Source organism: Saccostrea cucullata, unplaced genomic scaffold (assembly GCF_032062105.1).
Source record: "Saccostrea cucullata isolate Sc308-1 unplaced genomic scaffold, CSIRO_AGI_Scuc_v1 ctg82, whole genome shotgun sequence".
NCBI classification, from domain to species: Eukaryota; Metazoa; Mollusca; class Bivalvia; order Ostreida; family Ostreidae; genus Saccostrea; species Saccostrea cuccullata.
The window spans coordinates 223,806-335,000 of NW_026928947.1; the positions used below are offsets into that span (position 1 = coordinate 223,806).

Here is a 111,195-nt window from a genome sequence, read left to right on the forward strand (position 1 = left end):
CATTATAATCATATGGGAGGCAGGGGGGGGGGTATCATTGAGTGAGCTCATTGCTCACAGTACCTCTAGTTTTATTCTATGAGGAATTTCAAGGACAAAATTATTCATGCAAAAGTCAACGCTTTAAGAGATTTATTCTAAAGTTGTAAATACAAATTTGAAAAATTTATCATATATTAATTTTTAAAAAGCAAATAAAAAAGGATCTTTAAATGTTTTTTTTCAGGATTTGTTCTCTCTTATATGTTAATTATTTTAAAATCGTAAAAACATATCCTTTCTGCTTACTGTCAGAATAGTGTTACACCATGTGTACTTGAATGCCTTTGTATTCGATAGCATTTACCATTTGCATGACCACGTTAATTGTGTTTTCCCGCAGAAATCTTTTTTCACTTATTACGATATATAGTAGTTACCCCATATCATACTGTTGGTTATGTGCAGATACCCGATGGGCGTGGTCATAATGACACGAGGTAGCGTAGCTCCCGAGTTGCCATTATGACCACGCCCATCCGGTATCTGCACATAATCAACAGTATGATATGGGGTAAATGACTTGTACCATAGTTTTCAAAAATCATTCGTATGTACGAGGGGCGTTCAATAAATAATGTCATTGGGGCTCGGAAAGAAACAAAAAAAAAATGCTTTTCTATGACTTAGTCTTAATGATTTAACTAAAATATTCTCTTTTAATTAAAACACATATCCGTAACATTTTCATTCAATTTCTAATTGTTTTTCGAACACATTTTTGAGTATGACCCTTCGTATACTGGAATATGGCAGATCCTATGATTTGCTGTACTTGTTTTTTTCTTTCTGATAGATGTTTTTCTAAGTTTAGGGAATGAAACTAGTCAAAGTTTGAAAGATCTGACAAATTTTGTTGGTGTGACAAAACATTTACTTTCTGTTTATCCCCAAAACTCCTTTACTCTTCATGACCTGTGGGTTTGGCCGCCGTCATGTGGACATTTATGCCCTGTTCACACGGAGAGTTTAATTCAAATTAAACGTAAGTTTACTGCGAATTAGCTTCGCTTAGCGTTCACGCGGAGAATTTAATACGAATTAGTTTAATTCGAATTAATTTACAGCGCATTAAATTACTTCGCATTATCTCCGTGAGAACGCTATGCGAAGCTAATTCGAATTAAATTTTGGGGCATGCGTGATGGCAAAATTAAGTCAAATGCGTTTGTCGGTGGTCAGCTTTATACGGAAACGTATAACCGCCTCGTGTTGTTGTTTTAGAATGCGATATTATGATATAAAAATGTTGTCAAATACAATTACTTCAGTGTTTGGCGATTTAATAATGACAACAATCTCTGGTGAATAATACTTTTCTGATATGTTTTAGATGACTTATACACTTTGATATATCCAAGTTGAATTCCTAAATGTCGCACTAAAATAATGTGTAAAAATTAAGCCGCTAAAATTAAATATCGCAGACATTAGTGCAATATAACATATATGAAGACTTCGTGTAGACGACTAGATTTAATCAAAGAGGAAATTCGCGCAGTAAAATTCGAACGACTTATAACATCAGATTGATTAATATAACGTAATGCATTGCATCGATGTCTGATTTAAATAAAATAATTCAAATTGTTATAGCACTACTTGCAGACCCGTAGTGCATGTCTAGGCAATGCTTTCCTCTTTTTCTGACTGTGTGCCTTTCTTAGGACTCGAGATACTCTTTCAAAACCGTAGCTACGTGCCTGATTTTTATTCTCCGAAATTGTTTATTTTTAAAAAAATGATTTTTAAAAATAAAAATCTAAAATTGCATGCTTTCGGTAATTGCAATATTTTTTTTTTCTTCTCAGAATAAACAAAAAGAAATTTGCAGATTTTGCAGATGTTATAATTTTTTAATGTATATTCTTTTTTAAATGTACTCAAAGAGCAACTTCATAAAATGTATATGACTGTATACATTATAGCATAAATGTGAATTTACCAAATAATTCAAAACATGATTTGGGAAAAAGATAGATTTGTGTCAATGACAGCACTGACTAATAAGCTTGTGTGTTATCTTCAAAAAGAATGAGGACAAAATGCAAATTATTTCGTTAATTTTATCAATCTACACATAATATTAAAATATAGAGTATGTGCAGACGTGCACTCGATTTTTTCCAATTGAATTATCAAAGAAAATATACAACTTTCTTGAAATTTTGAATTTACAATATTTTGAGGTCATATTTAATGCATGACATCACATCAGACGAAAATATTTAATGCTTATATGTCTGCATATGTTCTCCAAGCTAAGAACATGATTAACGTTACTTTAATTGAGGATATTTTGATAGGCATATATGTATATATGTACTTTTTTCCCAGTTTCTTAAAATTGCCCTTGACTATAATATTATCATAACATATGTACAATAGATGTATGCATAGTCAGTATAACTCATATACGTTTTATCAATTGCTCTCATTATATGTAAGATCATGTTTGTTCTATCAATTGGATCCTCCTCCTGGGTCCTTCTTTTGTTTGTAAATCTTTTTTGCTCCTCCAGGGCCCAAATTGGACTGATAAAATCTTGTATCTTGTATATATCTGATGTTACAAATCGTTCAAATTTTGCTGAATTTTTCTCTTTGATTAAATCGAGTCGTCTAAGCGAAGTCTTCATATATGTTATATTGCACTAATGTCTGCGAAATTTAATTTAAGCGGCATAATGTTTTCACATTATTTTATGTGCGACATTAAGGAATTCAACTCGGATATTTCAAAGTGTATAAGTCGTCTAAAACATATCAGTAGAGTATTATTCATCAGAGATTGTTGTCATGATTAAATCGCCAAACCTTGAAGTAATTGTTCTTGACAACATTTTATGCCCTGTTCACACGACAAGTTTAATTCGCAGTAAATTAATGCGAAGTAAACTAATGCGAATCAAACTAATGCGAATTAAATTGCAATCACACGACAGCTAATGCGAAGTAAACTAATGCGAATTAAAATTTTACTTCGACAGTCAGGCGTGAGGAAGGCTATTATGACGTCATTTGCAAATCACGTCACCTTATGCATAAGCAGATGCATTTGACATATTGTCACAGTGTCTGGAGACATATTTTAGTGATTAACACATTTTTTCTTAGTTTTTCACTCAAAAATAGCACAAGTACTTAAAGCTGACCACCGACATGACGCATTTGACTTAATTTTGCCATTACGCATGCCCCAAAATTTAATTCGAATTAGCTTCGCTTAGCGTTCACACGGAGCTAATGCGAAGTAATTTAATGCGCAGTAAACTAATGCGAAGTAAACTAATTCGCATTAAATTCTCCGTGTGAACGCTAAGCGAAGCTAATTCGCAGTAAACTTACGTTTAATTCGAATTAAACTCTCCGATTCTCTGTAAGCACCAACGAATTTACTATAGGGCTTGGAAACGACATGTCTCGGATTTTGATGAAATTTTTACCATAGGTGTGTCTTGGTACAAAACTAGTAAATATGGTGTCGGAAGTTCCACACGTGCACTTGGTTGCCATGGAGACGGATCCATTGAATTCGGCCATTTTTGGCCCATTTTGACTAAATGAAAACATGAAAATTGAGGAAATGTAAATGAATATTTATCGGTATCTAATACACTCTAACAAAAATCATTGGATCATATGATAACATGACCTTTTAAGGTACACAGAGCATATAATCGTTTATTCTAGAAATATTCTTCCTGTAAGAAAAAGGTCATGCAAACTGACATGGTTTCTAAAAATTTGAAAAATGGGGAAATTGGAATTTTTTGAGATCTTTGAGGCTAAATAAGAAAAATTGTCCGCGGAAATTTCCCAAATCTTATATGTGTTATTATACTTGGGAATAAGTAGTGTCATTTCATGAAAAAACATAAGTGGGCTTTTGCTCCTATTTTTAGTAACATGTATCTATAAATAGATATATTTTAGAAAAATGTGAAAAATCAAATTTTGGCAAAGTTTAAATTGTCATTAATGCATAATTAGAACGTATGTTGTAAAATTTGAAATTTTAATGACAAGAGCTGGACACCACTAGCCGGTATGGACAACGGTTGAGGGGAATTCCCATTCCTATTTTTAATATCAGGTGGCATAATATAGAGATGTCTCTGAATATTAGGAAAAATGGCATTTTTGTTCTAATTGGAAGCTTCATATAAAAAGTCCACACAAATATTCAGCTTTGTACAATATGCTTTCAGAATGTACATGTGTTTGTACAAAAAAAAGGCTACAATATTGAGGATGGACTCTTGTTTCAATTTATGGCAACAATGGTCTAAAAATAGATTACTCGAATAATTGAGAAAATGTAGATTATTGCACCTTTTCAGGCACTTTTTAGATGTAGTTGCTGCAGAATGAGGGAATATTTTGTAAAATTTTAGATGTTAATAACAAGATCTGGACACCACTAGCTGGTATGGATAATTGTTGAAATGAATTCCCATTTCTATTTTTAGTATCAGGTGGCTAAATATAGAGATGTCTCTGAATATTAGGAAAAATGGCATTTTTGTTCTAATTGGAAGCTTCATATAAAAAGTCCTAACAAATATAAAGCTTTCTACAATATGTTTTCAGAATGTACATGTGTTTGTACAATAATTTCCACAATATTGAGGATGAACTCTTGTTTCATTTCATATCAACAATGGTCTAAAAATAGATTATTCGAATAATGGAGAAAATGTAGATTACTGCACCTTTTTAAGCACTTTATAGATGTCATTGCTGATTACTTAGGAAGTATATTGTAAAATTTTAGATGTTAATGACAACATTTAGCAGGTGTGGACAATGGTTGAGGGGGTTTTCCATTTCTATTTTTAGTATCACGTGGCGTAATATAGATATGAAGTACTCTTAATATTATGGGAAAATTGCAGTTTTATGCTAATTTGAATCTTCGTACAAAATGTCTTTATAAATATAATGCTTTCTACAATATGCCAACAGAATGAACACTTGTTTGTACAATAATTGCTACAATATTGAGGAAAAACTCTTGTTTCTTTTTAAAGCAACAATGGTCTAAAAATAAACTCCCGGAATAATCGAGAAAATGTACATTATTGCACTTTTTCTGGCACTTTTTAGATGTCATAGCTGCATAATTAGGAAGTATATTGTAAAATTTGAGATGTTAATGACAGTAGCTGGCCACAACTAGCTAGTGTGGACAAAAGTTGAGGGGGGTTCCTATTACTATTTTTAGTATCACGTGGCAATATAGATATTTATGCCATTTATAGGAAAACTTTAAAAATCTTTTCAATTGTTCTGTAAAATAATTCCTGATTGTCCTAATTCTAGTCTTTGACAATGTACCTGTATTTTCATCTACAAGTTTATTTTGCCCAAAGACTTTTAATTTTTTTAGACGAAGACTCAAAGAACGTATTCTATATGGCAGTTTCTGTGGTCTGCATTTCTTTTTGATAGTCACCATATTTCAAGAACCTTTTGTCATTTTTAGCTCTACTGGTCAGAGACCAGAAGAGCTTATACAATAGTAATGCGTCCGGCGTCCATCAGTCTGTATAGCTCTCCGTCTGTCTGTCTGTAAACAATTTTTCAAAATGCTACTCCTCCTACAATTTTTTTAAAGCAACAACTTGGCAAAATAGACTACAATATCAGGCCGAGAAAATACATAAATTATTGCATAGGAATAGTGCAATGGTTACTAAAAACAGAATTTTCTGTGAAATTCCTTTAAAACGCTACTCCTTCTAAAGTTTTGGTCTGATTTCAATATAACTTGGCACACAAGTAGACTACACTAAGATACATAGAATAGTGCTTCGGTTTTTGATTTCGATGACCGGTGTTGCCATGGTTACTAAAAATAGAATTTTCTGTGAAATTCCTTTCAAACGCTACTCCTTCTACAGTTTTGGTCTGATTTCAGTATAACTTGGCACAAAAGTAGACTACACTAAGATACATAGAATAGTGCTTCGGTTTTTGATTTCGATGACCGGTGTTGCCATGGTTACTAAAAATAGAATTTTCTGTGAAATTCCTTTCAAACGCTACTCCTTCTACAGTTTTGGTCTGATTTCAATATAACTTGGTACACAAATTTGACTACACTAAGATACATAGAATAATTGCCACATTATCAAAAGGTTTTTGATTGCGAAATATAGAACGGTGTTGCCATTTATAGGAAAACTTTAAAAATCTTTTCAATTGTTCTGTAAAATAATATTGTTAATTTAGTCTTTGACAATGTACTTGGCACTGTATTTTCATCTACAAGTTTATTTTGTCCAAAGACTTTTAAAAAATTTTTTGAAATTCCTTTAAAAAAACTCAAAGAACGTATTCTATATGGCAGTTTCTGTGGTCTGCATTTTTTTTTTGATATCACCATATTTCATAGAGCTACAGTTTCAAGAACCTTTTGTCATTTTTTTGTCAAAATTGTCACAGAGTATCTAAGGATTTTTGTTAATACATGTACCAAACATAGGGATTTTCTCTTTAAACAAGAGGAGAAACTAGGGAATCTAATCTCTAATAACAAGACCTTGTTAAAATGCCATTTCACTGATCTGTTACAGGGTTACTCTCATGACTGTTGATGCCCTCTGGTCTCTTTTATAAGAAGGTACGGTTTGAGCTTTATTGTGCCCTAAAAATTTAATGTTCTTAAAAAGTTGTGAAATTGGCTTTAACAATCATTGAGTAGATGAATATGATAGATCATTAAAGAATATGACACGAAGGGGGGTCGTTCAGGATATATGACGTCATTAATTTGGTACACTTTTAAGTTTAATGCAGAAAAGCCTCAAAATGACTCATTTCTGTGCTGATTTTCCTTTAGCCACCGTCGCCCTCTTTAATTTTTGGATTATGTAAACTGCTATGAAAAATTACATATCGGTTATCTAAAAATCTCTCTGGGCGAGAGTGGCAGAGTATGTCTTCTGAAAGAAAATATTCCACTGAAAATTGATGTCTTCTGCAACTTTTTAAGAAAATACGGGAAAATACACAAGTTAATGACGTCACAATTAGCATTTAGGAGGTCATATAAGAAAAACGATTTGTGTATTTTTACTGCAGGGAATTCTTATGATTCAGAAAGAGTGAATTTTAATTTCCTATATCACTTTCATATATAAGAAAAATATAGAGCTTTAAATATTTTGTATTGAAACTGTACCTTGTTCTTTGTTTCTATAAATAGAACTGGAAGTCCTCATTGATTTCGCATATTTCAAATATAAGTAGAACTGAATATCATCATTGTTTTTATGCTTGTTAGTTAACGGTAACTACCGATATTACATATAGTTTATACTTATCAGTCACATGATTATTTTACTAGGAAAACTTTATTATACTCATGACATATTGAACATGTTGAATACAGCAGTATATTTCGTAAATATGTTATCAATGAAGCTCCTTTAATCCTTTGTCATTTTTCTTCTTCTGCTGAGAAGTTGCTACATATAAGTGGATGTGCTATAAATAGAAAAGAGAGCCCCACGTTCAGATAGTGTGCATTTCACTAAATAGATTGGAATTATTTGTCAGTCACACAACGTCTACTGTAAATCTGGAAATTTTTACGTCGATTTTATTTTGCGAATTCAGGTCAAAATGGTGCTTATTAATTTTTACGTATCAAAATTTTGCGAATAACCACTGCTTTGTTAACATTTTCTTATTTGTAATTTATTTTTAAGAAAAATATTTTTGCGATCGAATGCAATGAACTCGCAAATTTGCTAAAAATTTATCTACAGCAAAAATTTCCAGACTAACGGTATAACATTGATTTTTCTTTCCAACATTGCCTGAAAAGGTACAATAACCCATATTTTCTCGATTATTCTAGGAATCTTTTTAGACCATTGTTGGTATAAAAAAAGGGTCAGTCCTAAATATTGTAGCAATTCCTGTACAAACAAGTGTTCATTTCGAAGGCATATTGTACAAAGCTTTATTTTAAGACATTTTCTAGCTTTAGATTTAAGATTAGCAAAAAACTGCCATTTTTTCCTAATATTTAGAGACAAATCTATATTTCGCCATTTGATACTAAAAATAGAATTGGGAAACCCCCTCAACCATTGTCCACACCGACTAATGGTGTCCAGCTTTTGTCATTAACATCTCAAATTTTACAATATACTTCCTAATTAAGCAGCAATGGCATCTATAAAGTGCCTAAAAAAGGCGCAATAATCTACATTTTCTCAATTATTCGAGTAATCTATGTTTAGACCATTGTTGCTATAAAATGAAGCAAGAGTCCATCCTCAATATTGTAGCATTATTGTACAAACATGTGCATTCTGAAAGCATATTGTCGAAAGCTTTATATTTGTTATGACTTTTTATATGAAGCTTTCAATTAGAACAAAAATGCCATTTTTCCTAGTATTCAGACATCTCTATATTTAGCCACCTGATACTAAAAATAGAAATGGGAATTCCCCTCAACCATTATTCATACCTGGCCAGCTAGTGGTGTCCAGATCTTGTCATTAACATCTCAAATTTTACAAAATATTTCCTAATTATGCAGCAATTACATCTAAAATGTGCTTGAAAAGGTGCAATAATCTACATTTTCTCAATTATTCGAATAATCTATTTTTAGACCATTGTTGATATGAAATGAAAGAAGAGTTCATCCTCAATATTGTGGCAATTATTGTACAAAACACATGTACATTCTGAAAGCATATTGTAGAAAGCTTTATATTTGTTAGGACTTTTTATATGAAGCTTCCAATTAGAACAAAAATGCCATTTTTCCTAATATTCAGAGACATCTCTATATTTAGCCACCTGATACTAAAAATAGAAATGGGAATTCCCTTCAACAATTATCCATACCACCTAGTGGTATCCAGATCTTGTCATTAACATCTAAAATTTTACAAAATATTTCCCAATTATGCAGCAACTACATCTAAAAAGTGCCTGAAAGGGTGCAATAATCTACATTTTCTCAAATTATTCGAGTAATCTATTTTTAGACCATTGTTGCCATAAAATGAAACAAGAGTCCATCCTCAATATCGTGGAAATTATTGTACAAACACATGTACAATCAGTAAAAATATTATAGAAAGCTTTATATTTGTTAGGACTTTTTATATGAAGCTTCCTATTAGAACAAAAATGCCATTTTTCCTAATATTCAGAGACATCTCTTTATTTAGCCACCTGATACTAAAAATAGAAATGGGAATTCCCCTCATCAATTATCTAAACCACCTAGTAGTATCCAGATCTTGTCATTTACATCTAAAATTTTACAAAATATTTACTAATTATGCAGCAACTACATCTAAAAATTGCCTGAAAAGGTGCAATAATCTACATTTTCTTAATTATTCGAGTAATCTATTTTTAGACCATTGTTGCCATTAAATGAGACAAGAGTCCATCCTCAATATTGTAGCAATTTTTGAACAAACACATGTACATTCTGAAAGCATATTGTAGAAAGCTTTATATTTGTTAGGACTTTTTATATGAAGCTTCCAATTAGAACAAAAATGCCATTTTTCCTAATATTCAGAGACATATCTATATTTAGCCACCTGTTACTAAAAATAGAAATGGGAATTCCCCTCAACCGTTGTCCATACCAGCTAGTGGTGTCCAGCTCTTGTCATTAAAATTTCAAATTTTACAACATACGTTCTAATTATGCATTAATGACAATTTAAACTTTGCCAAAATTTGATTTTTCACATTTTTCTAAAATATATCTATTTATAGATACATGTTACTAAAAATAGGAGCAAAAGCCCACTTATGTTTTTTCATGAAATGACACTACTTATTCCCAAGTATAATAACACATATAAGATTTGGGAAATTTCCGCGGACAATTTTTCTTATTTAGCCTCAAAGATCTCAAAAAATTCCAATTTCCCCATTTTTCAAATTCTTAGAAACCATGTAAGTTTGCATGACCTTTTTCTTACAGGAGGAATATTTCTAGAATAAACGATTATATGCCCTGTGTACCTTAAAATGTCATGTTATCATATGATCCAATGATTTTTGTTAGAGTGTATTAGATACCGATAAATATTCATTTACATTTCCTCAATTTTCATGTTTTCATTTAGTCAAAATGGGCCAAAAATGGCCGAATTCAATGGATCCGTCTCCATGGCAACCAAGTGCACGTGTGGAACTTCCGACACCATATTTACTAGTTTTGTACCAAGACACACCTATGGTGAAAATTTCATCAAAATCCGAGACATGTCGTTTCCAAGATTTTTTGGTGCTTACAGAGAATAATAGCATATAAAACTGTTTTATGCTCTTGCAATTCTTTGCTCTTCTTAGGCTTTTGCAGTTTTGTCAAGTGCATCTTATTGTAAATTTGTTTTGAGGGATTAAAGCAAAATGGATTCAAGTTTCATCATCTGTTAGAATTTCACACAAACGTGGATAAGTACAATTTTTGATTTTTTTTAAAAGAATTGTTTGGATATTCCTACACGCTGTCGTTTTCACTCATTTTTCAAAATATAGGCTGGCCTTTCAGTATTAAACTTTTTTACTTTACAAAGTTAATTAAACTCCCCAAGGAATGGAAACTTGCGACGAAGAGCATAATTATTAAGATATACTCTTACTTTGGTATACATTTTCACTGTCCATTTAGTATTATAGATTACGATTCTTAACGGACGAGTATTGTGGATATGGTATATACATGTATCTCAATATCTATGAATATTGTAAATTTCATTATCCATAAGTATTGAGATTTCTTTTATTAAAATTCATACTTATTATAGTGAAACGTTCTTTTAATTACCCCCTTTAGTAGCCGGATTCAAATCTCTTGATCTGCACTTCCTCAGGATACTATATATTTGTAAGAGTTATTAAAATCCCCTTGCTGTGAATTCCCAGGTAATTCATTTTTTTTTTCCCTGAATAAAAGTACTATGACAACTTCTATAATTCTAGTGTGAATGCCATAATTACATTTTTATTTATAGTAATTTAACAGGGTTTTTCCCCAGATTAAAGGTAAAAAGTCCTTTTTTTATTATTTTTTTTTTTTAGAAATATCATTACTTGTTTAAACAATCTTGGCTTTAAACTACGGTATATTTTCCATTATACAATGTTTATTACGTCCAAGGATTTCTAATCATTGATTGTGTGGATGTCCATTTTACCAGATTCTAGGCATTTCCTTCGGTAGTGATGATTATACCTGCATTTTCTAAATAAAGTTTGGATAGATTTTTTTTACCCTGGTCCGTCTGTCTGTCACTCTTTCTTCCCCTTCAAACTCCTCTATTATAATTACGGGGGCCATTCAATAAGAAATGCAAGACAGTATATCAAAATGTAGAAGTACTAGTATTTCATTTTTTTTACAGTTAAAATGTTCTATCAAGGAGCTGCTAATTACAGAAAACCTCATAATTTTTCCTATTTTCCTCGCAATGAAATACTGAGTATACTTTCATAACGTCAAGACACATGGTGCATAATTTGAGATAAATTATTACAGCGAATTACAAAACACTGGTTTAGTTTTCAATATGTTGCTGGATAGTTCAATAGGGTATACAATTTCGTCTTACACGTGTCACATTAGGTTTTAATCTGGGTCACGAAGTTACTCATTTTTTATCATTGGATTTTACTAGTTAGTGTGAATTGATTTCAATGTTGTATGAAGCCACAAATATGTTCAAGGTGTTTTGCTGAATATTGCCACTTTCCCCCCAGGATTAAGAATAAATTAAAATATGTGAAAGTGCAAGGATAGTTCAATCAAACCCGCCAAAAAATTTGAAGTTTCAATAATTTTTAAATTAAATAAGATATTTAATTAATTTTTGTGACATCATACAGAAAATTCTAACTTCAAATCTGTGTTCAAGCACCTTTAAATGCCTCTGTTTTCGGTAACATCTACCACTTGCATGACCATTTGATTTGTGGTTTTTTTGTCCACAGAAATTCTTTACACTTAATACTATATTTACTTATAATAAGATACACGCATAGTTTGGTGTGCATTTTTACTGCCCATTAGTATAATAGATTTTGATTCTCCGTCCACAAGTATTGATTGATTGATTGATTGTATGTTGTTTAACGCCCCTCTCGAGAATGTTGTCAATCATATGGAGACACTACCACTTGACAGTGGAGAGCTGCAAATTGTGTTTTATACTCGGCACTCAGGGCCATTGAGCAAGGAGGGGTCTTTTTCGTGCCAGCACCTACTGCGACACGGGGCCTCGGTTTATTCGGTCTCCACGTCCCACAGTGGGATTCGAACCCGCGACGTAATGGTTGACTCCTTATGTCGCGATTTCATATTTTGTCGTAATATCCAAATAATATATTATAAACAAGTTTATCTTTTAAAAAAGATAGGTGAGCTAGCGCCGTAGCAATTTTTAAACACAGAACGGAGGATCCGTGATCAAGTCATTTATTTTGCTGATTCTTTAATTTTTATCGAGGCTGGAGAGTGATAAATTTATTTTAATTGTTTTATGAAGTGTATTTTATAGATAAATAGGTAAAGAAACGAAGGGGTGGGGGGTTGTGAGGACATGGTCTATTAGAGTTTTGGCGCAATGGGACATTTTTGACCTTTCCTGGGGGGGGGGGGGGCACTATATAATATGGAGAACATGCCGATAAAGGCATTGTATGAGCTGGTTTAAGAATTATAGAATTTCTTGGCAATGTAGCAAAGAAAATACAGGGGAGTTCAAAGGAATATAGGAAAAATAACTCAAATTTTATGCTTTATAAAGAAATCCAGAGAGTTCCGAATGTGAAGAGGTCCTTTCGGTCATGTTAGGTTAAAAGCCATGTACACATCAGATTTTTTTCCCCAAATAAATAATGGATTTATTCGGTATTTTTAGTGTAAATTCCTGTTTCTGGTATTTGTAAGATTGGCTGAATTGACCAATCATGGTTGTGCTTAGATTTAAAAAAAAAACAAAAAATAAAAAAATAACCTCCTTTGTCAATGTTTAGAACAATCAGATAATGATTCGGGCTTTTCCGTCAGCAAAAAAAAACCCGGAAAATTTACAAAGTATTACAAATATGAAGTTATCTTTAAAGTGTAAGCTACACAATAAATAAACATACATGTAGTCATTTAATGCTACAACATGATACAACGAAATTGTTATTGTACGGTTTATCTATAGTAGTTTTCAAAGTTTTCCCAGAATGCACGACCGTGAAGCCGAGCAAGCGTATTCAAGATATTTGGACTAACGTAGTTGCTAGCGCTCGAGAGCGCTAGCAATAAAAGATGGTTTAAAGATCAATAAATGTGAAATATCATCAAGACACGGACACTTAGGAAATGCTTATCCTGTAATTGTATAAAAGAAACTAAAAGGTGTCATTTTAATTCAAATCTTTCTTCTGACGTTTTGATAAAACTACATATTTCTCTAATTCTTAATGAGTAAATTAAGTTTAATTCGTTGACAGTCAATTATAAGAATATAATTTCTTAAGTGGTCCCATTCTATCCACTTGGGTCATGATTTGAACAAACTTAAAACTTGACGATTCAATACTTCCATAACCATGGTTCCTGAGAAAAAAAAAATATAGAACCGTTTTTTCTGTAATTAAAATAAGCTTTTAATCACACGCATTTGGGACCCTGATTCAATTCTTTTGGAAGATGATTCGGGGTGTCCTGTAGATGTAGAAGGATATGGATAACGAACAGTATTCAATCTCAAAGTCCATAAAACAATACAAAATAAGCGCAGAGCAAACACGGACCTCCGAAACATCAGAGGTGGGATCAGGTGCCATGGAGGAGTGAGCATCCCAATGATAAATTGTGTTTGCTGACAAGGTCATTGTATCGGCCATAGAACTTACGAAATGATGCTTTAAACGAGACGGCTGATATTCGTGTTTCATCAACTTGCTTGTCAATAATTTATCTCGTTTTAGAAATTGTTCATACAGCAAGCTCTTGCGTATCGAATCAGTTGAGATATCAAGTATATTCACTCCGTATAAATGCAGATATTCACTCCGTATAAATGCAGCATATATTGCTGCATATATAAGGGAAGTTGACGATAGAAAAGTTAAAGTTATCATGTATATCATATAGCTTGGGTGTTAGATTACCATTAACGTCTTTTTCAAGTAAAATACTTTGTGTTATCTTTTATCTCAAGCTCACAAGGATATACATGTATCGTATCGACGTAGGAATAGAAATTACCATTGTTAATTGACAATACGTCGTCGATATATCTAAATACAAGAAACTTTTGGAATTCACATTTTTCACCTACCGGTTAAATACGGGTCGAAAATGATGTTTTTCAAAAAAAAAAAAATCCTGGTTCCAAAACTTCTCTAACATTTTATGCAATAGAAGGATGATAGCTGGAGCCCACAGACGTGCAATATAAGGTTTAGGATTTTTAATTAAAACCTTGGGGTGGGTATAAAAATGGGGGTCGAAAAATCTAATTTGTTAATCCACAGGTATAAAAGTGGTTTCATAGAAGGAATTACATCATAAGTGAGTATGAAGACAAAAACCCCTGGAAATTCTACATAATCAAATTTTACTTAGAAACCCTTGAAAGACATTCATTTTTTCATATCTTAAAATTTAAGGTCAAATTTCTAGAATGTTCCGTTTTTAAGAAGTAAAAATTTCCCGTAGTAAAATTTCGATTCGAAGAAGATTAAGTGGTTGTAAGTATGTACTCACAGTTTGTGTATAAATACATGTCTTTATTTCGTAACTTCATTCAATACGGCATAAGTTATAAATTGAATTGTCAAATGTTGAATTTTTTTCCATGATGGTGAAGGTTGTAATACATGGACTAACGTAGTTGCTAGCGCTCGAGAGCGCTAGCAATAAAAGATGGTTTAAAGATCAATAAATGTGAAATATCATCAAGACACGGACACTTAGGAAATGCTTATCCTGTAATTGTATAAAAGAAACTAAAAGGTGTCATTTTAATTCAAATCTTTCTTCTGACGTTTTGATAAAACTACATATTTCTCTAATTCTTAATGAGTAAATTAAGTTTAATTCGTTGACAGTCAATTATAAGAATATAATTTCTTAAGTGGTCCCATTCTATCCACTTGGGTCATGATTTGAACAAACTTAAAACTTGACGATTCAATACTTCCATAACCATGGTTCCTGAGAAAAAAAAAATATAGAACCGTTTTTTCTGTAATTAAAATAAGCTTTTAATCACACGCATTTGGGACCCTGATTCAAATCTTTTGGAAGATGATTCGGGGTGTCCTGTAGATGTAGAAGGATATGGATAACGAACAGTATTCAATCTCAAAGTCCATAAAACAATACAAAATAAGCGCAGAGCAAACACGGACCTCCGAAACATCAGAGGTGGGATCAGGTGCCATGGAGGAGTGAGCATCCCAATGATAAATTGTGTTTGCTGACAAGGTCATTGTATCGGCCATAGAACTTACGAAATGATGCTTTAAACGAGACGGCTGATATTCGTGTTTCATCAACTTGCTTGTCAATAATTTATCTCGTTTTAGAAATTGTTCATACAGCAAGCTCTTGCGTATCGAATCAGTTGAGATATCAAGTATATTCACTCCGTATAAATGCAGATATTCACTCCGTATAAATGCAGCATATATTGCTGCATATATAAGGGAAGTTGACGATAGAAAAGTTAAAGTTATCATGTTTATCATATAGCTTGGGTGTTAGATTACCATTAACGTCTTTTTCAAGTAAAATACTTTGTGTTATCTTTTATCTCAAGCTCACAAGGATATACATGTATCGTATCGACGTAGGAATAGAAATTACCATTGTTAATTGACAATACGTCGTCGATATATCTAAATACAAGAAACTTTTGGAATTCACATTTTTCACCTACCGGTTAAATACGGGTCGAAAATGATGTTTTTCAAAAAAAAAAAAATCCTGGTTCCAAAACTTCTCTAACATTTTATGCAATAGAAGGATGATAGCTGGAGCCCACAGACGTGCAATATAAGGTTTAGGATTTTTAATTAAAACCTTGGGGTGGGTATAAAAATGGGGGTCGAAAAATCTAATTTGTTAATCCACAGGTATAAAAGTGGTTTCATAGAAGGAATTACATCATAAGTGAGTATGAAGACAAAAACCCCTGGAAATTCTACATAATCAAATTTTACTTAGAAACCCTTGAAAGACATTCATTTTTTCATATCTTAAAATTTTAGGTCAAATTTCTAGAATGTTCCGTTTTTAAGAAGTAAAAATTTCCCGTAGTAAAATTTCGATTCGAAGAAGATTAAGTGGTTGTAAGTATGTACTCACAGTTTGTGTATAAATACATGTCTTTATTTCGTAACTTCATTCAATACGGCATAAGTTATAAATTGAATTGTCAAATGTTGAATTTTTTTCCATGATGGTGAAGGTTGTAATACATTTGTTCTTCGTTATCTACATGACAATATGTCAAGTGCAAGGAGGTAAGGAACTTTACACTTACTTTAAGGTATTCAATGTATTTCGAAACTTGAATCTCGAATCAGCCTTCTGGGCTTTCGTATAACGACCATATTTTGTACGTTATAAATTAATGATGCAATTATCTAACCATGGTAGCATTTTGAAGATGTTATCAGATAAAAATGCTCCACCGAAGGAATTAAAAAAAATGATTATTGTTCAATTATCTGTATCTTTTTACATTGAAGTCTATGGGCAGCGCATGTTTTTATCAGATATTGTAAAAAAGTAATTTGAAACAAATCTCTTGGTGAACATATGCATAAACTCCCTGTTTATTAAACTATGAAATAACTAAACAAGCGTTTAGAAAGAAATGCGGAAAACCAAGAAGGACAGAGGGACAGACAGACGGACGGACAGATGCAGAGGAAACCTAAGTCCCCATCCGGTTTCACTGGTAGGGGACTAATTATTTACCGCAGAAATTTTGAGAAATCAAAAATTTTCTTCTTTTCTTCAAGGACAGATAACTCTTCAAAAACTTTTCATGTGCATCCATCAGTCTTGTGAATTTGGTTCATATAATTTTTATCGTTATCTAGTAGTATGTGTTAACTACTTTAAAATTATTCAAATTAGTTCAAAATCCCTTCATTATATATTGAATACCTTCAGGTATGATTCTTCTCTGGTTTCTGACTAGATGAAATATTCAAAGTACATTTGCTTATTGTCATCTCCCTCGGGAGATGACACATTAAGATTGTATGCCGGAAGTGAAGTCCTAGTGTAAGCCTCCATTAATCTTTCGGGAGTCCTCGATGTTTTACAGAGTTCCAAGTAGCCTGTAAACTGGTTTTCTTTTAGAAGAACTAGCTTAGGACTGTGTGATCTACTTTCGGTTTAGGCCTATTTGAAAGCCAAGGAAAATTTAGAAAAGAAGTACGATGCTTATAGCGAGCGCAGCGAGCGTCGCGAAGAGACGCTCGTAACTGCGAGCTCTAACGACAACGCTTGGGCGAAGAGAAAATTCGGACGACAGCACATTCATTCTGTAGAATTTTTTGCCGCAGTAATTTTGACCCACAATGCATCACTTAGCAAAGTTGCGTTCTCGCGAGAATGACGGCAAATGTTCAACAAAAAGTTTACTCGCCTTGATTAAATTATGGATACATATTGAAGATAAATTGTAAACGTAACTTTTTTCATTAACTTTCAGCACTGTTCAGTTTTTCCTTGGTATTTGTAACTTACATACGACGTCATGTGACGTCAGAGTCTAGATTCACCACGCACCAAATGTCACGTGCGGTTTGACGAGCCCGATCTAAATCAAAAGAAATAGAAGAGTTTGCGCTCGATCTAACGGTCGCACCGTCAACATATTAAATATCTATAGTTTCGGTGTGTCGTATATTAGGGCTGTATCAATATATCGATATATCGATACGTATCGATATTCAAGAAAAATATCGTATCGAAAAGTAACTTCCAATACGTATCGGACAGACATTTTTTCTTCATATTCTGTTTAAAAGATGGGAATTTCAATCACCAAAGATTATATTTTACTTTTTTGAATTAAAACCTTCAATAATTATATAATTTCCAAGCAAATAACACAGTTTTTATAATTATTACAAAATACATAGAGAAGTTTTTTTGAACATGTTGATTTTACTGTCATCAAAAGTTTTAATTGAAGTGTTATTTTTAAAGACAATGAGACAAGAACTTTAAAATGGATAATAAAACACTTAATTGTTATGAAATGTATGCATAAAATGATTTAGAAACCTTTTCTGATGGATTTGTTTCAGAATCCAATATATCGCATATCGTTTTAAAAAATATTGTATCGTATCGAAATTTTTGGCTCAATACACAGCCCTATCGTATATATATTGATCCTCAGTACTATGCCTTATTAAATGGGTAAGCCACACAAGGCTCCGAGAATTGACAATGACGTGATTTCTATATATAGATTTGTTGACGGGAAGGGAAAACTGGTTCTCGCACAAAAGAACAAGCTTACAAGTAGATTCTGCAAAAAATGAATGAAGAGTGGTCAACGCTAATTTTATGTTAATTTTTTAGTCTGTAATTGGATTTATTAAATTAATTCCTGTCAAACTTTAATGATTAGCTGCTTTTAAGTGAATGATAATTATTGCTGATAATTCCGTATTGTGTTAAGAAAATATAGTTCAAGGAAAGTATTTGAATTTAAGTAAATTGTAAACACCCAGAACCACAAAGACCGCTAGAATGAAATTTCACGAAAAATCGCCTTGGGTGCTCTCGCAGACGTCCATGCTTTCCATATATATACTGCGGCCAAAAGAAACTGCGTACTTTACTGTGGAGTTTGCTGAATAAGTCATTTGGGAACTTCAGGTGTAATAATCCATATATTATATTCATTGCATTAAAATATCTCCCTTTCTGTTTTATTTCTTTGACATTATTGATACCAAAGAGATGACATTTCAGGCTTTCTGGAAAGCCAAACTTGTATGTCTTATGTTTGAAAACCTGCAGGGACTATATTTTTGGCGGAATGTTGGCGTATGAAAACATCTTCTTTCCTGCTGTTCAAAATTATTATAAAACACTGAATTTAGTTATAATTAATATTTTTACACAATCAAAGACTTGAAGAACTTTTCAAGTGTAAATATAATTAATAACAAGAGGCCAACGGACCACATCGCTCACCTTAGCAAATGGGCTAGTTAAAAACACATATCAGCTCAGTGGTGAAAAGTTTGCTTGTTTGGGGGAGGGGGGGGGGTTGATTTTGTTTATTACTTGAAGATTTTTAAAGATTTTTCCTATGTATTCCTATGTAAAACTTTGATCAGCCATTGTAGCCCCTCCCTATCCTCGGGGGGGGGGGGTCATGCTTTGAATAAACTTGAATCTACACTACCTGGGGATGCTTCCACATGACTTTCATCTTTCCTGGTTCAATAGTTTTGAAGTAAAATATTTTTAAATATTTTTCCTATATATTTCTATGTAAAACTTTGATCAGCCATTGTGGCCCCGCCCTACCCCCGGGGGTCATGATTTGAACGAACTTGAATCTACACTTCTTGAGGATAGTTCCATATGATTTTCATCTTTCCTGATCCAATGGTTCAAGAAAAGATTTTCAAAAATCCTATATATCCCTATATAAAACTTTATCAGTCATTTTGGCCCCGCCCTATCCTCCGGGGTCACGATATAAAAAAAACAAACTTGAATCTACATTACCTGAGGATGCTTCCACATGAGTTTCGTCTTTCCTGGCCCAGTGATTCTGGAGAAAAAGATCTTTCAACATTTTCCCTATATATATTTTATGTAAAACTTTGATCAGCCATTGTGGCCACTTGAATCTACACTACCCGAGGATAATTCCATATAAGTTTCATTTTTCCTGGCACAGTGGTTCTTGAGAAGAAGATTTCTAGAACATACCACCAAATATTCACTATTTCTTAATTATCTCCCCTTGAATAAGGGCGTGATCCTTTATTTGAATAAACTTGAATTCCCTTCAACTAAGAATACTTTGTGCCACGTTTGGTTGAAATTGGCCCAGTGGCTCTTGAGAAGAAGTCGAAAATGTGAAAAGTTAACGCATGCGCGGATCTAGAGGGGGGGTCGGGGGGGTCAGGACCTTTACCAGGTTAAAAAATGTATATACTAAAACTAGAAAAAAGTTACTATGGACCCCCCCCCCCTGGAAAACGCTGAACCCCCCCTGGTAAACGCGAATATGTATGAAATGGGTATGAAAATTGAAAGATTTGAGGCGGTAGAAGTCACCACTACCCCCCCCCCCCCCCCCCCCCCCCCCCCCCACGAAATAGGTTTTTGACGTTTCGGCGAGTTAAGGTTTTTTTTTTTTTTTGCTTGTCAAGAAATTTTGGGGATTGGATTTTTTTTTAAGACTTGGGTGGACCCCCCCTGGAAAAAATTTCTGGATCCGCGCCCGTAACGACGACGCCGACAACACCAACGACGACGACAAGTACAGACAACGGACAAATTTTGATCAGAAAAGCTCACTTGAGCCTTCGGCTCAGGTGAGCTAATAATAAGGGACTACAGTTCCTAAATATATCAAATAAATATGAATTAATTTTTCAAACAAACTATAAATATGTTAGCTTTTATCGGCTTCCAATCTGAGTATGTACAGATTTGAGCCAAAAATCCGTAAAAAAGTATTTTTTTTTTTCTATTTCAGTAAACGATCAAAAAATTATTTTTGTATCATTTTGTATCTTTATTTAAAAAATTTGAAACGCAGGGTAACATTATATGTGAATTTTTTTAACCACATGACCAAAAAGCATAAAAATTGGTCAGATGAGAATCTTTGATACTATGCACTAAAATTAGCGAATAGATTTACTCAACCGTGAAGTATATGACGTCCCGTCAGAAAAGTGCTGAAAACCAAAAACACGTGCAACTTGATGAGGACAAGTTTGACAACGATCTTTTTGTATCATTTGATACATTTGAAGCATACACAGTATTTGTAGATGAAATGCATTTCTAGCAGTCTTATAGCTGACGGAAGTTCCATGGGATCTAGCTTTTACGTTGCCAAGATAAGGAAAAAGACAACAACAGCTTGGTGTGCAGCCGCTGCAACCCCCCCCCCCCCCCCCCCGATCGAACGTCTTAACAAAGAGGGCCTTGAAAGGTTTTCATTCAACCGTGACGATGACGTGGCGCGTAACAGAGACACGTCACGTACGGGTTATTCGTCCTACCACCTGTTAAATCACCAACTTACTACCACAAAACTACTATTGAAAGAGTAGTTTAACATTATCATTGCATTTACCACAAAACTGAAAGAAACCGATTGTGCGATTTGGAACACAGAGCTGGTTAACTTTTCGTTGGTCTTCTAGGTAACATTTTCATTAAAGATAATTTTAAACGTTAGCTAGGAATGCTTAAGTCGTACGTACGAGATAATAAGTCGTACGTACGAGATACTAATGCCCTGTTTAAGTCGAATTAAACGTAAGTTTACTGCGAATTAGCTTCGCTTAGCGTTCCCACGGAGAATCAAATGCGAATTACTTTAATTCGATTTAGTTTACTGCGCATTAAATTACTTCGCATTGTCTCCGTGTGAATGCTAAGCGAAGCTAATTCGAATTCAATTTTGGGGCATGCGTAATGGCAAAATTAAATCAAATGCGTCATGTCGGTGGTCAGCTTTAAGTACTTATGCTATTTTTGACTGAAAAACTAAGAAAAATTGTGTTAATCACTAAAATATGTGTACAGACACTGTAATATTATGTCAAATACATCCGCTTCTGCATAAGGTGACGTGATTAGCAAATGACGTCATAATAGCCTTTCTGACGCCTGACTGTCGAAGTGAAATTTTAATTCGCATCAATTTACTTCGCATTAGCTGTCGTGTGAACGCAATTTTATTCGCACTAGTTTGATTCGCATTAGTTTACTTCGCATTAATTTACTGCGAATTAAACTTGTCGGGTGAACAGGGCTTAAGTCATACATACGACATTATCTACGGAAACGTATAACCGCCTCGTGTTGTTGTTTTAGAACACGATATTACGATATTAAAATGTTGTCAAGTACAATTACTTCAAGGTTTGGCGATTTAATCATGACAACAATCTCTGATGAATAATACTCTACTGATATGTTTTAGACGACTTATACACTTTGAAATATCCGAGTTAAATTCCTTAATGTCGCACATAAAATAATGTGAAAACATTATGCCGCTTAAATTAAATTTCGCAGACATTAGTGCAATATAACATACATGAAGACTTCGCTTAGACGACTCGATTTAATCAAAGAGAAAAATTCAACAAAATTTGAACGATTTGTAACATCAGATATATACAAGATACAAGATTTTATCAGTCCAATTTGGGCCCTGGAGGAGCAAAAAAGATTTACAAACAAAAGAAGGACCCAGGAGGAGGATCCAATTGATAGAACAAACATGATCTTACATATAATGAGAGCAATTGATAAAACGTATATGAGTTATACTGACTATGCATACATCTATTGTACATATGTTATGATAATATTATAGTCAAGGGCAAGAAACTGGGAAAAAAGTACATATATACATATATGCCTATCAAAATATCCTCAATTAAAGTAACGTTAATCATGTTCCTAGCTTGGAGAACATATGCAGACATATAAGCATTAAATTTTGTCGTCTGATGTGATGTCATGAATTAAATATGACCTCAAAATATTGTAAATTCAAAATTTCTAGAAAGTTGTATATTAATTTTCTTTGATAATTCAATTGGAAAAAATCGAGTGCACGTCTGCACATACTCTATATTTTAATATTATGTGTAGATTGATAAAATTAACGAAATAATTTGCATTTTGTCCTCATTCTTTTTAAAGATAACACACAAGCTTATTAGTCAGTGCTGTCATTGACACAAATCTATCTTTTTCCCAAATCATGTTTTGAATTATTTGGTAAATTCACATTTATGCTATAATGTATACAGTCATATACATTTTATGAAGTTGCTCTTTGAGTACATTTAAAAAAGAATATACATTAAAAAATTATAACATCTGCAAAATCTGCAAACTTCTTTTTGTTTATTCTGAGAAGAAAAAAAAAAATATTGCAGATTTTAGATTTTTATTTTTAAAAATCATTTTTTTAAAAATAAACAATTTCGGAGAATAAAAATCAGGCACGTAGCTACGGTTTTGAAAGAGTATCTCGAGTCCTAAGAAAGGCACACAGTCAGAAAAAGAGGAAAGCATTGCCTAGACATGCACTACGGGTCTGCAAGTAGTGCTATAACAATTTGAATTATTTTATTTAAATCAGACATCGATGCAATGCATTACGTTATATTAATCAATCTGATGTTATAAGTCGTTCGAATTTTACTGAATTTCCTCTTTGATTAAATCTAGTCGTCTACCCGAGGTCTTCATATGGGTCAATATAAAAAAAAGCAGCTAAATGGTTCATGTGAAAATTGGAAATACAATTAAATATTTCCGTTTCTTTTTTGTATCTAAATTGATAAAGCTGCACAATATTTTGGGAAAACAACATTTAGCAAACAGTAGGGAAGCTATTTTTTTCAGAATGTTCTCGTAAATATTATCAAACTGTGTTTTTCTGTCATTGGTCTTACCTTATAAAATTTTGTCGTATAGAATCAAGTGAAAAACTTATGAATGCAAGCTATGATAAACATTTACTAGTATTATTCAAGTTTACTGATAAGTCCAAAAGTTTCATTGTCCAGTGATGAAAATTAAGTTTTCAATCATATTTGTACATTGACGTGAGACAAAAATAAAAAGACACACGCTATACTATGCTGCAAATGTGGTGCCATGCGTGTATAAATCAAAATAAAATAGTTTATGATTTTTTTCAATGAGTAAAATTATGTAATATAAAGTTATCTCTTACATTTAAACTTATTAAAAGGGAAAAATAACACCTTTTAGGTTGGTTACTCCACTGACTCAACTGTAACACCAATGATCGAAATCAGTAATACCAATGACCTAGCACTTAAAAACTAGCAATTTAACATAATACAACATGAAATTTTATGTGAAAGACAGAATACACTGCATGACTAACATACAGAAATGAAATAAGTTTCTGGGATTTCATACTTAAAATGATCTTATAACAAAAAGAAGTCTGGTAACACCAATGACAGAGACTTATCCCATTGTGACCATAGCATAATACAGAGCTACATGAGGTGTACTGTCATTTAATCATTTAAAGAATATGTGATTTATGTAGATATGTAGATAACTTTAAAAAAATATAAAGGAGAAAACCCCCTGTTGCAAACGTTAATTTTTTCTTATACTTTTCTTCAATAAAGCCCCACATGTATATTGTATACAAATACATGGTGAAAGCTGAAAGAAATACAGTGTTGGTTTATCATTGGTTTGAGAAAAAATAATGTGGGTAGGGTAAAAGGATCTCAACTGTGTCGGATATAACGTTTTAAATCCCATATTCTTCATTAAAGAACTAGTGGATAAAATGTATAAATCAAAATCTCTTGTCACTGGTGTTACTTCACTAGTCATTGGTGTTACCATAAAAAGGTAACTATTTGTAGAGAGATTTAAACAAACTGAGTTTAACTTAACTAATTTTACTTTACTTAGGTGATAACCTCTGACATTCATACTTGGCCTGTGAATTTTTCAGAAGGGAAAATATATTTTCTGAGCATAAAAAAATGTTTGTCATTGGTGTTACATGTATATGATCTGAAGTTGTCATTGGGATTACCATATATTTGAAACGTCTGTAAGTGGGAAAAAAATATGTATTGGAAAATAAATCAAAATACTTTCAAACACCATAAATTAGGTTTGCAAAGTAGAATACAAATAAATGACTTTTCTAAATAAGAAGAATATATTTTGCCTCCAAAAGTACTTGTTTTGTCAATGGTGTAACCATTCCTGTCATTGGTGTTAAACTCTGGGAAGTAATGCCAATGACAGTAACACCAATGACGTATTAGTCATAAAATGATCTGGTATCTCTTATTTACCCTAGATAAAGTAAAAGTTTTGTCCACATTGCTATCAGTTCACCTAAAGAACATCTTACGTAAAAAAGTTCAATGAATATCTAAAATTGTTTTGAAATAACGATGGAAACACCACTGACAAAAAAAGTCTGTACTAGTGTACTTTTTTACTTCTGAAGTCCATCAATATGTTCTGATCATGAATATCAAAGAACTTTTTCTGTTGTTTTTGGTTAGAAGTGATGTAATATGACTTAGGACTGTTTATATTCTCTTATCAGGAATGATAACTCTTTTGTAGCAAAAACAAAAATAGTAACACCAATGACACAAATTTCTTGTACAGTCATATTTAAGGCTGTATCAGTTAAATGGAAGATGGGGTTCATATTTTTTTAATCCAATACATATTCTATTTAACATTTACTTTATGCATACATGATTTTTCAGAAAAAAATTCATACCATTTTTGGCATATTTATCCTTATTTGAAGAGGAAAATTCCATTGACAGCTGAATTTGACTGATTGGTGTGATAAAAATCATCTATTGACTTAAATGAAATTAATTATGTGAAAATTTCTATTAGTAAGTAGAAAGTATAGATGTCATACATTGTAAAGCAACAATCCAAAATAGGGAGAAAATAAGAAATAGGATTTTACAAAGAAGTGACACGTTTAGCTGCTTTTTTTTATATTGACCCATATATGTTATATTGCACTAATGTCTGCGATATTTAATTTCAGCGGCTTAATTTTTACACGTTATTTTAGTGCGACATTTAGGAATTCTACTTTGATATATCAAAGTGTATAAGTCGTATAAAACATACCAGAAAAGTACTATTCATCAGAGATTGTTGTCATTATTAAATCGCCAAACCTTGAAGTAATTGTATTTGACAACATTTTTATATCATAATATCGCGTTCTAAAACATCAACACGAGGCGGTTATACGTTTCCGTAATTATCTCGTTCGTACGACTTGGTATCTCGTTTGTACGACTTATTATCTCGTTCGTACGACTTATTATGTCGTATGTACGATTTAGTATATCGTACAAACGACTTAGTATCTCGTACGTACGGCTTATTTACGCTTCCGTAAATGTTAGCTAATATATAAGGAAAAATAAAACTGTTTCATCTCAGAAGTTTATCTTGCGTTTCACAACCCCTATATCATATATACAAGCGCAAATAGTTCATAACAATATTTATTTTATAGTCTATTTATAATCCTTTTATAATCTTTATAATCTATAAACAAACACAAACAGCTTTTGCTACTCATCGTAGGGGTAGAGCGCGTGCAGCACCTTGCTTCGCCTTGGTCAATATTGATATTTTTCTGGCGAATAATTATCCATTAATAACATTACACGTTAAACAGTTATTAAGACAAATTGTTTGAAAATATTAATACTTTTAGACTCTATATTCTAAAGCCATATAAAATATAAATGAATGAACAATGCAGATATACAAGTGTACCTGGTGAATGGAAATGGGCCAACCAGTGGAAGGGTTGAAATAGTAATAAATGGACTCAATGGGACTATTTGTGATGATAGATGGTCAAATAAAAATGCTGCTGTTGTCTGCAGAATGCTTGGTTTTAGGTAAGGTAATCATTATCATTTTTAAAATTGGTTGCTCAATGTACGATTGATACAGTAGCATTAGAAAAAAAATTCCCATTTTCCTGTGCCTTAACTTTCTTCACATTGAAATTAAAGAGGCTGGGGGGGGGAGCTATTTTTAGACTATTTTTATCTCCTTTAAAAGAAGAGCCCCATATATAGCTATACAAAAATAATCAAATTTTAAAACTAAAAAGTATGAATTTTTTCTTTGCCGAATGATAGTTGACAGCTTAAGATACCGTATCAAAAAAAAAAAAAAAATAAAATAAGTTAAATCTGGTGGTTAATTTGTGGTTAATTTGTTGACCCCTTAAAACCTCCTTAAAGTATTTTTCTTATTGATATCTGCTTATTGAAACAACATTGTAGAGGTGGCCAGGCAACGATTAGAGCGACCTTTGGGGAAGGTTCAGGAGTCATCTGGCTTGATGATGTTGAGTACAATGGTGACGAATCGTCTCTTTTTGATTGTTCAAGAAGGCCATGGGGAAACCATAATTGTGATCATTCAGAGGATGCAGGTGTTATTTGTGAAGGTATAAAAAATAAATCCTTAAATTATTCTTCTCTACGATAATTTTACACTTTATATGTACCTATCAATAAAATAATAGTTTGTGAGTCGTATTCTTTTATTTTTGTGCAGATGCTGTAGATGCTACTAGCAGAAAATCCACAACTACACAGTCTACTTTACAAACACCCACAGGTGATACAAGTCCCTATTAAATTATTTAAAAGAAATCTAGCTTTAAATTTTACAGCCAAGTTACAGAAGACTTTTATTTACAGTGAGGATCAGACTGGTGGATGGCGGGGTTACCAGTAGAGGTCGGATAAAGATGTGGTATAACGGGAGATCAGGAACTGTCTGTGATGACAACTTTGATGATAATGATGCTAATGTTGTCTGTCGTATGGTTGGATACAGGGAGATATTGACAGGGCTTTGATCAGTATGGTTCAAAATGATATACATGTGATCTGGAGAAAAAATATAGATGGTAAATATAACTTTCAGTGGTAGCAAACCCTCTAAGCTGTATGGTCCTGGTGAGGGCACAATCTGGCTTGGAAGTCTGAGTTGTCACGGAAATGAATCCAGCATCCATGATTGTCAACATGATGGATGGGGAGTCTCAGATTGCACACATAAAGAAGACGCCGGTGTTGATTGTGAAGATGAATCTGTTTGTAAGACGAACTTTAGATGTACAGGGTGTTTCAGCAAACATGTCCCGACTTTGTGGTTGCTATATAAACTTAGGCAGTATAAACGAAAGATTTTTTTTTGAAAAAAAAAATGAAAACCACATAACCAAACAATTTTATTAATATGAAAGTTGAAGTAATTCTGAATCAATTATTTTTTAAGACAGATATTTTTAAAGATTGAACGTCAGCAGTACTTTTCAATTTAACGTCATTTTATGTGTTCTAAAAAGTCACAATATTTTCAGTCAGCATCCTCATTTTGTCTCTGAAGTCCTTTATGACATATATATGGACATTTTTAATGAAAAGTCTGTTTCGTAGAAAGATGGTTTTTATATGAGTACTTTTTATCAAAATCGTAAGCACTAATATTGATAATTTTGGAGATTTTCTGTTTGTATTGTTTAGTTTATGAAAATCCATAGATCCATTTCTGAAAAAAAACTCAAAAACTAATTTTTTTCAATGTAATCAAAACTTCAATGGAAAAATGTAATGACTTTATTTTATATTGTTTATATCATAATGATATTGCAAGAAAATGGGCTTTTAAATACAGTTATTATTTTATAAATAGTTTATTATTGTGCAAAACTGTAGACATAAAAAGTCGGGACATGTTTGTTGAAACACCCTGTATAAATATTAAGATGCAAGGTTTAAATATATATTAAATGAATATGTTCTTTTTGCCAGTAAAGAGCTTATTAAAAGTCTAAAAATAAATCATATATACGGCACGCAAAATTCACAAAAATGAGCTTAACAAAGTTTCACAGCTGATAAACTAGGTTTACAAACCATGAACTATAGTTAACAATTCGTTAACTATATTTTTCATCTATAAAACTATATTTAACGGTTGTTAACTATAGTTTACGAATGCTAATCTAAGTTTATCTGTCTGTAATAAAACGTTAACAATAGATTTTGTTGATAAACATAGATTCACGTTTGTAAACTATAATTTACAATCGTACACTATAGTTAAGAGTTCTTAATTATAGTTTCACAAATCGTAAAACTATATTAATCAGATCGTTAACTATAGTTAAGAGTTGTAAACCATAGTTTACAAATCGTGAAACTGTATTTATCAGATAATCTATGTTTTGCAATCGCAAAAGATTGTTTTCAGTGTTAAGTATAGTTTACGGTTCTGAAACATAGATTATCGCGTTAACTATGGTTTACAGATGTAAAATATACACATGTAGATTAACGTTGTTAACTATAGTTTACAGTCCGTAAACTAAAGTTAACAACCGATAAACATAGTTTAATTGATAATACGTCATTGATGTATCTAAGTGTCGATTTGAGGGCCACAAAATTGCTTTCTTCATTTCAAATTTAATTTTTGGAATAAAATTGGCTTCATTTGAATAGAATATTTGATATGCAAATAACTATGTAACTAATAAATTATAAGTAAAGAAAGAAACTTATTAGAAAATTCATTTCATGTCTGTATAGAGCTTATGTCTTCTTGTTGATTCGATACAAAGGTTTTAAATATGGAGAAATCTTAATGAGGCAAACTATTGACAAATAAGTTGGCAATACAAAGATTTAACATTTACCGATTGAAGTCAACATTTTAAAAATTCTGTGGATTATACATGGTTGTTCACACGAATGTTTTATACAGAATTTTTAGACCGTTATTTTTATTTTAAACTGAATGTAATTGCGTTCACCAGATCATGATAAGGAGGACACAGAGAGATTGACCCGTCAGCAGGGATGCATATTGATAAAAAAATCCTATAATTATGTTTTTATTTGACTGATTACTGTTCCATCTAACACACCGTTCTATTCGACGAATACGACTAATGAACCAGTTAAACGAGTCTTTGCATTTTCCAAAAGAGGGTAATTTGTGGAGAAGTACATTATAATTCGACATATCAAAAGTGCTTTGCTTAGCAACTGTCAATATTTGTAATCATTTTTAGCTCACCTGAGCCGAAGGCTCAAGTGAGCTTTTCTGATCACATTTTGTCCGTCGTCCGTCCGTCTGTCTGTCCGTCTGTAAACTTTTCACATTTTCGACTTCTTCTCAAGAACCACCAGGCCAATTTTGACCAAACTTGGTACAAAGCATCCTTGGGTAAAGGGGAATTTAAATTGTTAAAATAAAGGGACATATCCCCTCGCAAGGGGAGATAATCAAGAAAAGACAAAAATAGGGTTGGGTCATTAAAAAATCTTCTTCTCAAGAACCACTGGGCCAGTAAAACTGAAACTTATGTGGAAGGATCCTAGGGTAGTGAAGATTTAAAATTGTTCAAATCATGACCCCCGGGGGAAGGGCGGGGCCACAATGGGGAATCAAAGTTTTATATAGAAATATATAGGAAAAATCTTTGAAAATCTTCTTCTCAAGAACCACTGGGCCAGAAAAGCTGAAATTTATGTGGAAGCATCCTGGTATAATGTAGATTCTAAATTGTTCAAATAATGACTCCCGGGGGAAGGGCGGGGTCACAATGGGGAATCAAAGTTTTACATAGAAATATATGAGAAAAATCTTTGAAAATCTTCTTCTCAAGAACCACTGGGTTATAAAAGCTGAAACTTATGTGGAAGCATCCTGGTATAGTGTAGATTCTAAATTGTTCACATCATGACCCCCGGGGGAAGGGCAGGGCCACAATGGGGTATCAAAGTTTTACATAGAAAGATATAGGAAAAATCTTTGAAAATCTTCTTCTCAAGAACCACTGGGCCAGAAAAGCTGAAATTTATGTGGAAGCATCCTGGTATAATGTAGATTCTAAATTGTTCAAATAATGACCCCGGGGGAAGGGCGGGGCCACAATGGAGAATTAAAGTTTTATATAGAAATATATTGGAAAAATCTTTGAAAATCTTCTTCTCAAGAACCACTGGGCCTGAAAAAATGAAGCTTATGTGGAAGCATTCTGGGGTAGTGTAAATTCTAAATTATAGGCATCATGACCCCCGGGGGAAGGGTGGGGCCATTATAGGGAATCAAAGTTCTACATACAAATATAAAGGAAACATCTTTGAAAATCTTCTTCTCAGGAACCACTGGGCCAAAAAAGCTGAATCATATGTGCCAATGGAAGGATCATGGAGTAGTGTAGATTTTAAAATGTCTAAATTATGATCAGTGGGATAGGATGGGGATGCATTATGTATAACAAGGTGGAAATTTGTTAAAGAACAGAATGGTCAAAGCTTCTCAGGTGAGCGATGTGGCCCATGGGCCTCTTGTTTATTATACTCTGAAGAACTTTATTGCACGAATGCTTGGATCTAAAGCCAGTGTGTTTTAGCTCAACTGAGCTTTTCTGATTACATTTCATCTTTAGTTCGTCTGTCTGTCTATCTGTCCACCAGTCTGTAAATTTTCACATTATCGTCTTCTTCTCCAGAAACACTTGGTCACTTTCAACCAGACTTGCCATCAAGTATCCTTGGGTGAAGAAAATACAATGTACAAGTTTGTTTAAATGAATCATGCCTTCATTCAAGGGGAGATAAGTGAGAAACAGTGAAAATTTGGGAGCATTGCATGTTTAAAAATCTTCTCAAGAATTACTTTGCAAGAAATGAATTTTAGGAGACCTTATTTGCATAGCGTAAATTTAAGTTTGTCCAAAGCAAGAGCCCTTGGGTAGGGTGGGTCATGTTGACGGATCAAAATTTTACACATAAAAACATAGGATAAAATATTTCAAAACCTCCAGAACAGCGAAGTTTATATTGAAGCATTCTCAGCTAGTTTCAACTCGTCACCCCCTAGGGCCACCACCTTCAGATAGTGTATATTCAATTTCGTTCAAATCATAACCTCGGGAGTAGAGTAGGGCCACTCTTGGGGATCAAAGTTACAATGAAGCGCATTGAAGTGGTAAAATTTCCCGTTTGAATGGAACATTTTGAGCTATCTTTAGAACGTTGATTGTTATACAATGACACGCCCATTTCTTTAGAAAAGAAAAATCGGTGAAATGATTCATTCGAATACCTGTAGAACAGGTATTCTATAAATATAATATCCAATCAAATTGACGGTCTACATAAACACCGAGTAAGCACGTGTTCAACCAATACATGTGTTACGGTGAATCCAATAAACATGATAAATTCATAATTATGGACAATTTCGTTGCAATATGTGTTTTACAGAAGCTGAAACTCTCTAAATCTCTCTTATAACTTTAAAAATCTCCATTTCAGTGAAACTCATGTTGCTTGTCGCAAAGAGTGGGGTGTCCTGAAACATTGCGACGAACATTTCGTGTTCGTTTCTAAAGAAATGGGCGTGTCGTTATGTTATAATTGACGTTCAAAACATGACTCAGAAAGTTCCGTCCAAAAGGAAAATTTAACCACTTCAATGCGCTTCATTGTATACACGTGAAAAATCTTTTAAAATCTTTTATTATCAAGAAATGCAAAGCCATGATCAATCATAAAACTCCTGATGATATCATTAAAACTGGTAGAGTTTTAATCGGTGTTCTGTTATTTTTTTATATATATATATATATATATATATATATATATATATATATATATATATATATATATATATATATATATATATATATATATATATATATATATTTATATATATTAGGGAAGTCAACGAGTACCCGGTTAACCGGGTACTCGATCGAACGTCCGAGTATCGAATACTAAAATCGGTACTCGGTTACTCGAATGTATATTTTTATATATTTCTAAGTTTATTTTTTAATGCATTAAAACATCGGTTTTAAAACGTAAAATGTTCATTGCACTTGTAAATACAGTAATTAGGGTTTCCTGTACCTCTAAATGACCGTTATCGCCTGTGGCAGTGTTGATACAGTAATTACCGTGACCAAGCACCTGTTACCTGGCTTTTCTCATCTTCGGCTGTCTTCTCCCCTTATGTTTAGTTTGTTTTAATTATTTGTTTTCATTGAACATCGTTTAAGGTCTTTATTATGTTTAAATATATTTGATAATTTTGTCAATACAATTCTCCAAGAAGCCGTAAATTCTCGGGGAAAGAGACAGACGATATTGCACGTGCGATTATTGATATGGATGCGTTTGATTACATGCCAATTAATGCAAATGGTTGAAGGCAAAGGCTTTAAAAGTCTATTGTCCATCGTTGCACCAAACTATAACATACCGTCTCGTAATTTTTTGAAATCTGGGATCGAAAAATGTACGAAGATCGTAAATCAGCTGTGTCATAGGAGAACTTGATCAAGTTGATACTGTAGCTCTGACGATTGATCACTTGGACGTCAAAAGCAACCAAAGAGTTACATTACAATTAGGGAACAGATTATTTTTTCAAAAAACAAAACCACTGTGAACCATTTATGATTTTATTTCTCGTATTTATCTGATAAATAAATTGAACTTTAAAAAATTGTTATATTAATTTTCGTCGGGCACAAAGTGGTCATAAATGTAACAACACATTTACAGGTAAACCTCCCATCAGACCATTTATGTTTTATTTCTACAAGAGTTTGCAATGTTTTACAGTTATCAATTAACTTCATATTTATTTAGACTTTTACCGAGTACCCGGGTACTCGATCGGAAAAACGTCTGAGTAATCGAGTATTAAAAATTGACCGATTTGACATCCCTAATATATATATATATATACTGTAGAAGTACTTTTTTCCGCATGGTATTAATTTACGCTATGTACGCGGTCAAAAATAATCCGCGGAAATTTGTCCAAGCGTACTTAATATAAATGTAAGGCATATAGTGACAGTGAAGAAAATCCGCGTAATTTTCTACCCACGGATTAAACAGAAATTGAAATTTCGCGGAATTATGACCCCGTGGAAAAAAGTACGTCTACAGTATATATATATATATATATATATATATATATATATATATATATATATATATATATATATATATATATATATATATATATATATGTGTGTGTGTATATATATATATATATACCACACTTTAACTTAGGGCATAAGGTTAGAACAGTTGAATCTAGGGGGCTTTCATATCTCACATGTTTATTCATTCTGACAAGACCTTTCAGCTGGCATAAATATTTTGACCTTAACCTAAGAATTTTACCCACTTTTTGAAAACTTTAACCTGGGTCACAACTTGTGAACAGTTAAAACTAGGGCTTTGGTATTTCATAAGTATATTTTTTGTAACAAGACCTTCCTTTTGGTACCAACAATTTTGACTCTTTGACCTTGACCTGAGTTTGAGAGAATTAAACCTTTGCTATAAGCTGAAGTACGGGATCATCAGTGTTTCACAAACACATCTTGTTATGAAGTAGGAGAAATCCTACTCGTGGTTAGGCTGGCACCAGAATGAGATTTCCTCTTGGGAAAACTTCTTCTCTAGAATACAAAGTCTGGAGGAAAGTTAAAGTGGCTTTAGAGGCCAAATCATATTACGAGAAGTGTGGAGACGTATACGCTTCCGTAGATAGGTGATGCTTAGAACTCAAATGTTTCTTTCAGACTTTTCAGCCATGAATTGTAAGAACACCAGAAAAGGGCTAGAATATCGAGGAACGACATCCGTGACCAGATCAGGTCGAACATGTCAGAGATGGGATAGCCAGTACCCTCACTATCATGCTTTCTACATACTTCCCAGTAGTAATGAAAACTTCTGCAGAAACCCAGACAGTGATTCTAGGCCATGGTGTTATACTACTGACCCGCAGAAGAGATGGGAGTACTGCGATGTACCAGTTTGTGGTAAAAATTAAAAGTCAATGGTTAATATATTTATTTTACAACTGATAAAAAGGTCAGTTTTGAGCTTTTTAAAGGTTCAATGAAGTCCTTTGAAGTGCTCTCTATCCCCCAGTCATCTGTTTACGAATATTACTCCTGTATCAGAGTTTCATAATCGAGTGTAATATTGTCGCCAGTTGCCGAATCTATATTAATGTTTTAATAAATTTTGCAAATAAACTCCGAAACAGCAGCACAAAACTTCTAACTTATTCCTATAGAAACAAACTTGTTAAAAGGTGATGTCCGCAAACTATCGCATAGTAATTATCATGAATTTAATTAAAAGTGTACTTTCATTTTCGGTAAACAGCCACGAAAAAGAATATTTCATGAAACATTATTAATGAATTATGCAGCCAAAATATGATTTGAATGATATAAAAGGAATAAGTTGTGATTATTGATTAAGAAACAAAAAGTGCGAATTCTTTTCGTGTATGTCCGATCTCGCTCTATATTGAAAGTTCTAGAAAGTCGGATTACATCGAAGCCGATGTTGAAAAGAAAATCAATATGATTATTATGAATTGAAATAAAAAAAATTGTAAAGCATTTGGTAATACAATGAGTTTAAGAATATATCGATATTTTGAAAATAAGTTGTGTTATAAACTTACAAAATTACTGGCTAAGATTATTTGTTTCAATATATAAACAAATAAAAAATTCGTGTGCTTTAATTTTTACTTTTATGAAGCTTGTGAGAACTAGCAATTGTTTTGATAAAACGAGATTCAAACTCATTACAAGGATATAACTAATTTTTAAATCATGAGTTAAAAATTAGGTCAAACTCCCAGGTCATGGTCAAACTGTCGGTATCCATTGTCCAAAGAAAGAATTACACGTGTTAAGTATGAAAACCAAAGCAACAACTATTCATTTTCGACGAAAACAAGAAAAAGAAAATTTATTAACTTGAGAAAATTTATTCGCCTTTTCATATAATTCCAATATTCTCTAACGGACTAACCCAAAAAAAAATGCTGCAAACTCGATTTTTTTCTTTAGAAAGTACTTATGTAATTTTTTCCTTTGTTTTCTTACTTTGGCATTTGTATAAAGAAGTGAAGAAATGTTTGTGGAATATTTACTGCTTTGCAGTCAAAAATTGTAAATGGGACACACAAGGACTACAATACAGAGGGAAAACCAACGTTACCAAATCAGGTCGAAAGTGTCAGAGATGGGATAGTCAGTACCCTCACGGACACAGCGACACCGACCGTCTTCCAGGAAATGCTAGCTTAAACGAAAATTTCTGCAGAAACCCAGATCGTGATAGCAGCCCATGGTGCTATACAACTGACCCGTTGAAGAGATGGGAGTACTGCGATGTACCAGTTTGTGGTAAAATTTATAAATAGAGAATAATGCATGGAAAATTTCTATCACACTCCAATTCAACCCGAGGGGTGCATATCATTACCGCGACATTTTCGAAATTTTGATTACCTCTACATAGTCATTACCGCTACAAAAAACGTTACATCACTGATACGTAAAATAGTACACATTACCGCTACATTGCCTCTTTCATTAGCCAGGCACTTGTGCGTGTACAGTACAACCTTTACATGCATAAAACCCGGTTCCCCTGCTCACCACGGGAAGGTGGAAGTAGGACTTTGAGCAGAATATTTTTTTTGTCAAATGTTTAAACACTATTGGTAAAGCCTTGAAAGCCATTTGCTTGACATATTGTTGCCTTGTTATTTCCCCACTGTCGTATTTACCTTTCAGTTCCCTTTTTCGTGCTGTGTTGTTTTTTTTTTGTCATTCATATTTTTTATTTCTGTCATTAAATGCATCATACAAACATTACAAAGTTACAATATAGTGGAAAAAGGCAAATATTTATACATAATAGACATAAAGTGCTTCCATTGAACAATTTTTTAAAAAAGTACAATAATATTTATTACTTTTCTGTATCTTATCTTCACTGACTGAGAAATGTTTTCAAAAATTCTTTGCTTGATCATGTCTGCTTTTTTATAAGAAAGAGAATAGGAGGAAAAAAGCTCTATAGTTTTATAATATTTAAGTACTTCCAAAAAAGCAAGAAAAGAGGGCGTTATATTTTTCCATTTACAATGCATTATATATTGCTTTGCAATTAGAATGATTATGTTCAACGATCTGAAAGCAGTTTTGCTACAACTATTATATCCAAATATTATTTCTTCAGGTGTAAATTCAATTATTAAACCACACGTGTTACGAAGTTTATCTCTTAAATTAGACCATAAAGTAATTGAAAAAGGACACAAACATATTAGATGGATAAGTGTTTCTTTAGTATCATGACAAAAGGAACAAAGTTCTGTTTCAGCTAATTTACATTTCATAAGTTTGCTATTTGTAAAAAATATCTGATGTAAAAGCTTAAACTGAAAGCATCGAAGTTTAGTGTCCTCTGTTATTAAATAGGGTAAAGAGAATGAATTTTTCCATTTATTTTCAGGAATATGTATTGAAAGTTTTTCCTCCCATTTTCTTAAAGCCATTGAAGGGGACTCTGCTATCTTTTCAACAAAAAAATGATAAAAGTATTTTGTGACTTTAACGTTTCTTTGAAGTTTTAAAATATTTTCACTTTTAATTTCATTCAGCTTTTGATGATTTCTAATTATTTGCTTCCAATGTTTAGGGATTGCTGATAGTAATCCGGTATATTCCACGAAATTTGTATTTAACATGTATTTATTATTAAATTGGTTAAAATTCATGAAATCGCCATTTTCCGTAATTAAATCATTGATGAAAAATATGCCATTGGTAATCCATTTTCGCTTAAACACATATTTTTTTCCGACTTTGATATCATTATTTAGCCATAGTGGTTGACTAAGAATTTCGCAAGGGGCTGTGGTAGAGTTTTGACTAGCCTTTCCCCAAGATATTAATACACTTTTCCAGAATGGATTAAATTTACTTGTAATGGTTTCTAAACCTTCATTTCTAAAATACCACATTTTGTCGTTTCCGAATTTTTGTGTCGTGTCTGAGAGCAAGAGTTTCCAAGGCGAATGAATATTAGGGTCAAGTATTTTCTTGACCCATGATATTTTCAAGGCTTGGCAGAAAGATGCTAGATGAGGAACCTTAAGCCCTCCGTTTTCTGTTGAATTATATAGAACGTTGCGCTTGATCTTGTCTGGTTTGCCTTCCCAGATAAATTCAAAAAACATATTTTGAAGTTTCTTTAAAAAATCTGAAGGTGGGTCTGGAAGAACAGTAAAAAGTTGAACAAAAATTGGTAAAACCAGTGTTTTGAGCACAGTGACTTTTCCGATCAATGTGAGGTTTCTAAAAGACCAGTCATTGGTAAGCTTTTTGGCAGCTTGTAACTTTTCCTCATAATTATCATAAGTGATATCCGGTTTGTTTAAGTCAAAAGTTATACCTAAGAGTTTAAATTTACCGTCATGGTTCCACATTATTTTTTCTTTTGTCTTAATCTCTTGACCACAGCCCCTTTTTGCACCAATCCATAAAGCTTGTGTTTTTTCGAAATTGGGTTTTAGCCCGGAGCAAGCAGCAAAGGAGTTTATGCATTTTAGTGCTAAGTTCAGGGATTTTTCATCATCTTCGAGCGCTAGAGAAGTATCGTCTGCATATTGGCACCTTTTCTTCCCTTATTTGCTTTAACTCATTTTCTGTTAAAACAATTTCTAATTTATTTTCCTCTGAAAGAGGCTTTTCATATAGACTTTGTAATTTTTTCTCAAGTTCTGACTCCGTTTTATCTCTACCGCGTTTCTTGAAAGAGGTATATGATATGGTTTTGCCTCTAATCATTAATTTCAAAGTTTCCCAAAGTAATTGATCATTAATTGTACAGCTATTATTTGTTTCATATTGTGCAATAGTTTCTGAAATACATTCTTTAATACTTTGGACATAGGTTTGATCGTAGAGTAAACTATTATTAAATTTCCAGCTACCTTTTCCTCGAATTTGGTTTGAGAACTTGAAGGAAATTTCAATGAAAGAGTGGTCAGACTTGTACGCATACCCTATGTCGGTCTTCACCGTACAAGGTTGAAGGTCAGCGGAGATTAAGAAGTAATCTAATCTAGCTTGCTTACTCTTTGGGCCATGCCATGTGAATCTAGATATATCTGGGTTATATTCCCTCCATACATCAACCAGATCTAAATCTGGTATCATTTCTAAAATTTTTTCTCTGGCGTTAGGATTATTTTTGTGCTTGTAGTTGCTAGTATCTTTTTGATAGTCTAAGGGCACGTTAAAATCTCCTCCGATTATAATAGAGTCATTTCCAATAGCTTCTATCTTACGGTGAATTGAAGAATAAAAGTTTGGATTATCCTCATTTGGGCCGTATAAAGCAACTAAGGTTATTTTTTTATTAAAACATTTTAAATCTAAAATAATGAAATTCCCATCTGAGTCAATGATTTCTTTACATATTTCAAATTCAAACGAGTTTTTAAATAAGATCGCAACTCCCCTGCTGCTGCTACTATTTGAACTAAACACCCCTTTAAATCCCCATTCAGTTTTCCAAATGGTTTGCGTTTCCGTCGAGCTATGTGTATCTATAAGGAAAGTAATATCAAATTTATCTCGACATCTGTTAAAAATATCCCTACGTTTTATATTATTTGAAGCAAGTCCCCGACAATTCTGGCAACCAATTTTTAAATCATTCATAAAGTAACAAAAAGAAGATGAAAAGATTGTTTGTTATTTCTTCAGTCAGTCTGAAAATTGTTTGTATATACATGTAGACAGTTTTTATAGTATAAAACCCTCCCACACACTGATGTAAACACCCTCCCATCCAAGAGAAAAAAAAACTTCCGGATTTTAAAGCCCCTGGATATCAAAAAATGACACACTGTACATTAAGTATATTTCACACTCTTATATTAAACAAAACGATATGAGCATAAAATATTTAAATCAATAGTTATCTAGTTGTATCGGCGGTTACGACTCAATTGTCATTCTCAAGATAGCACCGATATTTATCAATGAAAAGGCAGGTCAGAATTCCGTAACTGAGCGAATACACATCTTGTCAGTTGTAAACACGGGTATCGGGGTCACTGAACCGGACAATCTATTTTTTGAGTTTCACGAAGGGGAAATCTTTTATGTACACAAGTTTTGTCTTACTTCTAGCCTCCGGTGGCATTGCGAATCTCTCCTTTAGGAGTTTGGCTCTCAGGTCGCTTATTTCCCTAGGGAGATCAGGTGATATCCCATATCCTGAACCCTTCTTTAGCTTTCTTGCCCCCTCAAGAACCTCATCTCTATCAATAAGACTGCTAAATCGAACGATAATGTTTCTTTTCCCTTCTGGTCCACCTGGCAGGCGATGTACAGCTTGCAAAATCACCCCGTTTGCAAATGACTCCTCAAATTTAAGAACACCATTCAAGAATTGTCTCACCTTCTTTTCTGTTTCTCTTGGTCGTTCATCATTTGACCCTTCAATCCCCCGGACAACCAAATTCCATTTTCTGCCCCACATTTCCAGCTTGAGTCGTTCGATTCGTTCACCCTTAAGTGCCTCTTTTATCTCCGGAAAAGACGTTTGATGAATGTCTGAAATGTCCTGATTAAGGTTTTCACATACCGTTTCTAGGTCACCAACACGTTGCTTTATGTCCTGGATTTCTCCTCGAACACCCTTAATTTCCATGGACATAATAGCAAAGCATTCTGCAAGATCTTTTCCCTCAAATTGTTTTTTTAATTCATCCAAACTGTGATTATAATTTTCGGATGGGCTATTGTCTACTTCCATTTTAGGGGCACTAAAAGTGAACTCCTTGGCGGCCATTAATAGAACAAAATCGTGCGTGACGGGTAGTACTTAGTGAAGCTAGATTATAGGAACAATAGGTTTGGACTTGACTTGCTTCCTTAAAAATCTCTCATAAAAAACGATTGTTAATTAAATACTACACATTTTGGCCTGACAGACGTGTGAAAAGTTATTTACAATAGAAATATCCCAGGAGCTCCAAAAACACCACTCACCCCGCCATTCATCAACCGGAAGTTTTCTCGTGCTGTGTTGTTATTCTCCTTTCGTCCTGGGAGAATCTTGTTTCTTACAGCACGCATTTTCAAGTAACCTTTTGTCTGAACTGACTGAATCTTGGCCAATAAATCAAAAATGTTCGGATGTGAACTATAAGACGTGCTGAACTCTTTATGAAAACAGTTACTGAGTATATATACTCAGTTATTCTGATTAGATAGTAAGTGAATTCTGTTAATTAGAACTCATATATACCGAATCATACCAGGCTAAATCGATATGTAGCGGTAATGAGTTGTTTTTGGCTGATTCAATATGTAATGGTTATGAGATGTTTTCGGCCGGGAAAATGTAACGGTAATGATCGGCTGAAAATTTGAAGAAATGTAGCGGTAATGAGTTGAAATTTTTGGCAATGTAGCGGTAATGTTGACTTCCCAGCCCGAGACTGTAATATCAACCTAAGGGCCGAAGGCCAGAGGGCTGATATTCGTCGAGGGTTGATATTGGGTGTGATACAGATTTTGTCATGTATTGTTCTATCCCCTGCTTGAAAAGCGGAGGGAATATAATAATCGAGATGTTCGTCTAGCTGTCTGTACGTCCGTCCGTCTGTTACACTTTGGGGTACTCCTCTCTTATCCGCAACTCCTCTCATACCACTGAATGAAATTTGATGAAACTTCCAAAGACTTTTTACTACATATTGCCATTATGCACAACCTATTTTACTTTTTGATCCGACACATTTTTGGGTTTCCCATGGCAAAACATGGACACCGCCATTATATTCCTGTTGGAGGCGGGGTATAATTGATATAATTGAATGTCTCTCGTCTAAACAGACCATAAGTTTTATCATCCTGAAGAATCTAAATTATAGAGTAGAAAATAGTTATCAAACACCTTGTATTCCCCTACTCTGCTCCGATTCCATACATTCAAAATATGTCAACAAACAACTTGGACGTCATCGTTAGAATCTTTTGTTTACCCATCTCGCATATTCAGCAATTGTAACCATTTTTTAAGACCACTGTAATTTCATTCGAAGGGCAACAACACAGTTGTAACTGTGAATGCTTGCTTAAGTTATTTCATTGTCATCTGAAGAGAGACATCACGAATTGTCACACCTCACGTGACATGCTCTAAACCAATAAGATTTTCTGTATGATTCTGAAGAATAATAAAATAACATGTCGAATAAAGACGTGAAATCTTTAACAAAAAATCTTAAATATCTTTCAGTTTTTTTTTAATTCATTAAAGATTGCGGCCAGCATCCAAACGAATCACTGATCAAGTCCAGACGAAGAAGAGACACCGCGGGAGGAACACCCATATTTCTGAGAATAGTTTCTGGAAACTTTGCGACCAAAGGAATGTTCCCTTGGCAAGTGGGCATTAGGAAAATCCACAATAAAACAAATACTACACCACACTGTGGAGGAACCATTCTCAGTTCATTCTGGATTCTAAGTGCTGCACATTGTTTTGAAAAGTTAGTTTTTCATATTCATAATGTAAATTTCCCTTTCTACATCAACAAGCACTACACGTGCTATCCTGCAAGTTAATTAGAAAGAAAATGTTATTGCTTTACACATATATACTAAGAGGAAAAAGAAACGCAGAAGGTACAGTTTCAATACAAATAAAGCCCAATATTTTTCTAAAATATGAAAGTGATATTAGAAATTAAAATTAATTCTTTCTGAATGATAGGAATTCTCTGCAGTAAGAATACACAAATGGTTTTTCTCATATGACCTCCTAAATGCCAATTATGACGTCATTAACTTGTTCATTTTCCCGTATTTTCTTAAAAAATTGCAAAAGACCTCAATTTTCAGTGGAATTTTCTTTCAGAAAACATACTCTGCCACCGTCGCCCGGCAAGATTCTTAGATATGTGATTTTTTATAGCGGTTTGCACAATATATCCAAAAATAAAAGCGGGCGACGGTGGCAGACACTATTTTCTAAAGGAAAATTAACAGAAAAACGAGTCATTTTGAAGCTTTTCTGCATTAAACTTAAAAATGTACCAAATTAATGACGTCATATTTTCAAGAAAGGCTCTTCTTCATGCCATATTCTTTAATGATTTATCATATTCATGTACTCAACTATTTTTTAAGCCAATTTCAAAACTTTTTAAGAACATTAAATTTTTAGGGCACAATAAAGCTTAAACCGTACCGTCTTCTTTGTATAGTGATTTAATGATATAACATAGTAATTTCAGCCTTAAAATCTTACATTCAATCACATCTTTAATCGTTTGATTTTGACCTATAATTCATGTGCTCATGAAACTCATTTGATTTAGAACTAGGTATCCCCCAAAAGTGAAAATCGAAAACTCTCATTATCTCCTCTCTTCTTGGAGCATCTTTCACAACCTCAATTCCCCTTTGCACGAAGTTTATCTTTAGATGCATTTATCCTTCTCATAGGGATTTTATTCAACCCTTCCGAAAAGGCAGTCCTTAGTTGGGCGAGAGTATCTGGGACATTCTGACGCCTTAATACCCTACCGTCCAGTTAGTCCCGTTAGTCGATCGGAAAAAACGGACTTTACGGAGGCCAGTGATGTTGTCTAATCATGTAATTTTTTGCGATTAAGTCTTTGCAAACTCATGATACATTGTGCTTGTGGCAAACATCCTGAAAATGAGACACAGGTGCCCTACCGCTCTCCTGAGCACTGTGTCTAGGGAAAAACAAAAATCAGTTTAGAATTTTAGAGTTTAGAAAAGTTTAAATGTAAAAGTGGTTCCGACCTACCTCTTAAAGAGAAAGAGAGGGTAGGGGTATGATATGAACGAAGTTCATTCTACAATAACGAAGAATTATTAAATATTTTTTGATTAACTGTGACTTTTTACCTAAAGGTTAGACTTTTATTGTGGTCAAACCCTACAACTGAATCTACACTTTCTAAGGATGCTTCCATATAAATTTGAAAAATCATGGCTTCGCAGTTCTTGAGAAAAAAATATATGTATATATATTTTTAAGATATTTCCAATATATTTCTATGTAAAACTTTGATCGTCCATCGTGGCTTCTCCCTACCCTCTGTTGTCATGATCGTCCACTGTAGCTCCACCCTACCCCCGGGGGTCATTTTTTTTTAACAAACTCAAATCTTCTCATTAGTCTAGCTGATGATGATTCTACATGAGTTTCATCTTTCCTGATCCAATGGTTCTTTTATTTTTAAAGATTTTCCAATATACTCATAGGTTAAACTTCGTTCGTCCAATGTGGTCCCATCCTATCCACAGGGGTCATGATTTTAAGAAACTTGAATCTATAAATCTATAATACTGAGGATGCTTCCAAAGGAGTTTCATCTTTCCTGACCCATTGGTTCTTGAGAGGAAGATTTTTAAAAAGATGCCATTAATTTTTCACTAATTCATACACATGTATAAATATTCCCTTTGAAGAGGGCGTGGTCCTTTATATGAACAAACTTGAATCCTCTTCACTTAAGGAAATATACATTGTGGCAAGTTTGGTTGAAATCGGTCCTGTTGTTTTGGAAAAGAAGACGAGAATGTTAAATATTTACGACAACAACAGAAAACGGACATCTTTCGATCAGAAAAGCTCACTTAAGCCTTCGGCTCAGTTGAGCTAAAATTCGGGCATAGGCATGTGCACGAGTAAGAGGAAGATCGATTTAAAGTTGACGAACCAAATATATACTATCGGTATCTTTTAGTTTATTGGTTAATGTATGCCAATGTACGATTGTCTAATGTATTAATTGCAGTTTCAAGGATATTGACCTGAAGATTACTCAAGTGACTTGTTATTAAGATGAATGGCGCCAACTTGACGTGGTATTGTTACGCGCCAACGTCACCGCCACAATTGGTTTGAAATCGTTTCAGTTCCTGTCTTACAACACATTATATTTTGGAAAAGTCTGAACAAAATGCAAGCATTTAGTCTCTTTATCCACTTAGCAATGCAATTACCAGACCCAGTGTTTGTTTTTTTTTTCGAAAGGGTGGACGGGTTACCATTTACCTACCTTTAACGGTTGAGTAATTTTAATAAAGATGTTAGTGCGCAATAAACAATATACTATTTCGGCCTTTTTTCATAATTTTCAGCCATGCAGTCAAAAAATTTTCGCAAATTACTAACTGCGTTTCTTTTTATTTTTCTTTTTACGTAAAAAATAATATTCAAATCAAAACGAGTAATACTAGTACCTAAGCTAACCATCTTCAAACATCCTGTCTTATAAGATATGGGAAATCACAACTGTTAATAAGAGTTGGCGTCTGGAACAACAAAGTACCAGATTTATACGAGGAGGAATTTGAAACAGAAGAAATTTACAACCATACTACGGAAGCGTATTAGTGCCACTTGGACACTTAACTTTTTTTTAATTTCTACACTTTAAAGTGTAAATTTTACACTTTAATCTGTAAATCTTACACTTTAATCTGTAAATTTTACACTTTAAAGTGTAAATTTTACACATTAATCTGTAAATTTTACACTTTAATCTGTAAATTTTACACTTTAATCTGTAAAATTTACACTTTAATCTGTAAATCTTACACATAAATCTGTAAAAATTACACTTTAAAGTGTAAATTTTACAAATTAATCTGTAAAATTTACACTTTAAAGTGTAAATTTTACACATTAATCTGTAAATTTTACACATTAATCTGTAAATTTTACACTTTAAAGTGTAAATTTTACAAATTAATATGTAAATTTTACACTTTAATCTGTAAATTTTACACTTTAATCTGTAAATTTTACACATTAATCTGTAAAATTTACACTTTAATCTGTAAATGTTACACATTAATCTGTAAATTTTACACATTAATCTGTAAATTTTACACTTTAAAGTGTAAATTTTACACTTTAATCTGTAAAATTTACACTTTATTTTGAACAACCTGAACTACAATAGGTTACGATTGAACGGTCGATTTGTGATGTTTTACCTCTGGCACTTGAGAAAAAGTATTAAACTGAAATGTTTACAATAATTATTATTTGTATAATTATTTTTATTTTACATGAACTCGTTCTTGCTTATTAGTATATTAAAAACAAGGATGGACTATTTCCTCATGGGTCTTGTAATTTTCTCCAGCATAAGAAATCAGGGGTCTGCTTTTGTTTCAGTATATATACATGTGTTTCTTTAGTTTTTACTATAGTGTACCGAACAGTAAAAATATATATCTCAAATATTTTTTTTATTTGCAGTTCAGATTGATATTACGCTTCCGTAATTATCTTGCATGATTAACGGTCTGTTGGCTTTAAAATGCGTTACTGGGAATGTGTGAAGTTGCCAAATTGACTATGTGAATAAACAAATAAAGTGTAAAATCTACAGATTAAAGTGTAAAATTTACAGATTAAAGTGTAAAATTTACAGATTAAAGTGTAAAATTTATACTTTAAAGTGTAAATTTTACAGATTAAAGTGTAGAAATTAAAAAAAAGTGAAGTGTCAAAGTGGCACTAATACGCTTCCGTACCATACAGAATACGATAGTAAGATTTTTTTTTATAGATATGTGTATGTGTAATGGAAAATGATCGAACTTTCATTGTAAAAACAAAACATTTAACTACAGATGACACTTCAAACAATGACATAGCCTTACTAAAAGTGAAGCCTAATAAGCGTGGCCGTGGTATATCAATGGGTTCATATGTTCAGCATGCCTGTCTGCCATCAGAAGATACAGTGTACAGTGAAAACCTGGATTGTTACATATCTGGATGGGGCAGCCTAAAAAATGGTTTGTGATAATGTGCGTTTATATAGTTCTAGTTGTAGTTAGCTGCAATAATGTAGCCCTCTCCTTTTTTTTTGGGGGGGGGGGGGGGGGGCTACAACTCCGTAGGATTTCCGTAATGGTGCAGCTGCGGAAGCAATTCGCTCCCGCACGGATTTCGGCTGAAATTGTCAGCAAATGGCTATTTTTATTAACATTTCTTACCTTGACTCCAAAAATGTAGTTATCCAAGACATAAATCAGTCCAAAAATATACAGAAAAATCCATATATCAGTTATTTTTCGTGTATGTCAACATCACAACTTAAATTTATCCGCCATGTTTACTGACCTTGACAGATTTGATTTTGGGACAGTCAATGAGATTAAGGATCTATAGGGAGCGGATTTCTTTGGAATTACCTTATTTTAAGCCTAAATAATGCTGTTTACGATAAAAATAACACATGGTATAATTTTATTTATCGATGTTTAGTGATGCTATATATCACAATTTTTTTTATAAACACCGACACCTGCTTTATTCAGTTATTCTAAATTTCAAGCGCAAGTCTCGGTACGTCACGCGTGAACTTTCATGGCTGTTGAAGATAAACACAAGATTTATTTTACATGGTTTTAGCTTTTAACGGGCTATGTTGTCGACAGTGAATAAAAATCTCCGTCTTATTAGAAGTAAGTTGAATGTAAAAACTACTTTTTCTGCCTGCAGTCGCCCGTATTTAAAAAATACTTTTGCACCATTACAGACTGTGGAATTGTAACCCTCTCCAGAAAACATCAGATTAAAAAAAATCGGAGAGGGCTACATTATTGCAGCTAAGTTGTAGTGAATCAATTGATCGGAAAGAAAAATAACTCCATATTTCATTATCTGAAATGTGTACATCATAATAAATGACTAAATGCGTCAAATATGTACCAATCGTATTGAATTTATGTTTGTAGATAGATTATAATCAAAGTACTCAGAAGTACTGAAAGCCGGGCTCATTAACAGGGTAATGAACTATGACCGCGATGACAGTTTAAAAACAAGCCGATTCAGACATTGAAAAAAAAAATTATATACGTCTGTGTCATATAAAGCATTAAAAAGATTTTAAAAATAATTAAAATATAGCTAGAATTTAACAGCGTAAAATATTTGTCACGGGTACAGTTTTGGGGGTTTATATATACCAACAAAAGTAAATAAACACTGATGCAGCAAGATTATTTAAGGTCAAACGATTATGCACAGATGTGCTCCCAGCGGAGAGTTTTGCATAAAAGCGTGTACACATCAAGTCATGAATGATGTTCCCCGCATTTCTGATAACCTGATAGAACAACCTTTATTTATAGAATATGACGCAGACAGATATACCCGGTACCTGATGAAAACCTTTTTGCAAATTTTAAGCAAATAATTATTCGTCGAAGACAATAGAAAGTATTTTCTTGTAATTGTAGTTTTTGACAGTTTCAGATAACTTTGAAAGTCAATTTCAGTGTTTGTATTGCCTCAAATGTGATTGCGCAAACATACTATATTCTTACTCGTTACTTTAATTTGGCGATGATGAAGAAGCATTTCCGGTTGAACACCGTCGCGAGGGACCGTGTGAAAACCTTTTGAACTGCTTTGTAAAATATTAGTCAAAGGAACCATATTTAAAAAATTATTATTTTGATTAAAATATTCGATTTACTATTCTTAAGGTGTTTGAATGGATTTTGTTTTCTAAAAAGCGGCTGGGCATACGTACTATATTTTTACTCGTTAACTCTATTTGGCGGTGAAGAGGCAGCATTTTCTGTTGCTCACCGTCGCAATAGCAGGGCATTGCTCTACGAGCAATGAGCTCGGCTAAAATGATATGATAAATAAAAAAAAAAATATGGAAATAACCTCGTTAACAATAACAAACTAAAGCAAAAAATGCACCTTTTTAACCAGAAAAAATGGAATTGATTTAACCTGAGTATCACTACACATTTTGAAATGATATTGGTTTAAAGTGGTCTACTCGTACATGTCGTATTTTTGAAAGACGATAATAATATAATAATATGATTAAAATATATTTTTGCACAAAACACTTCAGTATTGTGTATGAAATGCAAAGAAGCACATTTTCCGTAACATTTCAGGAATATCTCCACATCTCCTGAAATATGCACAAATTCCTATTGCAAACCAGACGATCTGCAAAGAACTTTACAAACTGAAAGGCTATAACATAACGGAAAGCATGTTTTGTGCAGGTTACTTTAATGGAGGGTCTGATACCTGTGATGGAGACAGCGGTGGTCCTCTGGTCTGTAAAGTCAACGGTAAATACTTATTTTTATCTAAAGGATATACGCAACATATTTGAAAAGTTTTGTCTTTTTCCATGGAGTTGAAGAGTTCCAGTTCTTGAATGAACTGTGTGTTGTATTTCTAATGTTTATACATGGTGTTTTACTCTTCTTCCAAAACAATTTTGGATAAAAGAAACACCTAGAATGTATGTTAAGTATTTTTTTTAATATAATTTTCTTTGAATCACCCAAGAAATTTAATCAATTGATATCTTTCAAAATCCCCTAGAAATGCACGCTGATTTTTTTTGTCTACAAACATCTTAAGACACTATAATTTAAAATCAAGAAAAACTAGTGCTAATTGTAACGGGAACCGTTACAGATGTTCCCCAAACGCTCCCCACCTCCCTTTTGGTGCCATATTCCCTGTAAGCCTTATAAAATAAGACAACATCTGTGCATTTTTGACTTTAAAAACGTTTTCCATGAAGAATACCAATTATATTCAAATTTTAACATTGCACGCGTGCGCATGTGAATGCATGTGTGTAATGATCATATCATCTTGTCTACACTTTCTATATATTTAAATATACTATATATTAAAGATTCTAGTCCAAAAGTATTAAAAAACTCTCATTCAAGTGTATTTTTAGTTTCACTCGTTCCAAATGCACGCACGTGCGTGCACGTGCATGATGATCATACCTTCTTGTAGGAGGCCCTTATATTTATCTAGATTCTATATCCCATCCTGTTTGGTTGAAAAACAAGGGAGTTATAGCCATTTTAAGTTTCAGCCAATCAGATTGCAGCGCACGTGCATGCGCGTAATTTCTTCAAATTTGTTGTATATCATATTGCAGGATATCCTAATGTATGACTATGTTTTAAATTTCAAAGCATTTCGTCAATAAGCAAAGGAGATATAGCCATTGAAAGTTTCAGCCAATCAGATTAAAGCGCACGTGCATGCGCGTGTTTTCATGAAAATTTGTATACATCAAATTGTAGCATATCGTAAGGCATGACTATATTCAAAATTTCAAAGCATTTCGTCAAAAAACAGAAAAGATATTGAGATTTTTGTTTCAGCCAATCAGAGCGAAGCGCACGTGCATGCGCGTGAGTTCGTGCTAATTTGACCATGCCATATTATCTACACTATGAATATATCTTTATGTAATGAGTTTCAAAGCATTTCATCAAAAAATGTAAAAGTTATAGCTATATTAAGTATATCAGTCAATTCACTCATTTCACGCGCACGCACGTGCAGGCGTATGCGCGCAAAATGACCTTCGTTCCGCACACCTACACTACACACCTATTAACCCTAAAAAGGTTTTAGCTCAGTTGGGTGAACAGTTTCTGAGAACACTCGCGGACAAAAAAAGTACCGGAGAAGAAATAAGAAAAAAAAAATAATAATAAGAAACAGAGTAAAAACAATATGTTCCCAAACTCCGTTTGGGGAACATAATTATCATTAGTTAAGGTACGATGCAAATGTCCTTAATAAGAGAGTATCATTTTATGCAATGTTTTGTGTCCAAATTAGCCCAAACTTCCCTTTTTAATTTGAGAATGCTTTTTATATCTTTTCCCTTTAGGGAAATACACTGTCTTGGGTGTAACTTCATGGGGACACCGCTGTGGGCTTCCAAATTTTCCAGAGGTGTATGGCAATGTAAAAAGTCTTCTGCAGTGGATCAGAGAGACACATGCTGCGTATTATTCATTGAATCTTCGGACTTTTTCAAATCCAGTTTGCTATATCTGCACAGTTACCTCAGTGGACTATTAGTTGTAAATTCTGTAACATTCCTCATCATGTTTTTCCATCATCTCAGGAATTAAGAAATGAATGTAATTTTTTTCTCTTTGATCGATGTATCAAAGAAAAAATTTGGACAAAAAACTTCATCAATGCGCGTAGATTCTATTGATGCAGTTATCAAAAGACTTTTTGTACAATCAGAATCAAGTATTGTATAGAAATTAAATGATTGAAGTGTCAACTTTATGTTTAATAAATGCAACTAATGAAAAGTGATAAGTAATGTTTTCCTCTGTTATTTGATTATATGCATTTAAGGTATATTGATATCATCGTAAAACAGTCTTGTGTTGCATACTCTCAGCATCATTGAATTAAGTGACTCCATATTGGCAATGTAGAAATGCCTTAACCTGTCTTTAAATTCTCTTGATCTTTCAGAAGAAGTTGCACATGTAGGTGGACGTAACAAACAGATTAAATGTACTGTTAAAAATAAATTTAGTGTGCTTTAACCTTAGAGGGTCTCAGGAAATGTGGATGAAATTTGGTTAGATTAATTGGCACACACACACAACCAAATATATCTTATTTTGCAATTGTTAGCATTCGATAAAACTATAACGGAATTGACCGAGTTGAATCTGCAGTGTGTATACAGAAAATAAAATCTACATTAATTCAAAGATACCATTGCAAGATAATTTAGGAATCCCTATCCGTTTTTTTTATATGCCAGTTCATTTACGACACTTGTAACGCGGGATACTAATAATTTGCATAACGGGCTCTAGGTGTTTACCTCATGTTTTCAACTGTCGTTAATATCCCTGACATTTTTATGTTCTTTGGATTTCTAAAACGAGTGAAAAAATATGTCCATGTTCACAACTATGCTATAATAAAATAAGCAACCAAATATGATACAGGAGCTCACAATGTTTTTCTTTCTTTAAAAAAATAGCTTCATAATAAATTAATGCTTAGAGTGGTTCATGTCTAGATGTAGATTAAAATTATTTTGTCTCTTACAGAGTCACTTTGTTATAGATGCATTGTAAATGTGTGTTAGAAAAATAATATTAATTTATGAAAGAAGATAACAAAAAAAAAAATATTCATAGACCTGGGAAGTATATTCGGGGGTTAGCGGTCCTTCCACAAGCACCTGTGATGTATTTAGACTAAGAATTTTTTAAGAACGTGAACCATTTTTTCGAGTGTAAAAAGAAACGGATCTAGAATGGTATGTAGGGAATGGGGTCGGAGGAGGCTCTTTTAGAAGGGCAAGTGGGGTCATAGGGAGTTATGGTATGTAGGCAGCCTTCTTCATAATAATTATGTACTTAATTCATGAGCTTAATACCCAAGAGCAGAGGAGGAGATTTTCAAAGAATTAAAGCATTTTCACTATATAATTAATGAGGCCCCGCCCTAACACTAGAACCCCTGACTTTTGGGCTAGAAAAGAAGCTACATATGTTCAAAAGTTGACGTATGACAAACGACGACGGACAAAAACAGAAAGTGATATTTCACTTCAGTTACTCAAGTACTGCTTGCTGTAATTTTGCTGCATTTTTGCAACATTTTTGAGTTCTGAAAGCTTTTCAAACAAATGAAATTATATTCATGCTCTAATTTTACAAACTATTTTACTCCCATTCTTTTGAACAGTTACAGGATCTTGAACTTGGTGACTTTCAATGCAAGCAACACTTTTTTTTTGCATCTAATCTAATTACAAACTTGCAACTTTTACTGTTTTAAAGCTATAAAACCGATTATACAATGTTCACATATATGCAAATAAGTCCATGTTCAAGAAATTAGCTAGATTTTAATCATGCAAAGTTCACATACCAAGTGTATGGATCACTTGTATTACACAGTCATTTGGAGAAACAGTGACACAGCAAACTTTTTTAAAGATTTGATGGCCAAATTCAAAGAATGCTTAAAGCTTAAAGTTTAAAGTTGCAACTTTCATGTCGGAATTTTTTGCTTCAAAATTGTAAATACATTGTAACTATTTCAATGACAGAAAAATAACGTTAATAAATTTCTGTTGTTCATATTTGCGATGGAAGAACTATAAGTTTCAATATTGCATCAAAATTACATAAGTGTACATAAGTGTTGTCCTGTACAATAATGATTTCTTCTGCTTTATTTTAGTTTAATTGATCAAAAAGGTTTAAGTTACACACAAATTAATCATAATAACACATTTTAACAGCAAAATAAAATTTTCAATTTTGCTGTTCATATTGCTTTAAGTAAACTATAATTTTAGACTTGCATTATTTTCCCAGAACTCTCTCTACCTTCAGCCTTCACTAAACAAAACAGAATGTATATTGTTTAAATAGTATCATGTTCTATTCTAAGAAAAACAACAGTTTAAACTTAAACTCTATTTTCCTTTTAATTAAAAATCTTCAATGAAATATTGCACATAAAAATCAGGTGTCCTGAGGACACTCTATCAGGTTATAAGTTATTGGTTACAGATAGTTTAATGTACATGTACTAAGTTTGCAACAGAGGGTGCCCTTAAAATTAAATGTTCTTTCGATCTAGGGCATAAATATTTATTGCGTGGACCCTGAGGTCCACGCAGTAAATATATAAGCGAGGTTAAACCGGATGCCATGGGCATACGTCAGGATACGCATGCGCAAGAATGCTGGAGAGTCATTTCGGGTCTTTCCGTGAGAGGTCGGAAAAACAACTTCCGCAAGCCGGAAAGGCGCGAGAATTTGCGATTGGGAGAGTTCCCCCCCTCCAATACGACAGCTTACCCGTAAAATAATTCACCCTATTCGAATTAGAATATACCATGTTCATCGGCAAATCTCGCTTTTAAACCTGCATATCGTATTTATTAATTTATTGGCGGATCCGAATTTCTTACTTATACATACACATTTATATAGAAACTAAACATCGATTCCGCGACAGATGCATTTTAAAAAGTATAGGAAGAACTTGCAGAATATAGAATAACACCTTGAATTAAGAACTTCATTCAACGAATAGTTTTAGGTTTTAAAAGATAGAATAAGTTTTCTTCGGCATTTGTTTTGAGCATCAAGCCTTGCAAAAATAAATATATCTACAGCAATCCAAATACAGCTTGAATACAGCTTGATACAGGCCTGTAGCAACGGTTTTCCATGTGTAGGAGGGCGGGGAGGGGGCTCTGAAAAAAAATCTACGTACTACAAAGCTGTGCTACACGTGTATCATCAGATATGTTTTTCCAATTATAGATTTCTTCTGAATAAATCCAGAACAGATGTAAAGTCCCAGCCGTTATGGGTTAATATAGCCCCATTTTTTAAAATGACAAAACTTTTTAGGCCAATCGGAGATAACATATAACAATTTTGCTATATTTTAGTACTATTGATTAGTCAGAGTAGGCAGATCATAATAGAAAATGTGAACGAACCTACATGAATATTCACTTAACCTAGAAATTGTCTTGAATTGAATTTCGTTTAGAAACACATGCATATGGTCCACGTATTGTAGTTTTTTTTAAAGGACAGCAACTTGTTTAGACTATTATCTTTCTAAACATTTTATCCTCAAATCATCGTTTTTAAGTTTAATTGTTATTTCACGGCAGACTTATTTATGACCCACTTTTGTACATGACGTGTAATTTGAAATACTTCCCTTTCTGTCGCCAGGATTACAACGACAGATTTTGGTGCTATATAACATTTGATAAACATGCACACAGTATATTGATATTGTCGAATTATCAAAATTTCGGTCTTGAAATGATGTCTGAAATATAAAAGTATTGGCTAACGCCTCGGATTTTATTTTTCAGACATTTCTCGACCTTGGATGTTATTCTGCAACATTCACGAGTACTTTATTTTACCCCCACTTGAAAGCGGGAGGGTATATAGTAATCGGGTTGTCCGAGCTCACTAAATGATACCCTCCACCTCCCATATGAATATAATGACAGTGTCCATGTTTTGCTATGGGATACCCCGAATATGTGTCGGATCAAAATGTAAAATAGGAGGTGCACAATGGCAAATTAACTACTAGTATTCAATTTTCTCATTAACCTGGTATCATCGTTTGAAGTACTTCATAAGTTGAGGATAGGGATTTTTTGAATGAAAAAAAAAAATCAGAATGTGCTAAATAAGCAATACATGTATATCTACAATCACACAATTAACTGAAAAAAGAAAAGGTACCAGCGCCTACTGATATGATATGAAATTATTTTTAATGGATCTCAGTTAAATAAAATGCAGGTAAATTTAAAATGCAATGTAAAACTTTGTTTTAAATTTCTACCGCACTTTTTATTGCATGCGACAAATCATGCACATATTTCCCTCCCGGATTATGCATGCACAATTCAGAGAACTTAGCAACATGTGTTTTCAATGAACTGCATGGTATATTTAACGACATTACCGAGATTTTATTTTACGTTTATCATAAATGTAAGTAAGAAAGTAACGCCAAATTAATTCTTTTCTAACGTAAAGTTAAATATCCTCATTTTGACGTTACCGAAAGTGACACCAACACTATGCGCAACCTCATTATGCAATAAAGATTCTCTGAAAGTCTCATCAAAGAATGTTTCCACTTAAGCATAGTGCCGTGGCCCCTTTTTCGGACCCCTCTAACTTTATCTAATTAACTCAAATGTTAATTCATTTCATAGATCGATTGAAAACATATAATATTTAGCCAGTTATAATTGCTTTTGGAATTTGATACAAAATACAAACTGTATACAGAAAAATAAACACAAAGAATTCTCAGAAATTTGGTAAAATTTTGGAGAGAACGAGGTATTTCAATAGTTTTATACCTCGACGACGGATTTGGATTTGCAGATAGTTATTCTAATTGTATGCAATCATCTAATTTTGTTCAAGATACCTTGTATAAGGCAGGTTTTATTGTTAATAAAGAAAAGTCATTATGGATGCCAGTTCAAACTTTAGATTGGTTAGGATTTAGATGGAATCTTGTACAGGATACCTTAGAATTACAAAAAAGTAAGCTAGAAGATTTTCTAGACTTGTTAGAGCAATTTAAAAATAAAAATTTTTACGTGTCTGCAAGAATATTAGCCAAGGTTACAGGGAAAATAATATCTTTTTCAGCAAGTTTTGGTTCAGTGTGCAGATTTATGACAAGGCATATGCACTTGTCTATATGTTCAAGAAAGTCGTGGGACACATTTTTTCAGTTGTCCAATGAAACAATTGCTGAGATCAATTTTTGGAAACTAAATTGTATGTGTTTACCTTTTAAGAAAATTTTTCAAGAATATGTATTACCAGAAAGACTCGTTTATACAGATGCTAGCGATCACGCAGGCGCTGGTTATTGTTTGCAAATCCTTGGTAAGATTTTTCATAGGCAATGGACAGAGGAGGAATCCAAGAGAAGTTCAACTTGGAGAGAACTCAAGGCTATTGAAATGACATTAGATGCATTTAAGGTAGAACTTGAAGGTAAATGTGTAAAAGTTAGCACGGATAATCAAAATGCTGTAAGAATCATAGAAGTGGGAAGTATGAAAACAGAATTGCATGCTGTAGCTTTTGCAATTGTAAAAATTTGTGTTATGTATAGAATAACTTTAGATGTGAATTGGTTACCAAGGGATGAAAATATTGTCGCTGATTTTTTCAGTAAAATGTATGATCCAGATGATTGGGCCATTGATCAAAGAATTTTCAATTTTTTCAATATAAAATGGGGTCCATTTACGTGCGATTTGTTCGCCAATTGCTACAATCATAAGGTTAAGAAGTTCTATTCAAAATTTGCAGATAATTTAACGACAGGTGTTGATGCATTTTCTTTTGATTGGAGTGTAGATAATAACTGGATTGTTCCCCCAGTAAGATTGATTTCTAAAGTTATTCGGCATTTAATTTCATGTAAAGGGAAAGGCGTTCTTATTGCACCTAAATGGATTTCATCCCCTTTTTGGTCCAGTATTGTAAATAAAGATGGATCGTTTAAAGGCTTTGTGAAGGATTATGTAGAATATAAAAATCCGTCTAGATTTTTTGTCAGTGGATCGCAGAGGAACAGCGTTTTTAATGAAGGAAATGTGTCATTCAATGTTGTTGTGTTAAGATTGGACACTAATAAAGATATTTAAAGTTGACTAATTTGTGACTATCAGTGTTTGAAGGCTATGTTTTCCGACAAGGAAATTATATTCGGACTATGTTTCACTCAACTATGTGAGTGTTTTGATATGCATACTCTGTCGTTTAATAATTACGTTATAAAAGCGTACATATTCATTCTATGTGTAAAAATATGTTTTTATCATTGATTCTCATCATTATGCTGTACTGTATTGTGTTGTTTGTGTTTTGTAGAAGATGAGACCCACCACTTCTCAATGGAATGAATTAGACGGATTAAAGAGGGATAATCCTGAGTTATCCTCCTTAGTAGACGAAGTTCCAAATATTGTAAGAGCAAGCAAATCCGAAAACACAAATAAACAATATGATTGCTATTTTAGAAAGTTTTCAGAATGGTGTCGAGGTTATCATTTTTCAGCCTTACCTGCAGATGTCTGTACAGTAGTATTATACATTTCTTTTTTGGTTCAGAACAACGTTTCAGTCTCTGTGCTCAACTCCAATTTTTTCAGTATTTCATGGAAACATAATTTTCACCTTGTTAAAAACCCGTGCGAAGAAAATTTTGTTATTTATACATTTGAAGGTGCAAAAAGAATTTTGTCCAAACCACTAAAAAAAGAAAGAGCCTGTTTCAATTGAAATTATGAATATGCTTTTTACAGCTTATGGTAATTCTAAAGATTTGTCAAAGATTAGAATTTATTGCATGTTTAGTTTAGCTTTTGCAGGTTTTCTGAGATTTAATGAGTTGATCAACATTCGATTTAAAGATGTGAGAATTTGTTCGTCACATATTGAGATTGTCATCCCTAAAAGTAAGACAGACATTTTCAGAGAAGGTAACAAGCTTTTTATTGCCAGAACTAACAAAGACACTTGTCCAGTTAAATGTCTAGAAAATTATATAAAAGAAGCAAATATTGTTCAAGGTGATGAGTTTTTGTTCAGAGCTTTGCAGTTTAGGAAAGGAGTGTATCATCTTTGCTCTTGTAATAAACCTATTTCTTACTCGAGTAAGAGAATTATTTAAATGTAGCTTAGAAGCTATTGGAGTAGATAAAGACAAGTTCGGCCTGCATTCATTGAGAAGTGGTGGCGCGACTTCCGCAGCAAATAATTCAGTCCCGGACAGGTTGTTTAAAATTCATGGTAGATGGAAATCAGAGAATGTCAAAGATGGATATGTAAAAGATAATTTAAAATCTAAACTGTCTGTCTCTCTAAATTTGGGTATTTAGACTTATAGAAAAGCTTTGTTGTTTCGAGCTGAGTACACGACTCATATCTAATAAACACTGTAAAATATAAAATGTTCTTGAATTTTATTATGGATTAGAAAAGAAATGTTTTATTTGCGGATGAACAGAGTGAAGTAGAAAATAATAAAATTTCTTTTCGTTTTCATAATATTGCTTATGTTAAGCGTAAAGTTTTGCGCATTTATTTTTGCGTGATTTGGTCAAGGTATTTAAATCCCGTCTCAGGCCGTTTTGGTCATTCGAGTTTGTACTCAGCTATAAATAGCAAACAATACCATGAATATTGATGTCGAACACATTTTTTTGTTTAAGGGAGTTTATTTTTAAGTCGTTTACAATATATTTTCTATTGCAGTTTTTGAATGTCCAGATTTTGCAGTACAGTTTGTTTTAAAGACATTCTAAGGGCATAAAATGATTGCATTGTATATTATAGATAACTGAATTTGTAATAATACTTTTCATGTATATCGATATTATGGAGAAATAACTTTATTATGTGGTGAGACCAAGAAGACTTTATTTAAATACTTGAATATTGTAAATCAGAGGGAAGATTACGAGAACTATTATGTTAATAGAGCTGAGTACACGACTCATATCTAATAAACACTGTAAAATATAAAAATGTTCTTGAATTTTATTATGGATTAGAAAAGAAATGTTTTATTTGCGGATGAACAGAGTGAAGTAGAAAATAATAAAAACACAACACAAACATACATACAGTGCCTGACTGCCAGCCGTGATTGCTCTAGAAAAAAACACAAAGAAGGAGGTGAATAGACAACTGTAAATAATATAAATAAAATTATAATCCCAATGACCTTGAGACCATAAACCTTTTTTCCAAAGAGTCTACAATGTAACCATCTTTAGCACTATCACTTCTCCATCTACCATGCTTTTTCAAACATCTCTCATCCACATTTGAGTTGGCTGCCACAGTTGCCCCACCCGCGCTTAATGAATGAATTCCTATGTTAACATGTTCACCCATAACTGTTTTCAACAATGATATAAGATTGCTACTAGCTGCTGTATAACTAAGTTTTTTGTTTTATATATTAATTTACAAACATCTTTTGACCTAAAAATTGGTCTAAGTAAGAAACAATGATTGTCATCAATTGGACATAAACATGATAAAAGCTCTAGGTATTTCTTATACATATTGACAGGACATGCAGACGTTGACCCCTTAGCGACAAGGACTTCGCTTCCTTGTATGTACTGATCTGTTTTGGATTTTTTAATGCAAAGCACAAGATATTCATCATGTACAATCACATCATTGAATGTTAAAGAAATAGCTTCATCAAACCTTAGAAAACCAGCAAACAAAATAAAATCATGGTAAGATTACTGACAATTAGCAAATCATTTTCATCAATGAATTTATCACAAAGTTCAATTAACACATCCTTGGTAATAGGCTCTTTTTTCTGCACAGCACGACCAGCTCTCCGTCTTGCAGCTTCTTGTAGAGATGAAACGTAAGAATTCTTCGTTGGGTCTGGTAAACCTACACATTCATGAGCCCACTTAATCGCTTGGTCCTGCACACCAATACTTGGAATTAAAGTTCTCACACTTAATGTTATGACGATCTGCAAATCTATCACACGTATGTGGTCTCCAGATATTGTCGAAATGATCAAATACACATTGTTTAACTGACCAGTCATCACAGTCTGTCATTCTGCTCAAAGAGTCTGCTCTTACGTTTTCTGATCGAGGTATCCATTTACCTGTTATTTGGATATCCTTCTCATTGCATAAAATATGCACTGACATTGCAATGTCTTGTAACTTTTTCTTTTTACTCCCTACTTTCAAAATATGCTGCACATTCTGATTATCAGAGTTTATCTCAACAGATTTACCTTCAACTTTATCAACTGATTTTGACAATATTCTATTTACTGTCTCAAGTTCTCTCCAAGTAGACCTTTGCTTACTTTCCCATTCGTTCCAAACTCCATACCACTCAAATTCGACTTGTTCACCCTCTGAACATATGGTCAAATGACCTCCAAAACCAGTGTCAGATGCATCACAATAAACTGACACCTTACTTACATCAGATTCTGTCAACTGACTTAACAATGTACCATTGTTATTCATTTCTTCAACAGATGTCAACCAAAATCTTAATTCACTTACCGCCTCTGCAGACAGTCTAACTCTTGAATACCAACTGGAAAGTGCCAGAATACAAAAGTATAAATACCTTGTTCTTAGTCTAACATCATAACCCAATACCGTTTGCATTGAGATTATTTGTCCAACCACGGATGCGATACTTTTTACATCAAACCAAACAAAACCAGCATCATAACCTTCCAAAATATTTGCAATACAAACCTTGAGTTTGTTGACCCTAGGTGATGTCACCATTATTTTATTGTTTATAGTATTCCATACAAACCCTAACCATACTAATTCTTGCACTGGCTGACAGTGACTCTTGTCTGCTGCAACAAGAAACCCCAATTTGTCTAAATCTTTCTGAATTTCTAAACTCACCAATTCTGCTTCGTGTAATGTTGAGGCACCTCCCATCATCTAAATACATGACCATTTTATGACCTTTTGACCTCCAAAACTTGACTACCTCTCTCATGACTTTCGAAAATATGTATTACGCTGTACTAAGGCCAAATGGCAGAACTTTAAAAACGTAATACCTGCTTTTCCATTTGAAACCTAAGTATTCCTCATCTAGTTCATGCATTCTAATGTGATGATATGCACTTTTTAAATCAAATGAAAAAATGAAATCACCTGATTCGAATAAGCTTTTTGAAACAGAGGCATCCTCGTATTTATGCTTGTTTTTAAATAAATGAGGATTGATGCGTCTTGCATCTAATATCAACCTTAGTTTTGTTTTGTTACCCGCTACCGTCAATGGATTTACAACCCTTGGTTTATTGATACATTCCTCTATGCAACCTTTTTCGAGCAATGTTTCAATTTCTTTATCTACAAACTCACCGTTTTCTAACACAGATCTATAATTCTTAAGTTTTATGGGTTCTGGTGTGGTAAACAATGGCATTTTATAGCCATTTTCAATAACGTCCAAAATATACCTGTTTGCACCAATCGAACGCCACTGACCTATATTTTCCCGTAAATAGCCTACAGGTAAAATATTTACCACGTATGATTGCTTCTGATACCCTCCGTCGTTTATCTGCTTAATCAAATGATTATTTTGATAAACAAGTGTAGTTATCTTATTGTCATCTAGTTTTTCTTTGCAATCTTTTCTCCAGTGACCTCTCTTGTTACAGCGATAGCAATGCCCAGGTTTCCATGTAGATTCGCTTGGCGTTGTCTGTGTCGACACTGGCTTTGGGTAGGGACTGGTAAATTCTCTCAGGTTTTTTCGTTTCTTTGCCTTTTCCTCTTTTAGTTTCCTCTTAGCCCGAATCTGTGCTTTCGTGATTCTCTTCTCGTCATCGGAATCTGATGCTATAGGATTCTTAACGTACTCGTCAACTGCCTTCCATCCCGCCTCTGACGAATCTGCAAGTTTTATCAATTTTTGTCTATGTTTTATAATGTCCACAACTTCTGCTATTTTACGTTGAATGTCTTCAATACTGCCTTCCTCCAAATGTTCACTGGCCTCCTGCACTTTTGATAGGACCTTGACGTTGTGTGTGTGCTGCTCTTCGTTGCCGTATTTTTGAATTTATATCCGTCTGACACGACTTGTTCAATTCTAGCCTCTTGTCTGTAGGTTCTCATGTATTGTTTTCTGCATCTCTGTAAGCCTATTGTCGAAAAGCTCTGAGAAACTGCTCAGCATTTCAAAATTCGACGCGCGAATCATTAATTTGTCTTTGAACTGCTTGAGCGTCCATTTTCGTCTAACTCGTGCCGCACGGCGGCTAGAAGTGAATACCTGAATTGCATTTCGAAAACCTGTTCTTTATGCTTAATAGCTATTGGCTACCAATGGAACCTTCCATTATAATGCACTGTGCCGTCAATACAATATTTTCCCGCTATTACTGGAGAACCGCGGGAAAATACAATGTATAATTATACTGAGGTTCGTTCCACCTGACTGACAACTGTTTATTGGATTGTTACAATTTGATATCTCTTTAGTGTTTCTTATATCAAGAATGGGCATGTATAAAGGATAGGTAATTGAAGGAAAATACACAAGTCTATAAAAAATTAAAATAGTCTTTGAAAGGTGAAATTTTTAAACGTTAAGTGTTGTACCAGGTGGATTGAGAGCAGGTCAAACAATGAACCCTTAATCTATTAGAGGTGAGAAAGTTTGTCAAGGGGAATAGCCAGCACATGTTGTTACTTCAAATTAAACACATACAAGTGACAATGGAATACATATTGATACTTTAAATTGTGTTTGCATGTCTGAAATGAATTCTATATCCAGCTACAAAACATATGATATGCTGTAGTTTATTCCTCTTACCTTCATTAACTGCCGTGGTAGGAGTAGGCCTATCTAGAGAACATTTTTGTACAGAACAATAGGCAAATCGGTTACGATCTGCATGCACCGAACACCAAGGCTTGGAACTGTTGTCTGGATTACAGCAATGATTATGATCACCTAAACCCTGAAATAAAACACAAAAAATAATTAAAAATTCAGGGTTATAAGCGAACATAAAAAAAACTAATTTTCCTGAAGAATGCTATGTAGATTGGATGGAATTCTGAACTTTGTTTCTTTTATGGCAATTTTGTCCGACTTAACATGCCTTTCCAGGATGAGTGTGTTCATTGATGTATGATGATTTGGACCACTTCTGACACGTTGTCCCTATTGTTGTTTCTGTCTGTCTGTCCCCGACGTTAAAAAGAAAGTACCAAATGTGTAAAAGTCAGCGTATATATCAACTGAGCCAGTCTGACTATAAGAATCAATGGCATAAATTTAAAGCAGATTCTGGTAATCAGGTTTTCTTATTTTTCGTAGGTTTTTTTGTGAATTTATACCCCAGGGCAGGGGTGCCCCTAAAAAATATTATCTTAAATTATTCCTTACATCTTGACCTATCAAAATACAACAATTTTATTTAGGGGCAGGCCTGACCTGAAGGACTTCAAGACCAAAATTCAGGCAAAAATCAACGCTTTAACGGACAAAATAGTGTTTCGATCAACTTTAGAGGTTTATTGTAAAATTGTAAATAATAAATTTTAGGTTTGAAAAATTTAGACATATATTTAAGTCACAATAATCCAAAAGCGCCCTCTTACTTTTTATTTGGTAAACGAATTACTAACATTATTCATACTAAATTAAGGCACAACTGTGTATTGAACCAAGACTTATTCATCACAATATCATTGGAAATCCTTATTGCTCTTGTGGTAAACAAGAGGATACCTATCATTTTTTCTTTGTAAAAAATATCTTAATGCTCGAAGTAATCTTTTTGATCATCTTTTTCGACTTGATTTAGACGTAATAGATGTACACCTACTGCTCTGGGGCAACGAAAGGGTGTAGAACAAGAGGCCCAGGGACCACATCGCTCACATGAGCAAATCGGCTTGGAAAATGCACAAATCAGAAGGGAGGGGGCTTGTATTAAATACTACTTAAGGTTGCTTTCATATTAATACAGCATATGACTTTGCTGTTCTTGATAAAAAGATTTTTAAACATTTTCTTCCTTTACATAACTTTTTAATAATTTGAATTTGATTTCCCATTGCTTCCCTCCCTACCCCAAAGGGCCATGATTTGAATAGAATTGAATCTTCAATACATGAGGATGCTTAGATGTCAATATGACTATACATAGCTTTTCTGTACTTGGGATTTTTTCCCCTTTATTTTTCTAAGTAAAACTTTGATCTACCATTGTGGCCCAACCTTACGCTTGGGGGTATGATTTGAACAATTAATTTAATTCTACCCTACCCGAAAATGCTTTCATATGAATACTAGTATTACTAATCATGGCTTTGCTATTTCCCCCATTGTGGTCCACCCTACCCCTGGGGGTTAAGAGAGAGAGAGAGAGAGAGAGAGAGAGAGAGAGAGAGAGAGAGAGAGAGAGAGAGAGAGAGAGAGAGAGAGAGAGAGAGAGAGAGAGAGAGAGAGAGAGAGAGAGAGAGAGAGAGAGAGAGAGAGAGAGAGAGAGAGAGAGAGAGAGAGAGAGAGAGAGAGAGAGAGAGAGAGAGAGAGAGAGAGAGAGAGAGAGAGAGAGAGAGAGAGAGAGAGAGAGAGAGAGAGAGAGAGAGAGAGAGAGAGAGAGAGAGAGAGAGAGAGAGGGAGAGAGAGAGAGAGAGAGAGAGAGAGAGAGAGAGAGAGAGAGAGAGAGAGAGAGAGAGAGAAAGAGAGAGAGAGGGGGGGGGGGGGGGGGGGGGGGGGGGGGGGGGGGGGGGGGGGGGGGGGGGGGGGGGGGGGGGGGGGGGGGGGGGGGGGAGAGAGAGAGAGAGAGAGAGAGAGAGAGAGAGAGAGAGAGAGAGAGAGAGAGAGAGAGAGAGAGAGAGAGAGAGAGAGAGTGATGTGAACAAACTAGAATCTACACTACCTGAGGATGATTCCACATAAATGTCATTAATCATGGCTTTGAAGTACTTGAGAAGACGATTTTAAAAGATTTCCCTATCTAGTCCTACGTAGAACTTTTGTTTAGCCTTTCTGTCCCCCTTCCCTATCCCAAGAGGTAATGATTTGTACAAACGTGAATCTACACTACGTGAGGATGCTTCCACATGAGTTTAATCTCTCCTGGCCCAGTGGTTCTTGAGAAGAAGATCTTTAAAGATTTTCCCTATATACTCATATGTCAAACTTTGATCGGCCATTGTGGCCCCACCCTATCCCCTGGGGGTCATGATTTGAACAAATTTGAATCTACACTACCTGAGGATACTTCCACATGAGTTTCATCTTTCCTGGCCCAGTGGTTCTTGAGAAGAAGATTTTTAAAGATTTTCCCTATATACTCCTATGTTAAACTTTGATCGGCCATTGTGGCCTTACCTTATCCCTGGGGGTCATGATTTGAACAAACTTGAATCTACACTACCTGAGGATGATTCCACATAAATGCTATTAATCATGGCTTTGAAGTACTTGAGAAGACGATTTTAAAAGATTTCCCTATCTAGTACTACGTAGAACTTTTTTTTAGCCATTCTGTCCCCCTTCCCTACTACAAGGGGTAAGGATTTGTACAAACGTGAATCTACACTACGTGAGAATGCTTCCACATGAGTTTCATCTTTCCTGGCCCAGTGGTTCTTGAGAAGAAGATTTTTAAAGATTTTCCCTATATACTCATATGTCAAACTTTGATCGGCCATTGTGGCCCTGCCCTATCCCTGGGGGTCATGATTTGAAAAAACTTGAATCTACACTACCTTAGGATACTTCTACATGAGTTTCATCTTTCCTGGCCCATTGGTTCTTGAGAAGAAGATTTATATAGATTTTCCCTATATACTCCTATATAAAACTTTGATCGGCCATTGTGGCCTTACCTTATCCCTGGGGGTCATGATTTGAACAAACTTAAATCTACACTACCTGAGGATGCTTCCACATGAGTTTCATCTTTCCTGGCCCAGTGGTTCTTGTGAAGAAGATTTTTGAAAAAATGTCATTTATTTTTCTCTAATTCATTATTATCTCCCTTTGGAAAAGCTCAGGTGAGCTAAAAAGTGTAAATGAGCGCGATTCTAAGGGAGGGGGTACTGGGTGTAAATCGGAGTCAGATACCTTGTGTTATTATTAGCTCACCTGATCCGAAGGCTCAAGTGATCTTTTCTGATCAAAATGTGTCTGTTGTTGTCGTTGTCGTAAACTTTTCACATTTTCATCTTCTTCTCAAGATGCACTGGGCCAATTTCAACCAAACTTGCCACAAAGTATCCGTGGGTAAAGGGGATCCAAGTTTGTTCAAATGAAGGGCCACGCCCTTTTCCAATGGGAGATAATTATGAATTATAGAAAAATTAATGACATTTTTTAAAAATCTTCTTCTCAAGAACCACTGGGCCAGGAAAGATGAAAATCATATGGAATCATCCTCAGGTAGTGTAGATTTAAGTTTGTTAAAATCATGACCACTGGAGGTAGGGTGGGGCCGATAAAAGTTTTACATATGAATATATAGGAAAAATCTTTAAAAATCTTCTTTTCCTGAACCACTGGGCCAGGAAAGATGAAACTGATGTGAAGCATCCTCAGGTAGTAAAGATTCAAGTTTGTTCAAACCATGACCCCCAAGGGGTAGGTTGGGACCAAAATTGGCCGATCAAAGTTTTACATAGGAATATATAGGAAAAATCTTTGAAAATCTTCTTCAGAACAATTGGGCCAGGAAAGATGAAACTCATGTGGAATCATCCTCAGGTAGTGTAGATTCAAGTTTGTTCAAATCATGACCCCCAGGGGTAGGGTGGGGCCAACATGGCCGATTGAAATTTTACATAGGAATATATGGGAAAAAACTTTATAAATCTTCTTCTCAAGAATAACTGGGCCAGGAAAGATGAAACTCATGTGGAATCATCCTCAGGTAGTGTAGATTCAAGTTTGTTAAAATCATGAACCCCAGGGGTAGGGTGGGGCCAAAATGGCCAATCAAAATTTAACATAGGAATATAAAGGGCAACCTTTTAAAATCTTCTTTTCAAGTATTTCAAATCCATGACTAGTAATATTTATATGGAATCATCCTCAGGTAGTGTAGATTCTAGTTCGCTCAAATTATGATCCCCTGAGGGGTTTAGATTCAAGCCCCCCCCACCTCATTAAACTTTAAGTTCTGATCTGATATGTGCCTTTTTCCTAGCTTATGTGCTCAGGTGAGCGCTGTGGCCCCTGGGCCTCTTGTTATACTATGGGTCAAAAACTCATTACAGAAACAAGTGCCTGTGTACAAACAATAGTCTACCACAAATCTACTCTTCATGTAGTGATAATCTTAGTAATATCATAATTGATGAACACGAGGTAGTTGACATTATTTCAATACTTCCTGTTAATAAAGCCACAGGTCCCGACTGCATCAGTCACAAACTGCTTAAAAGTACTTTTTCTATTGTTTCAAAACCATTGACTATGTTATTTAATAAATCACTGTCAGAGAATGTTTTTCTGTTAGCAAAATTATGGAGAGAATTATTTTCAAACATGTGTATAATTATTTTCATTTTAACAATTAATTTTATCGGGGTTTTTACCTGGTCACTCTACAGTGTACTAATTTCTAGAAACCAATCATAGTAATAGTATTGTACAAAGTATAGATGAAGGCAAATCATGTTTTATGTTTTTTGCAATCTATCTAAAGCATTCGACAGAGTATGGCACAAGGGCCTTCTTTTCAAATTACAAACGTATGGAATTATATATCTGGTGATCTTTTACTGTGGTTTACAAGTTACTTGAGAAAAAGATCACAAAAAGTTATGTATAAATCTTCATTTGAAATAAGCACAGCATAATATAATAGAGCACCATATGCATCTTCATATAAAATAAGCGCAGCATAATACAAGAAAACATTGATGTAACCATCAATTGTCGCCCGGGAAATATATAAAGTAAACAATGGAAATGACTCTTGATCATTAAACCGCTTCGATGTGTGTGAAAAGGCATGCGTCTAATTGATGGAGACGATAGTTGCGAATATTTGGAAAATTTATGGTCGGATAAATATCTAACAAAAACGATACCATTTTAAACTTCAATTCCTCGAGTAAACTTTGGCTGCATAAAATATAAATTGAAGTTAGACACATGCATCACCTATATTCAAATATGTATTTAATTTTCAATTTTAGAATATAAAACACGAGCTGTGCAGAGTACGTTTTTATGCGAGAAGTAAAATTCGATGTTCTAAAAAAAAAAAGGGACCTGTCATTTTTTCGATAGTAAATGATAAACAACTTTATATATTAAATATGAAAACCATATATATTTTTACAGATTCACTTTATGGAAGTGAATATATTATGTATCTCGTAATTTATAAAGGGAAAGAACATTCTGATTAACAGTCTTTTCATTGTTCAGAAAACCTTTAATTCTGAATAACTACTCCCACCCCAATCCCCATATACCAACACTTAAACTTATATGTATAGAGCAGCCCGGTCCTCCGGGCTGCAATAATAGAGCACCATCTTCATATAAAATAACCACAACATAATATAATAGACTACCATCTTCATATAAAATAACCACATACGGCAGCTATGGTGTTCCGTATTAATGCTCCAAGTAATCTTTTTGACATAAAAGATGTACACCTACTGCTATGGGGCAACGAAAATCTTTCAACTGAAGTAAACATTGGCATTTTTGCCGCTGTTCATAAATTTATAAATAAATCTTGTAGATTGAGCTAGATATATTATTGACTGTTTTTTGTACACGTTTTTGCTACTATTTGGAAGACAATTACTATGTGTGTGGTTTTTTTGAAGAAGAAGAAGAAGAAGTAGTAAGTTGTTAGAACTTGTTTCTTATCCTTTTGCTTGTCAATAAAATATGTTCAAACAAATATCTATTAATAATTACTTTTCGTTAATGTTGAGATGTCTATGTTTCGTGTTTGTCTATGTGTATTGTTTTTATGAGTGTTGAGAGAGTTTTTTTTCCCTTTTTTTTTTTTAGGTTTTCTTCACATCCATTAAAATATTTAAGAGACCGATCCAGTTTCGTTGTGAATTCTTCTGACAAGACTGTGACCCCGTGACACATATTTTTTCTAGTTCTTCATGAGTTAATTAAATTTCATTCGTTGAGGTCAACTAATAGAATATTATTTCTTAAGTGGTCCCATTCTATCTTGAAGTTCATTATACCATAAAATACTTCATTATAATGCCTTAATAGTTCTTAAAGGGACTTGGACACAGATTTGAAGTCAATAGTTTCTCTTTAATATTACGACTTATGTATTTTAATAGTATTTCAAACAAAAATTAATTAAAAATCTTATTTCATTTAAAAGTTATTAAAACTTCAAATTTTTTGGCGGGTTTGATTGACACGTCCTTGCACTTTCCTGAGGATATTATTGCCTGACGTCACGGCGTCAGGCTGTATAAGGATTGATATTTCCGAGGTGCGAAGAGAAGAGGTCACAGTTAGCCAGCAAAATTTTGTGCATGCTGATTATCACTGGAATTTGTTACCTCCGTTTCAACAAAACATTTAGCAGAAAAAAATAACCGCCTTACTGATACAATATATTGATGTGTTTATTTCCTTTAGTTTTTTTGCATGCAGCTGTTTATTTCATGCGATTTCATATACGGACATGTCCGTTTGACCTTTTTTCTGCGTTTCTGTACTATTGGATGAGTCCATTTGTCTTCTAGGTAAGGGGTGTCACAATCATTTTGCGCCAAATGTCACGTGTACATCTTCCCGCCCCTTTCCTGGATGATTCTACTGCACTGAATGGAAATGAAAACTTCAAGTCTGTTCTTTTTATCGGAATTTCGAACTTTAGGGAAAAACATATCGATATTGTGAAAGAAGTTAGAAGTTACTTCATTTAAAGTAAATAAAACGAAACGGAAAAAGAGTTCTTAAGAGGAAACTGGCCAAATATACATAATATTTCTGATCATATCTCGCCCGGACTCGCAGTCCCCCCCCCCCCCCCCCCCCCCCCCCAGTTTTCAGAGATAAAATTAACACAGAAAATAGACTTAGGAAAAGTGTCCCTCCTATTCCAGGATTGAGGAATATAAGGAATCACCGTCAAGTTCGTTGGGTCATTTATGCATAACGGGCTGTTTCCAGCAATCGTTGATGCTCTGGCATACCCAACAATCTAGTACTTAAACATATTCTGCATGCTAATCATAACGATTCATTTATTTCTTGTAGTTTTCATATTCTCAACTGTCTTCCCGGTAGTCTATGCAGTTGAATTAAAATTAATATTCATTAGTTCATTTCCCTTATTTAATTACTACATCTTCTAAAACCATTTATAGAGTTGTGGAATGAGGAGCTGAGCTTTAGGTCGCGTGTTCGCATCCACTGCAGGACGTGGAGATAGGTCCTTAGGATGAGACCGTTTAAAACCAAGTCCCAAGTCGCAGTAGGTGTTAGCACGAAAAAGATTACAAGAAACTGCTCATTGGTCCTGAGTTCCAAGTATTTGTAACACTCTTATACAACAAACGAAAAACAGATCAAAACCATTTTAAATTTTTAACACATGTATACAAAATATACCTTTTAAATAAAATCTCACTGTTCTTTTTCCATCAGACACGTAGCAACAGGGGGGGGGGGGGGGGTCTCCCCCCTTTTTTCCCTACGTAACCTTACTTTTACTATATATAGGAAATGTTAATTGAAAGGTTGGATCCCCCTGTATATAACAGGAAATTTATTAAAGAGAAATGCAGTATTTAATGCTAAAAAAAGTTGGTACAGAAAGAACTTGACACTGAAACACTGAAAAAAAGTTGGTCACTACCCCCCCCCCCCCCCCCCCCCCCCGAAATAGGATTTTCAGCTTTGGGCATATTCTTTTTTTTTTTTGCAGATGAGTGAAAAAAAATTCTCTAGCTGCCCCCCTTTCAAAAACGACGCTCTCCATTGCTTTCATAAGTAGCAAACAACTTAAAATTAATGCATGATGTTTTGTTCGACGTCTTCATAATTTACTCTAATGAAATAATTACCCCTCACCCCAATGTAAACGTTTATATATATAACTTATCATGATTATAGGTTCTATAGATATTGATTGCATTAGTCAGGCAAGCTTTTTTGAAAAGCTATTACTTGTATATTCATTAGAATAACATTGCTGTGAAAATCCCGCTGATTCATAGTTTTTAGCTCACCTCGACGAAGTCGAGATGAGCTTATGCTATACCCCCGGCGTTGGCGTCGGCGTCCCAGGTTAAAGTTTTAGGAGCAAGTCCATTCCCAAGTAACTATATGCCCTACCTGTACCAAACTTGCATGGAAGATCTATCTAGGGATGTACACTACCAGACTTGCTTCGGATGCTGGATCTGACCTACATTTCCATTCTCAAGTAACTATATGACCTACCCGAACCAAACTTGCATGGATGATGCATCTAGGGATGGACACTACAAGACTTGCTCCCGATGCTGGATCTGACTTACATTTTCATTCCCAAGTAACTATAAGACCTATCCTAACCAAACTTGCATGGATGATGCATCTAGGGATGGACACTACCAGACTTGCTTTGGATGCTGAATCTGACCTATATTTTCCATGCAAGAGACCAGGTTAAAGTTTTGGGAACAGATTAATCCCAACGAACTTCAAGTCCTTGATATCTGCAGTTTTAACAAATTTATGAGTATTTGTTTACACTATACATGTTTTTCATCTACATCTGCGTAGAAATATGTATATGCCATGTAAGGGGTTAAACAAACTTGCAAGAATATTGTCGTTTGGATATATACTAGATATTAAGAAAATATAATGTGAGATTTGCATTACTTACACTGATAACATTCGTCGAGGTGAGCTTCGTAATCTTTGATTACCTATGTTTTTTATTTCTCTGAATTTGAATGTTGAATGATGATTGGAGGTGCCCTGTAGATATGCAGTAAGGTATCAGTATTAACAATTTCAGTCTTAGAACACAAATGAGGGGCGGGGCGAAAGATCCAATTTGACTGATTTTTTCTTCTGTTTGCTTTTCCCCCTTTTTTTTCTTTACAGAAGAACGCTTTTCTGAAATTCGCTCTTTTAAAATTAGAAGTTCACTTCATCACAGTCTTTAATTTCAGAATTTTATTTTTTTAATTATTTCCCAGACCTATAACAGTCAACAGCTGATAAGTTGGGCAGCTGCCAGGGATGGGGCCCTGACTAAGCTCCCTCTATAACAATACATAATAATAATCCCTACAGTACCACGCAGGGTGCTTTATTATTTAAATACAAAGTCACATATAATTTTACATCTAATACATATTATAAATCAAATAATATACGTATATATAAATGTGGAATCAGTTTTGGTGAAAATATGACAATAAAATGTAAACATATAACTATGAAAACATCATTGTATTATTATATAATTTAATTTTGTTTGTATTCTTGCCTCTCATTGGTTGATTTCCAAAAAGGAACGCATAACATTTTGTATAATCTGGTTTGGTATGGGGACACACCCCCTTGACAACCAGCTGAATCATCTGGTTCCATCAATCCCCTCATTTCCAGTCCTTGGGATTCATGGAAAATTCCAGATTTAATGAATGTTACTTTAACTTCAAACAGTAGCTCAATCTTACCTCGTGTAAACAAGCATCATGGCTGCTAGACCTATGTATCAGTTATTACCTCCCCTCGTTTCACATCATTTCCGTTACTACGGTTGTATTTTTGCGCGGTAAATTTGAACTCATAAAAACAACACAATTTTACACCCCCAGTTGTTTAATTATAATTATTTTAAAATTAGATTATAAGGAATGACTCTAATTCTTGGTCAAATTATCGAGTATAATATGGTTTGGATCAGTTTACGCTTTTTTATAATCCGCTTCGCGGATTATAAAGCGTAAACTGACCCAAACCATATTATACTCGATAATTTGGCCAAGAATTAGAGTCATTCCTTAAATAAATCTGTACTTAGGAAAACAGGTAACAGTTAATCAAAGTCTGTAAGCATATCTAATGTTAATTTTAAATTTCTGTTGAAGTTACTCTTATCATTTCTTAAGAGTTGAAAGATTGATTTCATTTCTTTCTTGAAGTCACTCAAGAGTGCTGAATTTGTAATATTTTTATTTTCATACTTAATGCTGTTTCTTGTTTTCCATATTGACCACTTGTATATATAAATCAAGGTGTTAATACATATTCATAATTTCAGAATTTGATTTGAAATTAAAAAAACACACGATCAGATTTCAAACCAGCCAATGGAATGGTGATTCAAATCACGATATAGCATAGTTTTTGGCAAATTTAGTGAAGAGACATATATTGTCTTGTAGGAAAGTTTGAAGTAAATACAAAATTTAGATGTCATGTAAATTTTGTATTTGCTACCACCCAGTAAATGCCCTAATTTTCTCCGCACCTCAAACATGTCTAAGTTTCTCAATCAGGATTGGATGAAATATTTACCTCATTCTTTATAAAAAATAATTAATTTTATATGTTTATTGTGCGTTCTTGTTATACATGTAGACACTCTTTCTAATATACTGTTATATTAATGTTTAATATTTTTAATTTATATTGTTTTAACTCCGCAGAAACGCACTGCGACTTCAAACTTTCATATCATATAACCAACCGCCTCCTGGCGGCCGGTTATAATATAGCGAGTATTGATTAAATTGATCAATCTTTTAAGTGAGCAGTGAAGGGTATAACAAAACAGTTATAGACTGGGATTTGGGCAACATATGAATTGTTGGACCTGAAGGTGAAAATGTTGCCCTTGGCCTGCGGCTTCGGGCAACATTTTCACCTTCAGGTCCAACAAATCTTATGTTGCCCTCATACCCAGTCAATAACTGTATAAAGTAGGATTACCACTTGTAGAATTACATCCAAGTTCTTCTAAAATGCAATTTATATAATGAGCCTTACAAACGAAGACAATGTTGTTACCTGCTTTGTCGGCAGGGACCAGTACGTACTGATCATGTAATCTAATTCTTTTTTTCACTTCTGGATTATTGAACACAGAAGAATATATGGCTTTCATATTGCCCCTCAAACTTTTAATACGCGACTTTAACATTGATCTGATACATTTACTCCATTCTGACAAGGTGTTAACGTGTTATTTTTCATATTTGGCCCATCGTCTGGCGTAATTTTTAACAGAATCCATAATATTTATAAAATTTCGACGTCAGTTGAAGGATCGGGGTTCCCTATATTTAGGATCTTTTAAAATAAGTGATCTAAGGTCATCAATATTAACTATATTTACGTCACATGAAATAATGTGTCCAGCAGGACTATAGTTATAGGGCAAAGAAAAACATGGACACGATGAACGAATAAGTTCCAGATACTCGGTGACCAGGCCATGTAAAGTTTTTTTGTAATTGAAAAGTTTGGAAGCAATGGTCGAAGTATAATTGAAGGAAATATAATAGGAAAAAAGACTGGACCCTTAAGCTTCAATTTGTGATTAAGAATATTACTTATATTAACCGTGTCAATGCTTTTATTGGCATATTGAAGTTTAAGGAAAAGACGAATTGTTTTAGCTGCATTTTCTTCCGCAAAACGTGCGGGTTTAAAAAGCCTATGATTTGCAATATCCGTAATCACAGATCCGAGCCTATATTCTGGTGTCGAAGAATCAAAAAGAGTAACATATTTTCAGTTCAAAATTTCTTTGTTAACAATGTTTTAGTCGTGTACTGTCCATTGGAAGATAGTCATTTTGTTAAAAAGAATTGTGACTGTCTGAAAGGAATGAACCCTTGACAAAGCTACATACAACTGACCATGAGAAATAATCAGGTCCAAATTGATATAATCTTCAGTTGGAAGAACCAAAGCAGGAGTTCCCCAGGGTTCTGTTCTGGGGCCTTTACTTTTTCTAGTTTATATAAATGATCTGCCATGTGGACTCCACGGTCTCTCTAGACTATTTGCTGATGATACATCTGTGTCAAATACTTCCAAAAATATACAGGACTTAGAAAGATTTACTAATTATGATTTAGAAAAAATTAATGAATGGTCAAAAAAATGGCTTGTAAAATTTAATCCTAGTAAGACCAAAATATTAATGTTTGGTTGTAAAGAAAACGAGGTATCTAATTTACATTCATTTTTAAGTTTGACAATCAAGAGATAATTCCATCTTCTACTCACTGTCATCTTGGACTTACGTTCTCAAATTCTGGTAAATGGACAAATCACATCGATAATATTATTAAAAAGACCTCAAAAGAAATTGCAGTTCTCCGTAAATTGAAATTATCATTAAATCGAGACTTTTTAAATAAGATGTATATTACATTTATTAGGCCACTTTTTGAATATGCATCAGAAGTATGGGACAATATTTCAGTAGCTGACTGTGACAGGCTGGAGAAACTACAATTAGAAGCTGCGCGTATTGTCACTGGCCTACCTATTTATGCTGCTCGCAAGTCTCTTTATTATGAAACAGGGTGGGAAACACTAGTGTCCTCTACAACAATTTGAATTTTTCAAAATTGTCATATACAAATTTTAATTGAAAAATTCAAATTGTTGTAGAGGACACTAGCCTATAGACGGGAAAAGAGAAAGTTATGCTTAATGTATAAAATAAAACATGGTATCGCACCAGAATATTTATTAAACCTATTACCTCCTGATGTCTCACAAACTACCCATTATGATTTACGCAATTGCAACAATATTTCTATTCCTCAATGTAAAACAAACTTATTACAAAATTCATTCTTTCCATCTACAATATCACTATGGAATGCTTTGCCTATAGAGATTAGAAACATCGATACTGTGAATGCTTTCAAAAAAAGACTCTTTAAAAGTGAACCTTTCCCCAAAATATTTTTCTTATGGTGATAAAAAAACAAACTCAACTTTAACAAGATTAAGACACAATGTTAGTATCCTTAAGTCTGATTTATTTAAAGTTAAACTTTCAGATAACACTCGGTGTTCTTGTGGATATATATATGAAAATACTGAACACTTCTTCTTGTACTGTAAAAATTATGCCGAAATTAGAACCAAATTATTCCACACTATACAAAATAACAACGGAGCTAGACCTTGACATTATCTTATTTGGTGACCCAGAATTGGGTCAACAGAATAATATCAATATTGTTAAAGCTGTGCATAAATATATTAAAAAATCAAAAAGATTTTATGAATAACCAGCGTAACCATTTTGTATCCTTTATAATCCCCTCTTTATTTCTTCTTCCATGCACTCCCATTCCCTTCCTTTCTTTTCTCTCTGCACCACTTTTCTTCTTCTTCCTCTTTTTTATATTATTGTTTGTTTTTTTTTTGTTTGCTTGTACATCACGTGTATATATTTTTGTTATTTTTGTTTGTGTTGGAGAGGACAATCTAAGTTGGCATAACTTGTGTCCAATCCCATTGATTGTGTTCAATAAAATATGTTTAAATCAATAAATAATTTTACACCAAATATTCTTAAATTGCGGGAAAACGTGAACTTTATCATGTCATATTTCTAAATTAATGGCATGTCGATCAAATTGAAAATTACCAATAAAGAACCTATGTCTAGCCGAGCTACATATAAAGTAAACTTAAGACATTCATTTTAAGGGGCTATTTAAGACACTTATCATACTATAGCTGCAATAATGTAGCCCTCTCCGATTTTTTTTATCTGATGTTTTCTGGAGAGGGCTACAATTCCATCGCATCTCCGTAATGGTGCAAATATATTTTTTTAATACGGGTGATTGGAGGCAAAATAAATTATTTTTACATTAAACTTACTTCTTATAAGACGGAATTTTTATTCACTGTCAACAACATAGCCTGTTAAACTCGAAAACCATGTAAAATAAATCTGTGTCTTTCCCAGCTGCAATATTCAGCAGCCATGACAGTTTACGCGTGACGTAGTGAGACTTTCGCTTGAAATTTGGAAAAACCAAATAAAGCAAATGTCAATGTTTATAAACGATTGTGCTATAATATATTACAAAAACATCGATAAATAAAACCATTTCAAGTGTTATTTTTGCGCAAACAGCGATACGTATGCTTAAAATAAGGGAATTCCTAGTAGATCCGCTCCTATAGAACCTAAATTCTCATTGGCTGTCCCAAAATACAATCCATCAAGGTCAGTAAACATGGCGGATAAATTCAAGTTAAGCTGTTGACACACACGAAAAATAACCGATATATGGATCGTTGTGAATATTTTTGGATCGATTTATGTTTTGCATAATTACATATTTGGATTCCAGGTAAGAGATGATAATAAAATAGCCGTTTACAGATAATTTGAGCCGAAATCCGTGCGGGAGTGATCCACTGCCGCATCTGCGCCATTATAGAGATCCTAATTGGAGTTGTAGCCCTCTCCCCCCAAAAAAAAAAAAAAAAAAAAAATCGGAGAGGGCTACATTATTGCAGCTAATCATACTAGAAAACGGAGGAAGAATATCCGTGACCAGATCTGGTAGAAAATGTCAGAGATGGGATAGCCAGTAGTTATTACAGATGCCTTGAAAATAAATGACAGCAGCTGTTGTTAACAGATTAAATATAAAAATTCATTCGTTTTTCTACATTTATATTCATATAAAAATATGAAGATGAAAGCCCTTCGAAAGTCTACATAATCAATTTTTACTTCAAGACCCCTGAAAGACATTCATTTCATATCTTTAAGTTTAAGGTTAAATTCTTAGAACTTTCTGCTCTTCTTCGAATTTAGGAAGTAAAATTCTCCCTTAATTAATAGTAAATTTTCCATTTTATAGAGAGTAAGTGGCTTTAAGTATGTACTCACCATTTGTATATGAATATAAGTATTTGTTTCGTAACTTCATTATACACGGCATAAGTGAATTGAACTGTCAAATGATAAAACGTTCTTTGTATGATGGACAAGGTTTTAATACATTTGCTCTTCATTATCTATATGACAATATGTCAAGTGCAAGGAGGTAAGAAACTTTACATTTATGAAAAAAAAAAACAAATTAATTATGAAAGCGTACAAGTATTCACACTTGTTATGTTTTACCTTGTATAGTGATTTTTTTTATTGCAATTAATTTTTTACAAAGGAGGAGAAATCTTACTCCTAGAGAGTCTTGCTCTAGTATGGGGTTTTCTCCTAATGAATCTCTTACTCTAGAGTTTAAACTCCGGAAGAAAATTTATATTGCATCGGGGGCACATTATAACACAACAATTGTGGATACGTAATTGCTTCCGTCGATAGATGATGCTTGGAATTCAAAACATTGTTCAGAAATTGAAGATAAACACAAAAAAGGTCTTGCCATAAAAAAAACTTATTTTTATGACAAAATTTTCGTAGACTATGAAAGCCATAGTCCCACCCAGTATATATAAGAAGTATTTTATTCATAATATACAAAGAAGTATACAATGAACATGGATTGAACAACAGGCCAATGACCTATATTAGTTCTCTCTATTTGAGATCAAGGTACAAATTACTAAAAAAAAATTGAGCTCTACAAAGAAATATATCATAAACTAATATTAAGAGTTAAACAGTACATAATCGAAGGATATTTTATTGAGGGGAAAACAACGAGTTAAGAAAACTATAAAATTTAATTTTAAAAAATCAATGAAAAAAACAAAAAAAGAAGAAAAAAGGAATAGGAATATAGAGGGGAAGGCTCAGAACCATACTTGAAATTTTTGTGTACTTTCAACATGAAGGTCAAGATTGAAAGACATGATGCACAATGCCTAATATATTTTCTAATTCTAAAATCTTTTAGTGTTTTTTAAATAAAATTATGAACTTGGTCAAAGAACAACATATTTTCTCTAAGGGGTAGACAATCATAACCAGATAATACAATATTGAAATCTCTTGGTATGCCATGGTCACTCATGTATGTAATTAAATATTCCTGGCAAGATCATAACATGGGCATTGAAAGAAAAAGATAGTCTAAAGATATGGACAAGATTTATCCAGACAAATATACAGACAGACGGACAGTTAAAAACTATACACCCCTGAAATTTCGTTTATGGGGACATAAATGTAATATTAAATTTACAACTTTCTCATAATCGAACATTTGTTTTTTTCTTATTGTTGAAAAACCCCTAAAATCATTATTAAAAGTAAGTACATGTAGAACGGGGAAAACGACACTTCATGTGCCAATTTTTGAAAAGTTGCACACTCCTTTTTTGTAGTTAATCATGTTTTATGCTACACCCCCCCCCCCCATTTTTTTCTCCCCGTGGGGATCCGGGTTAGAATGGGTCCTCAGTACCCCTTTGATTGTCGTAAAAGGCGACTAAATGGGGCGGTCCTTCGGATGAAACCGTTTAAACCGAGGCCCCGTGTCACAGCAGGTGTGACACGATAAAGATCCCTCCCTGCTCAAGCCGTAAGTGCCGAGCATTCCTTCACCAGTAATGGTGACGTCTCCATATCAGTGAAATATTCTGGAGAGGGCCTTTAAACAGTATACAATCAATCTATCAATCAATCATTATTAAGGTTTTATTGACACTAGCAAAAGACAAAAGACATTTTACAGGTTTTGAGCTAAACACGTTTTGTTTCCATTGAATCATATGTCAGAGGCATTTCGTACTTACTTTTAAAAATATTTGTCCATAAATCTATTAAATAGTGTTGGTTTAATCTATATACGAAGTTTCATTTATGTATGACATAGGGTTCCTATAAAACAACGCTTGTCTACGGAATTTGGGACAACCCCCTTATACCTTTGATTTCGTGGGTGTTTCAATCGTGAATTTGATATCCGAGTTCATTTGGTTTAGTAGATCATAAAACTCCGTTAATTTATCGACATTCCTCATTCCATAAGATAAAACTGTCGTCTAAAATCCCTACCTTTCAGACCGTATTATGTTTGTAGATTTTATCCCCCACAACGTACTTAGTTGATAATATAACTACTGTCTTATGTTCTAAATAACCTATGGTTAATGTTGCATATTAGGTAGGTGCAACTTTCGTCTCCATCTCTGTTCCCTTTATTTGGAGGTAATGAACGTCTGAAAAAGCAAAGTTAACATATTCTTATCTTAACTAATGTTAAGCCTCTAGAATAAAATCCCGTTGAAATCTGTCGTTTAGAACATCTGAATGATTTTCAATCCAGAATTTGACAGCTAGCAATCCTAATGCTGTAGGAATACTTGTATTTGTATATACACTTAAAACAAAAATGCTAAAAATATATTATTTTCAGACAATATTTTTCTACCCCAAAAATTCGCTAAAAAGAATTAAAAAAAAAAAATGAAATCACATTCAAAATCAACATGTTAAACATTTGACTTGTATCTTTAAAATGAAGGCAATTCATTGTAATTCATCTTAAAAAGGCTTTGTATGAAAATGTTATAATTCATATTTTTTTAAAAAAATGAATTATAACTAGAAAATCTACTATTGCAAGCAATAGCTCATATTGTCCAGAACTGGACAAGACTGTTTTTTCATCACTAAAACAATACCAATTGGCTACGCTTGGACAACCAGCAACTCGTATGAGTCCTTTCAGTACTTTGATTTAAAAATCAAAGTTAAAGAATTTTCACTTTTCCCCTCATTCCATGGCAAGTATTGACAATTTGCAATTTTTAAATGCAATACGCACAATTACAGATACTAATCATTAAATCATAAAGAAGATGGGCGGATAAGGAGGGTGAAGTGCCTGTAGTGCGACAGATAAGAAGTGAAAAATTAAATCTAAATTATATCTAAATTTTATTTGATATTTTATCTAATAATTAAGTATATATAATGTAAAATCTCTACAATTCACAAAAGTCTCAAAAAGACAGAAAATATTTTTGCCTACGAAAAAGCATAGACACACTAAAAGAACAAAAACGATCAATTTCTCATTCTTAAAGAAATTTTTTCAATATGAATAGGTCTTCGCTCCATTTTTTTTGAAAGATGATCCTTAAAGTTTGAAATAGAATATACAATTTTTGGTTTACAAAAACATGGAGTAAAGACCCACTTTACCTTAAAAGTACACTTTTATAACAAAACATTCGCATCTTTCCGAGAAAAAACTTCCAAGTCCATTATGTCAAGGGTCATGTCACAAACATGATTAAAATGTGCAATATCATCATGAGCCATGTAGCGTAGTGGTTAGGGCGTTAGTCTCAATCTCAAGGCTGTAAGATTCGTTGGATTTTTATTGCTTGGTGTTCGAATGCCACGAATACTATCTAATATTTTTATAAAAGAAAACTTCTTTACGATATTTTTTTTTCTCTTAGAAAAGGTCTTTTTCTAATAATTTCATAAATTTCAATAATGAAAAGTTAATTTAAATACTCAATTCACATATTCAATATGATTTCTTAATATCTGACGCTATAGAGGCATTCTGCCCGCCATGTCCCCCCATCTTCTTGTATGACGAATGTCGAAGGGACCAGAGAGAACACTCATGGATAAAATTCGAAGCTTTTTGCAGGTTTCCATGGCAACAGTAGCAATTTTGAAACTGAATGATCACAGAACACAACTACATCTAGCGATCCTCCCTTGAGGAAAGTTACAGGAAGCTTGTCCCAGCCATCTCCGAGAAACAGCTTGTACAAAAAAACATGCGTGCAATCGCAATATGTCGTCCCGACTTCGTTCGGGACGACATAATAAAGAAATTACAAAATGAATGGAGCTTTCTTTAATTTTTTGCACTCTTTTTTCATAAATATTGACCTTTCTGCACTAAGACAAAGGTTGGTAAGCAATGACAAAATCTAAATATAAAACTATTTTGCAGAAAAAAGTATTTTGTTTTGATAAGTAACAATTTACACTGTTAAAATCTTGATTGCCGTTAAGTATGCTCCGCGGGTACAAAACATATTGATTTTAAAATGTAGTAAATTGATTTTTATTAAATCGAATGAAATGATACTTTACAATCAACAAAATAAATATTTTTACACATGATTGTGACTTATTTTAAATTTCTTGAAAGTAGTATCACGAATATTCACATCGTCCACGAACTTTAATTTCGAACAACCCTCATTCGTGTAAAGAGGAACAAAAATTATCAATTTTACGGTCCCCGTCCCTCTGGGGCGTGAGGGGTGGGGCCAAAACCACTCAAATCAATGCAATCTTAAAATTCATCTTCTTTACTCCTGGACATCAAGCAGTCAAACTGTTCGCATGAATGAAATAAGCATTGACTCTTTACCAAAATTATCGATTCATGGCCCCAGAGTCAGAGTTCTAGTGCTTTGGCAGGGCTATGATATAGATTATAATGTGAAAATGCTTCATTTCTTTGAAAGTCTTCTCTGCTCTTTGTTATTAAATATTTACATTTGCAAATGTTTTCCTTTATATAACACTACTGAAGGCAAACGTTTTTATAACTGTGTAAATACAGGTATGGGGTCAAGAGGTCATAGATGTGCGTTTGGATAAACGTTCGACATAATTTCTCTGTGACGTCATAAAGGGTCGACGCGCGTTTAGTGGATTACATACATACCGTTGGGTTTGAAAAATTAACACATTTCACATGTTAAAAGTAACAATCAGGCAAATATAAAGTATGAATAAGTCACAAATGTAAATATAAGTAATAAGGTATCATTTTTTGAGTTTTATTGAGATGTAAAACGGGTTGGCACATGGTCAAATCTTCCATAAAAGCCCTTCGGGCTTTATGGGATTTGATCACGTGACCAACCCGTTTTACATCTCAATAAAACTAAAAAAAATGATACCTTATTTCTTAAATAAATTAAGTACATACATGATGTAGTTATGATGAGCAAAAATGCCATTTCCAAAAATGTGAAATTTATCGCCCGTATTAAGGAGTTCTGCAGTTAGGGCGGCTCTTTATTGATTATAAAGTGAAAATACATTAAATTCTTTGAAAATCTTCTTCTCTGCTCCTGGGTTTCAAGCAGATGATCTACCTATATAGCTATGTTGAGCAAATGCCCTTCGTCCAGAATTGTTCATTTTAAAGTCCCTTGGTCAGGGGTACTTGGTGGGGGATCTACTTATACACTGAAAATAAATTGATTGTGTGAAATTAACCAAACTTTTTTGATAAGCAAGTGTGCCGGTCAGGGGTTCATGTGTGGTAGGGGCACTACTGCTTATTGCTGAATATTACTGATTAGTTGAAAAGCATATTTGTTCCCCATACTCTGCATATGGGTATTAAGTAACCAAACTAAGCAATTGCTGAGTTTATAATTATGATAAGCAATGGTGCCACTGTCAAAATTGTGAAAGCTATGGTATCTAGCTTAAATCATAAACCAAACTTAATCATTAGAAAGGTGTTGCATGATGCTCAGGTGACCTACAAGGCCCATGGGCCTCTTATTTTTATTAAAACGAATGATGTGAAATGTCCATCCTCTTTGGACACTTTATTCCTAAAACCATGTTAATATAAATGTTTGAACAATACAGATATACAAGTCAATCTGGTGAATGGAAATGGACCAAACAGTGGGAGAGTTGAAATAATCAGAAATGGAGTCAGGGGGACTATTTGTGATGATGGATGGTCAAACAAAAGTGCTGCTGTTGTCTGCAGGATTCTTGGTTTTTCGTAAGGATATCTTTGAATTGCTTGCTCAGTGTAGTGTGACAACTGACACAGTCAAATGAGAAAAAGTGTGCCTATTTTCTCAATCTAATTAAAATTAAATGTTACATGCTACGCTAACATCGATGTAAGCTTAGCAAGTATGCGAGCGCATCTAACGTCTGATTATATTTTGATTGCCTATTTTCAATGCATTTACAATGAAGCACATTGAAGTGGTAAAATTTTCTGTTTGGATGGAATGTTTTGAGTTATCTTTAGACACGTTCATTTCTTTCGAAAAGAAAAATCGGTCAAATATTCAATCGAATACTTGTAGAAAAGGTTTTTCATTAATATAACATCCAATGAAATTGACGGTCTACATAAACACCAGTAAGCACATGTTCAACTGATACATGTGCTATGCTAACTCCAACTAAACATGATAAAATCATAATTGTGTACAAATTCGTTGCAATACGTGTTTTACATAAGAGGGAACTCTATATATTGCTCTTTCTTCTTTAAAATCTTCATTTCATTTTAACTCATGTAGCTTGTCGTGGAAAGTGCAGTGTCCTAAAATACGACGACGAATATTCCTTTCTCGTTTCTAAAGAAATGGGCATGTCGTTATGTTATAATTGACGTTCAAAACATGACTCAGAACGTTTCATCCAAATGGAAAATTTTACCACTTCAATGCGCTTCATTTTATTTTTTTTTCACAATAAATTTGACTAAAGTGATTTAGTTACTTCGTAGCATTGATGTCTGCCTATCAAAAAAATATTGCAGAGGTGGCCAGGCAAAATTTGGTGCGACCTTTGGGGCTGGTTCAGGTGCCATTTGGCTTGATGATGTCAAGTGTCATGGCAACGAATCGTCACTTATGGACTGTTCAAGTAGGCCATGGGGAGTACATAATTGTGACCATTCAGAGGACGCAGGGGTCATTTGTGAAGGTATCAGAATAATTTCTTAATTTTTTCTTCTCTAAGATAATTTTTACACTCTACAGGTACCTATTAAACAATAAAATTATATTTTGTTAAGCAAAAAATTCTGACCTGCTTTATGGTACAGGATTACCCTTGCACTTTTCCACTTATCAACAAATACAACCAACTTAACAATCTCATTGAAGCCAAACATTTATATACTGTGAAATCATTAACTTTCGTGGGAGTTTAATGTTCGTTGTTTTCGAGGTATGAAGAGACCCATAAATCCTATTTTTTTTCTTGATTATCACCCCTTGTGAAGGGACTTGGCCCTTGATTTTAAGAATTTCAACTCCCATTTACCCAAGGATGCTTTGTAGCAAGTTTGGTTAAATTTGGCTCAGTGGTTTTTTAGAAGAAAATGTGACAAGTTTACAGACGTACAAACAGACGGACGACGGACACAATGTGGTAAGAAAGCTCGCACGAGCCTTCGGCTCAGGTGAGCTTAAACGGTCAATGAATAGAAGGAAAAGAAATACATTAGCAAGAGAAAATTACTATGCCTTTCACAATAACTCTCACATAATTTTTAGCGACCAAAAGAGCTTATGCGATAGTAATGCTTCTGGCGTCCGCCCGTCCGTCCGTCTGTATGTCTGTTTGTAAACAATTCTTCAAAATACTACTCCTCCTTACAGTTTTGGTCTGATTTAAATATAACTTAGCACAGAAGTAGACTATACTATCATACATAATTCTGTGTGTCGGTGTTTGATTTCGATGAACGTTATTGCCGTGGTTACTAAAAATAGAAATTTCCGTGAAAAACTCTAAAATGCAACTCCTCCCTCAGCTTTGTCTGATTTCCATATCACTTAGCACACAAGTAAACTACACTAAGATACATAATTCTGTGTATCGGTTTTTGATTTCAATGAACGGCGTTGCCGTGGTTACTAAAAATAGAAATTTCCGTGAAAAACATTCAAAATGCTACTCTTCCAACAGTTTTGGTCTGGTTTCAATATAACTTCGAACACAGGTAGACTATACTTAGATACATAATTCTATTTATCATTTTTTTTTATTTCGATGAACGGTGTTAATTGCCATTGTTTGTAGAAATAACTTTTGTGAAATACTTAAAAAATGCAATTCCAAAAACAGTTTTAGTCTGATTATAGTGCATGTATAATGTGGCATGCAAGTATTGTACACTGAGATATATGATCATTATTCTGTTTAAGGTAGTTTTGCAGTTTCAAGTCCCAACTACTTTTTCTCTTTGTTTAAAGTACAAACCAGTAGAGTTACAGTCTCGACAGAGATTTCTATTTGTTGACTCGATATTATTGTAATCACTTTCCAAATTTCAACAATGATATATTGTATTATATATTATATAAATATTCAAAGTTGCCTCACTTTGAGGGTGGCCTAGCTTGATGGTCGACCTTCAAGGGATTTCTGCAATGAGACTCTGTATGACTGTGTATGGCTGTTTCCAGATGGAGAAACAGCCATACACAGTGACATTGCAGAAATCCAGGGGGCCAAACACTATGGCTGTCCTAAAGGTAAGTGTGGGTCCTGGTAAAGGGCACCAGTAATACAGCTCAACAAACTTTTTAAGCTCACATGGTTTTTCGCACAGATTAAGGTCACATTGTTATGATGTATAATATTGTGTTGTATTGAAACATCAAAATACATTTAAAAGTATTTGTTTACATTATGTGAGTTTTATTTTATTTACTAAAACATAATTCATACAAATCAATTGCTAGAACGTTAATATATTACTGGCGGAAAAATCACAATTATTTCTATTTGATTTTTTGTAGTTTCTTGCCAATTGCAGGTGTCTTTTTATCCGTTCTTTTGAAAGCAGTAGCTCTTTGTAGAAACATGGACACGAGTACAGTACAGCTACTGTAACTTATACTTCCTGTACATTCTGACACTTTAGCGCAGAGTGATAGTATTTTTCATCTGTTTGACTGCTTTGTATGTTAATAAGGTCGCATTTTTAGGATTCACCTTCTAAAAACCTAGAACCATGAAAGATTCATCTCACAGCAAAATTTTAACGTTTCAAACTGTAAATGCAGAAGAATTTTCCTTTTCATACAAAAAATTTACTATTAAAAAAAATAAACAATACTTCATTATCCTACCATGTAGTATGGTTTCTCTCTGCAAAGTGGTCCCTTTTCGATGCCACATTTAGACAAAACCCAGATGAGTTTGGTAAATGAGCAGAGAATTTTTAATATATCCACCTTTTAGAAGAAAATTAAAAATTTTCAACTACATTGTATCAAAGAAAGCACGTTTTATATTATTTGTAAATATTTCCATTTCTAATTTTTTTTCTATGTGACAACTCTTTGAAAGTTGTCGGAATTTAATTTTTTGATAATTCTGCCGGAATGTAAACTAGGCAGGTCGATAGGTCAAGGGCTAAGGAGGCCTAATACGCATGCAAATCTCGTGCGCATCTGTCTCTGTGTCTGACGCTGTAGTAGCCTGGTTCCCTGTCCCTGTTTTGCTTCGTAAAATCCGCGTCACTGCCTTGGCAAGGGTGAGCCATGGGACCAGGCTAACGCTAAGGAGGCCAAATATGCAAGTAAAATCTCCTGCAGCTGCCTATGTGTTTGACGTCAGTGGGCGAGGACTATTGAAATTGGGATATGAATCCTCGTTTAATTTTAATCTATATCTGCATTTTTAAAGTCTTAATCTACAATTTTATTTCACAATGAAATGTAAATATAAGGAATCGCTGTCTAATTTTGAGAGTATGCCAGAGACACCAACAATAGTGGGAAACATGGGATAATTTTAGCATAACGGGCTTCACCCGTTATGCAAATTATCCCATGTTCCCCGCTATTGTTGATGCCCTGGCATACTCTCATTACTAGACTGTGATTCCTTAAAAAACCTATGGTAGAGGCCTATAGTAGAAACATCGTACCATTTATTAATAAATTCCCCTCTAAAACAACCACTTTTGGAAACTTAAGATAATACTTTAAAAGGACATTTATTCTTGACATTATATATGTAATTTATCGTAGGGCTATGTCATCGTTCTGAGGTTCGAAAATAGTAATTTTTATTACAAAAAGGTGACAATAATTTGTGCAAAAGACCATGTGACCTTAAAAAGTTTGTTGAGTTGTAGGTCAAAAAGTTTGCCAGATAAAAATTAACAATTTTTAAACTTAATCAAAATTTTCAGGAGAAAAGTTTGCAAAATGATTCATTTTTCCAGAGTCAGAGCCTTTTGGAGTTTGCCGAGTGAAAAATGACCACGGAACCTGTACCGATTATGTCGTCAAGTGGTTTTACAATTCCACCGCTGGCCGCTGTGAGCGGTTCTGGTATGGTGGCTGTGGTGGCAATGACAACCGCTTTGATGAAGAAGAATCTTGCTCACGCCGATGTGGAAAAACTGGGCCAGATACAGGTGAAGGAAATGATTAGTTTTGGAGAGGGTCTATCAGGTTTCATATATTCTAAAAAAAAATTACCAACACATACCTGTATTGCTGATTAAGGTTATTTATTGACATTGTGCAATTCTGAACTCAAGAGAAAGGAACCTTGCCTATAACATGTATAAGTGTACATAATCTGTTCATTTTTAACCCATTATTTTGACTCGATCCAAATGAGATGAGGCTACTCATATGATGAACTGTACTCTGTGATGCACAAACAACGTACAGTACCAGTATTCATATATTTGTACACTATACATGTAGATATGCTAATTAATTTTTCAGCTCACCTGAGCCGAAGGCTCAAGTGAGCTTTTCTGATCACATTTTGTCCGGCGTCCGTCTGTCTGTAAACTTTTCACATTTTCGACTTCTTCTCAAGAACCACTGGGCCAATTTCAACCAAACTTGGCACAAACCATCCTTGGGTGAAGGGGATTCAAGTTTGTTCAAATGAAAGGCCACGCCCTTTTCCAAGGGGAGATAATCATGAATTTTTTAAAAATTAATGGCATTTTTAAAAAATCTTCTTCTCCAGAACCACTGGGCCAGGAAAAGTTAAACTCAGGTGGAATCATCCTCAGGTAGTGTAGATTCAAGTTTGTTCAAATCATGACCCCTGGGGCAAGGGTGGGGCCAAAATGGCCGACCCTAGTTTTACATAGGAATATATAAGAAAAATCTTTAAAAAATCTTCTTCTCCAGAACCACTGGGCCAGGAAAGGTGAAACTCAGGTGGAATCATCCTCAGGTAGTGTAGATTAAAGTTTGTTCAAATCATGACCCCCGGGGCAAGGGTGGGTCCAAAATGGCTGACCCTAGTTTTACATAGGAATATATAGGAAAAATCTTTAAAAATCTTCTACTGCAGAACCACTGGGCCAGGAAAGATGAAACTCATGTGGAATCATCCTTACATAGTGCAGATTCACGTTTGTTCAAATCATGACCCCCGGGGCAAGTGTGGGTCCAAAATGGCCGACCCTAGTTTTACATAGGAATATATCAGAAAAATCTTTAAAAATCTTCTTCTCCAGAACCTCTGGGCCAGGAAAGATGAAACTCATGTGGAATCATCCCCAGGTAGTGCAGATTCAGGTTGTTCAAATCATGACCCCCGGGGCAAGGGTGGGGCCAAAATGGCCGACCCAATTTTTACATAGGAATATATAGGAAAAATCTTTAAAAATCTTTTCTCCAGAACCACTGGGCCAGGTAAAATGAAACTCATGTGGAATCATCCTCAGGTAGTGCAGATTCAGGTTTGTTCAAATCATGACCCCCGGGGCTAGGGTGGGGCCAAAATGGCCGACCCAAATTTTACATAGGAATATATAGGAAAAATCTTTAAAAATCTTCTTCTCCAGCACCACTGGGCCAGGAAAGATGAAACTCAGGTGGAATCATCCTCAGGTAGTGCAGATTCAAATTTGTTCAAATCATGACCCCCGGGGCTAGGGCGGGGCCAAAATGGCCGACCCACGTTTTACATAAGGATATATAGGGAAAATCTTTAAAAATCTTCTTCTCCAGAACCACTGGGCCAGTAAAGATGAAACTCATGTGGAATCATCCTCAGGTAGTGTAGATTCAAGTTTGTTCAAATCATGAACCCCGGGGCTAGGGTGGGGCCAAAATGGCCGACCCAAGTTTTACTTAAGGATATATTAGGAAACCTTTTAAAATCTTCTTTTCAAGTACTTCAAAGCTATGATTAGTGATATTTATATGGAATCATCCTCAGGTAGTGTAGATTCTAGTTTGTTCAAATGATGACCGCCTGGAGGGGGGGGGGGGGGGGCGGGGGGAGTAAATTCAAGCCCAATGTGCTCAGGTGAGCGCTGTGCCCCCTGGGCCTCTTGTTAGCTGTACTGGTCAGAGACAAGAATAGCTTATGTGATAGTAATGCGTCCGGCGTCCGTCCGTCTGTCTGCAAACAATTTTTGAAAATCCTTCTACAGTTTGCTCTGATTTCAATATAACTAGACAGACAAGTAGACTACACTAAGATGCATGATTCTGTATATCGGTTTATGATTTCGATGAACGTTGTTGCCGTGGTTACTACAAATAGAAATTTCCGTGAAAAACTTTCAATTGCTACTACTCCTACAGTTTTGCTCTGATTTCAGTATTACTTAGAAAACATGTAGACTCCGCTAAGATACATAAATCTGTATATCGGTTTTTAATTTCGATGAACGGTGTTGCCGTGCATGGTTACTAAAAATAGAAATTTCTTTGAAATTGTTTCAAAGTGCTACTCCTCCTACAGATTTGATGTGATTTCCATATAACTTGGCACACAAGTAGACTACATCAAGATGCATAATTCTGTGTATCGGTTTTTGATTCTGATGAAGGGTGTTGCCATGGTTTCTAAAAATAGAAATTTCTTAAATTTGAAATGCTACTATTCTTACAGATTTGATCTGATTTCAATATTACTCGGCAAACGTGTAGACTACACTAAGATACATAAATCTGTATATCGCTTTTCGATTTCAATGAACGGTGTGCCGTGGTTTCTAAAAATAGGAATTTCCGTGAAATACTTAAAAAATGCAATTCCAAATACAGTTTTAGTCTGATTATATTACATGTATATTGTGGCATGCAAGTATTGTACACTGAGATACATGATCATTATTCTGTTTATTGCTGTTGTGAAGTTTCAAGTCCCAACTGACAATTTTCTTTGTTTAAAGTTCAAATCAGTTGAGCTACAGTCTCGACAGAGTCTTCTGGATGATGAATTAAGATGTTTAATCACCTATTGTCAAAGAATGTTTTGATCTTGAAAGAAGGTCATGATCTTGAAAGAAAGTCAAGGTTAAAGGATCATGGATTGGGTTGAACTATGGATAGGGGAAGGTTTATCAGTTTTAGTTAGTATGGTTTTATGCAAACTTATTTTTGTTTACATTGTTCACAATTCAGGGCCGCTTAGTTGAATACAAATTGTTTTGACCGAACCTGAAGATATCCACATTCGGGCATCAACATTGCATTAATTAACATTTTAAAGACACCTAATAGTTGGCTCATTTTCTCTGTTTTGTTGTTTTATTCAATTTCAATTTTATTTTCAATGACATTGAAGAAGAATACCAGTGACTTTAAATGTGCTCCTTTTTATGGTTAAGTGAATGGGTTCTAATGATTTTAAATGGACACATCAATAGACAGATTTTGTCACATTGCTATATATACATGTAGATATATATGGGATGTATTTCTTCTCCTTTCTTTACAGGCTTACAATATAAGCTTTTCAGTGACATTACAAAAATAGCTTTGCTTATGGAACAAATTGAAATGCAAGTTTTTTTGTAAGGTATAGGATTTTTCTACTTTAATTGTTGAAGTTCAACCCATATGCCTTTTTAGTAGTTTTAAATGTTAAGAACATTTCATTTTCTGGGGGTAGTTGTATTAGGTTGCATCATATTTTCAATGAAAATCTGAAATAAATTTTAAGGATTATGAGTACTGCTCTATTCCTTAAAGGAAATTTCTGTACTTTCTAACAAACTTAAATTAAGAGGATGTTCAAAAATTGCCAAAAAATATACTCTATTATAAGCCTTTGCCGTAAAAGAATTGAATATGTGAACTGTAGCACTGTAGCAAGAACAGTTCCATTAATAATTGAAGAGTACCGAGAGAAATAGAGAGACTGTGAGACAATGATGCAGCTTGAAATATGCTTTAGAATTAGACCATTGAACACAGTACTTATTCACCATACTTAACTGAATAGTCACATAAGAATGTCTTTTTCTGCAGACTGCCAACAGTCATCAGATTCAGGCAGAAACTGTGAGGTAGCAAAGCTAGACATCAAGTGGTACTACAACAGAGACACCGGACATTGCGATCGCTTCTGGTACAGAGGATGTGGCGGAAATGGCAACAACTTTGCAACGGAAGACGAATGTCGCCAGAAATGTGGAGGCGGTAGTCGGCAAGTCTACAGGCAATCAGTCACTAGGCAACCAGGTATGCCAGGGACAGACATGGTGGATGTTAGTGTCTTAATTCGTAAATAATAAGGATGTGGATCAATTAGAAAGATTCTAAGGTGTTAGAAAGTTTTCTTAGACTAAAATCAAAACAAAATATGCCTAATCTAATCCTGCCTTTTAACACCACTACTTCACCAAAGCAATAAAGTAGCGCTGTACTATGAGGCTAGTCATATGATGAACTGTATTATGTGATGCACAAACAAAGTACTGTACCAGTATTCATATGTTCGTACAATATACATGTAGATATGTTAATTCATTTTTTAGCTCTACTGGTCAGAGACCAGAAAAGCATATGCAACATTAATGCGTCCGGCGTCCGTCTGTCTGTCTGTAAACAATTTTTAGGTCACCTGAGTAAACTCAGGTGACCTATTGCTATCCGTTTTTGTCCGTCGTCGTCCGTCGTCTGTCGTGCGTTAACATTTAAACATTTTCAGCTTCTTCTCTGAAACCACTGAACCAATTTCAACCAAATTTGGCATAAAGCATCTATGGATAAAGGGGAACAAAAATTGTGAATTTCGTGGTCCCCGCCCCCCTGGGGCCTGGGGGTGGGGCAAAAACCACTAAAAATAGTGCAATCTTTAAAAATCTTCTTCTAAACTCCCGGACATTAAGCAGTCAAACTGTTGGTATGATTGTAATCAGCATTGAGTCCTCTACCAAAAATTGTGAAATTCATGGCCCCAGGGTCAGGGGTTCTGGTGTTAGTGCGGGGCTCTATTGATTCTATAGTGAAAATGCAGTAAGTCTTTAAAAATCTTCTTCTCTGCTCCTGGGTATCATATAAACAAATTAAGTTCATAGTTATGATGAGCAAGAGTTGCTCTAACAAATTTGTGAATTTTATGGCCCCAGGTTCAGGGGTTCTGGTGTTAGGGCGGGGCTCTATTGATTATGTAGTGAAAATGCATTTTTTCTTTGAAAATCTTCTTCTCTGTTCTTGAATATTAAATAAACTAATTAAGCACATAGTTATGATGAGCAAGAGTGTCTCTGCATAAATTGTGAATTTTATGGCCCCAGGGTCAGGGGTTTTGGTGTTAGGGCAGGGCTCTATATTGATTATATAATGAAAATGCATTAAATCTTTGAAAATCTTCTTCTCTGCTCCTAGGTATTAAATACACTAATTCAGTAAATAATTATGATGAGCAAGAGTGCCTCTACCAAAATTGTGAAATTCATGGCCCCAGGGTCAGGGGTCCTGGTGTTAGGGCAGGGCTCTATTGTTTATATAGTGAAAATGTATTAAATCTTTGAAAGTCAACTTCTCTGCTCCTATGTTTTAAATAAACTAACTAAGTACATAGTTATGATGAGCAAGAGTGCCTCTTCCAAAATTGTGAATTTTATGGCCCCAGGGTCAGGGGTTCTGGTGTTAGGGCGGGGCTCTATTGATTATATAGTGAAAATGCATTATTTCTTTGAAAATCTTCTTCTCTGCTCATAGGTATTAAATACACTAAGTCAGTAAATAATTATTACGTGCAAGAGTACCTCTACCAAAAATGTGAAATTCATGGCCCCAGGGTCAGGGGTCCTGGTGTTAGGGCAGGGCTCTATTGTTTATATAGTGAAAATGTATTAAATCTTTGAAAGTCAACTTCTCTGCTCCTAGGTTTTAAATAAACTAACTAAGTAAATAGTTATGATGAACAAGAGTGCCTCTACCAAAATTGTGAAACTCATGGCCCCTGCAGGGTCAGGGGTTCTGGTGTTAGGGCGGGGCTCTATTGATTATAAAGTGAAAATGCATTAAATCTTTGAAAATCTTCTTCTCTGCTCCTATGCATTAAATAAACTAATTAAGTACATAGTTATGATGAACAAGAGTGCCTCTACCAAAATTATGAATTTTATGGCCCCAGGGTCAGGGGTTCTGGTGTTAGGGCGGGGCTCTATTGATTATATAGTGAAAATGCATTATTTCTTTGAAAATCTGCTTCTCTGCTCCTATGTTTTAAATAAACTAACTAAGTACATAGTTATGATGAGCAAGAGTGCCTCTTCCAAAATTGTGAATGCCTTAGCATCTAGCTTAAAACATGAAACAAAATCAATCATTTGAAAGTTGTTGCATGATGCTCAGGTGACCTATAAGGCCCGTGGGCCTCTTGTTTAAAATGCTATTCCTCCTACAGTTTTGGTCTGATTTCAGTATAACTTGGCAGACAAGTAGACTACACTAAGATACATAATTCTGTATATCGGTTTTTGATTTCGATGAACGGTGTTGCCGTAGTTACTAAAAATAGAAATTTCTGTGAAATACTTTTAAAATGCTACTCCTCCTATAGTTTAAATTTGATTTCAATATAACTTGGCACACAAGTAGACTACACTAAGATACATAATTCTATATATCAGATTTTAATTTTGATGAATGGTGTTGCCGTGATTACTAAAAATAGAATTTTTGCAGAATACTTTTAAAATGCTGCTCCTCCTACAGTTTTGGTCTGATTTCAATATAACTTCACACACAAGTAGACTACACTAAGATACATAATTCTGTGTAATTTTTTTCTAATTTCGAAGAATAATGTTGCCTTGGTTACTAAAAATAGAAATTTCTGTGAAATACTTTCAAAATGCTGCTCCGTCTACAGTCTGGGTCTGATTTCAATATTACTAGGCAAACTTGTAGACTACACTAAGATACACAAATCTGTATATCGGTTTTTGATTTCGATGAATGGTGTTGCGTGGTTACTTAAAATAGAAATTTCTGTAATATTGTTTCAAAATGCTACTCCTCCTACAGATTTGATCTGATTTCCATATCACTTGGCACACAAGTAAACTTCAATAAGATGCATAATTCTGTAAATCGGTTTTTGATTTTGATGAATGGTGTTGCCGTGGACACTAAAAATAGAAATTTCTTTTGAATTAAATTTGAAATGCTACTACTCTTACAGTTTGGGTCTGATTTCAGTATTACTTGGCAAACATGTAGACTACACTAAGATACATAAATCTCTGTATCGGTTTTTGATTTCAATGAACGGTGTTGCCATGGTTTCTAAAAATAGAAATTTCTGTGAAATACTTAAAAAATGCAATTCCAAATACAGTTTTAGTCTGATTATATTACATGTATATTGTGGCATGCAAGCATTGTACACTGAGATACATGATCATTATTCTGTTTATTGCTGTTGTGAAGTTTCAAGTCCCAACTGCCAATTTTCTTTGTTTAAAGTACAAACCAGTAGAGCTACAGTCTCGACAGAGACTTCTGGATGATGAATTCAGATGTTTAATCACCTATTGTCAAAGAATGTTTTGATCTTGAAAGAAGGTCATGATCTTGAAAGAAGGTCAAGGTTAAAGGATCATGGATGGGGTTCAACTATGGATAAGGGAAGGTTTATCAGTTTTAGTTAGTATGGTCTTATGCAAACTTATTTTTGTTTACATTGTTCACAATTCAGGGCCGCTTAGTTGAATACAAATTGTTTTGACCACACCTGAAGATATCCACATTCGGGCATCAACCTTGCATTAATTAACATTTTACAGACACCTAATAGTTGGCTCATTTTCTCTGTTTTGCTGTTGTTTTTTTTTTTTCAAATTCAATTTTATTTTCAATGTCATTGAAGAAGAATATCAGTGACTTTAAATGTTCTTCTTTTTGTGGTTAAGTGACTGGGTTCTAATGATTTAAAATGGACACATCAATAGGCAGATTTTGTCACATTGCTATAGATACATGTAGATATATATGTGATTGTATTTCTTCTCCTTTCTTTACAGGCTTACAATATAAGCTTTTTCAGTGACATTACAAAAAAATCTTTGCTTATGGACCAAATTGAAGTGCTAGGTTTTTGTAACGTATAGGATTGGTCACAAGATGAATTCTACAACTTCATTTTTTTTTCTACTTTAATTGTTGAAGTTCAACCCATATACCTTTTTAGTAGTTTTAAATGCTAAGAACATTTCATTTTCTGGGGGTAGTTGTATAAGGTTGCATCATATTTTCAATGAAAATCTGGAATAAATTTTAAGGATTATGAGTACTGCTCTATTCCTAAAAGAAAATTTCTGTACTTTCTAACAAACTAAAATTAAGAGGATTTTCAAAAAATGCCAAAAAATATACTCTATTATAAGCTATTGTCATAAAAGATTTGAATATCTGAACTGTAGCAAGAACAGTTCCATTAACAATTGAAGAGTACCGAGAGAATTAGAGAGACTGTGAGACAATGATGCAGCTTGAAATATTCTTTAGAATTAGACCATTGAACACAGTACTTATTCACCATACTTAGCTGAATAGTCACATAAGAATGTCTTTTTCTGCAGACTGCCAACAGTCATCAGATTCAGGCAGAAACTGTGAGGAAGCAAAGCTAGACATCAAGTGGTACTACAACAGAGACACCGGACATTGCGATCGCTTCTGGTACAGAGGATGTGGCGGAAATGGCAACAACTTTGCAACAGAAGACGAATGTCGCCAGAAATGTGGAGGCGGTAGTCGGCAAGTCAACAGGCAATCAGTCACTAGGCAACCAGGTATGCCAGGGACAGACATGGTGGATGTTAGTGTCTTAATTCGTAAATAATAAGGATGTGGATCAATTAGAAAGATTCTAAGGTGTTAGAAAGTTTTCTTAGACTAAAATAAAAACAAAATATGCCTAATCTAATCCTACTTCTTAACATAACTACTTGACCAAAGGAATAAAGTAGCTCAGTACTATGAGCTACTGTATTCAGGTAGACTTTTATATTTCTACTGTTTGCATGGTTATATCAAGCTTTGAATGGCTATTTGTGTTCAAATAGTGTGAACTTACTTAGAAACATGTACCATATAAACAGTGTGCTGTTTGACAACTTGCATTGCATTTTGAATGATGATAGTTTAGCTAAAAGCTAATGCTGAAATACTATGTTGAACAGTAGGTTAAAAGGTGGATCTAAGATGTTAATCCAATAGTTTTCATATTGCAGTGGTGACTCGAGCAAGTCCGATTTGTGAATTAGATGATGACACAGGACCCTGTAGGGAATACAAAGTACTCTGGTATTACAATAGAACAGAAGGGCGTTGTCTTCGGTTCTGGTATGGTGGATGCCAGGGAAATGGCAACCGTTTTAAAACACAGAGAGAATGTGACAACACTTGTCGCAGAGGTACAGTCACTTATTCTACTGAACAACCCCCTGTATCCCTGTCTGCAGGTTAGCTGAGTGTAGTGCCTCATTATATGTATAGCCACAGCATAGCTAAGCACTGACATCTCCTGGTCTTATATTCTATGTATTCAGCTGCAATCCATTTGTTTCCTGCAATGTATCTATACATGTACTGCAATCCATTTGCTTCACTCAATGTATCTATTTCTTTTCCTTTGTATATTTTAATACCTCTTCTTCATGATTGTGTACCTGCCAATCCCTTTGTTTTTCTGTAACTTGCATTTCCAATCTGACATATCCTTTGATTCTGCGTGTATATTTCTTTTCTGTCATTTTCCATACATGTTTTAATTATCCAAAAACTTTCCATCTCTACCCCTTTATTAATTTCACTAATATTCATTTTGAATTATATGACCATTCCATGACCCTTTTGTTCATGGAGTCACAGTCTCCTCACATATAAGTGTCCAAACTACTAAAACCTTGGCCAAAAGCTTTAAAAAGCATGCACCAACATTGATAGCACTTTGTCCCATATTTTAAGACCAACTAAGGAGAAGAATTGTGTTTACGGTTAATATATTTGTTCTTTATTTGTAAGCTTTACTGAATTGCTTTGTCATCGTATTACTGAGCTTGATTTGTGTTGTTTGCCAAGCCCCAGTACTTCATGCACGAAATAATATCAAGTGCTTATGTAATTCTTGGAGGAATTTATTTAATAAGGCTTATAGATCATATGCTAGATTGAAATCATTTTTGACAAGAATTTCTCAAGCAGCTGCTTTAGTTCTATAATGTGGAAACTATTTGCTACATTTATGCATTAAAGAGTTAAAGAGCAGCATTATGATTGTTTTTGCAAATGAAAAAATATTAAATATTTTTTCAATACTGTAATTCATTGGCTGCAAGGAAATATAACCATTTGCATCACTGTTTGGATAATCATAATTATATATTTATCGACTCCATCACATTTCAAATAATCGTAAAATTTATTGAAACATAATGAGTTGTAATGCAATGGCCAGAACAAAGTTTTGATTGGCTCTCCCTAACACACCCTTGTCAATTACCCCATGTGGTTGGCCGGTGTAGGGCACGCCTAAAGCGGTGATACTATAATGCGCAAAACAAAGAATGTCAGCTGTTCACCTATGGTGGGTGTGGCGGCAATGCCAATAACTTCAGAAATCGGATGGAATGTTTCAACATATGCTTGCCAAAAGATACTGCATGTTAACTGCATGAAGTAATAATTCACACTTAAAAATCATCCATTCAGATTGGAAATACATGTATATATTATGTATGCATATATTTTGTACAGTTTTATCATGCCAAACTGTTATTTCTTAATTATTGCATCCAGTATTTTGCATTTATTTCATTCTATTTATAGGATGTATATTTTATTAACTAGATTTCTTAAACAGAATGCAAATCACTTGACAAAAGATGTATCATAGCTCAATGAATATTTCATTCAAATAATGAAGGTGTATATTAAAGCTGCTTTATCCGAAACAGGCACATATTATATTAAATAATAAAAGTATGTCATTACATAGATAATATATAAAAATTAATTATAATATTGATTTAATAGCTTATTACAACAATCTTTACATGGAAAACATAGACCCAAAACCTTGTTGACAAACAGCAGTTCCCGACGGGAAGTTAAGATCTGTTTTGAAGTCACCTTAAAAAAAAAATACTTTTATCGGTTATAACTAATTATGAAGAGAATTCAAACCCGAGTATTTTTTTCCATTAGTAGAATCCTAAAATTAAGAAATTAACTGAATATAATCCATAGTAATTTTTATATTAATATGCATATTAACAGAATAAAGGAAAATCAGATATTTTTATTAAAGATTTTTTAAAAGGGGAGTCTAGTAACGAGGGCTAGAATATTGCCCGTGTACACTTTGTTGTGGAAAAAATGCTCCGGTTTGTTCTTCATGAGTTATACATGTAAGCGATAAATTTAATTTTTCAAAGGTTATTTGACTTGTTTCACGCATTGAAAAGAAAGGATTATTTTTGTGTGACCTAACAAAAATTATTTTTTTAACTTTTGAATTTTGATATCTTTAAAAAGAAAAAGACTTTGATGATATAATTTGACAAAAGTTGATATAATTTATTGACAATTATTTTTCAAGAAGAAAAACGAATACATTTTTTTAGCCATAAAAATCGGACCAAGCGGCTTTAAATAATATTGCATATCATGCACTATTCATATGCCCTAAATACTTAACCAGTTTACAAGAAAATTTGTGCCGAGTTTCATCTTTCTGTGAAAAATGGTATATATGGTTGCACAGTATACATGTACTCAAACCAAATTACGAGGGGTTATCAAAAAGTTCGTGGACAGAGACTATAAAATTAGTACTATGATGTCTGGGCTTATAAAATTAATAAGGAACATAAAACAACAAAAAATAAAGAAATATTGAAAATTTAAGCATGATACGTTCATTATTTCCCAAATTATTATAAAATAAATAAAAACGACATTATATGATCACCCGGCGCAGTCGTCGCTCCGACAATGTCATTATTTTTCAATGCCCGCTTCTTCTACCTCGTGCACTATTTTAATGAGATTCCTTAGAGCTGAGTAAGGACCTAAACCCGTCTTGTTTTTATGACTTTAAATGTCATTAACAGCAGCTTTTAATGCATTTAATATTGCAAATGGATTTATACATTGGGAGAGATCCTCGCTTGATTGTGCCAGCATATTTTGTTTTTTTGGAGTTCAATATACTAGCTAAAATACAGGATCAACGTCATTGTTTCACGTAATAGACTTTTCAAACCTTGACTACAAATCGACATTAACTTTGCATTTCTTTTCTCTCTGAATCTATTTTGGCATTAAAAACAAGTAATTTGGATGCATATTATTTCTCCGTAGCCAGTTTAAACATTTTTAAACATTTTCTAGGCGTATACAAGTTTTCCAGGGAAAAAACTTTATAAATGTTGAAAAAAGAAACCCCTCCCCTCTTTTGACGTCATTTTCAAGGCAATGTTTGTTTCGATACTCCGTGAAAAATTTACAATAAAATTTCATAGAACTTCCAGAATTAAGTAAAAATTCCTTATTTTATGGTACAATAACACATACCTGAATTAACGGGATTTTTAGATGTCATACAATGAAGCGCATTGAAGTGGTAAAATTCTCCGTTTGGATGAAAAGTTCTGAGTCATGTTTTGAAGGTCAATTATAACATAATGACACGCCCATATTTTTAGAAACGAGAAAGTAATATTCGTCGTAGTTTTAGGACATCCCATTCTTCGCGACAAGCATCATGAGTTACACTGAAATGGAGCTTTAAAAAAATAGAAGAGGGAGTTAGATACTCTCCGCTTCTGTTAAACACAAATTGCAACGAATATGTACATATTTTTGAACTTATCATGTCTATTGAAGTTACCACAACACATGTTTTGGTCAAACACGTGTTTACTCGGTGTTTATTTAGATCCTCAATTTGATTGGCTATTATATTTATGGAAAACCTGTTCTACAGGTATTTGAAGAAACGACATGACCGTTTTATCCATTTCTAAAGAAATGGGCGTGTCAAAAGATGACAATAAACACTCTAAATATAGCTCAAAACGTTCTATTTGAACGGAAAATTTTACCACTTCAATGCGCTTCATTGTATGTTCATATCAAAATAGTTTATCTTAGTTACACTTAGGACGAAAAAACGTCGTTTTCGAGGTTGTGCCGCCTGGACATACCATTGCTTAGAAAAACTTAACCAATTTACAATGAAGCGCATTGAAGTGGTAAAATTTTCCGTTGGAATGGAACGTTTTGAGCTATATTTAGAGTGTTTATTGTCATCTTTTGACACGCCCATTTCTTTAGAAATTGATAAAACGGTCAAGTTGTTTCTTCAAATACCTGTAGAACAGGTTTTCCATAAATATAGCCAATCAAATTGAGGATCTAAATAAACACCGAGTAAACACGTGTTCGACCGAAACATGTGTTGTGGTAACTTCAATAGACATGATAAGTTCAAAAATATGTACATATTCGTTGCAATTTGTGTTTAACAAGAGCGGGGAGTCTCTAACTCCCTCTTCTAATTTTTTTTAAAGCTCCATTTCAGTGTAACTCATGATGCTTGTCGCGAAGAATGGGATGTCCTAAAACTACAAGGAATATTACTTTCTTGTTTCTAAAACTATGGGCGTGTCATTATGTTATAATTGACCTTCAAAACATGACTCAGAGAAATTTACCACTTCAATGCGCTTCATTGTATTTAAAGAATGAATTTAATAGCTACCCATTTTATACGGTATAAACTGGGTGGTTGGGGCAGTTTACGCTTTATAAACCGCGAATAACTCATTGCTATTAAATTCATTGCTTATAATTTAATATTCATTCATTTGATGTAAGAAAAAGAGATGATTGTTCTAACAAAATGACTTCAGTTTATACAAAATTTAAATGTAACGTCAGGCGGATTGATACGCAAGTCATTGTGACGTAGGAAACCCATTTTATACGATATAAAATAATTTTTTATCCAATCAAATACAGCGTTACAACCAAATTTAGATTATTTAACAATAAAATTTATGATTTGTGGTTTATTATATAGATAGAAAAGCTAATGATAAATAAATGCTTTAAAATTTATTGATGTACCTAAAGCGGTTTTAATTTTATGGTGCTAGTCCACGAACTTTTTGATAACCCCTCGTATGTTGTATTTTCAATGGAGCCAAGAAAAAAACTCAAGACATATCTGATAATTCAAGATATTTAGGGTAAAATACATAACAAAAAATGTTTGGGACTTCCAACTTGCCTTATTGGTAGAACATATGGCTTCACTTTACTGAAAATCACTTTTTTATTTACGATAACTTTATTTTTGTGCAATTACGCAAGAATTGTCTTCTCGTGAAAATTTCATTCTTGCATATAAATCTACTATTGAAAATTATACAGAGCATTAAACAAAATAAAAATAAATGTTTCACCAAACAAAACAATCTATTGAAAATAAAGTGTCACAAAATTCGAATTTAAAGTGATCTACAGTAATAATGCAGATATCCAGTGTGTATTTGTACTGTGTTTTGTTGCTGCAAGTATACAAAGGAAGGAATCAAGAGTTGCAAGAAGAGGGAGAGGGGTTGACTACTGTATGATATGATATTGATGTTGTATTGTTGTGTATACTTTTTTTTGCGTGCAAGTTTCATCAGAGGAGATTCAGAAGTTACCCCCAAAAGAGACTATTTCATATTCTATATTTAAACAATAAAATGCTTTCTTTATTTGTTATTTCTGGAATTAACGGAAGCAGCTATTGCAGAAAAACTACATAACCCGCGTAAACGGGTTATTTATTTATTTTTTCTGCAATAGCTGCGCCCGTTAATTCCAGTAATAACAAACAAAGAAAGGCATTCTATTGTTTATATTTATATCTGTTAGAAAATAATCATTTAAAGTAGGATTAAAAAGATTAATTATTGTATTAATGATGCGAACGTCTTTATACATTTCATTGATGAAACAGCCACTTATCAAGAAATCTGTACTGGCGACATGCCGACTGTAGTTCATGCAGTGATTAACGCAATGGGTTTTTAAGAAATAAAGGAGAAAATATTCAGCGGATGTAAATATATGTTCATAACATTTCTCTTTTATACTTTGTATTTATGTCTTTTTTCGTATATATTCACATTTCACTGTTGTTTTACGTGTTTATTTATTTATAAACAATATTTATCATGTTAATACAGTGTAAACTATTTCATGAATATAACGACAAAATTTCATGTACTGGTATATTTAATGCATATTGTATAATATTTTTCCTACCTGATTTGAGTACAGTTATATATTGTTTAAACAGGTAATCTATTTCTATTTATTTTTTGCATGTTGAACAAAATCTGAAAAGGGACACTGAACATGTTCATGAATGAGCATTACATAATGCGATATCTGTAAAAGAAACTTAAGCAGAAATGACGAAAAAATATCTTACTTTGAATAAAAAAACATTTGATAGTTTCTTTTTATACAATGCCCTTGTGTTGAAAAATGTACAGTAGGTGCAACTTTACTGTTTCAAGGTTAAGACATAAAGCTTATGTTAAATCATTTAGGAAATTATGTCTTCTTATATGTTTAAAGACGGTACTTCTAAATGTTGAAAGAACGTATAATGAGAATACAGCAGTTAAAATACCCAAGTGATGTTTGAATTTGTGTTTAATTCTGTCATTAATTGCTTTTTCCTCCCCCCAAAATGCCAATGTGAAGTCACCCCTGTGTTTAAGAAATTTTTCTTTAGCTAATTCAAGGGAAGTAAATCCGACATTAATTGCCATTCATTGCTTTATTTTGAACATCTTTCAGACATGATAAGAAATCTCCATGTGGAAGAATCGACCTCAGACAGAATCATCGTGGCCTGGGAACCTCCGCAGAACAATGACGTCCAGTCCTACACGGTAACCAAACCAGACTCCCCGTCACCGAGTCTGACAACTAACTGAAGCTTTGATTTGCTTCCTCGAGAGTTTTATGTTCACTATTAGAGATCTTTTTTGATTTTTTGGAATCGATTTTGACTCAAATCTTAGATTTAAAACAAGGCAGTTATTTTTCTTAAAATAAATGGTACATGTACATAATTGTATAATGTTTATTTGTTTTGTGTATTCATTCTAGTCAAATTCCGTCAAAGAATATAAGTGTGCCAAATTTATAATCATGCATCTATGAGTAATACATTTATATCATTTGATAAACATAGGTAATCAGAGATTACACTTCAACGAATGTTTTCTTTAAGTAAGGCAAATTCGCACAATTAACCAACAAAAAGTATACACCCAAAATGCAAAATTTATGCAATTTTGATTTGATACTTTGGAATAGGCCTATATTTAAACTACTTTTTCAATATGAAAACGTAATTAAAATCCACCATCTAAAACAACTTTGAGCGTTTTCATCCCTTGATGCATCATTTATGCAAGTTTGGTTTATATAAGTCTTATAGTTTCTTGGTAATAGACCTGCATCCATAACTTTTACCAGGTCCATTATCTGGAAAATGTATGTCGAATTCAGCATCTGAACATTAGTGTGCATCTTAAGATGTATCATCCATGCAAGTTTTCTCAATATAGAGCTCAAAGTTATTTGGAAATAAAACCTGTATGAAAAAATAACCTTCACTTATCCACAAAATGTAGGTCAGATTCAGCATCTGAAGCCATCCTGGTAGAATGCACCTTTAGATTTATAATCCATGATAGTTTGGATATTGGAGCTCAAAGTTACTAAGAAATGAATCCTGCACCAAAAAGTTTAACCTGTTCATTCAAATGTAGGTCAAGTTCAGCATCCGAAGCAAGTCTGTACTATCCAACTTAAAATGTAACGTCCCTGCAATTTCGGTCATTGTAGGGCTCATAGTATCTTTGAAATGAAAACTGAACCAAATACTTTAACCTGTTCACTCAACTGGAAAATTCAGCAGATTCAGCATCGAAGCAAGGCGGGTAGTATGCATTTAAAGATGTACCATCCATACAAGTTTGGTCATTATAGGGCTCATAGTATCTTTGAAATTAAAACTGCTCCAAAAACTTTAACCTGCTCACTCATGCGGAAAATTTAGGTCAGATTCAGCATCCGAATCAAGTTGGGTAGTATGCATCCTTAGATGTACCATCCATGCAAGCTTGGTCACTATAGTGCTCATAGTTACTTGGAAATGAGACCTGCAGCGAAAGCATTAACCTGTTCACTGATGCGGAAAATGTATGTCAAATTCAACATCCGAAGCAAGCCTCGTAGTGTGCATCCTTAGATGTATCATTCATGCAAGTTTGGTCCTCATAGGGCTTATATTTACTCGGTAATGAGACCTACACCAAAAACCAAAAACTGCACCAAAATGTTTACCTGCTCCAATAACATTAACCTGGTCATTCCTTTGCTGAAATTGCAGCATCTGAAACTTTGACTGGTACACGAAACCCACTACAAACATCTTCCATGCATGTCTAATCAATATAGGACATAGAAGTACTTAAAACGAAAACTGCTCCAAAAAACCTGGGACGCCGACGCCGAGGGTATTACATAAGCTCCCCCAACTTCGTTGAGGTGAGCTAAAAATACAATTTTTAATAAAGTCTACACTTTAAAGAAGGGATATAGAAGTTTATATAAACAATTAATCATAATCAGTTCGATAGCCCCCTATAAATCTTTTTATTGTTTGATCTCTTTTGTAGCTGGCTTACATGGGAACTAAGTACTACCGCAATACAACAAAACAGGACCCCATGAAGGAGGTGATTCTGACCCCTGAGACAAAGACCTACACCATGCATAACTTAATGGATGGGGCTGATTACATGATTAACATGTACCCTGACTTTAATAATGGCAGAGGTCCCAAGAGAAGCATCATGGCCAAGACACGAACATTAGGTATATAAATACAGAGTTAAAGCAAAAATATAAGCTGCTAAAATTTTTGGCCATATGACTTTTTACAATACTGAAAAAACCTGTACTGTATTCAAGAAGGGGTAGTTTACCCTGAAAATCTGGAAAAAGTCAGAAGGAAGACTATTCATAGTCATATGTTAGGCTTTGTTTGACCTGTTATAGTGCTCTGCGATGATTCTATCTATGGCTGCTGTCCTGATGGCATTACTGCAGCGTCTGGGTGGAATTACGAGGGTTGTGACTCTGATCCCTGTAAGGTGAGGAAATTATGTACCGGTGTATACATGTATAAATAAAAGGCCCTGTTTTAGAATTACCAGACTCACTCCTTTCTTTAGTGTTGGTGTGAAAATTAATTTTGATTATTCCAGGGTTTTGTTTAACTTATTTAGAACAAACAAGTTGAATGCTTCAGAATTTCTATATAGTGTTTTCCAACTGATGATTTGTGCCTCAGTACACTGGAAATATATATATTAACGTGGGAAATTTTGATATAAATCAAATAAAGTGCTGGGAAAGGTCTTCAAATAATATTTTTATAGGCAGCATTTATTTAACGTTTACAACAAATTTTGTCTTAAAAGAAGACATTGATACCTGAAAATACAGTTTTAAATTCTTTTTTTTCAGCATTCCAGATTTGGCTGCTGTGAAGATGGAGTCAGTGAGGCCACAGGTAAAGGGATACATAACAATTAATTCCTTTAAAACATGAAATACTTGTTTTATGGATAAAATGCAGCAGGGATCTTCCTTGTTAACAAAAATTAATATATTTGTAATTGAAGCAATTTTTGTTGACTTGATAATATTGTTATCACTTTCCCTTTTCAATGTTACTTTATTGTTTTAGGGCCTAACTTTGAGGGTTGTGATCTTATCGATCCACCTTCAGGAGATTTGTGTAATGAGACTGTGTATGGTTGTTGCCCAGATGGAAAAAACCCTGCCCAGGGGGCTAACCATTACGGCTGTCCTAAGGGTAAGTGTGTATCCTGGGAAAGGGCGTCGTTAATTGGTCAAAAAGTTTGCCAGATAAAAATTAACGATTTTAAAACTAAATCAAATATTTCAGGAGAAAAGTTTGCAAAATTATTCATTTTCCAATTCCAGAACCTGAGGTGACCCCTGTTGGAGTTTGCCGAATGAAAAATGACCACGGAACCTGTACCGATTATGTCGTCAAGTGGTTTTACAATTCCACCTCTGGCCGCTGTGACCGGTTCTGGTATGGTGGCTGTGGTGGTAATGACAACCGCTTTGATGATGAAGAATCTTGCTCACGCCGGTGTGGACAAACTGGGCCAGGTAAAGGTGAAGGAAATGATGCTATAGAAAAAATTAGTATTAGAGAGGTTCTTTCAATCTTAAACATTGATTTTTTCATATATCCTAAAAATATTACCAACATGTACATGTATTGTTGATGAAGGTTATTTATTGACATTGTGTAATTCTGAACTCAAGAGAAAGGAACCTTGCCTATAAGTGTACATAATCTGTTAATTTTTAAACCCATTATTTTGACTCGACCCAGGAGTTGAGGCTACTCATACAAATTACTGAATTCTGTGATGCATAAACAAAGCACAGAACCAGTATTCATATATTTGTACAATATACATGTAGATATGTTAATTCATATTTTATTCATCGATATTCATGTTGCCTTACTTGAATAAATACGGTGAAGATTTATTTGTTTTTAATTCATTTAAAGAATTCATACTGTTTCATTTTCCTACCCCGGTTTTTATGGAATCCGACATCATTTTTCAGAAGCTTATTCCTATAGATCATGGTCAAAACCTGTCTGTGAACAGCCTAGGGTCACAGGTCCCTGTAGGGCATATTTCAAGAGGTATTATTTTAATGGGCGAGAGTGTGAACAGTTTGTGTACAGAGGATGCCAATTAAGGCAATGAAAACAATTTCGAAACTCTGGAACAGTGCAAGTCTACCTGTGAAATCGTCATTGACAACACAAAAGGAGAAGGTAGGAAGATTGACTTACCGGTATACATGTTTTATTGATAATGAAAATTAATACATCCATACTAATTAATTGAAAAAATTTAATGTTTAACGAAACAATGACATACTGTGTTCTTATTTCTCCAGATCGAAGTGTGATGAATACACACATTTACCTTATATACCCAATCCACCTTTGAATTTTTTTACTAACTACATTCATAATTGTTTAAAAATTATTACTTGAATTTAACTGTAAACACATATATATATGTATTTTTTTCAGTTTTTTGTTAGTTAAGTAAAAAGATAAGTACATCACATTGATCTATATTTATTTTCTTTTCTTTTTTAAGGTCTTTCGTCTTCAGCGGAAGACCTTCTTGTTATGCTTAGGTTTCTTTTTCACTTTTATTAAGTTCTTCCGTCTTCAGCAGAAGACCTTCTTGTTATTCTTGGGTTTCTTTTTCACTTTTTTTGTTTTCGTTCGGTTTCTTTTTCCCTATTTTTATTTTTCTTCCAAACGATTTTGTGCAAGCGATTTCATAGAGATTGCTCATCCGATTTACATCAAACTTGCAGACGTAAAAGATATTCAATTGATCTTGATAGTTTTTTTTTTGGTTTTTTGATGACGTCACTTCCGGTAGTGAGAGATTTTCTGATTTTCAGAGGGTCGGCTTGTCCGGGAAACCCCTCCATAACGACTTAAGATATTGACCCAAGATTTTTAGTGAGTAAGCAGGAAGGTTTGTTGAGTTGCATTTGGGTGTCTAAATCTTTCTAGCACAAAAGGCGCCAGAGCTCGGTAGGGCCCGACAAAATGTCTCAGAAACATCTCTCAAACTTTGACACATTTTCTTTCATATCTTCGTACGTGTTCATAATTTGTAAAAGTATATTAAAGACAAAATGTGCGAAATGTTAAGAACTTTCAGATTATATCAGGAAAAGGGGCTAGCTGCTCAAATCAGGGGCTCCGAGGGGCCAAAAGTCTTTTATTTATAACTCTTTCATGATCAAAATCTTGTTATAAATTACTGAAGCAAAAGTATTTTTTTAAGGATTTGCAACAATATATTATAACATTTTGATCATATTTTACGTAAATAGGGGTCACAAGGGCCCAGAATGTCAAATATTTGACGTTTTATATCTCAAAAAGGAGCAATATTCTGATAAACAATATTGAACAAAAGATGGTCAAAATAACGTTCTAAACAATATGCATACTTTGAATTTTTTATAAAACGGCCCCATTAAGGACTTGAGCGATGGCCCTTAAATATTTCCATGTAGCATATCTCCACAACGAAAGGCAATCTCTAAATAAGTGTTGAACAAAAAATCTTTAAAATCATGAGACCTTTCATTTGATATCAAGAGAAAGGGGCTAGCTTCTTAAATTAGGGGCTCAGAAGGGCCAAAAGTCTTTAATCTTTAACTCTTTAATGATCAATAGTTTGTTAAACATTACTGAAGCAAAAGTGTTAACGATTTGCTACAACATATTATAACATTTTGATCATATGTTACGTAATAAGGGGTCACGAGGGGCCAGAATGTCAAATATTTGACGCTCTATATGCCAAAAAGGGGGAATATTTTGATAAGCAATATTGAACAAAAGATAGTCAGAATAATATTCTAAACAATATACATACTTTGAATTTTTGTACAACGGCCCCATTAAGGACTCGTAAGAGTGGCCCCTAAATATTTCCATGTAGCATATCTCCACAATGATAAGAAATCTCTGATTAAGTGCTGAACAAAAAAACCTTTAAAATCATGAGACCTTTCATTTGATATCAAGAAAAAGGGGCTGGCTCCTTAAATTAGGGGCTAAGAGGGTCCAAAATTCTTTCATCTGTAACTGTTTAATTACCAATATGTTGTGATACATTACAGAAGCAAAGGTATTCAACTTAACGATTTGCAACAATATTTTATAAAATTTTAATCATATGTTACGCTATAAGGAGTCTCAAGGGGCCAAAATGCTATACATATCGGATGCTTTACATCTCGAAAAGGGGGAGTATTATAATAAGCCGTATTAAACAAAAGATGTTCAAGATATTGTGATATAAATCAGAAACATAAAATTTAATGAGGGAAAACTCAATGTCATTCTCTTTTCTCGAATATCTCAGTCAAAATCACATCTCATCGTATCGAGAAACTGAACGGAAGACCTATTCGTTGCTTGCAACGAGATCATATCTATATAGTTATGAGATCATATCTAGTTATGTCGCCCCAGACGAATCGGGGAGACATATTGCTATTGTACGCATGTTTTTTGTCCAGGCGTTTTCTTGGAGATGACTGGGACAATCTTCCTGAAACTTTCCTCAAAGGACGATCACTGGTTGTTGTTGTGCAATGTGGTCATTCAGTTTCAAAATGGCTATCGTTGCCATGGAAACCTGCAAAAAGCGACGAATTTTGACGAATTGTGTCCGCGAGTGTTCTCTCTGGTCCCCTGAACATTCGTCGTGAAACCGTTTTTTATTTTATTGATAAGTAATTGTAGTTTTGCGATTTGCCTTTAAAATTTTCAAATAATCAATTATTGCCATGGAAACCAGGGGAAAGTAAAAATTCTTTAATATCAATTTTCTCAATAACTACTCAAGCAATCGTTTTGACACTGTCAATGTTTATGCCTTGCAATGTGTCAAAGTGATTTCTATTTTTAAAATAATTGTAATGAGTCGCTCACAGTTGCCATAGAAATGAAACAGAAAAAAAAGGTTAAGATGTACACGTGTTCTCCAAGGTCTAGGTCAAAGTTCTTCGTATCCAATAAAAGTTTTTTTTCACAAGAATACAGATTTGAAATAGGAAAGCCCTAGCCCTTACCGTTGAAACGTTATGGCTAAGGTTCTATGTTAAAGACGACCCCCCCCCCCCCGAAGGAAGCGCACAGCCAGGTAGAATACACAGATATAAACATATACAACTTACAAGTAATGTTTTAAAAGTTTCATTCATAAAATTCAGTTCTCCTGATGGGATTTGATATTTTGCCAACATTCATTCTTCTTCTGTCTTGTCTCTAGATTTTGTAATTATTTTATTTAATCTATAAAAAAAATAATGATTGTCAGCTGCATTTATTAGCATTTCGCGTTTTCTTGTATTTCCATTACTTGTATATTAATAATTTCATTAGAAAATGCATGTATCAATAAGAAAATTGGTACGTCATTTCCATAGTTTTTATTCATTCATAAATCCTTGGATCCGCTCCTGCAGGTGCGCGAAGCCTTGATCACCACTGTAAACAAAACATTCATCTCGCCGAAAATGTTCATGATTCCGCTAAAATGATAATGTTTTCACATGGTTTATCATCTCATAACAAACATCAGTCCTGCCATCAGAACCTCTAAAAATGAAAGTGAAATTAGGGAAAGTTCTCACTGGCGTTATAATACACATTATAATTCTGCTGATCTTCTTAATAAATTACATTTCCCAAGCTTTTTTGGTAGGAAAGATACTGCCAATTAACAAGTATTAGTCTCAGTTCAGTACATCTGCC

At 33.9% G+C, this 111,195-nt stretch overlaps 1 protein-coding gene and 1 pseudogene across 1 annotated transcript; one reads left to right on the top strand and one right to left on the bottom strand.

The window, feature by feature from the left end:
* The first annotated feature begins 16,502 nt into the window (after window positions 1–16,502).
* On the top strand, window positions 16,503–50,754 carry LOC134279356 (plasminogen-like). The gene is made up of 9 exons (XM_062761743.1): window positions 16,503–16,572; window positions 34,518–34,760; window positions 35,907–36,152; window positions 42,100–42,331; window positions 45,102–45,212; window positions 45,791–45,843; window positions 46,470–46,637; window positions 48,771–48,953; window positions 50,540–50,754. The coding sequence occupies exons 1-9, from the start codon at window positions 16,506–16,508 to the stop codon at window positions 50,731–50,733; spliced, it is 1,497 nt and encodes a 498-aa protein (XP_062617727.1). The 5' UTR covers window positions 16,503–16,505; the 3' UTR covers window positions 50,734–50,754.
* A 10,417-nt stretch (window positions 50,755–61,171) lies between these two features.
* On the bottom strand, window positions 61,172–62,016 carry LOC134279357 (uncharacterized; annotated as a pseudogene).
* Between the last annotated feature and the right edge of the window lie 49,179 nt (window positions 62,017–111,195).

Coding starts and splice junctions, on each gene's coding strand:
- LOC134279356 (XM_062761743.1), top strand. CDS start 16,506: ATGATGGTGAAGGTTGTAATACATTTGTTCTTCGTTATCTACATGACA. Junction 16,573..34,517: donor AATATGTCAAGTGCAAGGAG/GTAAGGAACTTT, acceptor TGTTTCTTTCAG/ACTTTTCAGCCATGAATTGT. Junction 48,954..50,539: donor TCTGGTCTGTAAAGTCAACG/GTAAATACTTAT, acceptor TTTTCCCTTTAG/GGAAATACACTGTCTTGGGT.